The sequence below is a fragment of the Rhinatrema bivittatum genome, chromosome 1, assembly GCF_901001135.1.
Source record: "Rhinatrema bivittatum chromosome 1, aRhiBiv1.1, whole genome shotgun sequence".
In the NCBI taxonomy this organism is placed as follows: domain Eukaryota; kingdom Metazoa; phylum Chordata; class Amphibia; order Gymnophiona; family Rhinatrematidae; genus Rhinatrema; species Rhinatrema bivittatum.
Window position 1 is genome coordinate 331313866 of NC_042615.1, and position 117081 is coordinate 331430946.

At 44.0% G+C, this 117081-nt stretch overlaps 1 protein-coding gene and 1 long non-coding RNA gene across 3 annotated transcripts; both read left to right on the plus strand.

Moving 5' to 3' along the window:
* The first annotated feature begins 16947 nt into the window (after positions 1 to 16947).
* Positions 16948 to 91529, plus strand: PPM1K (protein phosphatase, Mg2+/Mn2+ dependent 1K). Its single transcript, XM_029597950.1, has 7 exons — positions 16948 to 17097; positions 38413 to 38954; positions 45111 to 45211; positions 75977 to 76142; positions 77469 to 77613; positions 85416 to 85550; positions 86356 to 91529. The coding sequence occupies exons 2-7, from the start codon at positions 38512 to 38514 to the stop codon at positions 86485 to 86487; spliced, it is 1122 nt and encodes a 373-aa protein (XP_029453810.1). The 5' UTR covers positions 16948 to 17097; positions 38413 to 38511; the 3' UTR covers positions 86488 to 91529.
* Positions 91530 to 105749: 14220 nt separating this feature from the next.
* LOC115080646 lies at positions 105750 to 111283 on the plus strand. 2 transcript variants are annotated; one of them, XR_003853620.1, is made up of 3 exons: positions 105750 to 105835; positions 108389 to 108628; positions 111176 to 111283. It is a non-coding gene; the product is annotated as an uncharacterized LOC115080646 (long non-coding RNA). The 2 variants fall into 2 exon arrangements; XR_003853615.1 differs by lacking the exon at positions 111176 to 111283 and having other exon boundaries at positions 108389 to 108718.
* Positions 111284 to 117081: the final 5798 nt, after the last annotated feature.

Below are 117081 nucleotides of genomic sequence, written 5' to 3' on the forward strand. Positions count from 1 at the left end.
TTTCCTCTAATGCTGCACTGAGAAATTTGTTACCTCACCTTCCAGAAAAAATGTCAAAGCTTGACTGTTTAACCAAGCTTTTCCCAAGACTCCACAACTGAGACACATCCTAAACCATCAGAAATCTTAACTATATGCTGAGTGAAAAGGAATTTTGCAAAATTTGTTTTAAATGTGCTACTTGCTAACTCATGAGTGACCCCTGGTCCTTCTACTATCTGAGAGAGTAAATAACTGATTTACATTAACTTGTTCAAATCTTTTCATGATTTTGTAAATTTCTATCATATCCATCTCAGTCATCTCTTCTCCAAACTGAACAGCCCTAACCTCTTTAGCCTTTCCTCATAGGGCAGCCGTTCCATGCCCCATATTATGGTCGCCTTTCTCTGCACTTTCTCCAGTGCAAATATATCCTTTTTGAGATGCGGTGACCAGAACTGCACACAGTATTCAAGGTGCCTCAGTTACATAAGAAACCAAAGTTACAGCTGGATTAGTATTTACCTCTGGAACATGGTTCTCCTTAAGGGAAGGAAGAATTAGAATCCTTGGGAGACTCCCATGGGGGGCAGGAGGAAGGGGATGGAGTAGAACAGTCAGTAGATGCAACAGTCAGACTGTTTAGAAGCAAAGAACTGGGGCAGCTGATCATTAAAGTATCCCTTTCCTTAAAGCTGGAGGAAGAGAAATCCAAATAAGAAGGGCCAAAAGGGGAACCCAATACTGCAGACCATGCAGCAATAATGGGAATGCTTTGGAGTGGGCCTGATGCAATATTTAAATCTAGAAAGGCTACTGTACCCTTTGCAGCAACAACAAAAGGACCAACTGTTCTGATTGCCTAAGGTAGGCACCACAGTGGCAGTAGTAACCAAGAGAACCACAATTCCGGTCAAAGGTAGAGCAGTGCTTAAGGATCCACATGTCAAGAAGGTGAAGTCCACTCTGAAGAGATCATTTGAAATGGCTAGCCCCTTTCTTCAGGCAGCGATCTGTGGAGGATATGTAGCAAGGGCACTGCTCAGATGGATGCAGCAGTCCCTTTGCGGTGAGGACCTGGAGACATCACAATCCAGTTGCATACACATAGCACAGCTAGAATCAGCAGCGGCCTTTGTAGCAGATACCCTGTATGATTTAGTCAGGGCCTCAGCCAAACAGGTAGCAATGACAGTTATGGCCAGACGCCTACTGTGTTTGAAGAATTGGGCAGCAGATTCGGACTCCAAGTGCAGTTTGAGCAGATTCACATTCAAAGGTAGACTTTTTGGGGAGGAGCTAGAGCTGGGAGAATCGAAGCCCCAGAGACTGCCCGAGGATAAGGGCAAGATTAGTTGTAAAGGAGCCTGTGTTAGAGATTGGCCAAAAGAGTTCCTCATCGTCCTGCAGACAAGTGGAATATGTCTTCCGGCCAGCAGATGGAGGCAGAGACAAAAGCTCAGAGCTGTCTTCACGCCCCATATAAGGGTCTGGTGCTGTTTTAGATCTTCAGTATTTGTCTGTACCTCAGCAGATATGTAGTCTCGTGCTGCAAGTACGAGTAGGCTGCTCATTCCCAGGGAGGCTTGAAGCCCAAATTCCAAATGGAGCATAGGCCAAGTCTGGGGGTGCTCTGAGTGACTGTCCTGATGCATTGACATGGCCTTCCCCTTGGGAACTGACACCATGAGATCTGAGTACCTATTCCAATGGGTCAGCCCTTGCTGGGTTCAGCAGCAGGAGCTGCGGACCGAGCTCCCAGGGCAATAGCCCAGGCAAAGGGCACTGATTTCCCTGGTAGAGCAGGAGCCAAGAAAGGAGACATTGTGGGTAAGTCTTAGCAGATCTGCATGTCAGCCAGTGCAAGGCTTGTGTGCAGGCAGGTGTCAGGCATGCAAAACTGAGTGGGCTCCCCACTTCAAGCTGGAACCCCTATGGGTGAGAGCTGTGCTATGGTATGGTTTGGCCTGGCTTGTGCTACTATACAGCCAGTTAATCCTGTGAGCCAGCTTCAGGTAATCAGATGGACTCAATAATTTGGCTGCACAAGTTCGGGAGCTGTCACAGCTTTGAGAAATTCCTTTCACGAGAGTGTAACAGCAACAGGCAGGGAAGGGCCATTAGGAGGTTCAGAACAATCAAACAGCAGTTCTAATGACCGGGCTTTGCAGCTGGGTACATTTGCTGATTACCTGCCTTGAACTCTAGTAACCCCTTTGCCTTGACTCAGAACTGCAATTGTAATCTATTTTCCAGCAACCTGGCTTTGAGTTCCACGTTCCAGTGCCTTGCCTTATTCCAGCTCCTTGCCAGGTTCAGAAGTGTCAGTACAGGAGCACTCAGCACAAAAGCAGACATCTTAAGCCACCGGAGATTAGACCCAGGGAAGTGGGAGCTGGCAGAAACAGCCTTCAACCAAATACCGACCAGATGGGAGTGCCCCCACTGGGACCAAATGACGACGCACACGAATGCCAAAGCAGAGTATTTCTTCAGGGGCCAGTGATCATGGGAAACCCGGGACAATTTATATCTTACAGCATGCTCTTGAAAGGAGAAAACTGTGCATAAGAGAGTGCTCAAGGCAAGTAACAGCAACCTTACTTAGAATAAGCTTCAAAAGTTTGGAAAATCTTCAAGATATGGTGCAGGAAATGGGGAGTGAGACTGAGAAAGACACCATTACCCTCTGTCTTGGAGTTCCTACAGAATGGCTTGGAGAAAGGCCTAGCAGTAAACTCACTAATGGTACAGTAAGCCATCATATAAATCTACTGGGGACAAGGCAAAGGGGACCCTCTACTATCTCACCGAGATACTGCATGCTTCTTGAAAGCTATAAGCTGTATTAGGCCGCCGGTAAGGCCATTTGTACCACTGTGGGATCTGAACTTAGTCATGAGGGCATTTACAAAAGCCCCACTAGAACCACTTAAAAGAGCCACTACAAAGGATTTAACATTACAAACAGTACTATTGGTAGAAATATGTTTGGCCAGGGGGGTCTCTGAGTTACAGCTCTTCTACGCTTGACACTGTGAGCCCTGAGCGATAGGCACCTTTGGTGCTCGAGTGCAACAAACAGACCTGGTTTTCAGGATATCCACAGTGAATATGCAGGACATATATTTGGATACAGTGGAGGGAGTGCATGCAAATCTATCTCGTGCGTATTATTTGTGGATATCCTGAAAACCAGACCTGTCTGTAGCACTTGAGGACTGGAGTTGTCTGAGCTAGGTTACAGGGAGTTGATGAAACAGGATTACACTTGAGTCAGAGAAAAGGAGTCTAGCAATCAGTCTCTCATATAAACAATGGGAAAGACAACAGAGGACGAGGATGTATGCCAAAGACTGGTCAGATTCCTGGTGAGCTAGAGGACATAAAGAGGGCTGAGAGCATGTAGGGTTCAAAGCCAAAACCTACAAAAGTGAAGTCACTAGGATAGGAAGCCTGTGACAGAAGATCCCTTTTAGGAGATGAAGCTACAGGAACGAGGCAGCCATGCTCAAATAGACCCTCTCAGTTCGATTTTAAAATGAGCGCGTGTGCGCCCATACACGCGCAGACTGGAGCGCGAGCGAGGATATGCTAGAATTTTTAATCATTCAAACACTTACGTGTGTGTGTTTTAAAATGCACCAAATGCGCAGAAGGATGTGCCTAATTTTAAGAGGTTACTTGAGCACAGCTAGGGCACGTGTGTCTTCAATAGGATCATGTCGGCTTTTACGCGCGTATGTCAGTGTAGTTTAAAACACGCTCGCGTGGGACACATTCTCAGCTTTCCGATTAGTCTACCAGTTTGTCCAGTTAATAGTGAGGTCTTTTAGGCCCCTCTGGTTCTTCATCCTGCAGGCTGCCCAATTGACCCGGACCTCTCATCCTCTCCAATAAGCCTTAAAACTTGAGATCTACAGACTTGCTCCTCATCAGGAGCAGCAGTAAAGTTGAGTGGATATCTGGCGTACTCGTGCTGAAGCTTTCGTTTTTAAACATTGGAGTTACACATGTACTTTTTGCCCCGCCCCAGAATGCCCTTGCCCCACCCCCTTTCTGCCCCCTTACTCCTCACACGCTTATGGGTACACATACGCGTATTTTACGTTTTTAAAATCCCTTTGGTTCAAGCGTGGCCCACATACGCATTTTTGTGCGAGCAACACTTTTAAAATTGACCTGTCTCTCTTCATACAAGAACGAGACTGGGAAAGTGAAAAAGAATGCAAAGGTGAATTTAAGCTGCTGGCGCCAATAGCGGTACTAGAAGGGCTGATAAAGGTGGGGCCAGCCGGAGATGGGAGAAAGGCCAACATTCCCACTACTGGCGAGAAAAATAATGGTAAGAAAACTTAGGATAACTGTATATACTAAAGATGTGCAGCTGGAGCCAAACCAGGCAAGATATAGCTCTGCAGTGGGCCAGAGTGTTACGCCCCTCCTGCGGCTGGTCCACGACAGGGCCTCACCTTCGTCCCACAGCCCAGACTGCCGCCGAGCCGCGCTGCCCTTCTCTTCGTGGCTGTGTAAGCCGCCAGCTGCCTCTCCTCCCTCCTGCGTGGCTGAGTCACGCCGCCAATGCTGCCCAAGAGAACTCCCCTCACCCGGGAATCTCTTTTCTTCGCGGCCTAGGACGCCTCCGCCGGAGTGCTCCTCCATTGGGGAAATCTCCTCGCGGGGATTCTCCTCCTCCGTGGCCTGAGTGCTGCCGCCGAACCTTCTTCGTGGCAGAGAGCCGCCAACACCGCCTCTGGTCTTTCCTCTTCGCTCCTCGGCGTCGTGCAGGCCTCAGCTCCGCCCCCTGTGCTCCGGGGCTCTCTCTAGGCACTGGCCGCACAGCTTCTTCTTCTATTTAAAGAGACAGCACAGGAAGTTCCTCTTCAGCCCTCCCAGATGACGTCTTCAGGGCTCTTCCTGTTCCTGCCCTATAAGAAAGCGCTGCTTCATTCCTTCAGTGCCTTCAGATGGATCAACACCCTCCAGAGTCCATCTTAGAAGTAACACCCTCCAGAGAGTTCCTCTTCGGATCATCATTTTCCATCCTCTGAGTTTCACTGATTCAATCGTAGTTATCTTCAAGCTCCTGTCCAGAAGACTACGTATTCAAGTCTTCTCTTTCTTTGTGATGTCTTTTTCGTGATGTCTTTGTCCGACGTCCAGTCTTCCCTGTCGTCTACCTTCCTCGTGGTATGTTCCAGTCTCAGGCTTTCCTTCCACAAGCCTCTGGATCCCTTGTCTATTCATAGATGTCCCTGACGCTCCGATGTCTCGATGTCCTGACGTCCCAAAGTCCGCCAGTTCTGAGTCTCATATATCTTGGCGTCCCGACGTCCTTCATCTAGATGTTCATCCATCTTCTTCTTCTACAAAGACTTCTAGATCCTACCTTAAGCAGAGGCCCATTCCTGCTGTCGTCTATCTCTTCAGATGTCAGAAGCTTCAAGCGTCTAGAGGCATTCCCTTGATTCAGATGTCCAGGTATCCTGATGTCAAGATGGTTTCTCTGTGGTACTGCTCTCTGCAGACCTCACTCTTCACTACACTACATTATCCAGGAGAACATGTCAGCAGATCTTGGCGTTCCCCGGACTCTCCAATCAGTCAATGCTTGATAGATTGGAATCCCTCCGTTGGATCATCATAGAGTGCTGCTCGACCCCTCTCTGTCTTGTGCTCCTTCTGCTCCTAGCGTGGTCTGCGACCAACCTCCGGGTTGTGTAGGGCACGCAGCGGACAAGGTGGTCCGCGACCAGTCCTCAGGCTGTGTAGGGCGCCTTGAGGGATAGCACTCCCTAACTCCAAGAGCCTTGTCTCTTCTCTACTCCAAGAGTCTCATCTCTTCTTCGTACCCAAGAGTGTTCCTCTTCACTGTCTCCAAGAGTCTCATCTTGTCTGTCTTCGTACTCAAGAGCGACCCTCTTCATCCTCTCGTCTTCAAGAGTACACCTCTTCTTCATCCTTGTCCAGGGATCCTCCTTCTATGAACTCTGACTCTTAAGCTCCCCGGTTCAGGAGTCCCCTGTCCCAGTTCCATTCTTCATGAGTTTGAACTGTGTCCAAACTCGCACTTGATTTCCTATCCTCGGGGTATCTTGGGGTTCCTCCCTGAGTTATCTCATGGACTAGGGGCTCACACTCACACAGGAGAAAGCGTTCACGCCTCTACACCCCTTCCCAGGGCTTCCCGCACACATTCACCATGGAATACGTAGCTACAAGGGGTGCCCACAACACAGAGTTTAGGTCATAAGGAAAGAGGCCACGTTTGAAGGAAAATACAGGTCCTAAAGATGACCCCACAACCATAGCAGAGGTAACTGACAGGAGGCTAATAAGACTACAAGATAAAAGATCTTTCTACAGATGCCTAGAAGGAAGGAGAGTAGGAAGAATGGAGCAGATGACTGTAATATAGACCCTATGTCTACTAGTAAGAGGTTGGTGGACCTTCAATAAGTCTGAAAGAAGACACATTGTAGGGTAAACATAGGCTTGAAAGATAAGAGTTGACAGCTTACAAAGCCTTTCTCCGAATTTTCTCCAAGGAAAGTCAGAGAGGGAGCAACTTTGGGTAAGTGTGCAAGTACACTTTCAAAAGCAGTGAGGTTATCAAATTTGAGGATGATACAAAATTATTCAGAGTAGTTAAATCATAAGTGGATTGTGATACATTACAGGAGAACTTTGCAAGATGCAGATTGGGCATCCAAATGGCAGATGAAATTTAATGTGGACAAGTGCAAGGTGTTGCATATAGGGAAAAATAATCCTTGCTGTAGTTACATGATGTAAGGTTTCATATTAGGAGCTACCACCCAGGAAAGAGATCTAGGCATCATAGTGGATATTTTGAAATTGTCAGCTCAGTGTGCTGCAGCAGTCAAAAAAGCAAACAGAATGTTAGGAATTAAGAAGGGAATGGTTAATAAAACGGAAAATGTCATAATGCCTCTGTATCATTCCATGGTGAGACTGCACCTTGAATTCTGTGTACAATTCTGGTCGCCGCATCTAAAAAAAGATAGTTACGATGGAGATGGTACAGAGAAGGGCGACCAAAATGATAAAGAGAATAGAACAGCTCCCCTCTGAGGAAAGACTGAAGAGGTTAGGGCTGTTCAGCTTGGAGAAGAGACGGCTGAGGGGGGATATGATAGAGGTCTTTAAAATCATGAGAGGTCTTGAACGAGTAGATGTGAATCTGTTATTTACACTTTTGGATAATAGAAGGACTAGGGGGCACTTCATGAAGTTAGCAAGTAGCACATTTAAGACTAATCGGAGAAAATTTTTCACTCACAATTAATGCACAATTAATGCATAATTAAGCTCTGGAATTTGTTGCCAGAGGATGTGGTTAATGCAGTTAGTGGGTTTAAAAAAGGTTTGGATAAGTTCTTGGAGGAGAAGTCCATTAACGGCTATTAATCAATTTGACTTAGGGAATAGCCTCTGCTATTACTGGCATCAGTAGCAAGGAATCTTCTTCGTGTTTGGGTACTTGCCAGGTTCTTGTGGCCTGGTTTGGCCTCTGTTGAAAAAGGATGCTGGGCTTGATGGACCCTTGGTCTGACCCAGCATAACAATTTCTTATGTTCTTAAGGTATGTGATGAAGCAGGGGTTTCACACAAGCTGAAGCAGCCAGATGAGATAAAACAGGAGGCAGAGGGAGCTCTAAAGTGGAGTCCATACAGAATAATCTTTCAAAGGGGGAAAAAACCCTGAATAAACTTTGACTAGGGGATTGTAAAGCCGGATGGAAGAGGAAGCACAAGGCTGCTGAGAAATGTAGTTTAGTGACTTTTTGCAGTGGAGCAATTAAGGTGAAAGCAGCAGTCATAGTAAGCAGTGTTAATAATTGGGAGATACAGCTTGGGAAAATTACAAAGCGGTTAGCTTTTTGCCAGGGTAGTTAAAAGAGAGGGATTTGAAACTGCAAATGGTGCACCTGGGTAGTAGGTTATATATGGTCCTAGGGAATTGGGCTCACCCTTAGCAAAGTGCCAAGGATCTTATTGGGATGATCTGGTTCTCAGAAAAAGAGTTGAACCTTAAAAATGTAAGGTGAATACTGATGTCTGAAATAAAGCTATTTTTACTGCAAGTGCCTGTGTCCAAACGGCATGTCCCAAAGACCGGTCAGGGGGAGTGGCAACCTGTGACACCTAACTCATTTCATTTTTGTTACTTTGCAGTTTGTACCCCTTGGTTATTTTGTATACCTCTTTTATTTTTATTTTTTTCAGTTCCCTACACACATTGTGCACGCTGTTGATGCTTAGTATCTGATAACAGCAACAAATGGAAAAGTTTCAATCACTCACAGGATTAAAGATTTTTTTTTTAAACACTATACTAAAAACCGGTTCTGCAGGATTACTGTAAATTGATGGTGTTTGTTTTCAAACACAGGACCATATGCACTATATACTTTCCTCATAGATACAAATTGAGAGAAACCCCTTCAGACATCTGGCCTCTAGTTCTGTAATTTCTTTTCCCTTACAAAACACCTCGACTTGCAGCTTCACTTTTATATAGCAAACTGGTGAAATTGTAGATATTGCATTCAAAGTGTATTGAGGTTTCCATATAAAATATCATTTAGTAAGGCTCTCCAAGACCTTCTCTCTTTTTCTGCCTCTACTAACTTTCTACACCATACTGCAGAAGAGGGGTTACCATTATGTATTTGTATATTGTGGGAGTGTATTTATTGTTGATTTTGTTGGAACATCATCCATTTTATATGATTTTAATTGGGAGAGTTTTATATGGGAATGTGGGGTGGATACTTTTATATGTAGTATTTAGACTGTAAGGAAGATAGCTATTTTTGCCTACTGAGAATAGAGGTAGAAAATTGGGTTTCTCTTGAGGGATTTATATGTTCATTGTGCACATACTGTAAACAGCTTTGTGTCTTTTAGGACAGTAGTATGCAAATAACAGAACAGAATACTTACCAATTTCATGTACACAATGGTTGAAGTGTATATATATATATATATATATATATATATATATATATATATGTATATATGGTAGAGATGCTTTTGGAATTCCTTCTCCTAAAGTGAAAAATATAAAATGATATATTTAATAACATATGTAGTAGCATGAATGAATCTTTTTTTAAATTCATTCTTAGTAAAGGGAGTGACAAGTGCAATATTTATTAAAACAAGAATCCTTACTCCTAAAGGCAAGCAAAATGTATGCCAGTTTATATAAATGTTTTTAGTGAGCAATACACATCAGTTGCTTAATTCTTTGAGAAATAGTTCAGAGCTCATTGAGACAAAGTCCAACCATAAAACTGATTTGTTCAGCAGTATTCAACAGTTGATGGACACGACCACTAAGTTTCATTAACACCTCAGCTGAAACTCAGTGTCAACTCTCAATAAATTTCATGCTTATTTTTCAAAATGAAGTATGCCTAGAATGATGTGGACATGCTTTTGAGTTGGTGACTTGAGTGAAGTGAACTAATTCCAAAAGCAAAGCACGTCAAGTATGCAGTATTACCCTTATAATAAGGCTTGGGGTAACAGCATGGAGCAGTAGTAATCACCCTTAAGAGAAACCTGAGGGTAACCTGCAGGACACAGCAGATATAAGAAGCTTGCTGGGCAGACTGGATGGATCATTTAGTCCTTTTCTGCCGTCATTATTATAATTCAAGTTAGCCACTGGGGAAATTATCAATAATTCAATTTTCACCGAAATAAAGGTTAAGAAATACAAACAAAACAAACACTATATTAGGAGCTGCCTTTTTATTGGACTACCTTAATACATTTTTGAGTAGCGTTTGACAGCTTAAAACTATTTTCTTCAGTCAGAATTTGAATGAGCAAATGATGACGTAACACGTGACTATTATAAGGGAACCATAAAAGGCATTCCAGTGATAAGCGGAGAAGGGGGTGTGGTTATTGGGTGTTTGGTGATGGGTGATGGGTGGACTAACATGGCAACCATATTACTTGTTACCTGCAGCAAAATATAAATTATAAGGAAACTGATAGACTGGCTTCCAGCGGGCCAGCAAAGCTTTTGGTAAGGAACGCACATGTGCAAATACCCAGGGAACCAAATATATAGTTGAGGCCATGGAGCCCAGCACTTGAAGTAGTCCCACATCATGGGCACCAACAGAGACAAGAGATGTTGTACTTACTTCATGAGCTTGAGCGCTCGGGCCCTGGGCAGGAAGACCTTGGAGACCCGGGTGTCGAAGCGCGCTCCTAGGAACTTCAGGACCTGCGAGGGCTCAAGGTTGCTCTTGGAGAAGTTGACTATCCACCCGAGGGAAGTGAGAACCGACAGCACCCTGCTGAATGCTGCCGTACAGAGTGTCTCCGACTTTGCCCAGATGAGCCAGTCGTCCAGGTAGGGATGGACCAGGATTCCCTCCCACCAGAGGAAGGCTGCCACCACCACCATGACCTTGGTGAATGTATGAAGAACGGTGGCGAGCCCAAATGGGAGCGCCTGAAACTGAAAATGCTGGCCCAGGTTGTTGAAGCGAAGATACTTCTGGTGTTCCCTGCAGATCGGGATGTGAAGGTAGGCCTCCGTGAGGTCTAGGGAGGCAAGGAATTCGCCCATGCGAACTGCTGCTATTACTGGCCGCAGGGTCTCCATCCAAAAATGAGGCACCTTGAGTGGCCTGTTGACTCTCTTGAGATCCAGGATTGGCTGGAAGGATCCGTCCTTCTTGGGGAGTACTGGCTGGACCCCTGTTCCTCTGGGGGAACAGGGACTATGGCCCCGAGCTCCTGAAGCCTGAGGAGAGTCTGACACACCGCTGGAAACTTCCGCCTTCCGCAGGGAGAGGGTCCGGCAGATCCCAAGCAAATTCTAACATGTAGCCTCCTTCGATCTCCTCTAGGACCCACTGGTCTGTGGTAATTTTGGTCCGTTCCTCGAGAAAAAGGGACAGACGTCCACCTAAGGCGGGATCGGAGGAATGGGCCGGCTGCATCTCATTGTGAGGACTTCTCGGCAGACCCTGAGGGTTATTATCCCGGAAGGATCAACGTCCTCAAAAGGAATGAGACCATGCTTGCGCTCGAATGGAGGTGGGTCGTTGCTATTAATTAAGTTGACTTAGAGAATAGCCGCTGCTATTATTAGCAACAGTAGCATGGGATAGACTTAGTTTTTGGGTACTTGCCAGGTTCTTATGTCCTGGATTGGCCACTGTTGGAAACAGGATGCTGGGCTTGATGGACCCTTGGTCTGATCCAGTATGGCATGTTCTTATATTGGATATTATTCTAAGACAATATCTTTGTAAAGGAGCCAAACCTAGGCTACCTATGTTTAGATCCCCATGGCTTGTTGTACCTGCGTTGGCCCCTGAAGCGGGAGCGCGAAGGAAAAAATGACCTGGACTGTTTGGGACGGTCCTCAGGCAGCTTATGAACCTTATTGTCACCTAAGGATTTAATAAGCTGCTCCAGGTCCTCTCCAAAAAGCAACTTACCCTTGAAGGGGAGAGTGCCCGACTGTGATTTAGATGAGGAGTCTGCAGCCCAATGTTGCAGCCAGAGCAGGCTTCTTGCCGACACCGCGGAGACCATTGCTCTGGCCTGCACCAAGAGGAGATCGTAGAGGGCATCAGTGCCATACGCAATTGCACCTGCCAACCATTCCGCCTGTTCGGCCTCTGCAGCCGGAAGCTCCTGGGTGCTGAGTAATTGTTGGACCCACCTGAGGCTTGCCCATTGCATGAGACTGCTACAGACTGTCGCCCGGACTCCCTGCGCCAGGACTTCGAAGATCCTCTTGAGATGCATCTCCAACATCTGATCCTGAAGATCCTTTAATGCCGTTGATCCCACTACCGGAATGGTGGTGCGTTTGGTGACAGCGGACACTGAAGCAACTACTTTGGGGACCTTAAGCATCGCAAGAGCCTGCTCAGGCAGGGGATAAAGTTTATCCATTGCTCTTCCCACTCAGAGCCCAGACTCGGGAGTCTCCCATTCCCGAAGAAGGAGCTGCATCAACATGGAATGAAACGGGAAGGTATGAGGCGGAGCTCTCATCCCCACCAGGACCAGATCTACAGTGTGTGTGGTGGAGGCACTGGCTGATTCCTCAGGCGGAACCTCGATCCCAAGTTCATCCAGGACAAAAGGGATCAATGGATCAAGCTCTTCCCGTTTAAATAACCTTAGAACCCGCAGGTCATCGCCCTCCACGGGCGGGTTTGAGAGCAACAAATCCAGATCCTGATCCGGATCAGGCGGGAGCGAGGACAGAGGAGGGTCAGGGGGATCAGGCACGCCCGGCATTGTCCTGACTCTCTAGGTACTTGCAGAATCTGAGGCCCCATGACCGGTGGCTGCCCGAGGGATCTTAGCCGGGGGGTGAGGGGTGCCAGGGAAGGATCCTCCTGCTCCTCTAAGCTTGCCAGGTAGGATTTATGTAGCAACAGCACAAACTCCGGTGAGAAACAGTGTTGTGCTTTTCTGATCTCCAGGGGAGAAATCCCGTGGGAGGAGTCGGGGGGGGCGGGGCTCAAATCGGGCAGTAAGTGAGAGAAATCCGGCACCCCTCCCCCCTGAGGCTCCGAATCAGCAGCGGTCTCTGGGCACAAAATGTCCACCGTTCCTGCAGTTTATTCAGCATGAGGCGGCCTGGCTGCACGTTTAATGGCCCGACCCCGGGTTGCTGATTTTCCCATTGCCACGGAGGGTCCCTTCCCTCTGGGCAAACATACAGAGCAAAGCCTGTCGCGGAAGCAGGCTCTCTGCAGGCTATACAAACAGCTGAGCACGGCATCGGCAGCGCTTATTGCCGTGGAGAGAAGGAAATCAGCTGAGCCTGCCTGCATGGAGGTCGAGAGCCAATGAAGCAGCCACGCTCCGTACTTTCCACTGCCTGCAGGCCAGAAAAACAAATGCGAGAAGTGCCTGGCTTGTTACTATTTAAAAATATAACTTCTCTCGTTTTTGGGTTTTTTTTCAGAAAAGCAGAGGCATTAACCCTCTCTGTATAGGGACCTGAGGCATGCACATCTCCAGGGTCAGCCAGGCACAACAAAGGGGGAGTGACTGGACCACCAGTATCATCCCTGGCAGGGGAATAGAGGAACACCGGGAATAGAAGGTCCTAGGCTGAACACTCAAGGGGAAAAATCCCCCCTAAGACCTTGTAAGAGCTAGGAGACAAGGCTGTCTCCTGTGGAGATAAACCTCTTATAATTTTTTTTTTGTACAGTTAATACTTGCTTGATTTTGAGAAAGAAGAAGCAAGAGAACAGCCTTGCCACAAGAGAAAGGCAGTACAGCAAAAAGTGGGGAGCCTCAGGATCACACGTCTGCATAGAAACATAGAAATGACGGCAGAAGAAGACCAAACGGCCCATCCAGTCTGCCCAGCAAGCTTCACACATTTTTTTCTCATACTTATCTGTTTCTCTTAGCTCTTTGGTTCTATTTCCCTTCCACCCCCACCATTAATGTAGAGAGCAGTGATGGAGCTGCATCCAAGTGAAATATCAAGCTTGATTAGTTAGGGGTAGTAGGGGAAGTAACCGCCGCAATAAGCAAGCTACACCCATGCTTATTTGTTTTACCCAGACTATGTTATTCAGCCCTTATTGGTTGTTTTTCTTCTCCCCTGCCGTTGAAGCAGAGAGCTATGCTGGATATGCGTGAAGTATTAGTTTTACTTCTCCCCTGCCGTTGAAGCAGAGAGCTATGCTGGATATGCGTGAAGTATCAGTTATTCTTCTCCCCTGCCGTTGAAGCAGAGAGCTATGCTGGATATGCGTGAAGTATCAGGCTTATTTGGTTTGGGGTAGTAACCGCCGTAACAAGCCAGCTACTCCCCGCTTTGTGAGTGCGAATCCTTTTTTCTTCTCCCCTGCCGTTGAAGCAGAGAGCTATGCTGGATATGCGTGAAGTATCAGTTTTTCTTCTCCCCTGCCGTTGAAGCAGAGAGCTATGCTGGATATGCGTGAAGTATCCGTTTTTCTTCTCCCCTGCCGTTGAAGCAGAGAGCTATGCTGGATATGCATTGAAAGTGAAGTATCAGGCTTATTTGGTTTGGGGTAGTAACCGCCGTAACAAGCCAGCTACTCCCCGCTTTGTGAGTGCGAATCCTTTTTTCCACATTTCCTCTTGCTGTTGTAGCTTAGAGCGATGTTGGAGTCACAGTAACCATGTGTATGTTTATTGAATAAGGGTATTATCTCCAGGCAGTAGCCATCATTCTGGCGAGCCACCCACTCTTTATTGACGGCCTCTTGATTTTATGGATCCACAGTGTTTATCCCACGCCCCTTTGAAGTCCTTCACAGTTCTGGTCTTCACCACTTCCTTCGGAAGGGCATTCCAGGCATCCACCACCCTCTCTGTGAAGAAATACTTCCTGACATTGGTTCTGAATCTTCCTCCCTGGAGCTTCAAATCGTGACTCCTGGTTCTGCTGATTTTTTTCCTACGGAAAAGGTTTGTCGTTGTCTTTGGATCATTAAAACTTTTCAAGTATCTGAAAGTCTGTATCATATCAATTCTGAACTGTATCTACTCATACAATTATATCATTCATTAACTCACATGTTATTACAACTATTTTTAACTGTTTATTTATCTATTTTAACTGTTCCTTGTTTCTTGATCTTTATCTTGTTTAGCAATTGCATTCTTTATTGTAAATTTGTTATAACGTGTTGCAATGTAAACCCGTTTAATGTAAACCGCTAAATGAAGCGATAGTTTGAGTTCCTTGTAAACCGGGGTGATATGTATTCTATACAGGAACTCCCGGTCTGGAAATACTATAAATAAATATCACCTCTGCTCCTCCTTTCCTCCAGGGTGTACATATTTAGATTCTTCAATCTCTCCTCATAAGTCATTTGATGAAGACCTTCCACCTTTTTGGTCGCCCTTCTCTGGACCGCCTCCATCTTGTCTCTGTCTCTTCGGCGATACGGTCTCCAGAACTGAGCACAATACTCCAGGTGAGGTCTCACCAAGACCTGTACAAGGGGATAATCACTTCCCTTTTCTTACTCGATATTCCTCTCTCTATGCAGCCCAGCATTCTTCTGGCTTTAGCTATCGCCTTGTCACATTGTTTCGCCGACTTCAGATCATTAGACACCATCACCCCAAGGTCTCTCTCCTGCTCCGTGCACATCAGCCTTTCTCCCCCCATCGAATACAGTTCATTCGGATTTCCACTCCCCATATGCATGACTCTGCACTTCTTGGCATTGAATGTCAGCTGCCATATCTTCGACCACTCTTCCATCTTCCTTAAATCCCGTCTCATTCTCTCCATTCCTTCCGGCGTGTCCACTCTGTTGCAGATCTTAGTGTCATCCGCAAAAAAGACATACTTTACCTTCTATCCCTTCCGCAATGTCGCTCACAAAGATATTGAAAAGGACCGGTCCCAACACCCATCCCTGCGGTACACCGCTTAAACCGCTCTCTCTTCAGAGAGAGTTCCATTTACCATCACACATTGTCTTCTGTCCGTCAACCAGTTTGCAATCCAGGCCACCACCTCAGCACTCACTCCTAAGCTTATCATTTTATTCACCAGTCTCCTGTGCGGGACAGTGTCAAAAGCTTTGCTGAAATCCAAGTAGATGACATCGAGTGCTCTTCCTTGATCCAATTCCTTGGTTACCCAGTCAAAAAAGTCAATCAGATTTGTCTGACAGGATCTTCCAATGGTGAATCCATGCTGCCTCTGGTCCAGCAATTCTCCTGACTGTAGATAGTTCACTATTCTCTCTTTCAACAGTGACTCCATTACTTTTCCCACCACCAAAGTGAGGCTAACCGGTCTGTAGTTATCAGCCTCTTCTCTGTTCCCACTCTTGTGAAGCGGGACCACCACCGCTCTCCTCCAATCATTCGGCACCACTCCCGTTTCTAGGGATCTATTGAACAGGTCACACAGCGGACCCGCCAGCACATCTCTGAGCTCCCTCAGTATTCTGGGATGAACTTCATCAGGCCCCATGGCTTTGTCCACTTTCAGTTTCACCAGCTCTTCCCTGGAGACAAATACTGAGGGTTGCAGGGAGAGCACTGTCCTGATATAGGATACCCTTTCAGTTTTTCTCTGACCATCTGCTGGACAGGAGGCTCAACCCACTGTCTGGAATGATCCGGGTAGGTACAGGGAACACTATATTAGGTGCTACCTTTTTATAGGACTACCTTAATACATTTTGAGTAGCGTTTGACAGCTTAAAACTATTTTCTTCAGTCAGAATTTGAATGAGCAAAAGATGATGTAACACGTGACTATTGTAGGGGAACTATAAAAGGCATTCCAAAGTGATAAGCGGTGAAGGGGGTATGGTAATTGGGTGTTTGGTGATGGGTGGACTAACATGGCAACCATATTACTTGTTACCTGCAGCAAAATATAAGATAGAAGACATTATGTAAACCAAGCCAGCTGGATGTATTGATTGTGGTCAGAGATCCGCAAATAACGCAAGCTGGCAAGAAAAAAAATATTTAAAAATCCTGAATATGGTTTATGATGATTATTTGATTGTATATTGCAGCAACACAGAGCCTTGACGACTGGCCGAACGGCCATCGAGTTTCAAACCTGAGCTAACTCCTTTTTGTGCCATTTCGCCGTAGATTTGTAATCAGGCGCGCTTATTCCTCGCACAACGGGACCGCTACCACTCACTGCCCGCTTGCACTAACAACAAGCACCGCCAGCGTCCCAGCCAAATCGAACACCACGCGCAACGTCATCTCTGCGGGCGTCACGCCGCAAGCTGATTGGCACCAACCACGGCAGAGAGCGACGATTGGACGGCAGCGGAGGTGTGCTAAGGATCCTTCTTTCCAAATGGCCAGCACCACCATCACTCATTTAGTTTACTGAAGCCGGTACTTGGCAGACTGAAGCGGCTACGTTGTCCTTCTGTGCTCTCTGATTGGCTAGGAAGGAGGCCGGGGCTTCTGCATCAGAGCGCCATTGGGCGGAGTTCTCCGTCACTGTCTAGAGAGAAAGCGCAGGATTTCTAGAATTCCTCACGAGTGGGAGGTGGCTGCACGCGCTATCCCTTCGTGTCCCGTTAGCGTGGACGTTTCGGGCAGGTAGGTTAGGAGCTCTGGCGCGTGCGCAGGCTGCTTTCGCCGTCGACTCCTCGGTGGGGTTGCAAGGAATGTTTGTGCCTTTTGAAGCGAGCGGCGATCGTAGCTCCCGTGCTAGAGCGCGAGCGGCGACGGGGGGGGGGTGTGGTAGGCAGAGCCAGCCGTTAGGAGCCGCTTCCCCCTCGGTGCTGTTTTCTTTTATGCAGATGATGGCGGAAGACTGGTGACTGCCTTACGCGCTCGACTTGATTACAGCGGGATTAACGTATAGATCTCTTATATCGCCGCAGGTCACCCAAACTGGATGATCTAGGCCTGCTTTTGCCCCCCCCTCCCCTCCCCTTCCCTTGCATGCATGGAGCTGCTCTCCTGATATTTTTATAAGAAATACAGAATTGCAAAAGCAGGACGGACTTATCTTTATCAGTTGAACTGGGGTGGGTTGCTAGCCCTGCAACACCACCTAATATAAGCAGATTGAGCCTGGGGCTGGCGAGACTCTCCTTTCAGGCTATACAATCTTGGGAGACTCCGAGGAGTTTATGGTATACTGCAAACGCAGCCTGGCAGATGCAGAAAGCGGAAGCAGTAGCTCCGGTTTTATATGGGCAGCCCAAGCACACGTGTAGTGTGTATAGCTTTGCGTAAAGTTAATATCCCTCCCTCCATCCCAACTAATCAAATTGGAAACACATATCTTGCAAATTGACGAACGATTCGAGCTAACATCTGGGGGGTATGGGGAGTTTTAAGATGTAGATTTAAAAAGTCAAGGTAAGATGTGCCATCCAGAGGCAGATGGTCCAAAGGTCCATTGAGCCCAGTGGCCAGTCCAGATTATTTGGTAGTACCAGGCAGTACCAGTACCAGGCAGGCTTGCTCCCAGGGATAAATTGTGGCTTTCCCCAAGCCAACCTGGTTAATAATTATTTATGGACTATAGGGAGTTTATTTGATTAGTGAAAGAAATCACATGTTCTTAAATTCAAATATCCTTTTAAATATATAAAACCTTGTTTTTGTTTGCAAGACTACATCGGGTTTCAGCATGCTGTGTGTTTTCATAGAAAACTTGGGTTGTGTGCAGATGCTGCAGTGTCCTGTTCCTTGTTTAGGGATGCATTCCTCCCATTGCATGAATAAAACAAACCTCTCAAGGCTTTTTGAAGGGCAAAGGAGACTTTAGAGCTTGATTTTTAGCAAGGCTTTTTACTATTTTGTATCTAGTGCTGGGGTGGGGGACAAGCTTAGTAAATCAGGCCCTTAGCATTTTCTCGGGGTTTCAGGAACTACAGTATATTCTATTTACCGTGGTAGAGAATTCATAGACTTGCTGGGCTTGAAAAGTGAGTAGGTGCGTGCTACATCTTCTTGAACTTCTTAGCCTTCTCTATCATAGCCTGACAGCTTGTCTTAAGACAGTCACAAGCTGTTGTCAAAGATGGCTCACTTCTTTAGAATACTTGATAGGTAATATAAATAGAGTTGTTTGAGGTTAGAATTGTCTCTTTCCTGAAGCTACTACTGTTTAAAATGGGTATGGTTGGTTAAATGGTGAGAATATCCAGAGGTTAATATATGGTGTTCTCTGCTTCCGTTTATAAGCATGATAGCATTTAGATGAATGGCAGTGAGACCGAAATGATTCTAGATTGACCTTTGACTAACCATGCATATATGCCTTTAAAAATTTTATTAAAGTACTGTCTCTTTTTTTTTTTTTTTTTTTAAATTAATAATCCTCTTGTTGAAGAATATAGTTAGTGTGTGTTATGGACTACATATGTCAAAAGTAGTTCACTCTGAGGCTAAGCCAAATAGCAGTGCTTAACACAGAAGCTGGTGAAGTGATACATTCAAAGTGCTTGTTAGGCTGTGCTTTACAGATGCACGTAAAGAGAAATCCTTGAACCTTAGAGCTTACAGTGTATTTAAGATGTATAAACAAGAAACAGCAACAAATGAGGCTATCAGTGACAGTGATATTTATCAGTATGATAAAACTGATTTTATTTAGCATTCGTTTGTTTATGTATGAAAGCTTTGCTAGGGGCCATGTTACAGTTCCTGTTTGTCTTATTTTCAAAACAAATTTAGCAAATTCATGGAAGGGAGTTGTTGTTTGTTTTTTTTAAATAGCTGAGGAAAGTTTCATGTACATGTTACAATGGACAATTGAAGAGAGGCAAAAACTCTTGTGCCAGTTGCAAAAATAGGGCTTTTCCTACCTTCAAAGGAAGGGGTAATATCCCTCTATAGGTCTTTTGAGGCCTCACTTGGAGTACTGTATTCAGTTCTGGAGACCGAATCCCAAAAAGAATAGATGGGATGGAAGCAGTACAGAGAGAGGCAACCAAAATGGTGTGGGATCTGCACCAAAAGACTTAAGAGATGAGACTGGAGGATCTAAATAAATATACTGTGGAGTAATGATGGCAGAAAAGAACCAAAATGGTCCATCTGCCCAGCAAGTTTCTTATGGTAGTATCTGCCATCTTGTGTAGGCTTCCCCCATTTTTCTCGTATTGGGTGGTGAGCCTTCTAAAAAAAAAAAAAATTCAGACTGTGCTGTTTGATGTGCTTTGCTTATGGATTTGGCTGTTGCAGCAGTCCTGGGCTTTTCCCCTTATGTATCAGTACCCCAGGCTGTAAAAGTCAGGGCCTGTGTTGGTGGTTGTCTGAATCCAATACCTCTTTCCACCCCTGCTATCAAAGAGGAGAGTGATATAGGTGAGATAACAGCCTTTTAAATACCTGAAAGGTATTAATGCAAGAGAGTCAAACCTCTGGAAAGGAGATTGTAGGACTAGAAGAATTCCATGATATGATACTCTAGGAACAATGTTGAGAAATGTCTTCACGGAACGGGCGGAGGATGCATGGCATGCCCTCCTGGAGGCGGTGGTGAAGACAAGAATGGTAATGGAATTCACAAGGGCATGGAAATGAAGGCATGGGGTAATCTCTGGTAACTTTAGATGGAACACTTGTGTATGGGGGGTAACCTGCATGGACTGCTGGTTATGACCCTAAAGTTGCTGGGCAGACTGGATGGACCATTTTGGGTTATCTGATATTGTTTATTATGTTACCCTCTTTTTGCTGAGCTGTGTCGGCATGCAATGTCTTATTATACTAATGTTTAGTAATAGTAATGATTTGATTTTAGATAGTAACTTTCATTCAGATAGCGCAATAGCATTTTTTGATTCTAATATCGCTGAAGCATCTGCACGGCCACCTGTGGAGTGGATGGCATGGCAACAGAAAGCTGCCAGAGTGGTTGAATAGGGATGGTTAGTTGTTGTGTAATTACTGTTGAGTGTCCCCAGGCACAGGCACAGAATGACTTGCTCTGTGATCTAGTGACTAGGTCACGCCTTTCCCCTGGTGGGAGGATTTAGTGACACATCCATGCCACCTTTCGGGTAAAGTACTGGACTGTATGGGATTTGAATGCACATTTGCCATCCATTCTTTGGATTTCTCCTTGCTCTTTTGCACTTGGGTCCTATGCTCCAGACCCCTGATTTATTACTTGCCTTTTTGAGATTCCCCCAAAGCAATTTACAGCATATTAAAGTATCTAATAAACATAAATTAATTGCAGCTTTACAATAAGAGGGTGTAAGTTTAGAATATCAGCAAAATCAAATTTTAACTTGGCAATAACAAGGTGTACCTTAGCACTGATTTTGAATACATTATATTTATTCTCTTGGCTTCTTTTGATTGTCATCCTTGAACAAAGGGGGACAGTCCCACTTTAAAGCTGTGGCTCTGTAGGGCCACAGTGCCCGATCAGGTTTTAGAATACGCGCATTGGTCATGTGAGGAGAGATTCTTAATGTGAAAGGCAATTTTGCTTTACGAAATAACTTCTTGCTGCATTTGGTATGGTTTGTCTACTCTTAAAGTTTTTTGTCCTCTGTACTGCCCCCAAATTCTAGATATGGTGTTGGGAAGGAGCATGGCTGGGCACAAAAGAAGACCGTGGGCCCCAGTACTAACCCAGGAAGAAGAGAGCCAGCATTTTATTTCTTCTCTTTTGGTCTTACTGCTTGTAAATCTGCTTGTCTGAGAATCAGATTTTGTTGGCTGTATTTGGAGTCTGTGAGCACAGCTGTAAGAACGTTACAGTACATCAGACTTGGCACGCTCTTTCTGAAACCTGGCTTTGACTAGCCTAGAATAAAACATTGCTGTTTGGCCATTTTGTGGGGTGTTTTTTTGCCCTTTTATGAAATGAAAGTTGATGCAGGTGGGCTGCTGAATGCATTTCACATTTAGATGCTTTTTACTTAAATGAAATGCCCACTCATCATATTTCATGTGCCACTGACTTAGTATCTCTCCCCCCCAGCTCCCCACAAGCTGACTTTTTTTTTTTTTTCTTTTTTCCTTTTTTACTGTGACATAACTTTTTTAAAGAGGGCTACTGCTGCTGGGAACCTCCTGCTTGTTCTACACTGGTAGAGCAATTATGTTGGCTAGCTCTAAGAGGGTACTTTGTGACTTTATTGCTTAGTTTTTGCTAGCACAAGATGGAGTCGCTGAGGGGCAAGTGGGAGTCCTCTTCCAAGTAATATTGCTCACAGTGTACTTGGTTCTATATCTTAATATGTTGTAAACAGGGAAAATAATTTCTGTGAGAGCAAGCAGGATGAAGGGAACAGGTGGCGTTTTGAGTAGGAAATTTCATGCCTTTGGTTTTTCCAGAATGCTCAAGACCATCTTTGGTGCCATTGGATGTCACCCATGTGTGTGACTGATTATCCTACTGTCCTTGGAGAAAATCTACTATAGGCAAGTAGCTTTTGCTTTACTTGCATGGTTCATGAAAATAGAAGTATGAGTTGTACCAGAAAAATCTACTGGATTTGGATATAACCATCAAAACATTTAGATATGTTAAAATATATAGGCAAGCACCAACTAATGAACATGTTATAAACTGCTGTAAAGAAATATATATGCATAGATAATAGACACAAGTTATTGGTGCATTGTGTATATAGACATAACAAGGACCTCGACATGTTTTCAATTTCTGCTTTGAGGAAATGAGAGCTCTATTTTGGAAATCTGTAAGCTAGATGTAGACACAACAGTTTGTGTTACACCAAAAAAAAATATTTATTACTTGTCACCGAGTACACTAACGCAGCAACAGGTAATCCAGATTAGGAAAAAAGAAACACAACCAGGTACTTCATGCAAAATGTATTGAGAGGGACAGGAGGATATAAATGTAGATTTAGATACCAGGTGGTGGAGATACCAGGACTAAAGTGAGCCTGATAAGAATAAGGATTGATGCAGCGTAAGTGTGGGAAGCGAGGCTTGACAAAAAATACTTTTATTTGGCTACAAATTAACTTGGAGTTGCTCAATGTGCTGGCTGGGTCTGTTGGAAACAAGTGGTCAGCTAGAAACTGCAGAGTGTTCCAAGTTGAATTTCCCAGCTAGAATTCTAATGAATAAGAGGGGTAGAAGGGAGGAGGAATAGCCAAGAGAATTATATATTGCAGTGCAAGCTATAAACCAACATAGCCATTGTTACTTGTGATTTATATATCCTGGATGTAGTAGAGAGAGGAGTATGCAAAGGAAGAGGCTGGAGAAACAGAGAATCTAAGTGACTGATATGTCATCTTGGTTCTCCTTTCTTTGAAATGTATTTCAAGATAGGTACAGGACCCTGAGCTAACTGGTAGTGTGTCTGGGAAGGAAAGACTAATGGGGAGGGGAGCCATAAAGGGACTTTTTTCAGTTTTAATTTATCCCATGAATTTCAATATTATAACTAACTGGTAGAAAAATGACTTTTCTACTGATTTTTCTCCCGTTTGTTAGAACGGTCATTTTTGCACTTTTCTTTTTTACATTTTAACACTGAAATTCCTAGACCAAATATAGAAACTGAAAATGAAGGTCACAAGGAAAGTTGAAGTGGGATGAAAACAGCTGAGCAAGAAAATTCCTAAATTGGACAGCAGAATTGACTGTAAAAGGGGATCCATGTTTTATTAACCCCTCATTGTTAACAAGGTTTTCAGTTTAAAAATAAGTGGCAGTGCCATTCTCAGTCATATATATAAAAACATTTTATACAAGCAGTATTTATAGGTACTGTAATGTTACATAGCAAAAAAATTCTAAGATCTATAGGCTAGTTTGTGTTCATGAATGACCTACTTTGTTAGATAATAGTGTCAGGTCTGGCTTTATTTAGAATATAAAATTTGACTCCAGAATTCAGGCTCAAGGTTATATGGTGGTAATTTCTAACACCAGTAAAGCAGTGTGGCCATAGCCATGCTCATAGTTAGGGCTTGTAAAAGCAGCCGTAAAGCCCAAGGCATGCCTACGCTTACAAAAATGTGGCACAGCATGGACAGGGAGAGGATTCAAATGGCCCAAAGAAATGCACGTCCCATCAGTACCTTTTCCAAATTTTGAAAAACTAAAGGAAAGAGAGGGCAGCCTCACACCTGGACCTGTCACAATGGATTGGCATTTCAGTCATTTTTGAAACTGATGAGTTTGTGTCATGGCCAGCTGCCTGGCCCCACCATTTTTGTGGATGTGATTTTAAAAACGTACATTCATATACTTACATTCTAGAGAGACAGATATTCATGCTCTGTACGCAGGTAAGTACTGGGTTTGTTCCAGTTTCCCATGAATTTTACCCTTTCTATCTCCACAGCTCTTCTAGGACTGGAGGATGACGTCCAGTTTGCATTGTGGGTTATCCATTACTTTGGTGTGTTTTTAGTAACACTTTCTGGGGCTTCAGCCGTTTGGTTGGTTGGTTGGTTACATTTGTACTCCACCTATGACCTTCATGCTAAGCGGATTCCAAGTAAAACAGATAATATATATAAATACAAGATAAAACATAATAAACAAGTCTTCATATCATTGCACTACCAAACCATTTGTTGGCTGTATAAATGTCACTATGACTAAACTTTCAAGTTGCATAGACTGCTGAACCATCATACCACCTCTGCAACCTCATTGACATTAGCTCCTAAAATGCTTCCATGAACAAAATGGTTTTTAATGTGTTAGGAAAAACCTTAGCCATCAAGAACCTGAATGTTGGCCCCATTGTCATGGATAGAGGATTCTCAAGGGGGCCTCCTCTCTCTGCTCTTAGCTGTCTTAACATGGTTGCATTATCTACCTGCCCCATCTTTTCACTTTGTTCTTGTTTCTGCTTCCTTGATTCCTTGCTGCAGACTCCTGCTCCTTCTCTGAGGACAAGCAGGATGGTAGTCCTTACACATGGGTGACATCGGATGGAGCCCGGCACAGAACTTTAATCTCAAACAATCTAGAACTCTCAAACATGCCCTACCGAGCATGTGCAGCTGTATCTACCACCCTGTCCCCTAGGCAGCGTCCCTCAGTCTTTTTTTTTTCCTTCCTGCAGAACTGTGTGGCTCATGGCATTTAGTTTTGCTCTCTATCTCAATCTTTGTGAGTGATTTTTCTAGAGCTGCAGCCATTTCCTTTACCTTTTGGTAGTTCCATTTCTTTTCCCTTTTTTCTTCTTTCCTCTGTCTGCCAGCCACATGGTGGGCCTTAGTCACTGTGCAGTCTATTTCTTGCCTTTTAAAAAAAACAACAAAAAACTGCACCTGCAGATTAGTATCCATGTCTTCTCCTTGCTCTGTCTGTTTTTGTACCTCTTTGTCCAGTGCTGGCAGGACTGACTTGAGTGCAGTCCTTGGGTGATCCATGTAGGCCGCTGAGCCTGGGGACTTCCCTGAGTTCTACCCAGAAGTTCCATGCCATTTCACTGATTGATTGATTGACATCGCTGGAGGTCAGACGGTGAAGAGATTGAGGACCAAACCATTCGTGGGGGGGAGACCTCATTCTCCCCACATTCAAAAAGTGTCAACAGGCAGGAGCCTTGCATGACGTAGCTTCCTCTCCTGCTTGCCAGCGATGGCAGTGCATTCTCCCTAGGAGAGAGGGTGAGTAGGAGCCTGAGCAAGCAGCTTGCTGCCACACCTTAGGTGCCATGCCCAGTAACTGTTGCCCATGCACATCCTGGGACCAGTGCACTGTTGATCTGACACATTGATGTCAAGACCACATCAGGGACCAGGATTTCCATTGAGCACCATAGTCACCCTTGACGCTGTCTATTTGTTCTGGGATGCCCTTGATACTGTAAGGGCCTCTGTGCTGTAGGCATCTTGTGGACATGGAGTCTTGATGCACCGGAGTCATTGAGTCCTCAGGCCTCGATGTGGTGGAGTAGCAAGCACCATCCTTTAGCGTCAGGAACCAGGTCTGCCATCCAAGCGCCATAGTTCCTCTCAATAGCATCGGGGACGGACCTCGATGTTGATGCCTTGTGGGTGTGCCATCAGTATCACAGATGCCCTCAATTCCATCGAGGTGTGTGGCCCCAGTGGTTGAGGCCACCCTCAAGGCTGTCATGATGATTGGCCTCTCATCGGCAAGGCTTGGCCTTGATGCTAACATGATGCAGAACTGCCCCAATACCATTGGCATGTTCAATGCCATCGGGGTGCACAGCTGTCATAGAGGCCATCGGGTGTGTTGGCCACAGATGCCTTTCTTTGCTGCTCCTGACTATATCGAGCACCACCAATAAGGCTTTGGGATCGCAATTGAGCACCCTGGTCATTCCTCGAGGCAGCATCCACCAGAGCTCTTGGGAGCCATCAAATGCCCACTGAAGCTCTTGGGCAACAGGGATTTCAGCCTGGGATGGATCGAGCGCTGGGGATCGCCATCTACTCAAGGCACTGTGGTGTGCTGAAGGATCCAGGCGCAGTGGTCCAGTGCCCTCGAAGCTCCTTTGGCGGCATCCTGACAGTGCACTGAGGAGCACCGTGCTTGTCCCATCATGGGCTAAGGCTATTGGGCATCTTGGATGCCGATTTATCTCAGGGGCCCTGTGCCGTTGATCGGGGGGCATCGAAAGGCCCCATCTGGGTTCGTGCACTTGCAAGGCTTTCGTCTGCCATGCCTGCTGGTGAGAGATACCATCGTGCTTGCAGCATCGACGCCCCCAGACGAATAGACGAGCCGAGGGGAACAGTTGATGGTATTGGTAGTCATTGGTTTCCTTTTGGGCATCAATGAGCCGTGTTGGGCGCTGCAAAGCCTCTGCCTGCAGGCAACCCTCGCATCCTTGGTACGCCAGTCTATCGATGCTTTGGTCTCCAGGGGCTTATAGATGCTGCTGGGCAGTCTAGGTCTGTGGGCACCTGTGATGCTGGGGATGGCGCTATGTACGGTCTGTCTATCCTGTCTACTGCATCATTTGGTGCCCTTGATGTGACCCTTTGTTGGTGAGCGATAGTGCTATGGGCAGTCGCTTCTGTGGGCATCACTGGATGTTGTCAGATGGCCGCAGGGCTCCATGGGCACTGTCTGTCGCCATGGAATTCACTGCTGTCGTTCTGTGAGGGGAAACGAAAGTGAGCCATTCCTGACACAGTTTCAAGGGCTGTGTCCAGCCTCTTGAAGGGTTATGAGGTTCTGGAGGGGAGGATGCCACTCTCCACCGTGCCATACCCAGTGCACCAGGGTACTGGGAACACAGTCATTACAGTGTTCCTGTTCACTCCACTGTGACAGTGGAGCATGGCATGTGTGGTCAGGTACAGCAAGACATAGTCTGAGCGCCTCGAGCGATGGCAGGCGGCATTCTCCCTGTCTCTGCAATTCTGAGCTAAGCTAGGGTTCTGCCATCATCATGTCATGGTCTTAGCCTCCTCGTCAGTCCTGCACTGCAAAGTGCTGGGAATGCTGGTGGGGAAGGCATCATCGCACACTCTGATTTGCCTTTTGGCAGCACGTAGCTACGTGCTCTAGCAAGTGGAGACCACTGTATGAGTACTGGTCAACAGGTTTCTATAGCACAGGGATTTTATTTCCAGTTGCCCCCTGCTATGTGGGTTGGTGAGTATGTTGCGTGTGTTGTTTTGGGGTTTTTTTTTCCTCGTGGCGAGCACAATAGGTTGTGTGTCACAGCCACAGGACTGTCCTAGGACTATTCCTGATCAAACCCTAAGGGGAGTAGACATCGGGAGGGTGTGTCGGGTGTCCTTTCCTTCCTCAGAGGACTATGCTTTTTACCCCTTTTTGTGGGAAAGCCCCTGAAGCTCCATCCCTGGCATGTTTATCTCTGAACTGGAGCCTTGATTCTTTGAATCTGTGCTCTCCTGGGAGGCCAGGGCAGGGGGGAACAGTAGCATTGGGACTGTTTTTGCTGGGCCTTCTCAGTTGATTACTGTGGTGGCCTACCTCATCTGAGGGCAGTTGCCAGGGTGGATTGGTTGCTTCTGAACCTCAGCGATCAGTGATTGTCACTCAACTCTAATTGGAGAGTTGAAAGGTTTTTTGGGATTGGGAAGCCCCAGTTCCCATTACTACTCTCCCTTCCGAAAGGGGAGATTTGGCTGGGTTCCAGGGCAACCCTTATGGGCTCCCCTCTGGATGCGCGATTGTCCACCCCTACAAGGGGTATTCCTCATTCTCAGTTCCTGGGGAAGGGATGTCACCACTTCTGGTGGATGCGCTCTGTTCCTCGTGAGCTCCATGAGCCGGTCAAGCGGCAGCACTCTCCTTAGGTTGTTCTAAGGCACAGCAGATCTGTTTCACGAGGGAGCCTTTCCAGAGTAGTTCCCGAATGAACCTTATGGGTTTCTCCCATCCAGGAGTCACCTTGATACCTGCTGAGCTCAATGGACCACTATGGCCAGTCATTTTTGCCTGCAGGACCCTAGTGAGGAGGGTTCTAGTCCATCTAATAGGTTGAAAGGCATACTTGCCAATTGCTGTACTGAGGGAGTTTGGGGGGGGGGGATGATGAACCCCACAACAGAAGTGCTGCTTTTGGTTGCAGTGGCTTGACTGACTTGTATTTTGTCTCCCAGAGTCAAATTATACTATCAAAGCAGATTATGGCATTAAATATACATCATTGCATTATACAAGCATAACTGCACTCTCTCACAGCTCAAAACCATAAAAAGATAAAAATTAAAAATACAAAATCCAAATTAAAACAGAGAAAGCATAATAAAAATAAGCAAAAAAAACCCCAGACTTCAAACCCTTTTATTCCCTGGCACCATGGAAAAAAAATATTACCTCAGCCTTGTGCTCTGATCCATGCAAGCACCTGGGCTCTTCTCTTAGCATCTTGCAAGAACAAGAGAGATTTGCCAGTGGTGTCTTTTAAATGTGTTGGAGCTGTTTCTGAGAACATGTGTAATTCTGCATGCTGCCTCTTCCTAGCTGTAAAAGAGCCCAGAGTGTGGTAATTAATGGTGTCAGCCCATTCTTCTAATGGCAGAGAGGAGGGTACTGCACCTAGGATGTGTTCTAAGCTTCTTGTCCTTAGTTTATACTGATATGACTACTTCATGCTCAGTATGGTTTCCCTGCTGTTTTGTGTGTTGTGTTTTTTTTTTTTCTGTAGAGGAGAGACATCACCTCAACAATTTGCATTAAAACAGCTAATGCATTCTGCATCTCTGTGCTGGGCCTGCCCAAAATGTTTCATGATATACTCCATTAATACTCAGTTTGAAACTACTCATCCTCCTACATAGGCTGAGCTCTAGTTTTTGAATGACCTTATTTGACAGTTTTATTTTTTTCTTACCAAACAGCTGTTCATCCTGATCTTCTTGGCTTCATATTGGGTGAATTAAGCCCTTAGTGGCTAGTTAAGAAGCATTTCAAAAACTTGAAATAGCCCCTCAGAAACGGGAATAAAATACAGAGCAAGATGGATCTGTCTGTTTTTGTTAATGGATAACTGTATTACTTTAATCCTAGTACAGCTACTGGAATATTACAAGGCAAGTGATCTTAGTTTAAATACCTTTTGACTCATTAGAACGTGATTTTGTTAACTTGCTGGTGAGTCACATGTTACACTATAGTTGGTATTTGAAATTGAAAGGAGGGAGTACGCTGGAGCAGAGTATTTGATATTAGCATTTGCAGTAGTAGGGAGTAATTGGAGATTAGGCTTGGAACAGAAAATAACCTATGTACATTCCTTTACTCTACTTTTTTCTTTGGTCATGGTGCAGCATCCTTACCGGCAGAACTGGGAAAGCCTTAGTGCTTAAAACCTAGGGCTTGGTGCCCAGTGGAAGAAATGCTGGCAGAGCCCAAGCCAGGGAGAGGAAATGGGGCAGCTGCCAGCTGAGCCCTAACTAATCCTGGGCTGTGGGAAGGGAAAAGAAGAATGTCTGGAGGGGGAGGGCCTCTGAAAGCAGGAGTAGGAGAGAGGGAGGGTACCTCGAAGCAGGGGAAAGGGAATGTAAAGAAAAACATGATCGGAGGGGGGAGAGCAAAAAAAAAAGTTTATAAAAAGTTTTAATCAGGTGCCTATATGTTAGAATGGTTTTTCTTTCCTAGCTCACAGGACCCATGTCTACAGTAGCACAATAAGTGGGGAGAGTGCTGAGAGGGAAGGCAAGGAAGAATTGGAGGACATTCAAAGACAATAGAAGTCCCAGGCCTCATAGCGAGCTTTGTCAGCTCCTACACTACATATGCTGTGCAATTGCATATTTATGACAGTGCTGAGCAATTATCGGATGATTTGTGATAGCTGGAAAGTTTTTAGTTGTGGAATCCCCTCTGGTCACCTGCTCACTGGAACAAAGCCAATTTTTTTTTTTTTTTTTCCCCAAACTGTGAAAACTTTCTTTTCCACTGTTCACAAGGTTGTTGAAAGGGCTGTCATCCTTAAGCGTTTGTTTCAGTTAATATTAAAGCTTGTCTTTCTTAATGTGGGCTAATGTAGCTTCCTGGGTTTCTTTTCTGAGTTGAAAAGCCCTGTCCTTTTTTTTTTTTTCTCTTTCCCTGAAATCAGTTCTTGGTAAGCCTGAGCATAATGTGGTAGGAGTGGAAGAGTAACCGCAGGCCAATACAGTAAAGTGCGGCCGCGGTTACCCTGCTTCTAATCCGCCTTCTACTCACAATTTGGCCGCGTTAGTCCAACCCGCGATTCGCTATCCCCTTTAACCCATTCTTACCGCCTCTTTAAATCAACGAGTAACCCCTTCCGCCCGTGGCATGTATATTACATGTAAATGATCGAATTAGCTATTTCCCCCCCCCCCCCCATTCAGTAACGCGCGCCCCGACTATCGCCTTTTTAACCTGCAGTTTAGCCGCGCGTTTAACCTGCTAATTTACCGCCTACCCTTACCCCTGCGTTAGAGGCAGGGGTAAGGGTAGGCAGCAAACTTTCCCCCAGCCCTCGCTCACCTGCCCTGGCCGCGTCCATGGGTGCCGGTCTCCGGGACAGCCCCAGTCCTCTCTACCCTCCTCCCGAAGCAACGAAAAGCGAAATTTGGGCGCTCAAGCAGCCGGCGGCGATCCCCTCGCGACCCAACACGCAAAGTTAAATTTACTTTTCCCGCAGCCCTCCCCTGGAGATGGACCTCAGTCCCCTGCCTCCCGGGGGCAGCTGGCGAAGACGGATGCCTGCACGGGCCCTCTCCCACGATCGCTCCCAGGCGGCTTCCTTACCAAAGCGCGGCCTCTCCTCCGCAGCGTACGCCCGTTCGTGCGCTTTGCTGGCTTGGGGGCCCGAATGGATGTCACGGCGGAAGGGCGGAGAAGCTGCAGAGGAGAGGCCGCACTTTGGTAAGGAAGCCGCCTGGGAGCGATCGTGGGAGAGGGCCCGTGCAGGCATCCGTCTTCGCCGCCAGCTGCCCCGGGAGGCAGGGGGGCCGCGGTCCGTCTCCGGGGGAGGGCTGCGGGAAAAGTAAGTTTAACTTTGCGTGTCGGGTCGCAAGGGGATTTCAAATGTCATTTGAAATGACAGGTACCAGCGCACCCAGGATACTGTATAGGTGCTGTATAGTGCTCTATACAGTAAAGTGGGTTGTGCGGGCCTAACGCCTCAAGGACGCTTCTTGGATGCGGCTTGCATTTGAAAGCTATTTAAATACAGTATCGAGCGGTAGGTGAGCCGGACTGTGCGTGCGGCAAACGCGGGTACGCCCGGCACTAATGCAGCTCTTCCTACTGCTCCTCACTGTATCGGCCCATTTTTAGAGCAGCAGCTGTGAACCATAGTTCAAATCCCACCGCTGTTCCTTATAACTTTGGGCAAGTCACTTTACCCTCCATTACCTCAGGTTCAAACTGAGGGATTAATTTTCAAAACTTTAGGTATATAAAAACTAGCATATACATACATATTTTGTGTATTCCATATTTTATGAAAGCCGAAAATACTTGTAGAAAAAGAACAGTCTAGGGGCATTCCAGGGCAGAGTCAATATGTACATGTCTTAAAATAGCAACTTATGTATAGTATATTTGCCAACTTGCATATTTGATTATGCAACCTGTTTAATACCATTTGATAACTGTGTGTAGCACTGTCTGGATGAACTATTAGCAACAAAAGGGTATATGTAGTCGGGAGGAGACTGCCTGCTCCCACTCCCCTTCTCTCTCTCTCTCTGGGGGGGATACTGGCTGTGCTATAGATATTTGCCACTTCCTATCGTGTAGCAGATGGACTCAGGACCAATGGGTATAGTGTACTCCTGATAGCAGATGGGAGACTAAGTCAGATTTCAACGCTGACATCAGCCTACATATACCTGTGCAGGAAGCTTAGCTCTTCAGTATTTCTCCGTCTCCTAAGCAGATAGGGACACATCCACACTAGAATAGTGTTAGCAATTCTAAAACAGAGAGAAAATTTACCTCAGGAAGACAAGCCCCACTCTCCTGCGGTGATACCTAAGGGTCCCTCCCCCAGTTGAGAATTCCTGAGGTGATTTCAGAGATCTCTCAGAAGTAAGCCTCAGTCCAGTAGCCGGCTCCTGGCGTGGACTTAGTCCCTAGGGTGGCTTAGCAGCAGCGGGTGTTGAATCGAGCGCAGCAGTGAAGGTACCATAATTCCCTCTCCTCCTGCAGCTGGAGACTGCCCAGCACGAGACCGGGAAATGCAGAGACCAGCTAAGGTAGAAAACGTTTTCTAAGTCTCCGGTCTCCGAGGCTCGAATTGCCGCACAGATTGTCCATTCCAGCGTCTGTAAAAAATCGGTTTGAGCAGCCCTGTCTGGGCTAGACCCCAATCCGGTGGGAGGGTCCACACACGTGGAGACCCTCCGGGGGGGGGGGTGTTTCTGCCATCTTGCCCGCGTGGTCATCTGCGCCATTTCCCCCCTTGATCGCCGTATTTTCCGCACAACTGAGCCGTGAGCACAGCGGCGAGCCGGGCGCATAACTGACTTGGGTGCACAGTGGCGCGCGCATCTGTGTTGGGCATGCAGTGGTGCACATAAATAGGCCCGTATGCACAGCGGTGCACACATCTTTCCCAGGACACACTGTGGTAGCCTGCGCGCACACCCCGCACACACATCGGCGCAACCAGAACGCACAACTAAGCCTCCCAGCGCACGCACCTAGATGAGTTTGAGCCACTCCACGCACACAAATCATGGCACCACCGGCCAAGAAAGCCAAGGGACAAGCCCTCTGCCCAGCCTGCCACCTGAGAGCTGCACAACCTGAAGTGGCCTCCGCCCTATGCCTGCAGTGCGAAAAGGCTCAGGGGGGAACCTAAGCAAGGCCCCCCACAGACAGTAGAGGGATCCGGATCCACCAATATATCTTCGACTTGGTGCCTACTCAGGGGGGCACTTCGGGGGGGCGGGGGGGTGTCTCCACTGGATTCAATATAGACCCAGGGACCTTTTCCTGGGTGGAATTATTCAAAGGGCTGCAAATCTTTGTCCAGGCACAATCGGTGCTGCCTGCAACACAGACCCAGTCTCCACCAGAAGCACAAGACCTTCCAAGCGCCTCTTGCACCTACCCAGACGCCCCATCAAATGACTAAGGATGGATTCCTGACGTCTGTCTTGGGCATTCTTGAGTGCAGCTCCTCCTTCGACTGGGATGGTAGTGCGCTTTGAGATAACGCAGACCATGGCGTCCACTTTTGGGAACTGTAGGAGTTCTTTGGCCATGGGTTCCAGGGGGTATAGAGCTTCTAGGGCCCATCCTCCTTTGAAGCTGGCCTCCGAGGCATTCCATTCCAGGTCAATCAGTTGTATGGCCTGCAGCATTGGGAAGTAGCATGAGGCCTGACGGAGACCGACCAAAACTGGGTTCGTCTTTGGCTCCGCTGTGGTACTCGCACCTGGAATGGCCAGCATCTTCAGGGTCAGACATGAGAGCTGGTACCTCATCTTTGGAGAAGAATCGCATCATGGTTTGGTATGGCTCCATCCCTGGGAGGGATTTCCCCTTCCTCCAGGGAGTCAGACTCTTCCCCCCCCCCGAGGTGCCTGTGTCCCCTGGATATCAACCCTAGAAGTTGTTCCATGGGCAAGGGCCCACATGTGCCCACTACCATGTTCCCTATTGTCACGATGGGATCCGACATCCCAGAACTACTACATGCACCTCCGGCTACCAGCAGAGGTTCAAACGCAGCTCCAATGGTGACTACAGGAGGACCACCTGAGCAAAGGAATAAGGCTATCCTCACCAAACTGGATCTTGCTCACCACGGATGCGAGCCTGTGAGAGTGGGGAGCCCACTGTCAGGAACTGACGGCACAGGGACAATGGGACAAGGAAGAGTTGGGCTGGAACATAAACCGACTGGAAGCCTGAGCAGTCAGACTAGCCTGCCTACGATTCGGCCACAGACTCCGGGGAGAATCTGTCAGTCATGTCAGACAACGCCACAACAGTTGCATACATCAACCTCCAGGGAGGAACCAGAAGCCAACAGGTGTCCCTGGAAATAGATCCCCTCATGGCGTGGGCAGAAGCAAACCTGCAAGGAATCTCAGCCGCCCACATCGCGGGAAAAGGCAACATCTCTGCGGACTACCTTAGCAGAGAGAGACTGGACACTGGGGGAACCCAACCATGGATCTACTGGCAACCAGATCCAACGCTCAGGTTCCCAAGTTCTTTAGCTACAGACGAGAGCTGCAATCCCGGGCAATCTCTGCCCTCATCCAGACCTGGCCATAGGAAGACCTGCTGTACGCCTTTCCTCCATGGCCACTACTGGGCAGGGTCATCCGAAGATAGAACACCACAAGGGACTAGTACTTCTAGTGGCCCTGGACTGGCCAAGAAGGCCATGGTATGCTGACATGCGAAGACTTCTTGCGGGGAACCCTCTGTGCCTACCTCCACACAGGGACCTTCTCTGGCAAGGACCGATCCTCCACGAAGACCCGACTCGATTCTCATACGGTCTAGCCATTGAGAGGACTCGCCTGAAGAAGAGCAGATACTCTAAGGCAGTGATTGACACCTTGCTCCGAGCATGCAAGTTCTCCACGTCTCTCTAGCTTACATACGAATATGGAGAGTATTCGAAGCCTGGTGTGAAGACCGCAAGATCCTTCCGCGGACAGTCAAAATACCCATGATCCTGGAATTTCTGCAGGACGGCTTGAAGAAGGGGTTGTCTCTAAACTCCCTCAAGGTTCAGGTGGCTGCGCTGGTCTGTTTTAGAGTCAAAGGGGATGGCATCAGTCTATCAATCCATCCGGATGTTTCCCGCTTCTTGAGAGGGGTCAAACAAATCCGACCACCATTAAAGTGGCTGCCCCTATGGAATCTCAGTCTAGTTCTAGACTTCCTAGTGGGAGCTTCCTTCAGACCTATAGGTGGTCTGTCATCACAGCTCTTGACCTTGAAGACTGCATTCCTAGTAGCAATTTGTTCAACCCGTCGCATCTCCGAACTTCAAGCGCTATCCTGCTGGGAACCGTTCCTCAGGTTCACACCGGGATCCATACAGCTACGCACTGTCCCCTCCTTTCTCCTGAAGGTGGTTTCTCAATTTCATCTAAACCAAACCATCTCACTGCCATCTCCAGACGAACATAAGGACTCTGAAGATTCACACCACCTTTGCCATCGAAACGTTGATAGACTCCTAGTCCAGTACCTCTGGAAAAGTCGGAATCTGTACAGAAGACTGACCACCTATTCGTCCTTCACAGCAGGAAGAAACAGAGGGAAGCGGCCTCGTGGGCAACCATAACATGCTGGATCAAAGAAGTAATCAAGGTGGCCTACGTAGAGGCAGGGAAACCTCCACTTCTACAAGTCAAGGCCCATTCTACAAGGGCCCAGGCAGTATCCTGGGCGGAAACCAAGATGCTATTGCCTACCGAGATCTGTCAGGTGGCGACATGGTCCTCCATACTTACCTTCTCCAGGTTCTACCGCCTGGATGTCCAGGCCCGGGAGGACACAACCTTTGCAAGGGCAGTACTAAGTGGACCACGGGCAGCCTCCCACCTGGTTCGGGAGTAGCTTTTGAACATCCCATTGGTCCTCAGTCCATCTGCTACACGATAGGAAATGGAGAAATTATTTACCTGATAACTTCGTTTTCCTTAGTATAGACAGATGGACTCAGCATCCCACCCATGGCTTCCCCGGTATCCGGAAAACTCGTGTGGCAAACCCTGAGAACAAGACAAGCATGGGTAAGCCAGGTATTACCCCTAGTTCAAGACACCCATGCTTGCCGGGTGTCGGCGTTATTTGGTTGAGTGCACTGGCGGTCTCCAATTTGGAAATCAGTTGAACCAGTCCAAGTTAATCAAGTTAGCCAAGTTAATCAAGTTATTATAGCACACATATATCCACAATTGCTTTTCGATGAGAATTCTGAAGAGCTAAGCTTCCTGCATGGGTATATGAAGGCTGACGTCAGCGTTGAAATCTGACTCAGGAGTACACTATACCCATTGGTCCTGAGTCCATCTGTCTACACTAAGGAAAACAAAATTATCAGGTAAGTAATTTCTCCACTTATTACCTTATATGCAATCCGAAAAGTCTAGGAAAGGACACCTGTTTATCTCAGAATCAGACTACTTTATTTTCAGACATGTCAGGCTTAGTTAGAATAAGACAGAGGCATGTATTTAACATCCTTGCAGCACAGGTTTATACTGAGTAAAGCTCTGCATAATTAGTAAACACAGAAATGTTAACTTGCTTTGGATATATTAATGAATGTATTTTAGATAACTACCCCCATAATCTTAGATTACCTTCTGTTTCATTCTGGAGTGGTTTCTGACTAGAAGTCAGAGACGGTCTTCGGTGAAGAAAGCTTGCATTCTTGGTCCCTGTTGCTTGGTGGGCTGAGGAGGCTTGTCTCAGCCCTGGAGAAGAACAGCCAGGTAACAGGCAAGATAGCAGGCAGACTTGTAGGACACAGGAGCTCTTATGCTTCATTGGAGGGAGGAGCAGGGGTGATGCTTTGGGTGAATTCACCCAGTCGTCCTCTCTCCCCTGCTGCTTTTAACATATGTAAACAGCTCGTGCACAGATAGTGTGGTTTCTTCATTTTAGACCGCTGCCCCCCCTGCATATCAGGGGCGGAGTTTACCGCTCCTGCTGCATGGTGATCCCAGACCAGGTCTGGTCTCAGTCCAGTAACCTCTTGACCAGTGCTACCCATCTGTGTCCGTACTTTTCTGTGAGCTGACCTGTCTAATAAAACTTGCCCTTTAAATAGGCTGTCTTTTTTTTGTCTCTGGGCAGAGTTGGGTTGTTTGTGCGTGTCTGACCTTTCGGTCAGACACGCACAAACAGTCGGGTTTTCAGGATATCCACAATATGCATGAGAGAGAATTTGCATGCACTGCCTCGTAACATGCACATTTTCTCTTTATGCATATTCCTTGTGGATATCCTGAAAACCCGACTGGCTGGGGGGTCCCCAGGACAGAGTTGGGAACCCCTGCTGTAGGAGATACCAGATGTTTCACTATTGCATGCAGTCAAAAAGTAATATTGACTCTGCAAGAGGGACACAGACTTCCAAAGGAATAACAATAGGTGCCCAAGTTATCTGATATGCCTGTTAAGGGCAATAGCTTCTTTCCACAAATAATGAAATAAGCAGGACAGGGTTGGAAACCACTGCCCTACAGAATCGGGAAGATCTTGATGACCTTGAGAAAGGACTCTGCAAACTGGTGAACTAATTGATAAACCGATTAAGTTTATTTGCATGCACATGCTTTAAAATATGCCAACATGCATGAGTAAGTCCTACTTTTATTTTCATGTGTAAAATATACACGCATATATTTTTTAAATAGGAAAAGTACACACATTCAATGTATTAAAATGCATCAAGAGTAAGCATACATATGCACACGTTGTGGGGTAGAGACACATTTTAATAAAACATGCCTATATCATACGTGCAGAGTGTAAAATACTTGTGTATATCTACTTGCAGCCAGATACGTGTGTGTGTGTGTGTGTGTATATGCCACTGTGTGCATTTGTTTGAAAGTTATCCTCTTCGATCGTAAACCTTCTGGCGACTGGAAAGTACCTATGGTTCTTCAATGTAATATACTTTTGACGTGCCTGAAAGGCAGCGCATAAATCCAATAAGGTCACTTTGGCAAAGATTTTCTTCAGACTAAATGATAGTTATGAAATATCTATGTGTTGTGAGGTTTCTATCCACTGTAGTAAGGATTTCTAAGATTAAATTTCAGGTCAATATTCAGCACAACATACTCCAAATGAGTATTCACTTCATATACCTGGTAAAAGGTACACAGATATTGTTATGGGTAACTTCAGGACAGGTATTTTTCCAACCAGATTTACCTTTGCTAACTTTAGTTGGGTAATGCTGAATATCAGCACTCACTGACTGAAATGGACCCTGCCTCCATCCCTGCCTTTTTTTTTTTTTTTTTTTAACTGCCTAAAATTTTATCCAGGTAAACCATTACCAGGACAAAGTTTAGCCAAAAGGCAGTGGGAAATATCCAAATCCTCAAGCTTTGTCTGGATAACTCAAAAGGTTACCATATCAAATCAGTGTGTGTAGGTTTTTTTTGTTTTTTTTCAGAGAGTAATCTGGGTATTCAGATACTGATCCAGAAATGATTTCAGTTGCCACATTGAGGTAAGGTAGGGATTTTGTCCTTGGTAATATAATTAGCTCAGACTCCAAGTTTTGATTCCCTGTATCTGAATTGCCACAGGTGGTGGTGATTTGAAATGGGCTGAGTTTCATTACTGTTCCCAAATTGGATTAACTTGTAATGCACACAACATTTTCTACATTCCTAAAGCAGTAACTAATAAACTGAACAGACCTTGAGGTGAAAGAGCAAGTAAAATTTGTTTCATAAGGGAGATTCCTAAATCCTAGGTCTCTATTGTTGGGGTTTTTTTTTGTAATTTCCCTAAGTTTCTAATCAAACACATGTTTGTGTTTTTATTTCCATCTAGGATTTTGGGTGTTTCTTTTTTGTTTTTTTTCTGCTACTCTCCATCATCGCTGTGATAGTTGCTCAGTCTTCCCTTCCTCACTGACATCCGTGGAGCTGAATGATGTCCTCAGCTGCTTTGATTCATCTGGCCAGGTATGGTGGGCATCACATGAGAAGACGTGCACTTTTGACATCCCGTCTTGTGCAGGAAGAAAACAGAGTGATTCCGGTGTGCCACAGCACTACCACGGAGCGCAGAGCTTCCCGTTTTGATGAGGATGGAAGTGGGTGTCCTACCACTTGGGACTCTCTTGGGATCTGGGACAATCGGATCGATGAGCCCATTCTGCTCCCACCAAGCATTAAGTATGGGAAGTTGATCCCCAAAGTCAGCCTCTCAAAGGTGGGCTATGCCACGCAGATCGGGAAGCGCAAGGAGAACGAAGATCGCTTAAACTTTGCCCAGTTGGCGGGCGGCATCTTATATTTTGCAGTCTATGATGGTCATGGGGGAGCAGCGGCTGCTGATTTCTGTAACAAGCTCATGGAAAAATATATTGAGTAAGTCTGCACTTCTTGGGGGAGTGATGTTTTCAAATTGAAGTGGGTTATCCCTAGAAAACAAGTGGAGGCAGGTATAGGAACATATCTTTACAGTTAAATTGAGCTGAACACTTCAAACTTCATATTCCAACCCCCTCCCAAAAAAAATGTATGCCTTGCATATACTTTGACTGAAATAGTTCATCTGCAATCAGTTTTTGTTTTATTTTCCTTGAGAATTTCAGTGTTTGTTATAACCAAACAAATGGCAGAAAATCAGTTGAACTCCTTCCACCCCAATGACTTTCTCCTGTTTTTGTTGGTTATAATAAAAACTGAAAAAGATGGTCCCTAACTATATCCAAAGTTTCCATCCTTTTGCAGTCAAGATTGGGAGAAAAGTTAAGAAGGTACTAAACAATATTTTGACCCAGGACAAATTTTTATTTTGGTATTTGAAATTTTTCTTTTCTGCTTATTTTAGTGTGTGTGTTTTGTGTTTTTGTTTTGTTTTTGTGAGGAAGAATGAGGTGGGTGTGCATTTCTTGGCTCTTACCAGATTTTATAAATTATTTTTTTCTTCCCTCAGATCTTTTCCCCTCTTCTTGTTTTTGAAGCTGCAACCTGCCATTGACTCCTAACCTTCACAGGTCACTGAGGCCCTTCTTGCTTTGAGGGCCACTGAAGCAGTAGGAACCAACAGTTTGGTTGACTAGGTTAGGTGTCTGGGATTTTTCCACTCGCTTGCCATTCTCCAGTTCCCCATTGCTTTCCTTTTTTTAAAAAGAATTCCATCCTGTTTTAATACTTCCATACCAACCCCATTCCTCCATCTTTTTCAAGGCTCCAGGACAGCAGCTGTTTCTCCTTCCTGGGTGGGACCCTGCTAGTAATTTTGTGGAAGCAGGGTCAGGACACAGTGATTAGTCTTCTATTTGAGTAAGAGGAGACAGGCCCACTGTGGAAACTAACTGGGCAGATCCGGTTAGATTGCACTAGTGGCTGCTCCCAAGGGCACTTGGCAGGAGGGCAAAAACTGGATTGTGAACCTGGGAAGGATTTGCTGTCTGTGATTGTTTTTAGTAGCATTGATTTTTAATATTCTCCCTTCCTTAAGCAGCTTCTTATGATGTTACATAGCAGAAATTAGGCTGAGACTGCGTAAGCTTTATTTTTTAGTTTAGTTTTGCTAAAATAACCAGGAAATTACTTAGTGTTAGAGTAGGTCAAACCCAACGAATGAGTTTTGCATCTCTGCCAGCAGATGGAGACAGAGCAAAAGCTGACATCGCAGTCATATCATCCCACCAGCATTCCATCTCCAGCAGATGGTGCACATTTCCCTTTGGGGGATTGCCTGTGAGTTTAAAAAAAAAAAAGTTGGAAAGGAGAGGTTTATGTAGCACCACTTGCCTCATGAGGTGATACCTTGTATCCCTCCCTCAGTAGAGTGACTTCTGTCCAGTAGCCTTGACTGACATGGACCTAAATTCCAAATAGCAGTTGCAGGCTGAGAGAGGCTTGGGGTGATGGTTTTAGCCCTCTCTACATAGCTGGGACCCTTTCCTGCTCTCAGCCAGAGAGGGCTGAACTCAGATAAAAGTTTGTAACTTTAAAAGAAAAAAAAGTCAGCAACAGGAAGACAGGATAAGGGTCTGTTTCCTAGGCGTTTAGCTGTCCCGCTCGCGTCTCTGGGGGGGGTTCAGTAATGAGGGAATACAGACACAGCAGGTTGAGCAGCCATTTGGCTAGGCCTGCTTCTAGGCTTCTCCCATTTTGGTGCGTGTTAAGCCGTGGGATGGTTTCATGCGCTTATTTGCTGCAGGCTGTCTTCTCACGCATGTGTGTCTTTGTGCATCCGTTCTAGTCTGTGTGTTCAGTTTGGGCATTCTTCCTTCCTTCTGGGCATACAGCTTGTGCATCCAGTTTAGGGGTCGATTCTGGGTGCAAATTTATGGGCAAGTGCCCTAGGTGCGTGGGCTTAGATGCACATTTCTTGTATGTCTGTTTTGAGTGTGCTTGAACGTGTGGGTAAGCTAGACATGAGCCTTCATCGGGCTGTACGCTTACAGCACAGCACCTGCGGTGAAGAAACCCAAGTGCCTTTCTGTGCCTCATGCCACATTAGGGCCATTCAGCTGGAGCTTTATTTAAGCCATTATCAGCGCTGCCCTGATGCTCAAGGAGATTTCCCTCCTGATTTTGCTGACTATGGTCCATCTCCTCTGTCTGAGGGGAGGGGGACAGAGGGAGACACTACAGGAGTGTCCCCTCCCCTGCTTGATCCATGGGTTGAGTCCTCGGGGGACACTGGTTTGCAGGACATCAAATTCAGTCCTGTGTGGCCTGTACTGGATCTGGCCTCCTTTTTCATGGGTGGAATTCTTCCAGGGACTGCAGACAATTCTACAAGGCCAGTCTTCTGAAGAGGCATTTCCTACTATGGTAGGTCCATGTGCTCAGAATGCTCCTCTGCCTGTCTCCATTGTCGAGCACTGTGCACAATGTGGTCTGACAGAACTCGAATGCAGGTGGATTAGGATGATACCAATGATGGCAGTGGCTCTCCTGGTGAGGAATGGGACATTCCCCCAGATTTGAAGCCATATAGAACTCTTCTAAGTTTCTGGGTTTTGTTTTTGTTTTTTTTCTTTCAGAGATGAGTTGCCGGGTCTGGTATCTCAGACCCTCTGAGTTGCTGGGCCTGACTGCTTGGGGATGCAAAAGGAAGGATCCTATGTTAGAATTTGGTGTTCTGAATGAGGTACTCAAGGTGGATATTCCTTTGATTTTGGAGTTTTTACAAGGCTACTTGCTTAATGGTTTGGCTCTTAACACCTTGAAGGTTCAAGTTGCAGCCCAGGCTTGTGTTAGAAGAGTCAATGGAGGATCTTTGTCTTCCCATCAGGATGTCCCCTGTTTTCTGCAGGGGGTTAAGCATCTTTGCCCTCCTCTTCCCCTCCCCCCCGCAAATATTGCAGTGTCCGGTGCCTTTGTGGGACCTTAACTTGGTCCTCTGGTCTTTTGGCAGAAATAACCTTTCAACTGCTGCATACTCTTTCCTTGTGACTGCTTACCTTGAAGACAGGTTTTTCTGGTAACAATCTGTTTGGCACCTCTGGTCTCTGAGCTATAGGCTCTTTCCTGCCATGAGCCTTTTCTCCGTATGACTCTAGGTGCAGTTCAACTTTGGACTGTACCTTTTTTTTTTTTTTTTGCCCAAAGTGGTTCGGTCCATTTCTCTGCCTGCTTTGGACAGGGACAGAGATGAAGCTGAGTACCGCCTTTTGTGGTGTTGGATGTTAAGCGTCATTTACTGCGGTACTTGGTGATGACTAAGACTGTTAGAAGTCTGCCTGTTTGTGCTCTATGGTGCTGCTGCTCCCTGTTTACCTCCAACACAGGCAATGATTGCTCAATGGGTTATGGAGGTCATTACGGCAGCCTATGTGGCTGCTGAGGTTCCCTTACTGAAGCAGATTAGACCACATTCCATGAGGCTCAAGTGGTATCATGGGTGGAGCTTCGTTGTCGCTGAAATTTGCCACATGGCGACGTGGTCATCTTTGTACACCTTCTCCAAGCATTATCGCTTGGATGTTAGGGCTAGGGAGGATGCCGCTTTTGCTTGTACAGTTTTTTGACTGGACTGCTGGCAGCCTCCTGCCCTTTCTGAGATTAGCTTAGGTCAATACCAATGAATGGGATGTACCAATCTCAATGCTAAGGAAAGAGAAATTACTACTTAACTGATAACTTCGTTTCCTTTCGTGAAGGGTAGGTCAATCCCAGACTTGCCCTTGGCTGCTGGAGTTTGAATTTTTCGTTAGCCTTCTTAGGGAGAGCTATGCAGAGTATGATACCTGGTATGTGGCTTCTCTAGCTCTTAGTTTGCTGGATATGTTCCTTCTTTTGGCTGAGCTCAGTATTATTGTTTGAGAAACATGAATGGTTGCCTGTTGCTAATAATGTTCAAGTAAAATCAGTTTTGTCCAGTTTGGCTTTTCCAGAGAATACTGGTGGGCTGATATCTGGGTGGGCTATAGGGCTGTGATGTCAGCTTTTGCTCTGTCTCTGTCTGCTGGCAGAGATGTATAACCCATTCTCCCAGGACAAGCAGGATGGTAGTCCTCATAGATGGGTGACATCATCCAATTTCTAGAACTTTGACTGGTACACTGAGCATTCCACTAACCCTGTGGTCACACAGGGTACCCCTTATGGACACTCCTGTGAAGCCTAGCCTGCCTTCTACCCCAGGCGCCTTGGCATCCACGACACCCTTTCGGGAGGAATTGGACCGGATGGTCCAAGAGGCAGTGCTGAATGCTCTTCGTGGCTTCTAGTCACCACCGGCGCTGGCTCCCATGCCTCTGCTGGAACCGGCGCCTTCGATGCTGGCTCCGCTCCTCGAGCGCTTAGACACCCTCATCAGTGCTTTGCCATCGATACCGCTCATTCGGGTACCTTGCCACCGAGCCAATCGCAGATTCCCTACCCCATTCTCAATACCGGTATCTTCGGAAGAAGAGGATGCACACCCATCTCCTACACAAGAGCCGCCTGAGCTGGTGCCAGGACCATTAGGTCTCTCAGTCCATCAGTTCCTATCATTGGCACCAGTGCCACCTATTTCTGCTCCACCGTCCATCAGTGCTGCCTTCCACCCCATTGGGTTTCTTTCTCCATCTGGTGGTCCAGCGGGTGAAGGAGAGCCTCCCTATGATCCATGGGATGATGCTTCGTCCGAATGCTCCTCACAAGCTTCTGAGGAGCTTCTTTCCGAGCCCTCACCCCAAGAAGAAAGGTGCCACTCTCCTCCAGAAGACCTCTCCTTCGCTAGCTTTGTTAAGGAGATGTCCGAAACTATCCCATTCCAATTGGAAACTGAGGAGGACGCTAGGCACAAAATGTTGGAGGTCTTACAATTTGTGGATGCTCCAAAGGAAGTAATGGCAATTCCTGTACACAAGGTTCTTTTTAGACCTCTTGCACAGCCTCTGGGAGCACCCAGGAACTGTTCCTCCAGTTAATAGACAGACTGATGCCACATACCTGGTACAGTGAGCCCTAGGTTTTCAAAAAAGCCAATTACCCCCACCAATCTGTAGTGGTAGAATCAGCTCAAAAGAAAGCCAAGAGGCACCGCCCTCACTCCTCCGCCCCACCTGGAAGGGAGCAAAAGGCATTGGACGCCTTAGGCCACAGGGTGTTCCAAGGGTCAATGCTAGACTAAAACAAAACTCAAACATTTTCCCATTCTTCTAAAAGTTTGACGTACATGTGTTTGGGTTCTTTTTTTGTATGTTTTTAAATTCCATCTCCCCTCTCCTCACCCGATTTTGCTGTGTTATAATTGTGTGGAAACCCTGCATGTGTTTCAACATTGGTTATTTATTTTTTAATTGCAGGGATTTTGTTGATCAGAAATGGCCAAGTTTCACTAAACTGCATAACCATGTAGCAAATATTCAAAGGAAAACAACCCAGCTACAGGGTTATGGGGTAAAAACTGTATACTCGAAAATTCAACTTAATTGTGTAGTTACACCTCCCAAAATGCTTATTTCATTTGCTGGGCAAATTGTTGCCTGGTGAAACTTTTCATTTATACTTCTAGCTCAATTGGAGCCAGGCCTGGTATCCAACGCACAGTCTTCATTCACAATTAGCCAGAGCTTTTCCCCCTTAATTTTATATATCCTTCCTGCCTTCCCCTTCCCCCCCATCGCAAGTCACAGCTAACTTGTGTCCTGAGTCTGTCCACTCATGTTGTCCTTGAGTGAAAGCTGCGAATACTGACTACACCGTATTCTGTCCTAACTGGCCTGTGGAATTTAACACAGGCCTCAACATGTCAGCCCTTGCAATTAGACCAGTCCACTGTGGGTGCTCGTATTCACTGGGAACCAGAAAATGGCTTTTCCATAGTTTTGATGTAGCAGGATTTGGCAGTCTTGACAGTAATGTTTACTATAGTTTGCAAGATAAAGTTTAAACCTCTTCTTTATGTGGATGGCTTATTCAATCAGAGTACAGCAGGGGCACAATTTTATAGTTTTTCTGTGGATGTAAATATTCTAGTCACACTCAGGCAATAGGCACAAGTTGCAGCTGGTTGATTTAGATGTAATAAAATATGAGGACTACTAATGCATATTGTGTTATGTACAGGGACATGATCTCTCAGGAGCAAAATTTGGAAACAGTGCTGACTAAAGCTTTTCTGGAAATAGATCAAGCGTTTGCAAGGCATGTGCACATGTCTGCTGATGGTAGGTATTGTTACTACATTTGTTTCAAAAATATTGGGTTTGTTCAATTTTTTTGAGATTTTGTGTAAAACATTTAAAGCCATGGTATAAAATAGCAAAAATTGACTGTTAACTATAAAGAAATGGCTAGATGTAGTGCTATCAGCAATAGTAGTAACGCACACTTAGCCTTAGTTATGTCTGCCATTTTGAATCTTTTGAAGGCAACACTCGAGCAGGGAGCGTCATCTTTGCTGCTCCCTTCTTAATCTCCACTGCAGTTTAACAGCAGGATGGGCCAATAAACAGGCTTTTACTTTCTTTTAACATATAGTGTGTTTAAATATTTTTAAACAACTACATTGTATTACAATTAATGCTTTTCAGCTAAAGAAAGTGGGCCAGTGTTTGTTGCTCTGGTTAAAGAAGAAAAATCTTTGTGCTAGTTAGTACCGTATTTTTCGCTCCATAAGACGCACCTGACCATAAGACGCACCTAGGATTCAGAGGGGGAAAATTTAAAAAAAAAAAAAATTGTGCTAAACCGGCTCTGCGTCTGGGCGTCTTATGGAGCAAATTAGGGGAGTGCATAGTTTTTTTTTTTTCTCCCCATTTTGTTTTCGGGTCTGGGGAGGGCCATTTCGGTCCACTCCCCAGATCAGAAAATTTTTCTTTCTGTGGGAACCCCCAAAACCCCCCCCCCCATCCCAACCCTTTAAATTAACAACCTCCACCCCCCTGACCCCCCCCAAGACCTGCCGAATTAATTTCCTGCAACCCCCCACCCTCCTGACCCCCCCAAGACCTGCCGAATTAATTTCCTGCAACCCCCACCCTCCTGACCCCCCCAAGACCTGCCAAACGTCCCTGGTGGTCCAGCGGGGGTCCAGGAGCGGTCCGGGAACGATCTCCTGGGCGTGAGCCGTCGGCTGCCAGTAAACAAAATGGCGCCGACGGCCCTATGCCCTCACTATGTCACTGAGACCGACCGCTGCTATTGGTCGGTCTCAGTGACATGGTGAGGGCATAGGGCCGTCGGCGCCATTTTGTTTACTGGCAGCCGACGGCCCTATGCCCTCACTATGTCACTGAGACCGACCAATAGCAGCGATCGGTCTCAGTGACATAGTGAGGGCATAGGGCCGTCGGCTGCCAGTAAACAAAATGGCGCCGACGGCCCTATGCCCTCACCATGTCACTGAGACCGACCAATAGCAGCGGTCGGTCTCAGTGACATAGTGAGGGCATAGGGCCGTCGGCGCCATTTTGTTTACTGGCAGCCGACGGCTCACGCCCAGGAGATCGTTCCCGGACCGCTCCTGGACCCCCGCTGGACCACCAGGGACGTTTGGCAGGTCAGGAGGGTGGGGGGTTGCAGGAAATTAATTCGGCAGGTCTTGGGGGGGTCAGGAGGGTGGGGGGTTGCAGGAAATTAATTTGTCAGGTCTTGGGGGGGGGGGGTTGTAGGAAATTAAGTCGGCAGGTCTTGGGGGAGTCGGGGGGGGGTGTTTGTTAGGTTTTTTTTTTATATTCGCTCCATAAGACGCACATACATTTTCCCCCCACCTTTGGGGGAAAAAAAGTGCGTCTTATGGAGCGAAAAATACGGTAATTCTAACTGGCACTACACTATGTTAGTGGCGTTACTACTGCTGTATTTGGTTGAAGACGGCTTTACTAAACAGAGCTTGCCAAGCTCTGTCCCAGTGTATGGCTAATATTTGGGATCTCTCCCTCTTGAATTTCCGTGAGGTTAATGTTCTGTTGGAAATTTTGAGATAACTTGTGTGCACCCCCCCCCCCTTCCCCTCTTATTTTGTACCTCATTCTTAACCCTCTTCCCTCCCCCACCCAGTCCTAGACCGTGTACCTGAATGACATGGACTTTCCTTGCTGAGTGAGGACTGGAAGGGAAGATTCTTAGAAACTGAACACCTCCGTGCTGCTCTTGTGCTGGTGGGAATCTGTCCTATAGCAGTAGCCATTTCCTTTCCCTCCCAGGGCATGAGTGTCTAAGCATTTCTCCTAACAGCAGAATGGCAACCTGAATCACAGGAGTAGCCTCTAATTATTATCTTTAAATTAGTACATAAAATGTTAATAACCACAGAATATGGTAGTACTAACTCTAAATCTTGCTGCCGATAGGCCAGAATAATAAGTTTTCTGTTACGCAGGGCCGAATTAACCATGACATGAGTGACTTCATCCAACAGCACCAAACAGACCTCTCTTAGCTAGGAGAGCTTACGCTGTACAGAGCATGTTACAAAGAAAAACGACAGAAAAGGACCGAATGGTCCATATAGTTTGCCCAGCAAGCTTCTTAAGGTAGTATCTGCCATGCCATATAGGTCACCCCAGGTTCCTCTTAAGGCTAGTCCATGCAGTTAACTCCAGCCCTTCTAATAAGGGGTAGTAATATTTACAATCAAAAACCAAGCAACCGTCAAACCTGTAAATTATAGCTAGCAATACTTTTATTTTGGGTGTGAGGAGCCTTCCTGAAAATTCTGGTAATGTTGACTTGCTTTGCTTTTGAACTTGGCCATAGAAGCATTCCTGTGCTTTTCCCCTTATGTCTGTATATCAGTACCGCCAGACCATAAAAGTCGGGGCCCTTATGGCTTTTCTCCCCTTCCACCATCAAAGCAGAGAGATGTTGCATTTGCTTCAAAAGTATCAAGGATTATTGGTTAAGGGTAGTAAGTGTTGCATTGAGCATGCAACACTTACTACTAGGGATGTGCAGAGGGACCGCATACGTTACATTCGGTATTCGTGGGGGGGGCAGATACATTGCATTCGGCAAGGGGGGGCCCCGATCCGTTCATGCGTTCCATTCTTATTAGTTTTCCAGCTAAAATTTAATTAACTCCCCCCCCCCCCCCCCCCCAAGACTTGCCAAAACTCCCTGGTGGTCCAGCAGAGGTCCGGGAGCCATCTACTGCACTCGTGCCGTCGGCTGCCAGTAATCTAAATGGCGCCGATAGCCTTTTCCCTTACTATGTCACAGGGGCTATCGACGCCATTTTGAATACTGGCAGCCGACGGTGTGAGTGCAGTAGAGGGTTTTGTTTAAATTCGCTCCTTTAGACGGCCAAATAATTCGGTGAAGATTCGTTGTATTCATGTGAATCGCGATACGTTTCACTTCCCCATGAATACAATGAATATGGCCCTATATGTTGCCAATTGTAAACAAATGCACACCCCTACTTATTACCCCCATGTATTTTATTTTTTATTCCCCCCTCCCCCCCATTTTTGTTCTCTAGCCTTTAGGGACCCTTGCCCCTTTGAATTCTTTGAGTGTCTTTGTCTTAATCACCTCCTCTGGAAAGGCATTCCAGGCATCCACCACCCTCTCTGTGAAGAAATATTTCTTGACATTGGTTCTGAGTCATACTCCCCCAGTTGTACTGTTTTTCCTTTCCAACAGGAAATGGTTTGAAGTTCTTGCATCAATAAAACCTGTCGGGTACCTGAGTGGGAATTCCAAGCATTGCTTCATGAGCCCTCCCCTTTTTTGTTCAAGCACCAGCACTGTTGTGAACAGCTATCTGAAAACTAAATAGATTTTCTTGTAAAATTGATTCAGCAGCCTCCAAACAGCACTTTGTAGTTCTACAAAGTTAAAAAAAAAAAAAAAAGAGAGAATTTTTAAGAACATAGTTTATCCCAGGACAAGCAGGATGCTAGTCCTCACAGAAGGGTTCTTGGGGTGACGTCAGCAACGGAGCCCTAAGGCTCCGTTGCTGTGAGGACTACATCCTGCTGTCCTGGGATAACACCTATTACAAGGTAAGCAATTTTGCTTTTCCACAGTGAGTGGATTCAGAGACTGCATTGGTGGCAGAAGAGTGTTCATTACAGATGGGCACAAACTCTACTACCTCTGTGTAGAACTGGGCCAGTTACAATTGTGGATGGATGTGCCTGCTAACTCAGAAATCCAGAGCCTGGAAAATGGAGAAATTGCTTGTTTGTTTATTAGAAGCTGCAGTCAGTCTCCAAAGAAGCACAGCCTTGTCTGCCTCTCCGTGAACTGAGTTGAGCAGGAGCATGTCAAATCTCTCCCTATCAGCAGAACAGGCCGAATCCTCATGGTCAAGTAAGCGTTGTGCATCGAAGCGCCACTTTGCAGAGCTGCTGAAGCAGCCAGCAACAAAAAAAAACCCCCTAAATCTCCAGTGCGTTGGCATTGATGCAAAAATCTTCAACATGCTTGTTACTTTGAGCCCCAGATCATGAGTTACATTAATCCTTTGTACCTGTATAATTAGGGCATAATGCTCCATCATAGTTGTATGTCAATTACATCACAACTGGATACTAGCTTGGACATGATTTTAACAGGAGTAGAAGGGGATATGATACCTCTACTCCCATCAATTACTAGAGCCTTTAGACCAATAAAATTAATGGAACAAGGGCTTAGTCTGGAAGCTCTAGATTGCATTTGCTGTCTGGTACCCCTCGTATCAAATCAGTCTCCAGTTCAAACTTTGCAGAGCTCAGACGATGTGCAGGACACTGTACTGGTATCAGACAAGGATGTCCCACCACCTAAGTTATGACAAAGGTCTCCTCAGCCCATTGACCAATAGAACAGTTGATGAAAAGATTTCTTTATAACTCTAGTGGCTAAGGATAAGGAGTGTACTTTCCAACCTCTCCTGATCTTCTCCCATGAGAGAGTCCTAGTATCTCTGGTTTGGGTAGATACTTCATCAGAACCCCACCCAGGTATTTCTAGCCCATGGCATTCAATTGCTGCATAGCTGGACACTCCGGCAGTCAGCAGCCATCCCCATCCATGATATCCTACAAGAATTACAGACAAGGATATGGGAGAATTATTTCCTGCACCCCAGTTGCAAGTGAGACTTCAAATATACAATGCAAAAATCTCTAGGGTTTGGGATTGTGCAATTACTTCATCACTGAGTTGTTATAGAATCTCTGCTTTTAGAAGGGCAAAAAAAAAATATATATATACTCTGCTAGAAAAGGATCCTAAGTTGTTGCACATTTTCAGTAAGAAAGTATTCCAAAGCTCCATGCTAAATGCATGGATTTCTGCACACCTACTGTATATGGTTTATTACTTAATGATTATAGCCCAAAAACTGAAACCTTTCTTTCTACTTGGTGAAGACAAGTGTCATATTCTCAGACACTCCTAGATGTAGGAGAATGTTTACGTTCTATCTTATTCGCTATATTTTCAAGACATTCAACACCAAAGCATGTATCTAGACAGTGACCATCAGAATATGCCCCATGGCTTAGTTGAAAGCCAGTAGACTTTGTGAGAATGTCCATGTCCTGATTGTCATTTTGGTGATAAGCCCAGAGAAACAGTTGCTCGAATAAAGGAGCGTTATGTAGAAGTCCAATCCCTATTAATGGGACTAGAGCAACATCCTTCTGCAAGGAACTCTTACTACACCTTTAAAAGATATTTGCAGAGAATCCAAGAGATTGCCCCTTCCAACAATTTCAACAAGACTGGATGCAACCTCTGCTTTCATAACAGCAGCTTCCAGCACACAGTGAATGCGTTCAACTGAGAGCAACTCAGTAAGTCTAGCTAAAACCTGGGCCGCGTTTTTGACAATGCTTTAAATCCAGCAACAATCCTTTCCAGTAGGGGGCTTTCCAGAGCACTTGGAGGAATGGCACAAGATTGCAAAGGATCGCTGACGTCTCAAGATTGTGGAGTCTGGATACAGTTTGCATTTCTCCCAGCTTCCAATGCTGCTCATTGCTCAGCCTTAATTCCGTCTCACTTGATGCAACTCATGCATGGAAGTGGAGGTACTTCTCAAACAGCGGGCAATAGAAATTGTTCCTCCGCATCCCCATGGCCAAGGTTTCTACTTCCTTATCCCCCCAATATCTGGGGAATTGAGACCCATCCTAGATTTAAGAAGTCTGAACAAGCATATGTTCCAGGAGAAATTCAAAATGAGCTCTCTCCACATGATATTTTTCGAATCATCTACGAAAAGGAGTGGGTATGTATCCCTAACAATTCCTCCCACTGGCATTACCTACACTTTATAGTGGACTCCTCTAAGTATCATTAAGTACTCCCCTTCGGGCTGTCAGCAGCACTGAGGTTATTTATCAAATGTCTAGTAGTACTGGCAGTGCATCTTCAACAATGCATCAGCATGTTCTCATATCTGGATGACTGAGAAGGTGCATTAACCTTTTTTGAAAATATTTATTACACATTCTTCAGTTAGGATTCTTGGTGAATTTTGAGAAATCTCTAATACCCTGCCAGAAAACAAAATTAATTGGAGCTTGGATAGATTCTATCCAACAGATTGAGCACACACCCTCATATCCCTAGAGTACAACCTATTGAACACAAATCAGTTATCGGCCAGAGATGTAACTGTTGTTCTAGGCCATATGGTGGTGACAATCTATGTAGTTCCACTAACCTGCCTTCACATAAGATTCCTGCAGTGGGGCCTTTGCTCCCAGTGGGACAATTCACTCAACTTTTGACAACAAAAGTGCAGATTTCAAAAGAAATGAAACGGGAATTACGCTTGTGGCTAAACCTCTTTATCCTTTAGGAAAGAGCTCCACAGCAGGGGTTGGGTAGCCCAATAGGCCCTTCTTGAAGCCACGGGATTTTGTCATTCACAGAAACAATTTTTCTAATCAACCTCCTGGAGCTGAGTGACTCTGACAGCCTTCACTTGCTTCCTTCATGGGAAGAACATTCTCATTTAGACAGACAACTAGGAGAGTAATATTCAGTAAGCCGGTTAGCCGACAAGTTATGCGGCTAATGTTGGCGGAATAACTTGTCTCATATATCCAATGGGTTAAACATCCCACTAAATATACTAGGCTACATGTAGCCAGATAACTTTAACCTTAGTTGGCCAGTATTTGAATATGGCCAGTTAACTTTAGGATTACCTGGCCCTATGAGGCCAGGCCCAGCTGCTGCAAATATCTGTATTAAATTAAATTTTCTAAGGGGTTGAGGTGTAATCCTGGACAGAGGGTGGGTTTGGATTTTTGTGGTCTTGAGTGGGGGGGAAATGGGACCTGGGACCAGGAGGCCCACAATGAAGTGTTTGAGTGTGGGGTAGTTTTTTGGTTTTGTTTTCATTTTGTTTTGGTTTTTTTATGGCTAAATTATAGCTGGCTGTTAATCCAGTTATAGTTTAGATGGATAAGTGGCCAAATATTCAAAAAGCTGCCATTTAGCTGGATAACTTGTCTTATCTAGCTAAGTAGCTTTGAATATTGCTCACCAGAACATGACTTGGAGGCCAAACAAGGAAGCATAGGGTTGTGGACTCCTTGCCAAGAAGTGATAAAGATAGATGGGAATGGGCATGCAGACATCAATCTGTCCTGCAAGCAATCTACCTCCCAGGAATCTGCAACACATTAACAGACTGCTTCAGCAGAGTATTTTATTTATTTATTTATTTAGGAGTTTTTTTTATATACCGAGGTATAGCAAAAAAATGTCTTCACTCCTGTTTACATTTACAACAACTTGTTACATCTAAAGCATTTAAACAGGAACTGGTACTGAACAATAACTTAGTGCAATAAATAAAAACAAACAAATGATATAAATCATATAACAAGGTATATAGCAGTATTTAACCTTGTGCATGATCTCTCAGTACTTGACAGATCCTGGGATCTGTCAAGTACTCCTGGGAGAATTCTGTGCATAAAAACTTAAAATTATGCAAACTTTATATTTGTCAAAATAACACAATTTACATGACAGTCTTTGAGTAATTAATTTTTTTTCTGTATTAATTTAAAATGTATTAGTTAAAGATGCAGAACTTTAAATATTTTGAGCAGAATTTCCCTAGAAATTCACTGAGTGTCTCTCCCCCATTTGCTCTTCCTACGTCCGTGGCCACTTTGCCCTCTCAGGCCCCAACTCCTCCACCTGCCAGTATCGCGCTCTCTCTCTCCCCTCCACCTCTTGGCTCAACCTCTTCCACTCCCAGAGTTTGACCCCTCACACAGGCTCACTCTGTCCCTCCCTCTCTTCGTACCTTAGACCATAAAAAGGTCCTGGCTTACAGCAAAAAACCCCTCCTCTTTATCTGGCTTCTCATCTCTTTGTCTCCAACAGTCCTAACAGACTGGGCATAGCAGTGGCCAAATGTTCATTGTCCAACAGGCTAGCAGGCTTACAAATCAGATACCATCAAAATTCATCATGTTAGAGCCATGGCTGCTTCAGTGGCTCATTTACGAGCAAAGACATCTGCAAAGTTGCAACATCGTCGTCAGTACATGACTTTGCATCCCATTACTGTCTGAGAATCGCTCAAAGAGTGAAGTAAATTTGGACAAACAGTTTTGCGTATGCAGGAGTCGACTCTCCATGGGGGAGTCCAGTTTGCTTACTCAGTAAATGCTCTGCTGGCAACCTTCAGCTTGGGACTCCCCACATATCATGGTTAATTTAGCCCTGCTTTTGGCCATGCTAAATATCAGCCCGCTACTAGGGAGAGTTGACTACTTAACTAGATTAGCTCTAAAATCGACTAAGGAGGCTCATGAGGCAACATGTTTTGGGGCAGATGCAATATAGTGTGCTGAGACGAGCACACTGTTTAACATGCAGTTGGATGTAGGTTGTGTAGGCGCTACCTAATCTCCTTATGTAATAAAGGGATTAGCACCTCCACAATGCACGTCCAATGTGCGCCAAAACTAATAGCACTCATCGCATGCAAATACATGTTAAGGCTATTAGCGAATTAACTGCAATGCAAAAAAAAAAAAAGCGTCTAAAATGCACACTTTTACACTCAAAAATGAATGCCTGCCTAGAAGCAGGCATTAATTGCTGAGCACTTAATATCAGATATTAAGTAGGAGGATGTACAGAAAAGAGGCAGTCATGTTCGAGAAATGGACGCTCAGTTAACAAGCGTCTGTTTCTTGAACCCTTGGCTGTGCCAGATTAGGAAAACGGATGCCGATAAATTCGGCGTCTGTTTTCTAAACCAGCAGACAGCCAACCGCTTGCGGGCTCCCGCTGTCAAGGAGGTGCTAGGGGAGCGCAAGCGATCCCCAACGCCTCCTTGACAACGTGAGCCCTAATTTTAAATATTGCATGGCGCCCCCAGGAGGGGTGTCTGGGGCACGTTAGGAAAGCGGGCACTGAACATTCAGCGTACGCTTTCAGTGCATCTTAATAGCATTGGCTCCTTTAGTAGGAATTGCTGCCCTTGCTTATCAGAGCAAAAGCTATATTAGCTAGAAGACAGAAGTCTATTTGGTGCTGCCAGATAACATCAGCTGCATGTCATGGCTAATTTATCATGTTGCCCATGGTAAACAAACTTGGTTTTTCTTCGAGGTGTGATGTCTTTTTGACTTGTAGCATGCAATTCTGTGTAGCAGTTACTCCATAATATTGTCTATTGGCACAGTTACAAAATAAATATAATTTGGTGATGAAGGTACTATTTCTTGAAAGAAAACAATTGTGCCTTTGCACTTTTATGAAGATATTTGCTGACACAGAACTGCTGTCTTCAGCCAGTTGGATAAGTCTAGCCAGTAGTGCAACTGAAGGAGAGAGCACTAATCTGTTCGATACACCCATTGGAATGCAAGGAAAAGGGTTGTTAGTACTAGTGACAGTAGCATTCCATAACAGTGAGATAGTATGGATTAGTCTTCAGTTTGTAGATAGATTTTCATAGCTTGAGTGGAAGCAAACCACGACTAGCACCTTGTTCACATTTTACAACTTGTTTTACAACAGTTCTGAAAATTCCTTTCGGAGAAAGATTGCTAGTAATCCATAGCAGTACTAGTTCAGCAACTAAGTAAAGAAAATTAAGACACTGGGTTCAAACTTTTCCATCTGTAAATAAGAGGATCAAGAAAAATGACTTCATGCTTATGACAGAATCTGATTCAGTAACTATTTTGTTTAAGTAAATGTCAGTTATCAAAATTACTTCCTAAAAATCAAAATACGTAGAGGGTGTATAAATTCTATATATTGATATCTAGCTTTTTTTTTTAAACAATAAAGGGCTTTGTATATATGCAAGATATCTTTTTTAAATGTTAAAAGATTGAGTTTGTAAAGCTATACCGCTGCAGACCACTTGTCTTTTAGTAGTTACTAAGGTTCCAGCATGTGTATCTTGGTATATTCAGGAACTGCAGAAATTCACATCTTGTTGTGGGAGAAACCTACCAGAGAGGACTTCAGAGACGGAATATCCCCATGCAGACACTGTGACCTGAGTATGCACAGTCTTGTTTAAAAGCATGCTAAAGGACTGCCTCAGTGGCAGTGCCATATGGAAGGTTATTGGTTGGATCATCCACTCCCTGGGTTGACAGGGGCTAGAAAGCTGTTACTCCTGGTGGAAATCTGCACAATGCAGAATTCCCCCTCCTGTACAGAATTTAGTGGCCCAGTGGGCAGCAAGCAAAGCCCATCCCACTTGTGGCCAAGTAACAGCAAAGACTAGAGAGACCTGGGAGAGCCACAGGCAGAGCCTATGCTGCCTGCAGGTGAAGACCACAGTAAGGCCCAGAATGATAGCACACAAGGGAAGGAAAGGAAGGGAAGGAAAGGAAGGAAAGGAAGCCTATGAGATAGGGTCAGAGGGATCTTGTGTGGTGAGAGGCTTTATGAGAGAGGAGTCAAACTCTGGGAGTGTGGAGATGATGGAAAGGGTTCAGCTTGGAGAGCAGAGGAGTTAGAACCTGAGAGGGCACAGTGAAAGGAGAGGCCAGGAGGGTAGAAGAGACACTCCTACAGTGCACTTCAGGGGAATTCTGCATTTTTGAGTAATAACTTTTCTGTATTACATTTTAAATTACTTAGACTGATGTATGTTTTGACTAATATAAAACATGCAGAATTCTGCTGAATTTTTTTTTTTTAATTTTGTATGCAGAATTCCCCTAGGAGTAAGCTGTGGAGTTGGCATTCATAGCCTGTGTTAGGAGGAAGTGAGCTCTGATTAATGTTCAAAGGTAACCTAATAGCCGGATTCTGGACCCATATTGCAAGGTTCCAGAGGGCCCCGTGGCCTGACCTAGGATCATCGCTGCAATCAGCACGTTGCCTTAGGTACATGGGCAGGATGTAAAAGAGGAAAAACAAATCTCCAGGTAGTTGCACATGAAGGCACATGGTGCCAGGATTCCCAGCACTTACTCCTTTGGCCCTCCAGCTCATTCGGAAGAAATGCAGAGTGCTGCTATCTGAAAAACATTTTGCAGGTGCAGCTAAAGAGAACCTCCAGATAGTAAACAGTACACATTGAAATGCTAGTTATAAATTATACTATTACTACTACTGTTAATCATTTTTTTCCCCATCATGGCTAGTTCAGCCTGCTTATTGCTGGCTGGGATGTCCTTTGGGTGGCCCTGGGCAGAGCTTTTGGATAGAAGCGGCGTCTGTCAGCGAGTTTGACAGCAGACGCTCAATTTTGCCGGCGTCTGTTCTCAAACTCGCTGACAGCCACAGGTTTGGAAACTGGACGCTGGCAAAATTGAGCGTCCGGTTTTTGAGCCGCGGGCCCATTAAAATGTTTTTTTATTTTTAACTTTTTTTAACTTTAGGGACCTCCGACTTAATAGTGCCATGATATTAAGTCGGAGGGTGCACAGAAAAGCAGTAAAAACTGCTTCTCTGTGCACTTCCCCGGCGCCGGCAGAAATTAACGCCTACCTTTGGGTAGGCGCTAATTTCTTAAAGCAAAATGTGCGGCTTGGCTGCACGTTTTACTTACTGTATCGCGCAGGAATGACTAATAGGGCCATCAACATGCATTTGCATGTTGCGGACGCTATTAGTCTGGGGGGGGGGTTTGGACGCGCGTTTTCGACGAGCTATTACCCCTTACTGAATAAGGGGTAAAGCTAGCGCTTCAAATGCGCGTTCAAATGCCGGTTAACAGTGCGCTCCACCGGAGCGCACTGTACTGTATCGGCCTGTTAGTAAATAAGCCCCAAAGTATCCCAGCAGCTTCCTCTACCAAAAACAATGTGTGGCTGCTCTGGGGCTCTATCTTAATGCAGATCTTGTGAGCCAATCTCTTGCTTGGGATTTTAAAGTATGAAAGCACAGGTTTACTTTTTGATAGGGTAGAAAAGCCACTGTTTGCTTATACACAATCCAATTAGAGTATGTAAAAGGGACTGCAGTTTTAGTTCCTAAACAAACTGATGAGAATTTAGAATACAGTCGCCAGCACATTGGCTTTGCACACAGTGAGATTCTGCCCTTCCGGAATATACCTCAAAATGCAAGATGCTGGTATTTGCTTAGCTTGTTTATAGTGCACGAACTGTTTGCCTATGAATAGCCATCATAATAACCTGAAATTGGGACTAGTATGGATGTGTTTGGATATTTTTAGGATCCTTTTGATAACCAAATGTGAAAGTTTTTAAATAATAAAATTACATGTGCTTTCATCTAAAATCATAGTAATCTGTTAACCTGCAACACTGAGGAAAGGTAAGAGCTGCAGAAGTGACTTAACTCCAGCCCTGTGGGTAATGCAATACATACAGACCAAGCCTGTAGAATAGTGGAGCTATTGAGTAATCTCATTTCTACTCTAGCAAGCCTTTTTGGGATTGCATTGGTATTTATTTTATAAAACCTCTACCATTTGTAAAGTGCAAGGTTGCTGAATATGCTTTCTGTAGAGCTTTTCCTTGAACGTTTTTTTGTTTGCTGCATATGGAGCAGGCCAGAGCCTTAAGGAATTTTAGCGCCAGGGACATGTAAGCAATTTTTGTACCCTTTTTCTCTCCTTGACATTCTGGATGGTGAAAGGAAAGCTGCACTCTTAATCCATTGCTAATCCATGCTTGCACTTTAATAATTTTTCCTCCCCCCAAGGGGTTTTGTGTCCTGGCAGCTGCCCTTCTCTCCTACCCCTAGTTACAGCCTTGGAATAGCCAGTAAGCTGCTCCTCCTGTAGGTAAAAGGGGGAGGGAGACAGCCACATAACTTGTGCTAAAACTCATTTCAGCATATTCACGGCCTTGTTTTTTTGACATACTGCACATTTCTCCACATATCCCATTTCATTTGGGTGAGCATTAGTGCAAGATAAGTCAGTACTATATATCCTGTTGTAGCTCTTACTCCATCCTCCCCACTGTTGCAGGTATATGATGTTTGATGAAAACCCCTGGGTGCATTTCCTACTTGCCTCTGTACGTGTTGTTTGTGCAGAGACTGTACCTGGGGAGCAGCTCTAGAACTGGAGACCCTGGACACTATATGCTGGGTTTCAGTGGAAAGAGAGGTCTGCTTAATTTTGTCCCAGGTGAAGGAGTCCAGCGGTTCCTATCCTGGACTACTGGAAGGTTCCACATCTTCTCTCATATTAGTAGAGATGGCATGCAGTAAAAATTGTCCAGTGAGTGTTTAAGATCTCTTGAATGAACTCTTGTTTTATGATATTTTTAGGAAAGAGAATGAATTTAAAAAGAAACTTATTGCAATGTAATTGTAAAAAAATTTTTTTACATCTAAAGTAGAATCAATGCAGTAGAAAATTGCCCATCATATGTTGTATTTCTGAATTTCGGAACTGTGCCATTGGTTAAATAACATTTTGAGGGCAATATTGAGCGGGGCAGCAAATTACCTCGATAGCTTTAATTCAGGTATTCAGCTCTTATCTATGATCGGCTTGGCCTAGCTAAACTTAGCCATGTGCTACCTGGCTAAATTTCAAGCCCCACCCCCAGAATGCTTCTTCGCAGCTTTTTTTTTTTTTTTTTTCTTTTTTTTTTTTAAGCTAGTTCATAACTTACCTAGCTAAAACGTATCCACTACAAGTGGCATTAAATTTAAACCCTTAGGTTTATCCAGCTAAGTTCAGATTTTCTCTACCACTCTCAAATTGGGGAAAGACTCAGAAAGTTGTCAAAGTTCCATGCCTCCTGTTTAGAAAACTGAGGACTTATTCACATATACACCTTAATACAGCTGTTCACAAGGTGCCTTCTAGATATCTCAAAAGCAGTTCAGCATTTGATTGACCTGGAATAGTGTTTGCCAGGAGCATGGTCTCTGGTGAAGCTATACCCTCTCTATCTCATGAAAACCCCCCAAAAACTGAGATTCTCTAAGATAGATGCTCTAGTTTGTCTGGATACGAAATTGAAATTCCAGTGGAAGGAGGTGCAGCCCTCAGGGGTACCCAAGATAAAATAATAAGAGGCGGTGCTTAATTTGGCCTTTGAGGCTTCTAGTATAGCACTTCAGGAGAAAGCATGTAGCTTTATTGTGGCAAGAGTGTAACTGTGTTTTATTGCAATGCATTCAGGAGTATTTGACAGCAATGGGGCAGTTGAGATGGAGCCAGGGGCAGCCTTTTTGGCAGATGCTTGCTTTTTGATTTTGGTATGCTCTTCAGCTAGGAGCATGGCTGGGAATGGAGAAGGCTTGGTGGATGCTGAGAACTCTCCCTCCCCCCCTCCCCCCCCCCAAAAAAAAATTGGTTCCATGGTGAGAAGGGCACTGTAGAAAACACAATCTGTCCACAAGCCTCTGCTACATTCCTTAGAGATGCTCAGTGCTGAGGTGCCAGTGCTGGATCCAATGTCAAAGCCTGGAGGGGCATCGGGGGGGGGGGGGGGGGTTCAATGATCACCACCCCACTATTGATCTGTTTGCTCGGGGACAGATGTTTCCCTGAGGAGCCAAAGCTCTTCTGGATCCAAGCAAAAACAGCCAAGTAGACATGTCCTTGAGTCTTTGGCTAGGTCAAGCACAGAGGGAGGCCTTGCCACCGTAAACCTGTGCATGTCAGACTCCAAGTACTCCTTTGGTAGTGCAACTATAACACAAGCTTCTGAAGGTGTTGACTGGTCTCCCGTTTGACTCTGCTCTTCCACCAGATAGAAGGAAAACCCCTTCAAGGACCTACCCTTCACAGGGTAGATCAGGAAAATGGCTGAGGCCATTCTATATATGTTAGACTAAGGATAAGACCAGAAATAAGATGCTGGTCATTCTCCAGGTTGTGGAACCCCAAGGAAGTCATGGCAATTCCAGTCCATGAAGTCCTTCAGGAGGTGCAGATGAAGATGTGGGATAACTCCTCTCCTCTCTGTGGCTCCCATTAACAAAACGTTGGATGTGATGCACCTTGTCCTGAAGGATCCCAGATTCGAAAAGTTGCCGCACCAGTCTGGTAATTTTGAATCTGTTCTCAAGAATGCCAATAAATCTACAACTCATTCCTCAGTGACCCGAGAAAGGGCTCTAGAGCCCATAATGCTATTGAGAGAGATTTTCCAAGGGGCTATGCTTTAACACCAGCATATCTTCCTACTAGCTCTTCATGGGCCAGTATAAGTGGAACTTTCTGAAGCAAATACAGAGGGTGGTTGAGCGTCTTCCTCAAAAGTAGCAAGACATCCTCCAGGTTAGATGGACAAAGGGTTAGAGTGTGGAAAACACATGGTCCTATTGACCTTTTTGTTTTTGAGACTGCATTGAGGATCTTTGTGGTAGGGATTGGAGCTCATAGACTCACCTTGGCTGTGAGCCTCTGATCTCCGCCTAGACCTGCAGGAAAGACTCTGATGTGCCATGTTCGAGAGAATCTCTTTGGAGATATAGAGTGAAAGAAGTGGTTGCGTTGATCACAAATCACTGTGGAAGGCTTCAGCAGCTCATTGCTGGCATGCAGGACTTGGCCTCATCCACCAGGAGGTTCTTAGTGTGGAGGAGGCACCCACTCTCTCTATTCTGAATGCAGCATGTCCTGTGTGCCTTTCTGAGGAAGCAGTAGACGCCTAATCCCCACACAGCAACCCAGTCAACACTAGTGATGGAGTTTTGATTGAATCCAAGAAAACACTGCCAGTATCCCAGTACCCATGTTAGAGGACCTTCCAGTCGATGAGGCTGCAGTTTTATGAAAACTGGTGGCCCAGTGTAACTTCAGATGTGTAGGCCGTAAGCATTATCAGGAGAAGGTATAAATTAAATCTATTGGGTTCTCCTGCCAAAGTTGTGGGTCACTTGCTTTATCAGGAACTGCTTCAACAGGAATTCTCCTCCTCTTACTGGCCAGTGCAGTCAAGTCTATTCCACCAGTGCAGAAAGGGGGTGAATTCTAAGTATTTCCTGATTACAAAGAAAACAAGGGGACTCTGTCTCATGTTACACCTAAGGACTTTGAACAAATTCATCAAGAGAAAAATTCAAGATTTTCTCTGAGCACTTTCATCCGTCTTCAAAAAAGGGGACTGGCTATGCTCTCTTGATCTAAAGGATGCTTACGCTGTGATTTCCCTGGTCACAGAAAATATCTGATTCATTGTGGTAGACCATTGCTTTCAGTATTGCATTCTGCCTTTCAAGCTACTGTCTGCCCCCATGTGTTTTCATAAAATGTCTGGCTGTGGTGGCAGCCCACTTACGCAAACTGGGGGTTCATGTGTATCCTTGTCTGGACAATTGACTAGTCGAGTGCATATCTGGCCAGGGCTGAAGAATTAATTTGTATGACCGACTCGGTGCTGGGAGTTACTAGGGTTTATCAACTACCCCAAGTCTGTCTTAAGCCCTTCGCTTCAATTGGGAGTTTATTGGAACTCTGCTAGACACACCTCATGCAAAAGCCTTCTTTCTGCAATAAAGGGCTACTGCCATGATGTCCACAGTGGAAGAGTTACAAATGAGCCATCAGCATGGGACATGTTGAGGCTATTTATGGTGTCATCTGTACACTACATGTCCATGGCATTCCTCTATATGAGGAGAACTTAATGGAAGGGCTTAAGACAGACTTGGGGTAGTTGATAAACCCTAGTAACCTCCTAAGAACTTATCCAAACCTTTTTTAAACCTAGTAACACTAACTGCTGAAACCACATCCGCTGGCAATGAATTCCAGAATTTAACTATGCGCTGAGTGAAATAATTTTCTTCAGTTTGTTTTAAATGAGCTACTTGCTAACTTCATGGCGTGCCCCCTGGTCCTTTTATTATCTGAGAGTAAATAACAGATTTACATTAACTTGTTCAAGTCCTTTCATGATTTTGTAGACTTCTATCATATCCCCCACTTCAGTCGTCTCTTCTCCAAACTGAACAGCCCTAACTTCTTTAGCCTTTCCTCATAGGGCAGTTGTTTCATACCCCATATTTTGGTCACCCTTCTCTGCACTTTCTCAAGTGCAGCTATATCCTTTTTGAGATGCGGTCACCAGAATTGCACACCGTATTCAAGGTGCGGTCTCACCATGGAGCGATTCAGAGGCATTATGACATCCTTGGTTTTATTTTTCATTCCATTCCTGATAATTCCTAACATTCTGTTTGCTTTTTTGATCGCCACAGTACACTGGGCCAACGATTTCAATGTATTATCCACTATGACGCCTAGATCTCTTTCCTGGGTGGTAACTCCTAAGATAGAACCTAAAATTGTGTAACTACAGCAAGGGTTATTTTTCCCTATATGTGTCACTTTGCACTTGTCCACATTGGGCTTCCAAATGGCAGATGAAGTTTAATCTTCCAATATCACAAGGTCCTCCTGCAATTCATCACAATTCGCTTGAGATTTAACTACTCTGCATAATTTTGTCGTCCGCAAATTTGATTACCTCACTCGTTGTACCCCTTTCCAGATCATTTATAAATATATTAAAAATCACAAGTCTAAGTACAGATCCCTGAGGCACTCCACTGTTTACCCTTTTCCACTGTGAAAACTGACCATTTAATCCTACTCTGTTGCCTATCTTAAGCTTGTAATCCACAAATGGACATCGCCTCCTATCTCATGACTTAATTTACTCAGAAGCCTCTCATGTAGGATTCTGTTGAATGCCTTCTGGAAATCCAAATTTACCACATCTACCGGTTCACCCTTGTCCACATGTTTGTTGATCCCTTCAAAAAAAATGTAGGAGATTTGTGAGGCAAGACTTCCCTTTGGTAAATCCATGTTGACTGTGTCCCATCAAATCATGTCTATCTAAATGTTTTGTGATTTTATTCTTTATAACAGTTTCCACAATTTTTCCCGGCACTGAAGTCAGGCTCACCAGTCTATAATTTCCGAATCACCCCTGGATCCCTTTTTAAATATAGGGGTTACATTGGCCATCTTCCAATCTTTCAGGTACATCAGATGATTTTAATGATAGGTTATAAACTTTAATAGTTCTGAAATTTCACTTTTTACTTCTTACAGAACCCTGGAGCTATACCCTCTGGTCCAGGTGATTTGCTACTCTTTAGTTTGTCAATCGGGCCTACCACATCTTCCAGGTTCACCGTCATTTAGTTCAGTTGATCAGAATCCTCACCCATTTAAACCTTCTCTGGAATGGGTATCTCTCCAACATCATCTTCAGTAAACACAGAAGCAAAGAAATTGTTTAATCTTTCCGCAATGGCCTTATCTTCTCTAAGTGCCCCTTTAATCCCTTGATCATCCAATGGTCCAACAGACTCCCTTGCAGGCTTTCTGCTTTGGAGATATATATATATATATATATATTATTTTTTTTTATTTATTTATTTTTTTTTAATTCTTTATAATTTTTCAATTTACAAATATGTAACTACATACATTCAATTAAATCCATTGAAATGTAACAATGTATTTCAACTAAAAAGAAAAAAAATCATCACAATCAAACTATTAAACATAAATAGTTGAAATACTTTAGGTAATCAATTTGTAATAATATCTTTCTGGAAAAATAATAATATAACTGAGGCTTCACTTAGATACTGGAGAATAGTTAGGAATTGTTACCATTTGATTAAACTTTTAGCACAATACCACTGCTGATTAATAATTATGCCTTACACATTGTGAGATAATGGGGATGAGGTTACTGGTTCTCGTGTTTCTACGAAATGACGCAATTGGTCTAACTGGGTAAAACTAAAAGACTCATTTCCTCTCTTCATAATACATCGACATGGATATCTAAGAAGAAACGAGAAACCCAAAGAAATAACTCTTTGCCTAAAGGCTAAGAATTCTCGTCTCTTATTACGTGTAACAGGTGCTAGATCTGGAAAAATGGATATATTTTTAAAAAATTTGAGTTTTTGCCTCAATGGCCATCTTATTTTCTAATTTTCTCTTAGCCTGTCTTATCAATGTCTTACATTTACCTAGCCAATGCTTATGCTTTATCCTATTTTCTTTTGAAGCATCCTTCGTCCAATTTTTGAATGAAGATCTTTTGGCTAAAATAGCCTCTTTCACCTCACTTTGTAACCATGCCGATAATCGTTTTGCCTTCCTTTTACCTTTCTTAATGCATAGAATACATCTGGTCTGTGCTTCTAGTATGGTATTTTTTAACAATGTCCACACCTGTTGCATTCTTTTTACCTTTTGTAGCTGCTCATTTCAACTTTTTTCCTAATTTTTCTCATTTTCTCAAAGTTTCCCTTTTGATAGTTTAGCGCTATAGCCATGGATTTACATACTGTCCCCCACCTTCTGTTCCAGAAAGAGAGCACATGGCAAACTAGCTTTGAACACCTTTGACCTGGATTGGGGCAGAGGACGTCTGTACCTATATCCTCCTCCCAATTCTATTGGTTGCAAAAACATTGAAGCTCAGAAACAGTGGTGGTAAGATATTCATAGGTTGGTTTTTTTTGGGTTTTTTTTTATAAAAACAGATCTGGTTTCTACTCCTTGGAGATATCCATCAGAGAACCAATCAGGCTGCATGTTTCACCCAACCTCATCCCTCATGATCAGGGCAGGTTGTACAATTTCAGCGTCAAGTCTCATTTACCACTTGGATGTTGTGAGGTAGACTTTGCAATCAGACTTTGCAATCAGAGTTATCTGATAATGTGTCCTGAATTCTTTTAGCTCCAAGAGATTTCCACTAGAAAATCCTATGGATTTAAGTGAAGGTTTGCTGTGTGGTGTGAGCAGATGACTCTAGATCCTTTCTCATGCCACACACACCTGACCTGGAAGGCTGTTTTTAGCACAGAATCGGTGAGCTCAGGTTCTAGTAGCTTATCCATCTTTATGCTAGATTTCAATATGATTGTTTTAAATTAAAAAAAATAAAATAAATACATTTAACCAGTCAATTGTCCTTCCAACATTTTTCCCAAGCCACATGTCCTCCAAGGTGAACAAGCATTATACGGTTTCAACTGCAAAATATCCTTGGCCTTCTACCTCGAGCAGTCTGAAGTCCATAGAAAATCCACTCAACTGGATATTGCTGTTGCCAAACAAACTATATCTAATTGGCTAGCATTACCCAAGCAATGCTAAATTTAGTGAGCACTCTGTCCAACCCATGACAATGTTGGTGGCTCACTTGCAATCAGTCTATGTAGAAAATAACTCAGATATCTTTGCACATTCACACCTCCTTACTGTTTGGACAGGTTTGGCCAATCTGTCTGAGGTGTAGAACTCAATTCTATTCCCTCCTAGTGCCTGTTTTTGTTCAATGCTGTTCCTCTTAAATAAGGTGTGTATATGTAGAAAAAAGGTTTGTTGCTAGCAAAAAAAAGCCAAACATTTTATTGTGCCCATTGTCCTCCCCTTTTTTCATTATGGGCATCCTATAGCTAGGGATTCCCCACTTATTATTTTTTTTTTTTTTTAAATCTTAGCACTTCAAAGCAGATTACTTTCAGGTACTGTAGGTACTTCCCTATCCCCAGAGGACTTACAATCTAAATTCATACCTGGAGGGTAAAGTGACTTACACAAAGAGCAACAGTGGGACTTGAACCCTGGTCTCCCGGTTCATAGCCCACTGCTCTAACCACTAGGCTACTCCTCCACATGTGTGAGGGCTGCCATCCTACTTGTCCTTGGAGAAAGCAGAGTTGCTTATCTGTAATAAGTGCTCTCCAAAGATAGCACAATGTCAGTCCTCAAACATCCATCTCTCCTTGGAGTTGTTTGGGGTTTTTTTTTAATGCTTAAATACAAGACTGAAGGAACCCCCATGTGAACCTGCTAGGCTCCATTGTGTGAGATCTGACATCCTGCTGCCTCAGAATACCTGTTACAGGTAAGCAACTCTGGAAGTAATGGAGTCAAGAACTGTATCAGAATTCAAGAGAAAACAGGATCTCTGAGGAAGAGAGAGACTATAAAGTTAAACAGAATATGTGGATGACTGTACTGTTCAAGAGGGTTTTTATCCAGCCTGTGGATGACTGGCTGTTTAAGAAGCAAGGTGATCTTCTCTATCTTGATTTACACACACATTTAGCCTTGTTTTCAGTCTGCACTGCACTGAGGACATACATTTAACTTTCTGGATGCTAGAGTAACTGTCCCTTATGTAGCAAGGAGATGGCCCTTCCGTTCAAAATTAAGAAATACAACATGAGATGCCAGCAAATTTCTGTTTACTTAATTGGCACAAAGTACGTTTGGCTAGAAGTTCAAATAGCATTCTGTTTAAAGCAGGTATTGTTTTGTTAGTAGCCTTTAACAGTATCCTAAATAATAAATTTTGATGTTAAGCATTTCTTGGCATATTATAAAGTTGGTATAAGCTTTTGTTTTAGTTAAAAAATGTTTTCATGTGATAGGGCTTTCAATATTTTAATGTAGAAAAGCAATAGTTTTATTAATGGCTTCAAGTTTCTTGCTGTAAAGATGAGAACTTTTGGCTCTTCTTGTTTGACTGCTGTGACTTAAGCTCACAGAGAAGACGTCAGTATTTATTTGCTTTAATTACCCTCTTGTCTTTGCACAGGAAACTAGAATACAAAGCTTAGAACATTCTTTCTTGAGCCAATTTGCTAGCCAATTGGCTGCATTGCAAAACCATCAGTACTCTCTTACTTAAATGTTGTGCTCCAAAAGGAACCCACTCTGAGCCTTGGAAGCACTGACTGTGTGTGTATGTGAACTGAGAATCTCCTATTCAGAAGATTTATGTGGGTAAAGTCTGCTTTTTCAATGCATAAATCTTTCTCAGCATTCAGACAGGTTAATCCATGACCAGTGGTTATGCACCTCTACCAGCAGATGGAGAATGGAGCAAAGCTGATATCACTGTGTGTGTATACACCAGTATTCAGTCTCTAGCAGATGGTGGACATGCATCTCTCTACTAGGGATTGCTTGGCTTTTTTTTTTTTTGTTTTGTTTAAAAAAAAAAAAAAAGATGGCGACTGCATTGTAGCAGCGTGAATGTCATTCTCTTATCTTGGTAACTTTCCTGTTTTCTCATGTCGCATTCTGGGCGGAAGCCACGGACCAGGGAAAGGGTTTGCCCCGGGTCAAGGTCTGATGGATAATCACATTATTAGAGGAGGATTATCGGGGGAGGTCGGAGAAGACATGCGAGCCTTCCCGCTAGGCATGTCCTCCATGTTTTTCCCGATAGCAAGGATGCCTCCTGTAAACCCTGCCGCAGCTAGAGACCTGGATGTGCTGATAACATGATCGGCACTCGCTCTGCGACCTGCTGTAGGTACAGTTTGCTGGCGAAGCAGCTGCAGAGCCTGGCAAAGAACTGGCATTTTTGTTGGTTGACTCTCCAACAGAGGACTCTTTCCAGCCTCGAAGGGAAGGGACTTACTCACCATATGAGGAATCACCTAAAATTCAATTTACGCTGGTAAGCCCTAAGGTAATAATGCTAGATACCATATGGGATGCAATAGAAGCCCTTGGGACTTCGGTTACTTCCCAGTTAAAGCTGATTGTGGATAAAGGCGTGAACTTGACTTGTTTGGAAGTTTCTAGTTCTTCTGTGTTGCAAACTTTGGACACAACTAAATTGGAGATTTAGGGATTAAAAAATACCCAGTTTGCTTTATAAAGTGGAAAATATCATTTGAGGAAAAAAATTTGAAATTGATTAATTTTCTAAAACTTCCACAATATACAGCTAAGAATATTTTAAGAAATATTTCACTGAGATCTTGAAAGTACCTGAGCAAGCACTACTGCTCATCTCAAAGTCCTATCATCTGCCTTCTACAAAAAGAGGACAAGTTGTTCCAGTGAGATTAGAGTATGGACCCTTTTTGGTCCCTTCTAATTTGAACATATCTCAACTATTGGAAACATCAGATACTGGTTTAATTGAATCAGCTACTATGTTAGTAACACTTGATTTGGAGCCTAATCTGGACTGGGTATTACGCTGGTACTTTAAACATCATTTAGAGCCTTTCATTCAAATGTCTAAGTATTTCCTGATGTATCCAAGTTAACTCAAAAGAGAAGAAGCTTACATCATTTGCCAGGGAGGTACCAAGAGTCAACAAGTGTTGCAGGAAATAGACCAGCTCATGGTATGGGCAGAGGTACATCTCCAGGAGATCTCTGCCTCCCACATTGTGGGAGAAGACAATGTGAGAGCAGTCTATTTTTTTTTTAATTATTTTTTTTTTTCTCAGCAGACGGATTCTGGATCCAGGAGAAAGGAAATTGAAGCATTCCAGCTCATAGTGGGCTGCTGGGGCCTACTGTCTCTAGACTTGCTAGCAACATCACACAATGTGAAGGTTCCTAGTTTCTTCAGTTGCAGGTGAGATCAAAAGTCTCTGGGCATCTATAATCCAGTGCAGGAGTGACTGTAGGGCAAGCTTCTTGTATGCCTTCCCCTTGTGGCCATTGTTGGGCAGGTTGGTTCGTAGGATCGAAAGTCACACGGAGATGGTACTTCTGGTGGCTCCCGACTTGCCAAGAAGGCTATGGTTTGCAGATCTGTGGAGACTCTCTTGTAAGGCTCTCCTCTCTGGTTACTAGTCCAAAGAGATCTGTTACGACAGGGGCCTATTCTTCACAAGGATCAGATTCTATTTTGTTTTACGGAATGGCCCTTGAAAGGGCTTAATTGCTGAAGAGTGGATATTCCATTGCTGTGATTTCCACCTTGTTTCAAGCTCTAAGTTCTTCATCTCATTAGCTTATTTTTAGATTTGGCAAGTGTTCAAGGCTTGGTTTAAAGAACGAGGGGTTCATCGTCATTCGATTAAGGTTGCGCTCATTTTGGACTTCTTGCAGGAATGGGTTGATTAAGAGCTTGGCCCTTTTAAATCCTTGAAGATTTCAGGTGGAGACTATTGCCTATTTCCGGGGTCAGGTGAAAAGTGGAGCTTTGTCGGCCCATCCGGATGTGGCCTGCTTCTTGAAGTTGAAGCATCTTCGTCCTTCCAGAACCAGATTAAGCCTTTGTGGAGGCTTAATCTGGTTCTGGATTTTCTGACAGGTCTCACTTTTTTTTCACCATTCTCCTTGAAGTTATTTACCTTGAAGACTGTTTTTCTTATGGCAATTTGTTCTGCGCGTAGAGTATTCAAATTTGTAGGCTTTCTTGCCAGGAATCATTCCTGTGAGTGACTCCAGGGACAGTCCAGCTGTGAATTGTGCCATCTTTTTTTTGCCAAACGTGGTTTCGGATTTTTACTTGAATCAATCTATTTTCCCTGCTGTCACTGGACAAAGCGAGATGTGGATGAATGTCTGTTGTGGACCATAAGAACATGAGAAATTGCCATGCTGGGTCAGGCCAAGGGGTCCATCAAGCCCTGTTTCCAACAGAGGCCAAAACCAGGCCACAAGAACCTGGCAATTACCCAAACACTAAGAAGATCCCATGCTACTTATAGATATAGAAATGACGGCAGAAGAAGACCAAACGGCCCATCCAGTCTGCCCAGCAAGCTTCACACATTTTTTTCTCATACTTATCTGTTTCTCTTAGTTCTTTGGTTCTATTTCCCTTCCACCCCCACCATTAATGTAGAGAGCAGTGAAGTGAAATATCAAGCTTGATTAGTTAGGGGTAGTAGGGGTAGTAACCGCCCCAATAAGCAAGCTACACCCATGCTTATTTGTTTTACCCAGACTATGTTATTCAGCCCTTATTGATTGTTTTTCTTCTCCCCTGCCGTTGAAGCAGAGAGCTATGCTGGATATGCGTGAAGTATCAGTTTTTCTTCTCCCCTGCCGTTGAAGCAGAGAGCTATGCTGGATATGCGTGAAGTATTAGTTTTTCTTCTCCCCTGCCGTTGAAGCAGAGAGCTATGCTGGATATGCGTGAAGTATCAGTTTTTCTTCTCCCCTGCCGTTGAAGCAGAGAGCTATGCTGGATATGCATTGAAAGTGAAGTATCAGGCTTATTTGGTTTGGGGTAGTAACTGCCGTAACAAGCCAGCTACTCCCCGCTTTGTGAGTGCAAATCCTTTTTTCCACATTTCCTCTTGCTGTTGAAGCTTAGAGCGATGTTGGAGTCACAGTAACCATGTGTATGTTTATTGAATAAGGGTATTATCTCCAGACAGTAGCCGTCATTCTGGCGAGCCACCCACTCTTCATTGACGGCCTCTTGACTTTATGGATCCACAGTGTTTATCCCACGCCCCTTTGAAGTCCTTCACAGTTCTGGTCTTCACCACTTCCTTCGGAAGGGCATTCCAGGCATCCACCACCCTCTCCGTGAAGAAATACTTCCTGACATTGGTTCTGAATCTTCCTCCCTGGAACTTCAAATTGTGACCCCTGGTTCTGCTGATTTTTTTTCCTACGGAAAAGGTTTGTCGTTGTCTTTGGATCATTAAAACCTTTCAAGTATCTGAAAGTCTGTATCGTATCACCTCTGCTCCTCCTTTCCTCCAGGGTGTACATATTTAGATTCTTCAATCTCTCCTCATAAGTCATTTGATGAAGACTGATTGCTACTGATGCAATTAATAGCAGTAGCTATTCCCTAAGTAAAATTGATTAATAGTCATTAATGGACTTCTCCTCCAAGAACTTATCCAAACCTTTTTTGAACCCAGCTACACTAACTGCACTAAGCACATCCTCTGGCAACATATTCCAGAGCTTTATTGTGCGTTGAGTGAGAGAGAATTTTCTCCGATTAGTCTTAAATGTGCTACTTGCTAACTTCATGGAATTCCCCCTAGTCCTTCTATTATTCGAAAGTGAAAATAACCGAATCACATCTACTCGTTCAAGACATCTCATGATCTTAAAGACCTCTATCATATCCCCCCTCAGCCGTCTCTTCTCCAAGCTGAACAGCCCTAACCTCTTCAGCCTTTCCTCATAGGGAAGCTGTTCCATCCCCTTTATCATTTTGGTTGCCCTTCTCTGTACCTTCTCCATCGCAACTATATCTTTTTTGAGATGCGGCGACCAGAATTGTACACAGTATTCAAGGTGTGGTCTCACCATGGAGCGATATAGAGGCATTATGACATTTTCCGTTCTATTAACCATTCCCTTCCTAATAATTCCTAACATTCTATTTGCTTTTTTGACTGCTGCAGCACACTGAGCCAACGATGTTAAAGTATTATCCACTATGATGCCTAGATCTTTTTCCTGGATGGTAGCTCCTAATATGGAACCTAACATCGTGTAACTACAGCAATGGTTATTTTTCCCTATATGCAATGCCTTGCACTTGTCCACATTAAATTTCATCTGCCATTTGGATGCCCAATCTTCAAGTCTTGCAAGGTCCTCTTGTAATGTATCACAGTCTGCTTGTGATTTAACTACTCTGAATAATTTTGTATCATCCACAAATTTTATAACCTCACTCGTCGTCTTCTTTTCCAGATCATTTATATATATATTGAAAAGCACCGGTCCAAGTACAGATCCCTGAGGCACTCCACTGTTTACCCTTTTCCACTGAGAAAATTGACCATTTAATCCTACTCTCTGTTTCCTGTCTTTTAACCAGCTTGTAATCCACGAAAGGACATAAACTCCTATCCCATGACTTTTTAGTTTTCATAGAAGCCTCTCATGAGGGACTTTGTCAAACGCCTACTGGAAATCCAAATACACTACATCTACTGGTTCACCTTTATCCACATGTTTATTAACCCCTTCAAAAAAATGAAGCAGATTTGTTAGGCAAGACTTCCCTTGGGTAAATCCATGTTGACTATGTTCCATTAAATCATGTCTTTCTATATGCTCTACGATTTTGATATTGAGAATAGTTTTCACTCTTTTTCCCGGCACTGAAGTCAGGCTCACTGGTCTATAGTTACCCGGATCGCCCCTGGAGCCTTTTTTAAATATTGGGGTTACATTGGCCACCCTCCAGTCTTCAGATACAATGGATGATTTTAATGATAGGTTACAAATTTTAACTAATAGATCAGAAATTTCATTTTTGAGTTCTTTCAGAACCCTAGGATGCATACCATCCGGTCCAGGTGATTTGCTACTCTTTAGTTTGTCAATCTGGCCTCCTACATCTTCCAGGTTCACAGTGATTTCATTCAGTTCATCTGACTCATCACCCCTGAAAACCATCTCCGGAACTGGTATCTCCCAAACATCCTCATTAGTAAACATGGAGGCAAAGAATTCATTTAGTCTTTCTGCAATGGCCTTATCTTCCCTAAGAGCCCCTTTAACCCCTCTGTCATCTAATGGTCCAACCGACTCCCTCACAGGTTTCTTGCTTTGGATATGTTTTAAAAAGTTTTTATTATGAGTTTTTTTGCTTCTATGGCCAATTTCATTTCAAATTCTCTCTTCGCCTGTCTTATCAATGTTTTACACTTAGCTTGACAATGCTTATGTTTTATCCTACTTTCTTCAGATGGATCCTTCTTCCAATTTTTGAAGGATGTTTTTTGGCTAAAATAGCCTCTTTCACCTCACCTTTTAACCATGACTGTAATCATTTTGCCTTTCTTAATGCGCGGAATGCATATGGACTGCGCCTCTAGGATTATATTTTTAAACAATGTCCATGCCTGTTGACCTTGGATGTCAAGCGAAATCTCTTGAGGTATTTGGGGGTTTCTAGGCCTCTTAGGAAGACTGAAGACTGTTTGTGAGCCGGTGTCATGGGCTACAATAGCCCACTGGATTAAGGAGGTTATCACAGCTGCATATGTGGATGCTGAGCAGCTGTTATCTAAACAGATTAGGGCTCAGGCAGTGTCAAGGGCGGAGTTTCAGTTGTTTCCTGTTGAAACTTGCCAAAAGGCAACATGGTCCTCCTTGCATACTTTTTACCATTTGGTTCTGTAGGCCTAGGAGGACGCAGCCTTCGTGCATGTGGTGGTGGTCTGCCCTCTTTGGGAGTAGCTTGGGTGTATCCCACTGGTCGTGGATTACCCTGTCTGAATGCTGAGAAATTTACTACTTACTTGATTTCCTTTTCTCTAGTGAAGACAGGCTAATCCACCTTCCTGCCCTTGGCTGCCAGTTTGAGGTTTGTTTTTTTTGTCCTGAGTGGCTGTCAGGTTGTCCCTAGATTAGTGATGTTACACCCTGTCAGAGCTCATTGTTTCCTGTTGACTGAGTGCTTGAGTGGTTATCTGTTAATGGTTGATATCAATTATTGTTAGTTTGTCCACAGTTGGCTTTTACAAAAAATACTGGCAAGCAGATATCAGAGCAGGGATATATATACTGTCAGCTTTGCTCAGTCTCCATCTGCTGGTAGAGGTGCTTAACCCACTGGTTGTGGATTAACCTGTCTTCACTAGAGAAAAAGAAATTATCAGGTAAGTAGTAATTTCTCATTTAAAAGTATATCCCCTCTGGCTAACTTTTGCCTACACAAACTTTGTGTGCAGACAGTGAAAAAAGGGGTGGGCTGGAGACATGACAAAGGCAGACAAATATTGTAGCTGAATAGTGCCACATTGAGTGCTATTATGCTAAATCTATGTGGGCAAATTGATCTGTATAAATAGCAGGCCTAAAATTGTCTGGATAATTATATTCAAATAGGCAATAGGAAACTTAGTCTGGTTAAGTTCAGTTGAATGTCCAGGTAAAGTTGTCTGAAAGATACTTTTCCAGATAATTTTAACTGCTTAACGGCTTATTGAATATGGATGCAAGTCAAATGCAAAGCCCAAAGGTCTTGATCTTACTGGAGGGAAATTTAGCTATGGTGGGCTCAATTGTGTTGAGGTGGACTTAGTTATAGTACTTCAGTTTGTAGCAGAAAGTCTGTTTTTAAAAGACCCATCTGCCCTGGCCCTATACTCTCCAAAGAGGCCAGTGAGCATGTACTGCTCAACAGTACTGAGACTTGGGTCTAGAATATATGGGTAGCATGATACCAGAACTTCATTGACATTAGTAGTATTTTTGACTGGGCAGTTTCCTCATAGAAATGACTGCAGAAGAAGACCAAACGGCCCATCCAGTCTGCCCAGCAAGCTTTCACACTAGTTTTTTTTTCTCATACTTATCTGTTACTCTTGGCCCTTTGTAACCTTTTGGTTCCAATTCTCTTCCACCCCCGCCATTAATGTAGAGAGCAGTGCTGGAACTGCATCTAAGTGAAGTATCTAGCTTAATTGGTTAGGGGTAGTAACTGCCTCAATAAGCAAGCTACTCCCATGCTTATTTGTTTACCCAGCCTGTGCAATTCAGTCCTTGTTGGTTGTTGTCTGAATATAAATCCACTTTTCTTCATCCCCCCGCCGTTGAAGCAGAGAGCTACGCTGGATATGCATTGAAAGTGAACTATCAGGCTTATTTGGTTTGGGGTAGTAACTGCCGTAACAAGCAAGCTACTCCCCACTTTTTTGTAAATGCAAATCCTTTTTTCCACATTTCCTCTTGCCATTGAAGCATAGAGCAATGTTGGAGTCTCATTACCTTGTGTATGTTTATTGAATAAGGGTATTATCTCCAGGTAGTAGCCGTCATTCCTGAAAACCACCCTCTCTTCATTCACATCCTCTAGACTTTATGGATCCACAGTGTTTATCCTCAGACTCCTTTTTGGCTTTCAGTTCAGTTGGCACCAGACTGTGTTAAGCTATAGTACCATGAGCTTTTGTTTGCAAATACTTTGATTTTGCCCTATTCTAGAATTCTCCAGCCATTACGATGATGTCCTCAGCCAGAGGCCATAGATGTGGCTCCTTTTGGATCCCGCTATATCTGTAATCTAAATCTGGCAGTTAATTGTTGCTATTGAGTGGTGTTTCCCTTTCCCAGAGCTATGAATGTTACCGCCACAGCATCCCAGGCCCTTGAACTGAACCCAGGTTTTCCGCATGGAGAACCTGGGTTCTGAGCTGGTTCCAAGAATATGGGGAAAAAAAAGCACACTTTTTTTTTTTTTTTTATTCTCTGCTGAGCAGTGCTACATACCTGGTGCAGGAAAACATAGCGTAATCAGTATACATTTTGGCTGAGTTGCTGCCATAGTGAATTTGAAATGTTGTTAAGGCAACAATACCTGCTTTAAAGAAAATGCAATAGTAATCTTTGTTATTTTGTAATTCTCATAGTAGTTAATTTTTTCACATTAAAAATATGGCTCAATACATTTTTTTTCAAAACACCCTGCTTTGAAAGCATGTGGTATTATTTAATTGAACTGTTCAAAAAAAGACATTAAAAATAGAAAATAAAAAGCACTTAATCCTTGTCATACTAAAAGAATGACAGAGGCTAAAACTGTACTTGGGAATCAGATATGCTTTTACCTAAATTCAGGTACCTGCTGATTTGATTCGCAGGATGAATGCAAAATCATCTTTCTGACATGGTTTAAAAATTAAACAAACACTACCACTTTGGGTTTTTTTTCCTTTTGCCTTATCTGCATTGAGCCATGTTGCACTCACCACACTTCATAGTATAAATTCTGCATGTGCCTTTTTTTAAAATAACCTAACACAATGACTTTTATAGAGTACATTTAAAGTACCTATGCTTTTTTTTTTTGAGGTATTTTGCTTTGGGTTCTGGCTCTATTTGAACCCTTTTGCCTTTTCTCGTGCGATACTTGTAGCATCCTTGCTGAATTCCGGGACCACAGCCACAGTGGGGTTGCTGCGAGATGGGATTGAACTGGTGGTGGCCAGTGTTGGGGACAGTCGCGCCCTTCTGTGTCGCAAAGGGAAAGCTCTGAAACTGACCATAGACCACACTCCAGAAAGGAAAGAAGAGAAGGACAGGTATGTTCATTGTACAGCTGCCTACATTTGTAGGTTTTCATTAATGTTTCACCACATGGCTGGCTATAACAAATTTAGTTTTAGAAATGTTAACTTAGGAGTTAAACTGCTGAAGTAATGTTCTTTTTTAAGAGGCAAGGTTTTTTTTGTAATCTTTTAAGTATCAAGCATTCTAGGTGGGGGGTTTTTTCCTCAATCTCTTATTTCCATTCCCTTTCCCCACTCCCACCCCGAAATTTGGGATTTTTCTGGACACTTAATTAAATTGAAAAGTAGTAAGTGGTGATACCCAGTTCCCCTCTGCATTTTATGACTATAGACGTTAAGGGAGCAATGATCAAACTGCCTGCATTGGTGCAAAGTCTGCAAATACTTAATTACCAGCAGAGTTTTCACCAATAATTAAAGCAAAGCATAAGTAGCTAGTTTTGTTTAGAATATTGCCCCCTGGAAAAATTACCCACAGATTTATGCTTGCTTTTTATGCAGATACTTTTTCTGTGGGGGAAAATGCACACAGTTTGAAAATGTAAAATTGCATGTGGGGGTGCCTCCCTCTTGCCCTCTGGGAATGTGAGTAAAATTATGCACGTTGTAGAATATGCATAATTTTACCCACATTGAGGCTGAGCAAGTTTCAGAGTCATTTTCCATGGGTGCAACTCTGTGTTTTACTCGTGGAAATGGCTTTGAAATTTTAGCAGCTGAAAAAAGACAAACCTAAAAGGAAGGTAACACATGATATACCAAACCAAAAGTGAAGACAGACATTTAAACACCACAAAATAAAAACAAAAGCATACAGTAAACAGCAGGACCTCTAAACTTCAAATTTCCCAGAAGCCTTAGAAGCCCTTGCTTGCCTCTTGCCTGCTCAGAGCACTGCCTTAAGGAGGTACCAGGCTGATCTAGTCCTGCCCTGAGGCAGCAGCTCATGGTTCCGTGCTCACTGCTGCCCCCCACTTTACCAATGGGGCTACAGCAGAGTGACAGGTGCTCTGGGGCTAATCTGGCTAGGAGTTGCATTTACAGAACTTGCATGCTAATTTCTTTTGGTGCTGCCTAAGGAAAAAAAAAATCTCAAACAAAGGACTTTTTTCAACTGACTTTTTCCCCCTGACTTTCTCCTATAATTTTGTTCATTATCATAAATACTGGACAATTTCCAGGAAATATAAAATAATTAACTGAAAACAAAGGTCCCTACATACAGAGCAGGAAGAAGCTGATGGGAGTGTGGCATTAATGCTGGGCATGAGGTCAGTGTGCCCGATTCTGTCTAGAAGATGGCTAAGGTTGCTTATATAATCTTTGTGTTATGCACAGGATAAAGAAGTGTGGTGGCTTTGTGGCTTGGAACAGTTTAGGACAGCCCCATGTAAATGGGAAACTTGCCATGACACGTAGTATTGGAGACTTGGATCTGAAACGCACTGGTGTGATAGCAGAGCCTGAAACTAAAAGAGTTAAGGTAGGAAGACTCTTACTAATGAATGGGAGTATTTAAAATTGCACAATTGGTTGGGGGGTGATTCTAGCCATGGTTGTGGATTCACTTCAGACTAACTAAAGGTAAAAGATGGTATATGGGTCTAATATAAAGCTATGATAAATTGATGAGCCTATTTACGTCATTGGAAAAGAATCATCTGCATGCATCTTTAGTATTAAAGCAATTGTGCCATCTGCCTGCTAAAAAAAAAATAAAAAAATGAAATTTGCAGTAAATAGGAAATTGAGGGATGCATAGGAAAAAAATTGCAACATTTCTTTAAATCAAAAGAAACCAAACATATTATCGCTTGTATCTTCTCAGCCCTCTTGTGCTTTGAGTGTTATTCCCTGAAAATCTGGAAAAAAGGTACCAATAACCCTACACTTGAGCCTTGCTACTTTATTTTCAGGAAAAAAAAAACCAGCTATCGCTTTTCAAGCAGGTCTTTTCTGCCGAGTCTGCTCTCCCCCTGTTCCAACACCATTCACATCCAGTGAAGAACTTGATTTCCCAGTGTTAGCCCACTGTAAATTTAGAACACAACTTCTCAATTGCAATTTATCTGCTTTTAAATTCATCATAATCTGCCTTGAGGCCATTCTTGGTAAAAAAGCAGAATATCAAATGTCTCTAAATAAAAATTTATAGGCCAAACCAGCAATTGGATACTGCCCAAACCTCCAATCAATTGATGGTTGGCCACATCTCAAAAAAGATATAGTTGCGATGGAGAAGGTACAGAGAAGGGCAACCAAAATGATAAAGGGGATGGAACAGCTCCCCTATGAGGAAAGGCTGAAGAGGTTAGGGCTGTTCAGCTTGGAGAAGAGACGGCTGAGGGGGATATGATGAGGTCTTTAAGATCATGAGAGGTCTTGAATGAGTAGATGTGAATCTGTTATTTACACTTTTGAATAATAGGACTAGGGGGCATTCCATGAAGTTAGCATGTGGCACATTTAAGACTAATCGGAGAAAATTATTTTTCACTCAACGCACAGTAAATCTCTGGAATTTGTTGCCAGAGGATGTGGTTGGTGCAGTTAGTGTAGCTGGGTTCAAAAAAGGTTTGGATAAATTCTTGGAGGAGAAGTCCATTAATGACTATTAATCAAGTTTACTTAGGGAATAGCCACTGCTATTAATTGCATCAGTAGCATGGGATCTTCTTAGTGTTTGGGTAATTGCCAGGTTCTTGTGGCCTGGTTTGGCCTCTGTTGGAAACACAATGCTGGGTTTGATGGACCCTTGGTCTGACCCAGCATGGCAATTTCTTATGTTCTTATGACTATCTTTAGAGGTCTTGAAAGCTCATGTACATCTTCTTGAGCCTTGAAAAGGTATTGCTACCTAAAAAGAAATTCCAGTTTTCTCCAGGACCAGTTTGACTGCTAGTACTCTACATTGTGTAAATATTATATCTGTGAAAGAGATTGTTTGAAGATGAGTAGTTCACCTTTCTCATGAATAAAGGGTCATGTGACTGTGTGGTGTGGAACAAATGGATTCTTGCATAGCTTTCTGGAAATGTCTAAAAACTTTTCACTGCCCAGATGTAGTAACTCCTGTGCTTCTACTGCCCCCTCAGTTCTCCACTGTTCCTTTTGCCCTTTAGAAACCATTGAACATATCTTCATCTGTGGCACACAGAATTACTGAAATCATTTTTTCTTTGCTTTCCCTTAAGACTTCATCCTACCCTCCTCCACTCTCCAGATCTTTCTCAAATTAGATTTTTGGAATTTTTTTCACTTTTCTTCACCCTCTATTTCCAGTTGCCAACAAGTTGCTGTACCAATATTTTTTTCTCTTCTCTTTGGTGATTTCTAATTTTAGAGCAACTTTCTCATTTGATTTAATTTTCAGTTTTCCTCACCATGTCCCAAAAGCAGGCCGGCAGCTTCTCATTTTGTCCCAAGTGCAAGCAGATGGTCATCAGTAACCATCATGTGGCTTGCTGCAGGCATGTGGGAAAAGATCACAATGACAGACTGGCATTTGTACAAGGATGCCATCCAGAGTATTTTGACTTTTGGCAAGAAAGCTGACTTTCAGTGCCAAGCTCGTTGAAGCTGGCGTTTGAAAGCTTGATGTGAGGACCATGGAGCCTCACTGACACTTTCATTTCCTCAGTCAGAGGACAGGCCCAGGATTAGAGGGATTTCACTTGAGCTAAGAGAAACGCTATGAGCATTTGAGCATGGAGCCAAATGCTCATAACCATGAAGGCCCTGAAGCATTGTTTCATTTGATGCACAACTACAAAAGCAAGAACTTTCATATTATCCAAAGAAGCTGTGTACTGGAGGTAAACTCTGCCTTCCAGGTACCGATGACACACCAGTCTCCAGTGGTTCATTCTGGAGCTTTCAACATTGATCTCCAGAGAGCCAAGGAGGATGTCTAGTACCTTCTCTGAAGCCCCGGGCTGAGGACATTTGTACTCTTCAAATAGCCCGAGGAACCTTGGCAATCCCCACTGATAACCGGTGAAGGGTTAATTCCCCCCCCAGGTTCTGGGGGCGATCTGATTCCGCCGCCACCTCATCAAGCTGTCTTGTCCTCGGCAGCCTTTCAGGAGGAGTTAGAGAAACATGTGCAGCTGGCTGGGATCTGCAGGGCATTGAGCCCTCCAGTTCTGCTGGGACTGCAGGAGCCGACTCTATCTGTGCTTGCGCTTCTGGAGCGGTTGGACCTGCTGCTCTGTCTTACTGACACAGCCAGCCCCAGTGCCTCTAGTTCTTTCGTTGTGCATTGAAGCTGCTGCCACCGGTGCCTATCCCAGTGAGTGATCCTCTGAGGAAGGTCCATCGGGGTTAATGGCACCTCAACTACACATGACACCCTAGCTTGTGCTCACCCTCAAGAGGCCTTCTGACCCAATGCTATCAGAGCCGCCGATGCCCCCAGTGCCTATGGGGGCTATCTGTTCCTATGCGCCTCCTGGTTCCTCCGATGACCCCAAGACTGTCAGGGTCTCGGCATAAAGCCATATTGGGGGGGAACCCCACCTCCAGTGTCTCTGGAAGATGCCCCCTACGAACCCTGGGAGGGAGAGTCATCCATTTCCTCGACAGAAGATTCCAAAGACTTGCCCTTCGAACCCTCTCCACTGGAGGAGAGGCATAAGTACCCGCCAGAAGATTTGACTTTTGCTGGATTTGTAAAGGCCATGACGGAGTCAGTGCCTACCCTGCTCTGTTAAAAGCTGGATCCTAGGCACAAAATGTTAAGAGGTACTGCAATTCGTTGACGCTCTTAAGGGAAGTGGTGGCTGTGCCAGTACATAATATCCTCAAGGAGCTATTAGTCAGACTCTGGGAATATCCCATCTCCATCCCACCTGTGAACCAGAAGGCTGTCTCTGTGATTCTGGTCTAACCCACCACAGGTTTTGAACACAGTCTACTTCCACATCAGTCGATGGCGGTAGAATTGGCCTTTAAAGAAGGCAAAGCAGCTGCGAACTCATGCTTTGACTCCTCCTGGTTGGGAGCACAGAGCCCTAGATGCTTTCTGGTTTTCCAGGACTCAATGTTGGCAGTCAAGATTGCCTGTTATCAGCACTGTTATGAGCCAACACTCCAGAAACCTCTGGAAACAAGTCCAGGAGATGGTGGAACACCTCCCACAACAGTTTCAGGACAATTTCCAGAAGGGAATTCAAAAGAGCCTGGAATATTTATTTATTTATTTAAATGCTTTTATATACCGATATTAGTAGGGACATCATACCGGTTCACATTTGAACATGACATCTGAAAGTACATGTTAACAGGGAGTAAGAACTGGGAGGGGGTGAACACAGGAGCAGCGTAGAAAATTTAAGTTAACAACAAGAGAACATAACAAGAATCCTTAACATAAGGAAAATAGGATTGTCTATATGAGACATAATATAGGATCATAGTACAGAGGAACATAGGCAGGCTTTTTTGTGTGTTAGGACTTTGCATGGGAGTGAGGTAGATAAGGTAGGAGGGGAGGGAAGACTAGTCGGGATAAGCTTGTTTGAATAACAAAGTTTTTAACTTTTTAAATTTAATCTGACAAACACTAAGTCCTCTCTGCGTATGATGTGTTTGAAACCGCAACAAGAGTTGCGGTGGCCGTCTTTGGAGCTCAGCGCATGGCCTGGCTTCGTGCTTCCGACCTCCGACCCAAAGTACAGGATCGTCTAGCAGATCTACCGTGTACCGGGGAGAATCTCTCTGGGGACAAAATTTAAGAAGGCAGTAGTGCAGCTGAAGGATTATCACAAAACCCTTCAACAGCTATCGGCTAGCACCTCAGACCCTCAGTCCTCTGGCAAGAAGTTGCCCAGACAGTACTCAGGACGCCCGTTTTTAACGGTCATGAAAGTATTACCCACTGGCGTCTAGGGCAACACCCCCAACGAACACTGGCTAGGCTAAGGGCATGACAGCCACATGCCCCTTTTGACCGGCTCCTGCTCACCACAGAACCAAGTGGCGATGTGGTACTTGAACAAGCGGGGGGACGGGATTGTTCTTCCTCTGCCAAGAAGCAGTGCAGATTGGTCCTGGGTGCTCTCGCAGGGCAATTTTCTCTGGGCCATGTACTTCCCAGGGACGGACAACATCCTGGCAAATTCATTTGTCTGACTTTCTGGCCCCATGAAAGGTCCCTAAAACAGGAGGTTATGAACCGCATCTTCTGCCTTTGGGGAACCCCAGACATAGATCTGTTTTTGTTTCCCCAGACAACAAGACAGTAGATCAGTTTTGCTCCCTTGTCCGAGCGGGCGAGGGGTCAGTGTCAGAGGCCTTCTCGCGTCACTGGGGCATCTGCCTCCTGTACGCTTATCTTCCGTTGCCATTGGTCTCGAAGACTCTCCAAAAACTCCAACAGGATCAAGGCACCATGATCCTGATTGTGCCTTTTTGGCCATGCCGAGTTTGATTCCCGCTTCTGCAGGACCTGTCCTTATGTCCTCAGATCTGGCTGGGGACTGCTCCAGACCTGATCACGCAGGATCAGGGCAGACTACACCACCCCAACCTCCAAGCCTTGTCCCTCACGGCATGGATGTTGACCAAGGTTCCTAGGCCTTTCGGATGGTGTGTCTCGAGTCCTGGTGGAGTCCAGGAAGACTTCCACAAGGAGATCTTACAGTCTCAAGTGGAAGAGGCTCTCTGTTTGGTGTGAGGGTAATGGGTTGGACCCATTCTCATGTTCCATGCCAAAGCTTTTGGATTACCTGTTGCACCTCTGTGAGGGCTCACCTTAGTAACATCAGAGCATATCATCGGGGGGGGGGGGGGGGAGAGGGTGCCTCCATATCCTCCCATCCACTTGTAGGGCATTTCTATGTGAGTCTACTGCAGCTTAAGTCCCTGATACAAACCCCAGCGGCCTCTTGGAATCTCAACGTGGTCTTGACCCATCTCATGAGGGTGCCTTTTGAGCTACTGAGGTCTTGCGACCTGAAGTTCTCCTGAAACCGTGGACGATAGAACAGATTCCTCCCCATCACCAAGGTCAAGAATTCTACTCGTGCTACTTATCCCCAAGAAATCAAGGTACAGAGACCCATCCTGGATTTAAAAAGCTTCCCCTTCAACCAGAGAGGGGAGTGGATATACGCTCTAGATCTAAAGGAAGCTTACACTCATATACTCATCCATCCTGATAAATTGCAGGAGGATCTTGCGAAGCTGGAAGACTGGGCATCTGTATGACAGATGAAATATAATGTGGACAAGTGCAAGGTGATGCATAAAGGGAAAAATAACCCATGCTGCATGTACATGGTTAGGTTTCATATTAGGAGTTACCACTCAGGAAAAAGATCTGGGTGTCATAGTTGATATTACATTTACATTGTCTGCTCAGTGTGCCATCGCAGTCATAATGCTTCTATCGCTCAATGGTTAGACTACACCTTGAATACTGTGTGCAATTCTGGTCTCCGCATCTGAAAAAAAGATATAGTTGCACTGGCAAAAGTACAGAGAAGGGCGACCAAAATCATAAAGGGCATGGAATGGCTTTCTTATGAAGAAAGGCTAAAGAAGTTAGGACTGTTCAGCTTGGAGAAGAGACTGCTGAGAGGGGATATGACAGGTCTACAAAATCATGAAAGGACTTGAATAGGTAAATGAATTGGTTATTTAGTCTTTTGGATAAAACAAGGACTAGAGGGCACTTCATCAAGTTAGCAAGTAGCACATTTTAAAACCAGAGAAAATTCTTTCACGCTGCACAATTAAGATCTAGAATTTGTTGCTGGAAGATGTTAAAAGGCAGCTAGTACAGCTGGGCTTAAAGGTTTGGTTAAGTTACTGGAGAAGTCCATAGACTTCTATTAATGAGAGAATAGCCACTGCTTGTTGCCGGCATTAGTAGCATGGGATTTATTTTTGTGGGTACTTGTAACTTGGCTTGGCCACTTTTGGACGCAGGATACTGGGCTTGATGGATCCTTGGTTTGACCCAGTATGGCATATCTTATGTTATTAGTGCCTACCTTGTACTGCTATCTGGCTTTGAGATATAAACAAATACACGGTTCATAGTTTTCAGAGTTTTAATTAATAATGACCCACCTTCCCTACCCCCTCATCCTGGGTCTTACTAACAATACATATACAGGTGTGCCATGGAAAAGTCACCACTGCTCAGATTCAGATTGGCTCTGCTCTTAGCATCTCACAGCATCAAGAGTCACCAGTTATAGATTTTAAACATGTAGGAACTCCTTTCTGAGAACATGTATAACCAATCATACCTCTTCTTCCTAGCTACAGCATGAATCCTGGAATATGGTAACTAATGGGTAAATAGGGAATGGTTATTTACTCTTTCAAAGAACACTAGGACGCTCCGTGAAACTTTCAATCAGCAAATTTAAAACAAATAATAGGAAATATTTTTTCACTGTGCACACAATCAACTATAGAATATATTGCCAGAGGACATGGTTAAGACAACTAACATAGTGGGGTTCAAAAGAGGATTGGACAAGTTTCTGGAGAAAAAGTCCATAGACTGTTAGCCAGGTACACTTGGGAAAGCCACTGTTTTGTTCCTGGGAGTGATATGATAGATAAATCAACTATTGGGGTTCTACCAGGTATTTGTTACCTGGACTGGCCAGTGTTGAGACAAGATGCTGGGCTTGATGGACCTTGGTCTGACTTAGCATAGCACTTCTTATGTTATGTTAGCATGTAGGGCATGGATATCTTGGTCCTGCTTTGTGCAGCATACAACACCTCCTTCTCTTCCTTGGAGTCCTTCCAGCCTCTGTCCTATTTTCAGGCTGAACGGAGCACTGCATGTGACTTACTGTTGGTGTTTGAATAGCAGCAGTGAAGGAACTCTGCTAGCCCCATGCCACAGCCAAGATAACTGAGCCAGCTGCCCATACTACACCAACTTCTTCCTTATCCTATTCTTGTATATAGAGGGAACTGGTTCATGTATGTCTGTCTCCTCTCTCCCTTTGTTTTAAAATTTGAAAGAGGCTGGTGGGGTTTTCAATGCTTCCTTAGCTCTTTGGCCATTTGAGTCCTCTCCATATCTGCATTGCCTGCTTTGTGAAGGCTGGTGTGGCACCCAACATTTTTATTAAAGAAAGTGTGCCTTGAGCATGAAAAGGTTGGGAAGTGCTGCTCTAGTCTAGTTAGTAGAAGTTGAAGATCTTTATTTTAAACAGGTGGTGGCTGAAAATAAAGAATGTCTTCAACAGAGTACTGCCTTGTTTAGAGGGATTTTTGCAGTGTTGTGATATGTTTACATGTCTGAAATTGCAGCTCCATCTGGCAGATGATGCCTTCCTAGCTCTCACCACTGATGGCATCAACTTCATTGTCAACAGCCAAGAAATCTGTGACATAATTAGCCAGTGTCATGACCCGAATGAGGCAGCCCAAGTCCTCACTGAGCAGGTAACTGCTGTGAATTTTGTTTAATTTGTTGTGCACTACAGTTCTTCTGGCAGGGTTGCCCAAAGGACATGGTGATGGTGTCTATGGTGGATTGGTAGAATGTTCCTGAACCTGAAACGCTGACCATGAAGAAGAGGGTGGGGGAGGCATCTTTGTCACCACTACATAGTGTTGGGTAGTCACATGGTCTTTGGCTAAATTTTCGGCTTGGTTCGTCCAGCCTCCATACCTGAGCTTACAGATTGGAATTATTCCAACGAAGATTACTTCAGGCCGAGGTACCTTCAACCAAGAATTTTCTCCTTGATTTTAAGTCCCTTTCTCTTTCCTCTAGAATTAGTCAATGTGGTACTTAGTAAGGGACCACAGACCATGTGCTCAGTATCCAACTAGTAGAAACTGCTGTTCTGCACTGGTTTGGGGGATAGAGGGGAGAGGTGCAGTGCACCCGGTCCCTGCTGGCCTAATAAGCAGGAGTTGTTTAGCTAGAGCCTTGAAATGTATGTAGTTAGCACCGAGTGCTAAAAATGGGAGTTGTACTATACTTTGGGTTTCCAGACTTCAAAACAAACCCAAATTAAAGCAATTTGGTTCTTAAAACTGAAGATTTGTCTTGTGTTTACCATAGAATTGTAGTGGCTTTTTTTTTGTTTTTTAATCGAATACTTTTTGTAATTTTAATTGTTCTCTGCTTTTGGTATTTTTACAGTAAAGTGGATTACAAATCCCATAAATCAAAGTAGCCGTTATAGCTACTTAGAATTCATTCACTACAGCACCTCCATCTTTCTCTCCTTTTCTGTAGGCACTGCAGTATGGTACAGAAGATAACAGTACCACAATCATAGTTCCATTTGCAGCTTGGGGGAAGCACAAGAACTCAGAAGTGAGCTTTTCATTCAGCCGAAGCTTTGCCTCGAGTGGAAGGTGGGCATGATGGTCAGCTGAAGTCTGTTTACCACGCCCTACCATAAAGAAAAGTCCTGCAGAGAAGTCCCAGTGCTATTTTTCTGTCATATTTCATAAAGACAGACATTGCTTTTTGGGATAGTAGTTATTCAACAATTGGGTGAATGTAAATAGGGCTTACTGGACCAAACAGCTGAATCTACGGTGTAAAATATTCAGTTGCGGTTTTTTTTTTTGTTGTTGTTCCCCTCCACCTCAGTTGACTAGTAGCACAGGCCACTCCATGAGCCTGCATTAAGAAATGAATCTAGAATTGAAGAAACTCTCGTAATTACATCATTGCATGAGTCACATTTAATAACTACTATAAATTTCCATAGTGCTAATAAACGTAGGCTGCGCTGTAGAAATTCTGACAAGAGTCCCTGCTCGCCGAAGCTTATTCTAGCAAGGAGTTTCAGAAATGTATTCCAGCAAAATATGGTTAAAATCAACAAGATTGATCCATAACTCCCTTGATAGGCACTAAAAACTGGCCTGTGTGGGGTTATAGTGCTTCGATTTAGCACTGGTAGAGCCGACTGTGATGCAATTTTATTATGCAGTATGACACTAGGACTGCTTTTATGTAGAATATTGTACTTTAAGGTTGATTCTTAAACTCGCTGAACATGACATAGATCATAAATGTCTTGTCCTGGTGTCTTATTGCTCAAGTAATATATAGCAATAAAAACGAAGAAGAGGATCGGTATATAAAAGGACTTTTATTAAATCTTGCCCGACTCTGGCCGCTGATACGAAGCATAATTATTTGGGTTGAAGCTCTCTCAATATTAGCGTGGCTTCCAGCAATAAGTACACTTTTCATGCTAAGTTTACAATGTGCAAAAAGATCCAACATTCAATGCTTTAAAATATTTAAAAGTACATGCGCTTGTGGAGGTGTCAGCAGATTTGCTTGACAAGAATATATCGTACGCATTACCTGTTTTTTCACTGACTGGAATCATTCCACTTAAAGTTCTTTCACACAGTAGCCCCTGAGGCAGCTCCTTGAAGAGCAAAACTCGGCCAGAGTCGGGCAAGATTTAATAAGTCCTTTTATATACCGATCCTCTTCTTCGTTTTTATCGCTGCATAGCTATCTTGGATCGGCTTCCGCTTTGTTTTTTGGGACCATCAAGTAATATATATCCAGGTATGTCTGGCCTTGTGCCTACAAATACATCTAGCGCAGTGATTCTCAACCTACCCCCATTGCTGGCCACACCCCCCCCCCCCCCCCCCCCGTCAGCATCCTGTTGGTTTATTTTCAAAATGTAATTTAAACTTTCAGCAATCTTATACAACTCCTGCCCCCCCCCCCCCCCCCCCCCGAAAGGAATATAAACTACATGTAGAGAATGTATCCCTGATATCACTCCTTTGCCACTGGTGGAACAGAGAGCTCCTCTCTCTGCATCCTGGCTGGTGGATAGAAGCAGTTGGCCTCAATTGATCCAGATGCTTTGGTATAGGCAGAAGAAGCAGACTATCTCGCTTGTCCGTAACTTTTCTCTCCTTTATTGGGCACAGCAGAGGTAGCAGATGTGGACTGATTCTGCTGTGCTGGCTTTCATTGCCCGTCCTCTCCTATGAAATGCCTGTACAACGTCAACCCTTTCCTTTCTCCTATTCAGGTCCTAGTACCCCAGGTTGAGAGCCACTGATCTAATAGTAAATACAGCAGTATAAAGCAAATGGCCTTTCTTCTAAGGAGGACATACCCAGCAATTGCTTAGACCCATGGACCTCGTAAATGCTTATTCAAATTTCTTGTCCATCCTGCCTACCCTGTAAGCTTGGTTTCAAATGAACCTTTGATTTTGTTTTAAATCTATTAAAAATAAGGTTGTCAGAAATTGCCTGGTATCTTTTAAGAAAACGTACATGGTTGGCTTCAAATACCTACTAACCAGTATTATAATGAAGGTGCTCAAAGCAATATTTTAACTGCGTGATTTAGCTTGATGTTTAAACTCAGTCTCTTTTTGTAGACTGCCCCTCTGTTTAAAAATAGACTGTATATTTCATTACAGCCAATCCCTAAAATACTTTGTGAGTAAATACCATGTGAAAGAATCAGATGGTGTTTGCCTCATGTGCTTTCACCAGAGTACTTTTCATATCTTTGAATGTTGCCAATCATGTGAAAACCATTGTAAAAGGTCTATCCTGTAGGACCTTGTAATTCCATAGATTCCTTGGGACTGTTTCACTGAGCTTTCTGTTAGCAGAGCCTTTGTCTCTCTCACATGGCCACACAAGGCAAAACTTTTCCCATTTTATATTTACAGGAGAGACCATATTTATTCCCCTTGTATTATAATGTATATAGTGTTTGTATGTGTATCTCTGCTTGTACGTCTAATCTTTGTAAGTCAATTGAAAGTGTTTGGAAGACTGGATATTTATAAATGGCACTGTTGTATAGTTTTGGACATTTTAAAGGGGAGCTTTCATATCCCATCAGACAGCAGTCCCGACTGCACTCAATGCAAACACCTTCCAGTCTGTGGTCACTTCTTAAAACAAGAAGTGAGGTTGATGGTAATGCAACTTCAATATGAAGTTTTTCTGTTGCATCAGTCAGACCCCAGCAGAGGGCCAAGAGTCAGCTTGCCTAGTACCGTCAGCAGACTAGGGGATGGAAAGAAATTAGATGCACCCAATAGTTCAAATGCCCTTTTTTTTTTTTTTTTTTTTAATACTGGGACTTGTTTGTATGCTGCACTTGGTAGTTTGTGGGGTATGAAAGTTTCTTTTTGAGGTGAAGTATTGTTCTAATCAGAATCTGCTACTGGAACTTTGTTTTATCTTCTAGTTCTTATAGAAGGTTAACTGTTTTGCCCTCCATAGATTTTAGTTGTTCACCCTCTTCTAAAGAGGTCATCGTTTTTTGTTTATATACACTGGCATATAATAAAAATGGTAAATGGAATTCTTCCAGGTCTTCCCAGGCTTTGCTTAACTACTGTACATCATACATCAAATTAATCTGAAGTGGCAGTTTATTTTCCCAAAAAAGGTCATGTCATATATACTCTTGTACATTTGTTTTTAGCTTGTGTTAATAGAATAATGGTGAACTTAAAATCTTGAATCTTTAAGTGTTTAACACATTTTAAACCATGTTTTTAATGTGCACCTGTGCACTGCTGAACATGACGGCCTGGAGAAAATATTTAAGAAGCTTTTCTTCTAAGTCTGAGCTGAAAGTTATTCTAGACCAAAAGAATTAATATGAAGGAAATTGGCTAAAATGCTGCCATAACAGGCAATGATCTGGAATTTGTTGGGAATAAACTTGATTAGTAAAAATCTGCACTCTAAAGTGATTCTTCTTTGGAGCCTAATATAAAAGTCTGATATGATGTATATAAGATAAAAGCATGCAACAGTATGCAATGCACAACTAAGTTTCTGTGAACAAAGATGTTTACTGTGGCAGTGCATTGCGGCTTCGTGTCCTTCTGCTCTTTAAGGTACAGGTAGGGGTGAGGTTAATGATTGATACAGCTTCTTGAATATTCCAAGGTGCATTAAGTGATTCCTTTTTGAGGAAGGAAACTAGATATTTATGAAGGGAAATACTTAAAAAAAAAAAAAAAAATCGCTAGCCCGGGATGGCCAACTCAGTCCTCAAGAATGCACTGCTTCCATTGTATGCAAATTTATCTCATGCATATTCATTGTGGATATCCTGAAAACCAGGCCTGTTTAAGGCTCCTAAGGACTGGAGTTCAGCTCTTCTCTGCCTTCCTCCATTGCAGAATACCACAGTATTGCATTCTTTCTTTTTTTAGTGCATGTCCTTAAATCTTTTCCTGTGTGGTGTAGAGAAACCTTTATGCAAGGGTCCCCTTACTTTAAATGCAGCAGCTAAAGATGAATGGTTTCAAGAGTATGCAACAGCTAAACATTTCAAGGGGTGCCTCAGACTGTCATTACAGGAGTGTTCCTTTCTAATGCTGACATGGACAGGACAGCGACAATGGAATGCATATTTGAGCCATAGCCGTCTGTAGAATCGATGAAGTCCTTAGCTGAGCACCAGCCTTTGAAAATGTCATTTTTCAGCTGATTTTGTTTACTGTGCCCAGTTCCAATGTTTTTAAATACATACCTTTTAAAGTGTTGCATTTGTCAAATGAACAGTATAAACCAATTTGGTAAAACTTGTATGAGAAAATATTAATAATTCATATAGAAGGGGAAAGTTGAGATTTGAAACTTTTTTTTTTCACATTTTTGTATGTATTCTTTCCATCTGTGCTTTTCTGATTGATTATTAAAGTAATAGATTTAATAATTTTTTACTTTGTCTATGGGCAAGTCCATTAATTGTCATTCTCTGTCTATTATGTTAATTCGTAGGGACCAGTTTATGCTGTTTGTGGTTTCATGTTTGTGTTTACTTTCTAGAGGAAAACACAAACAAACACTTTGTAAGGTAATAAATATTGATCTAGTATAGACCCTGCATCCAGCAGTGGCTGAAGTTCTTGCCTTACCCCAAAAGAACAGTATAAATGTCCAGCTTTTTTTTTTTTTTTCCATTAAAAAAAAAAAAAAAAAGTCTAGGCTGCAGCAGATCAGTTCTTTTAGCTGTTTTTATATCTAGTTTAATCTGTTTTGATATTGTCCCTAAAGATCAAATAGTCCTGCTGCTCTCTGCCTTCTATGCATAATTTTATTTAAACTACAAACTGCTGTGTATGTGCAGTTTCTATAAATGTTGGAGGGGCTTTTTTTTTTGTAAGCTAACAGACATGGGTAATAAAAGTAAAGATAGTAGAATTGTGCAGCTAATATACTGAGAATTATATGGTACATGTTTTTGTCATGTGAAATTTTGGTATGGATGAAGTAAAAGCAGTAACATGGAAAATCTGATTTCTCAAATTTTTTTTTATATAACTTTACATGGCAGTTTAGCATTTGAATGGTACTAGTTCTTTGGTGTTGCTGATAAAAAAAAAAAAAAACCAAAACAAAACAAAAAAAAAAAAAAAAACAAACAAACCCCCAACTCTGCTGCAGTCCCTTAAGTATTCTAGTGTAGGAGAACATGAGCATGTGTCTTTATGATTGGAGCATTGGGAAGCCGAGAGTGCCCTGAACTATAGTACATCATGAATGCTGAAGTGCACTTGTTTGTATGTCTTGTTGCAATAATCTTGGAATTGCTGAATTAATCACAGTGGTTGTACATATTTTTTTTTTTTTACATTGCACTGATGGGGGTTAGAGTGCACTATGAGATTCAAGATTATTTAACTGACAATTTAGCAACTTGCTGACATTACCTATGAGACTTCTGTTTTACAAGGTTGTGTAGTAGGCATATAATAGAAAAGTTTTGAAAATAGTTCTTGAACTATATTGTTTGTAATGCATTAAAGCACTTGTAAGTCAGCTTATGGCAGCTATCAAACTATATGCTAAGAGTTCTTTAAATAAAACTTTTATGCCAAACTATGGAGTATTTTTTTTTTTGTCCATTTTGTCCATGCATGAAACACATTTAAAAAAAAAAAAAAAAAAAGAAAAACTAATCTCAGTACGTCAGTTTTTGGTTTTTTTGGTTTTTTTTTTATGTTCACTCTTCCTGTCATTAAGAGTCACCATGCTATCTAGGATCCTCAAATACTGGCATTTTGGCTCTCTTCTGCCTTCTCTTGATCTTACTCCTGTCTCTCATTTTTAAATGTTTTCTGTTGAACAGCAGTCTGAATTAGCCATGATCCTTGGGGTGGCTCTCGTGCCTTCAGCTCCACCGACTCATTTGAAACATCACGCATCGACTGTGCTGGATTCACGTGTGCTCGAAGCCTCAGACACGAGATGAGTCAGGACCCTCGAAGCACTCTGATCACACATCCGAAGTGAATGGCGCACAAATCGTAGGCACATCAGAGCATCATGTACCCTCCATAGATGCTCCCATTTCATGTCGTTTAGGGACGAAGCCCAAAGCCTCTTGGAGGTTTTTACCTACCTTGTCACTCTCTGTAGAGTGAACCAATTATGATTCAGTTAGTTTTTCACATCCTAGCTGTGGCTTTGCCAGTACCATATCGTATCTTGTCTTACCCAAACACCATCCTTTCAATTTCTTCCACCAATATGCACAATGCCAATGGGTCACTTGATGAGTTAATTGTATTTATAGGGCCCAGACCCAAGCTTCTCCAATATTCCACTGGCTTCAAAAAAAAGTCCTCATCCTTACAGCAGGAACTGGTTCTAGGGCCAAAAGAGGACACTGAACCACTACCTCCCACTCTGAAACTCCAAACCTCATTGGAACAGCTTACTGGTATTGAGAAGAATGACTGTTTGTTTTTCATCTGATTACAGTGTGTTTCCACCAATATCCACACAACTGCCTCCTGCACCACAATGCCCACTGTCCATGGATCTGCCAGGAGCAACACTTTTCTCACCACAGGAGTAATCCTTGGCAAATTCACCACCAGGAGCCAAGGGATTGAGTTTTCTCCATCACCTGCTCCCCCAGCATTGCCCACTCTTTTACTACTGAGTTTGCCACAGCCTTTATCAGTGGGACACTCCCAAGTGGACTCTAGTGAGCTTAGCAGGACTCTCATCAGATCTGTTGCCAATGCCTCCGGATCATACTTCCCTGCCTGAAGATCTCACATTTTCCACATTGTGAGGAAAAAGTGGGAAAGTCTTTTAGGGGTCCACATATGCAAAGATCCTAATCCCAGAACTGATGTCCTGGATAACATCCATCTTGGAAGCCCCTTCCAGACCTGTAGCTCATACGATGCATTCACTGCTGGACAAGGTCCAGATGTGAGAGTATGTGGAATTGCCTATCTCTTACATCAGCAGCAAGGAAGCTAGATTTAAAATCCTGCATTCAAATGTTACCGGGATATGGTGTAGTTTTACCTCCCACACCAATCTATAGTTGTGGAGTTGGCACTGAAGAGAGCCAAGAAAACAAGATTGTGTCCATCAGATGTCTTTGGAAAGATTCTTCTAAGGATCCATGTTGGCTACCTCCATTATTCATCATAAATTTTCTACAGGGTGGTCCATGGAAAAGTAGCCTGCCTGCGTGGCACTGGTATTGGAGGCAGGCTACTTTTCCATGGGCCACACTGTATAATTCAGTCATGCAATTGCATATAACACAGATATTGCATCCACTTTCAGACCTTGAAGTGGGTTGCCGCCGACTGCAGGCTGAGTCCTTCAGCCCACTGGTGAGAACATCAGCAGCCATCATAGGCGCTCGAAGGATGGCTTGGTTCCAAGCAAGTTCATGAAAAACTGTATCTGCCATACCTCAGACAGCCTCTTTGAGGAAAAGCTCAAGGAGACTGTATCACAGCTGAAAGAGCAAAATGTAGCTGTCCAGTCCCTATCAGCAACTGAGCCACCATCCATGGCTCATAAGTCATCCTATTTATTCAGGCGCCCATGTTACTCTAGAAAACAAAACTGACCATTCCAACAATATCGCCTATTCCCACTACTGGCACCACATTAACAATCCCAACGATGGTCAATGTGGGGAAGAACATGTGACTGTAAACAGAAGCTGCCTCAACATGTGCAGGTTAAGCCTTTGTAGATTTTTTTTTTTTTTTTTTAATGCAACCACTCCTGCAGAAGTGAATTCCCCTAGGGGACAGAATAAAGACTTTGCCCATGTGGAAATCCATCACAAAGGACCAATGGGTCCTTTCCATTGTGCTGTGGAGATGCCATCTTAATTTTTCCCACCTTCTGCAGCTGCCTCATCCGGTGACCGCATACACAAATCATAATCATCATCAGTGCCAGTTTCTCACAGAGGTGCAGATACTTCTTCCAGTGGGCCATAGTGGTAGTTCCTCTATTGCAGAAGAGTTCAGGATTCTACTCCTCTTACTTCTTAATCCCCCAAAAAGTCAGGAGGTCAATGACCCATTTTAGACTTCTGGCAATTTAACTTTTCTTCCGAAGATAAGATGTTTAAGATGAACTCCCTACCCACAGTCTTGCCCTTTCTTCAGCAAGGAGATTGGATGTACTCACTAGAACTTCAAGATGCTTATCCACACATCCTGAGCTATTCATCCTGCTGGAAGTACCTATGTTTCTAAGTCAGTGACAACCGCTACCAATACAAGGTACTTCCATTTGGACACTCTCTGCAGCACCTTGCATCTTCACAAAGTAACTGGTGGTTGCGGTGGCATATCTGCTCCACTAGGGGATGGTATTCCCATATCTAGACAACTGGTTGATTTATGCTGTCATGTGGGATGGAGCAGTAATATCCCTCCAGAAATATATCAAGCTTCTGCAGGATCTAGGATTCATAATAAACTTCCCAAAACACCATGCAATCCCAACTCAAGTCACTTTAGTTTATCAGTGTTATTGGATACATACATACAGACCCAAAGCCTATCTTCCTCAGGCTTTGGCTTCACCTCTATATGTACGCCCTACCCAGCAGGCCATGGGCAACAACTCAGACAGATTCTAGTTGCCTTGGGCCACATGGCAGCTGCAATCTATATGTGGTACCCTGTGCGGTATTGCATCTGCGACAACCACAGTGGGGTCTTTGCACTCAATGCAATCAGCACAGGCAGTTGTTCTCCCATATGGTAATGATCTCACTGGTCATGAGCCCAGACCTGTCATGATGGCTACAGTTGCCGAACCTGACGATAGGAACAGATTTTTTTCCCAATGCCTTATCAAATACTAACAGAAGCATCTATAATGGATTGGGGAGCACATGGGTTATCCCACCAGACGCAGAGGGCATGGATGATATTTGAGAGAATGCTTCATCGGAACAGGCTCGAACTTTGTGCGATTAAAGTATGCTATTTGAATTTTCACTCATATCCTACAACACTAGTATTCTCATCTGGACAGACAACCAAGTTGCCATGTTTTATATCGGCAAGCAAGGGAACACAGGTTCATGGATGTTATGCCGAGGCACTATATGACTATGACAATGGGCACTTGAACATCACACCTCCTTATAAGCTAAGTATATTCCCAGCATACAAACTCAGCAGTTTATTCAATCCTCCATGACCGGTCCCTCAAGTAGGCCACAGCTTATCTAATTTTCCAATAGTGGGAGTATCTAGCCATAGATCTGTTTGAATGGGAGGACAATCAAAAAGTAGATCAATTCTGCTCGATCTGTTGACATACTCCGGAGTATTGCACAAGTTGCACTTCTAGATTCATTGCAAGACTTCCTGTATGCTTCCCCCCCCGTCCCTCTAATTACCAGGATGATACACAAACTAATCAAAGACAAAGCATGCATGATACTAGTTGCATCAGGTTGGCTTCAGCAAATATGGTATGCATATTTGGTACAGCTATCAGTGCCTCCAATACTTTTAGGTAGCAGACCCACCCCTACTGGCTCAAGAGGAAGGCTAACTCTTCCATCCCAACCGGTGTCTTGAACACACAATTAGTGAGCTAGAGCTACCATGGGAGAGGGAAGTACTCCTCACAGCTAGAAAACCTACTCAATGAAACTACAAGTTGGTTGGGTAAAAGCTCACCAAATACGAGCATGGCAACCTTTGTAGCAAATCTGCAAAATGTGATACAAGAGGATATCTGCAAGGTGGCAACATGGGCATTTGTACATACCTTCACATCACACTACTGCCTAGAAAAACAAACTGTCAGATGGTGGTGTAGCAAACCAGAGGGTAGAATTTCAAAAATAACTCTAGTAGTCTAGATCAGCAACACACACACAGGGGTAGATTTTCAAATAGCGCGATTTGGCGTACTTTTGTTGGCGCATCAGGCGCAAACAAAAGTACGCTGGACTGTAGTAGATACGCGCGTAGCCGCTAAAATCCGGGATCGGTGTGCGCAAGGCTATCGATTCCGTATAGCCGGCGCGTGCTGAGCCGCGCAGCCTGCCTCAGAGGGAACTTTCTTTTGCCCTCCCCTCCTCTCCCCTTCCCCTCCCTTCCCATACCTAACCCACCCGCCCGGCCCTGTCTAAACCCCCCCCCTTACCTTTGTCGGGTGATTTACGCCTCCCGGAGGGAGACGTAAATCCCCGCGCGCCAGCGGGCGGGTCCGGAGGGCGTGGCCACGCCACCGGACTGCCCTGGGCCGTAACCATGCCCCCGGGCCTGCCCCCGAAATGCAACGGCCCGCCCCGAAAACGCTGTGCGGATCGGGCCCGCCCCCTCGACACGCCCCCTTCGGAAAACCCCGGGACTTACGCGAGTCCCGGGGTCTGCGTGCGCCGGTAGGCCTATTGAACATAGGCACACCGGCACGCAGGGCCCTGCTCGCCTAAATCCGCCCGGATTTAGGCAAGCAGGGCTCTGAATATCCGCCCCACAGAGACCACCTATTAACAAAATGCTTTATATTTATTCAACACATTTTAAATTATCACCTATCTAAACAATTAAAAACTTTACTAACACATGCACACCTTCCATACACACCATTTTAAACACCAAGAAATGTATATTGCACAGTATTTCAGTTAAGACAGTGTTTTCCACATGCAAAAACTCTATTACAAAAACTTCTATAGTCATTACAATTGATAATTTCTGCTTAAGGTCACTTGTTAAAATAAATTAATATATTGATATCCATGAGGAACAGTTATCTTCAATTTAGATTATAAAGGCCATTGCCTGTCTCGTATTGGTATCATCTCAACTGTAAATGTCAGGTCCAACAAAAGATAGCTTCTTTTCACCCCCGTTGATGAGGGCTTCCTCAGGGACTGTACATTCTATCACAGCGTTTTCATCATCTCAAATTGAAACAAAGTAGCTCACTAGAATAGTTCACAATGTTACCAGTTTAATTTCAATCCGCTACTTTCAGAGTTTAAGTGAGATCACGTTCTTGCAGCGCCGCACTTCAAAAGAGGCACTAGCTCTTATACTCAAATTCAATTGAATGCATCTTTACCACAGCACCCTATTCGATTCCTGCTGCCAGATACTTCCATACTCCGCATGTCACCGGAACTGACGTGGGGTGAAATGAAGATATCTTTTGTTGGACCTGACATTTAAAGTTGAGATGATACCAATACAAGACAGGCAATGGCCTTGATAATCCTAAATTGAAGATAAATTAATATATTAATATCCGTGAAGAACAGTTATTTTAACAAGTGACCTTAAGCAGAAATTATCAATTGTAATGACTATAGAAATTTTTGTAAAAGAGTTTTTGCATGTGGAAAACACTCTTAACTGACATACTGTGCAATATACATTTCTTGGTGTTTTAAATGGTCTGTATGGAAGGTGTGCGTGTGTTAGTAAAGTTTTTAATTGTTTATGGGCCGATTGGACGCGTGTTTTGGATGCGCTAGCTTTACCCCTTATTCAGTAAGGGGTAATAGTGCGTCCAAAACGCGCATCCAACAACCCCCCCCCCCCCCCCCCCCCGAACCTAATAGCACCCGCAACATGCAAATGCATGTTGATGGCCCTATTAGGTATTCCTGTGCGATACAGAAAGTAAAATGTGCAGCCAAGCCGCACATTTTACTTTCAGAAATTAGCGCCTACCCAAAGGTAGGCGCTAATTTCTCCGGGCACTGGGAAAATGCACAGAAAAGCAGTAAAAAACTGCTTTTCTGTGCACCCTCTGACTTAATATCATGGCGATATTAAATCGAAGGTCCCGAAAGTAAAAAAAAAAGAAAAAATTTTGAAATAGGCTCGTGTGTCGAAAACTGGATGCTCAATTTTGCTGGCGTCCGGTTTCCGAACCCGTGGCTATCAGCGGGCTTGAGAACCGACACTGGCAAAATTGAGCGTCGGCTGTCAAACCCGCTGACAGCTGCCGCTCCTTTCAAAAAAGAGGCACTTGGGACGCGCTAGTGTCCCTAGGGCTTCTTTTTATCGCCGACCCTAATTAAAATACTGAATTGCGCGCACAGGAGAGTGGCCTGTGCGCCTGCTGGGAGAGCGGGCGTTCACCCGCTCTCCTGCATTTTTACTGTATCAGCCCGTTAGGTGATAATTTAAAATGTGTTGAATAAATATAAAGCATATTGTTAATATGTGGTCTCTCTGTGTGTGTTGCAGATGGTGGTGTAGGACAGGCACTATTCTCTCAAATTCTTACACACTAATCTGTTCTCCACTGGGAGATAACCCTAGGTTGCAAAAAAAAAACCAAAAACAAAGAAACAAAAAAAAAAACATCTTGTACCCTGCCCATATACATTTTTTTTTTGACAACCCTCAGCTTGGGACTCTCAAAAAATCATGGCTAATACAGACTGTTTAAAGTGTTTTCGGTAGATAGGATCAATTAGCCATGAGTGACCCACCCACTTCCCTAGAGATCAGATTAGATTACTCCATTTAGCTTAGATACAAACAGAGTGTGGGGCACTGGATCATGGCTAATTCATCCTGCCATCTATGCAAAACACCATTTACGGTAAGCAAACTTGCTCTTCTGGCCATATCTGCTTCTTTTAATAGTAACTGACAGCAGATAAAGAACAAAATGCCCCATCCAATCTATCTTATAGCAATTCGTATCTGGATAAATCCAAAATAGATCAAAGTCTCACATAGGACCCATCACCCATTCCCACTCTCCCTGTTAGGGTTGTAACTGCTGCTCCGTTACTTGTCTGAAGTCTCTTATGCTTTTCTTCCTACTTTTATAATGTATATCTCCCTTCTCAAGAAGAAAGAAAAAGCATGCTTTCCTAGCGTGTAGCAGGTGGACTCAGGACCAATGGGTATAGTGTACTCCTGTTAGCAGTTGGAGACGGATCAGATTTCAATCTGATGTCACCCCTAGTACATATACCCCTGCAGGAAGTGCAGCTCTTCGGTATTTTCCGTCTCCATAGCAGTTAGGGACTATCTGCACGCTCTTGCAGTGTTAGAACCAATTCAACGAAGAAAACCCAAATTTTGAGAGAAACCTACCTGAAGACGAGCCCCGCTCTCCTGCGGTGATACCCTTGGGTCCCTCCCCCAGTTGAGATTTCCTGAGGTGATTTCCGTGGTCCCTCGGAGGTGAGCCTTGGTCTGGCGGCCGATTCACGGCAAGGACCTAGCCCCCAATCCCGGGCATGGCTGAGGGGCAGCTGGTGCACCCTCGAGCACGGAGGTGAAGGTATTTGCACTCTTCCCCCGCAGCCGGAGACCGCCCAAAACGAAACCAGGAAGCGCCGAAGACAAGGTAAGGTAGAAATCTTCAGTGTTGACTCCGGTCTCTGAGGTTCGAGGAGTCGCACAGGTCGCTGGCCGGGACCAGTGCCACCGAGTTGATCCGCCCTAGCAGGGCCAGGCCCCGGTTAGTTCCAAGGGTCCATCCACGTGGAGACCCTCCGAGATGGTTGCCATATTGCCCGCGTCGTTGCCGTCACCATCTTGGCCCTATTTGCCGCTCCATTCGTTGTTCGATCCGGGCGCACAAGACTACTTAGGCACACAAATTACAAGTGTGCATAAAGTTACACGCACATAATCCTTGTGCGCATAAGTTACATGCACAAGATATATGCGTGTCGCACGCTTACCGGGCTGAGCGCATAGCCACGACTTGGGTGCAGAACTGCGCGCACAACCCACGCACACATCTTAGGCGCACCAGAGCGCATAAGGGTTTACGCGCCGACAACCATAGCACCACCCTGCAGCGCTCACTTCTATCACGTTGGAATCCATGGTCTCAGAACTACGCCGTACGTCTATCACTCCTGGGCAGAGTCCGGACCCAGCTATGGTGGTGGCTACAGGTCAGCCACCTGAGCCAGGGAACAAGACTATCTTCCCCAACCTGGACCCTGCTCACCACAGATGCCAGCCTAAGAGGATGGGGAGCACACTGCGAGGAGTTATCCACCCAAGGGCAGTGGAATGCAGAAGAGTCGGGATGGAACATCAACCGCCTAGAAGCAAGAGCGGTCAGACTAGCCTGTCTACGATTCGAGCACAGACTCCAAGACAATGCGGTCAGAGTAATGTCAGACAATGCCACAACAGTGGCCTACATCAATCGGTGGGGGGAACCAGAAGCCAGCAGGTATCTCTGGAAATAGACCCCCTAATGGCGTGGGCGGAAGTAAACCTCTAGGAGATCTCAGCCATCCACATCGCCGGGAAAGACAACATCACGGCGGACTACCTCAGCAGAGAAAGTCTAGACCCAGGAGAATGGAAGCTGTCTGCCGCAGCATTCCAAATGATAGTGAACCGGTGGGGAACACCGAACATGGACCTTCTGGCAAACCGGTCCAATGCCCAAGTACCCAGGTACTTCAGCCGCAGGTGGGAACCTTAGTCCCAGGGGATCGATGCCCTGGTAGAGACCTGGCCACAGGGGACCCTATTATACGCCTTCCCGCCGTGGCCCCTATTGAGTGCAATCATCCACAAGATACAGCTACAGAGGGGACTATTTCTTCTGGTGGCTCTGGACTGGCCAAGAAGACCGTGGTACACAGACATGAGAAGACTACTGGCAGGGAACCCCCTACCACTGCCTCCACACAGAGACCTGCTTCAACAAGGACCGATCCTCCACGAGGATCCAGCTCAATTCTCTCTTACGGCCTGGCCATTGAGAAAGCTCGCCTGAGAAAGAGCGGATACTCGGGGGCTGTAATCGGCCCCCTACTCCGAGCACGCAAGTTCTCCACATCTTTAACGTACATAAGGATTTGGAGAGTTTTTGAAGCCTGGTGCGAAGATCATGACATCAAGCCATGCTCAATTAAAGTTCCCGTGATCCTGTAATTCTTACAGAATGGGCTACAGAAGGGGCTGTCCCTCAACTCCATCAAGGTACAGGTTGCCACATTGTCATGCTACGGCTCCAAGAGCGAGGGCGACAGCATAGCTTCTCACCCGGACGTGTCACGCTTCCTAAAAGGAGTCAAACACATCCGCCCACCACTAAAGTGGCCGGTATCTCTGTGGAATCTCAACCTGGTCCTGGATTTCTTAGCAGGAACTTCCTTCAGACCCCTCCAACTTTAAAGACAGCATTTCTGCTGGCAATTTGCTCAGCCCGCCGCATTTCAGAACTACAAGCACTGTCCTGCAGTGAGCTGTTCCTCAGGCTCACCCCGGGATCCATCCAGCTATGCACGGTCTCTTCGTTCCTTCCCAAAGTGGTATCACACTTCCATCTTAACCAAACCATCTCACTACCATTGCCAGATGACTTGAAGAATTCAGAAGAATCTCATAGTCTATGCCACCTCAATATTGGCAGACTTCTATCCAGATATCTGGAAATGTCGGAACCTGTACGAAAAATGCTGTGAAGGACCTTTTTGTCCTTCACAGCAGGAAGAGACAAGGGGAAGTGGGCTTGCGGGCAACCATAGCCCGCTGGATCAAGGAAGTCATCAAGGTGGCCTACGTAGAAGCAGGCAAGCCACCGCCTCTACAGGTCAAGGCCCATTCTACCAAAGCCCAGGCAGTTTCCTGGGCAGAAACCAGAATGCTGTCACCCGCCGAGACCTGCAGGGAGGCGACATGGTCCTCCATCCATACCTTCTCCAGCTTCTACCGTCTGGATGTTCAGGCTCGGGAGGACATGGCATTTGCAAGGGCAGTACTAAGTGGGTCATGGGCAGCCTCCCACCCGGTTCGGGAGTAGCTTTTGTACATCCCATTGGTCCTGAGTCCATCTGCTACACGCTAGGAAATGGAGAAATTACATACCTGATAATTTCGTTTTCCTTAGTGTAGACAGATGGACTCAGCATCCCACCCTTGGCTGCCGTTATGCATGGAATTTCGAATGATTCAAGGGTAAGCCATGTTTTTGTTCACCTAGGGCACCCACCCTACCGGGTGTCGACGCTTTCCGGTTGAGTACACCGGTGGTCACCAGCTATAGTCAATTCAACCAGTTCAAGTTAATCAAGTTATAATGTTTAAACAAGTTATGAAGTTATTCAAGTTAATCAAATTAGTCAGTCATACATATATCCACAATGCTTTTCGAGGAGAATACTGAAGAGCTGCACTTCCTGCAGGGGTATATGTACTAGGGGCTGACGTCAGATTGAAATATACTCCGTCTCCAACTGCTAACAGGAGTACACTATACCCATTGGTCCTGAGTCCATCTGTCTACACCAAGGAAAACGAAATTATCAGGTAAGTAATTTCTCCATTCTTATAAATGCAAAATGTTTTACATGACCTTGAAATGCCATCGCTTTTGCATAAAAAATTACGGTGATGTAATTATGGTCCTTGTGTTACTTCAAAGTTGGGCTGAATAAAAAATAATTTCATTCTCATATACAAAAGGTTGAGTTTTGGTTTTTTTTTTTTTTTTTTTTATATAGAGTGGGCAGTGCAACCAAAGAGATAAATTAAGGTTCATAGAGGGATAAAAATCTACAAAGCCAGCTCCAAAAGCCTTTCGCTGAGATATACTAAACTCTGGGCCACAACTAATCCATAAATATGGCTGGAAGAGTGTTATTTCTGGCCTGTTAAATTTAATATTTTGATGTCAACTTTGCAGACTGAATATATACAAAGTTGCAGTTTTGAGAGTAGAGTAGCAAACTTGAAATAGTTGATGTAATTTTGTTCTGGCTGCACATAGAAATCCTGCATTCATTTTCCAGAACAGTCGGTCACTATTCTTATAAACACTGATGGTGCGACTGGATCATCTTTGTAGGGCTCTGATAGAGTTGTACAGCATTTATGAAAATGGCAGCAGATTAAAGCACTTTAGTTCTTAGTCTTCAAGCATGCTGGGGGTGAGGCCTACTCATGCCCCCTCATTTCTATTAGTTAACTCACTCAGTGGCTGCCAAAAAATATCTATTCTGTCCAAATAACATTTTGTGTGGTAACACACACACGGCTGCTTTTCTGTTAAGGAATGGATAGGAATTCATGACAGGCCTGGTTGTTTGTAAGGTCAACCTAGATAACTGTATTTTAACAGTGAAATCCTACAGCTAATTACAAGTTCAGGATCTAAATCAATATGCACTGCCATCAGCATAGCTAAAGAAAATTAATACAGTTCAGGTTATAGCAAATATGTACTCACAGGGAGTGGAAATTGGATGTGTATTTCTTCTTAACCCACATAGGAGCAGCTTAAGTTCATATTTTTGTACAGCAAAGACCTAGTTACTTACGTTAGAAGTGAATATCTCAGCTTCATTTTGACTGTTTTGAACAGCAGGAGAATGTTACACTAGTCATGTGTATCCTTATGAACTAGCTGCTAAATTTCTGTAAACCGTTGTGATGGCTAAACCGAATGACAGTATATAAAAACAAATAAATAAATAAATAAAATTTAAACTTAACAAAGTTTTCTCAAACTTTCTTATCAAAATAATATAGTAAATGACCGCAGTTAAAACCAATTAGCCCATCCAGGCTGCCCAGTTATACTGGTCTATACTGCTAAGGATATATCTAGGCCTTTCTTTGTAGATCTTTAGAAATTGTAAATTTAGGTGTTCTCCAGCTAATTGGGGTTTGGTTTGTATTCAATGGAGGCAGTGCATGCAAATCTCATGCCTATACATTGCGGATATCTTGAAAACCTGGCATGTTTGTGGCTCTTAAGGACCAGAGTTGGCCACCCTTGCCATACATAATCTAACACCCTGGAGCTTCCCAAACTGCACCCTCCCTCCCCCCGCCCCCGCCCAAAAAAAGAAAAAAAAACTGAGGCTTTTCAAACATCTGCCTGTCTAGGTTCCTGTGGCTTTGCTGGATGTTATCCAACAACCTACTCATATTGCTCTAATTGGTTTCTGAGTAGTTGGATTCTGCTGGTTCCAACCTGGCTACCCTGTGACCCTGTGTTCATTGCTTGGACATGCTCCCTTTATCTGCCTCTCGTTTTTATTGTCTTACCTGTCCTTGTTGCTGCTTTTAAGGGAGCGAAGAGTGGGCTGTTCGCAAAACTGTAACCTCCCAAGCCTATTCTTGTTCGTTTTTCTCTCAAATGTGTTTAAATTCTTTCACAGTATTGGTTTTCACCACCTCTGCTGATGTTATTCCAGATATATATACCACCCTCTCAAAGAAGTATTTTCTCATGTTTCCTCTGTCCAACTTCATATCCTGTTTCCTTGCCCTTGAAATTCTTTTCTTATGGAACAATTCACCATTCTGTAATTTTATTTAAGCCTTTCAGATATTTGAATGTTTCTATTGTATCTTCCCATCTTTCCTCCAGCGGTTACATTTTGAATATGCTAAGCCTCTCTTTGTAGGGTTTATGTTGCATTTCATGCCTTAGTTTACCTTGCTTTGCATTTGTGGGCAGGCGGATTGAGGGAGTTTGATAAATCCAATTGAAGATATTCTTGCAGTGCAGATATCCTGTATGTGGCCAAGCAATGATATTTCTTAGCTTGATTGCTATACAATGCTGGCTGAAAGCCCATAGCCTTTTGCTGCTTGGCCTCTTACTTTCCCCTCACGGCCCACGCACTGTTTCCCTTGATTATTTGTGCTTTGAATAATGACATTCACCTCTGCCCTTGTCTTTGAATCCCCTTTGAATGGATGGAAAGGGTGACAGTGTTGTTATAGTACTTACACGCAACAATTTTATCACCACCCTCATTGGCATAAAGAGAGTAACAACTGCCACGTACTGTTACGTTTTACTTTGTTCTACATCAGTATCTGTTGTCCTTTAGAGAGTGGACTCTTGGTCTGACTTATGTTAATTAAGTCAGAAGATGGATTTAAACAGTAGTCTTGAAACTAACCTCAAAGATGATATGGCTTGACCACGTGGTGAATCTCAAAAAGTATTTATTCAAAGTTCAGGAACAGAGTAACAGTCTTTTAATAGGTAAATTCAGAAAGTAACAAGTAATATTCACCCAAGACAAAATCAAGGCAAAAGTAAAGACAGAGCTCTGGCTGCAGTGAAGAGTTCACGGTTGTAGTCAGTTGCCAAGACAACCAAAACGCCTCAGTGCAGAGAGTATAAGGAACAACTGTTAAGTAAAGATTATAAACAGCACGAGCCCTGAGAATACTAAACAACACATAACAGTAACATACCTCACGGTTCAGCAGCGCGAGTCCCCCGTTCTAAGCCTTTTTTTTAAAAATAAAGATGCATGCGCTGGAATAACAATTAAGCAGATCAGCAAGTGTCCCCGAGATGAGATGCGCACGCACCCCGCACAAGCGCACGCTCGCGCATGCACGCACACCTCCCGACGTCAAGACGTCGAAAGCCCCGAGTCATCACAGCACGCAGCGCCGGTAAACTTCCCCGGGCGATGCAAATGAGCCGGAAACAATAACCAGCCACCCGGGCCAGCGGTAAGGTCACAACACTATCACAACTAGTGAGGTAGCTGCCCAGTACCATTCCACTCTGCAACTGGGGCTGCGAAGGGCATGTGCAAACAGCTGCCCTGTGCTCTGACTGTGCTTCACTTTTAACATGGCTGCTTTTAGTACAGCCTTCCCTAGACGATTTCTGCTATGCCTGGACTAAACTTTTTTTTTTTTTTAAACCCTTCTAAAATGCCTCCCTGCCCTATATAGTTTGCCCAAAAACTTAAATCACAAATCTAACAATACAAATAAACACCCAAAAGCCAGATGAGATAATATAGCTACACCGTGAGATAGGCTGACAGTTACTTCCCACTGACTATGTTTTCTTCTCAGTTGGGAACAACCATGCCTTCAAATGTTTTCAGAAAGTCAAGACAGTTTTGCTTTTCCTCAATACAGCGCTGAGCAGGGGTTGGGGGAGCATTGGCCCTGCACGACCCATATTGTACAGAGTGGATGGGTGATGGGGGGGCCCATCAGTCAAGCCAATGGGTCTGTGTGGGACCTTTTGGCTTTTTTTTTCTTGTGGAACAGTAAGACCACTTACCTGACCATGTTCTTTTGAATATAGCAACTTAATGCCAGACTTACCTGGCCAAATGGTCAGATAACTTTAATCCTAACTGCCAATATTCAAAAGATAGGTTTAAAATTATGTGGCTAAGGGGCTAACTTTTTTTTTTTTTTTTCATTTTAATTTAAACAAGTTTTCAAAAACACACAAGAATTGCTTGTATTAGCAAATTCAAATATATCCAGAAAAATTATACCGGCTAGATTCAGTGTGGACTGTCCTGTTTCTTTGGAACAGGAAGTTTGCTTGTTAATTATTTTGACTTCTGATGTTTATTTGGGGGGGGTGCAGTCTGATAAGAACTCCCTCTCCTCCCTAAAAGAAAAACTGGAGGCCTTGGAATGGTGGGTGACGTAGGTATCCAACATTCAGGCGGGTTTGGTCCAATGTAATTTGGTTCAAGCTCAGAGAACGTTGTTGGAGTTGTTAAAACAGCTGAAGGCTGCAGAAGGATCTTGTGAGATTAGGAAACTGGGCTTCTAAATGGCAGATGAAATTTAATGTGGACAAGTGCAAAGTAATGCACTTACAGTAAACATTTCTCCAACTCCAGGTCCATGATACTAGGTTCCATATTAGGGGTTACTACCCAGCAAAAGGACTTCGTGCACAAATACCTTGAAATTGTCAGCTCAGTGTGCGGCAGCGGACAAAAAAGCAAATAGAACATTAGGAAGTATTTGGAAAGGTATAGAGCACAAAACTAAGAATATCATAATGCCTTTGTATAGATCCATGGTGCATGTGCAACTTGAGTATTGTGTTCAACGCTGGTCCCGCTACCTCCAAAAAAGACATAGCGGACACAGAAATGGCACAGAGAACGGTGACAAAATAATAAAAGGGATGAAAAATACCTGCATAGAGAGAGGCTAAACAGATTAAGGCTCTATAGCTTGCAAAAGAGATGAGAGAGAATATAATTGAAATTTATAAAATCATGAGTAGGATGGAATAGGGAAATAAGGAATGGTTATTTACTCCTTCATACAGCACTAAGACTAGGGCCCACGCCATGCAACTGTCAGATTTAAAACAAATCATAAGAAATATTCTTTTACTCAGCGCACAATCAAGCTATGGAATCTATTACTGGGTGATAAAGGCAACTAATATAGTGGGGGTTCAACAGAGGATTGGACAAGTTCCTGAAAGAAAAGTCCCTAAACAGTTATTAGATAGGTAGACTTGGGAAAGCCAGCACTTACAGCTGGGAACGATATATGAGAAATAAATCAACTATTAGGGGATCTGCCAGGTAATTGTGACCCAGATTGGCCACGGTCAGAGCCAGGATGCTGGGCTCAATGGACCTTGGTCCAACCCAGCATAGCACTTCTTATGTTCTTATCCATGTTTTTAACTTCCCTATGTTCCACACAGCATCCTTTTTAGAGCTTTTTAAGAACTATCTAATGAATATTGTTAGGGTGCCAGCTGAGGCTTTACCCATTATTTAGCTGTGGGAGGCCATGATGGGAGACGGACCCTCTGTACTAGAGAGGGAGTTCTTATCAGATTGCATCCCCCAAATACATATCAGAAGTCAAAAATAATTAACAAGCAAACTTCCTGTTCCAAAGAAACCAGGACAGTCCAAACTGAATCTAGCATTAGAGAGGAAGGCATGACTAAGGACTGCCTAAAACACCTGGATGCCAAAAGGTGTTTATTACATAAACACCGGAAAAACACCATTTCCCCTAGTACTCTCTCACCCTTCGTTTGCCTATCCTGGATCATCCACTTTCTTTTTATGCCTTTTCTACGCTGACGACTCAGCTGCACAAATGATTTTTGTTTTTTTTTAACTACCAAAGGTACCCAATAATAGTATCTGTGATGCAAAAACACCAATAAACACTGATTTTATTTGTAACCCCCCACTAGAACCTTTAATTAGCTTGTCAATAAACATATTACATTTACAATGTATATATAATGTTTTTCTATCTCAGTTCCCCATGAATCCTTGCATGCTGCCACAGAAGAGCTCTGACTCCTTTCTACTTCAAAATAAGTGTTTCTTCTGGAGGTGTGAGGGTCCCTGCTGCAGACACACCCAGATCTGACCCCCAAATAAACAGATCCTGCTGGAACTGGAACCAAAGAAGAGAGAAATCCTTCCAAGCACACCTCTTCGAGTGTCTATGAACTCAGGCCCCATATCTTGTTCATGAGATTAAGCATCTGCACAGGTAGCTATCAAAGAGGTAGGCCTGGGTGAAACAGAGTTACATGGAAATCATCAAGAAAAAAAAAAATTAAATCAAAGAGGGGAACCTTGACGATTTTTATTTATTTATTTTAACTTCTTTTACTATACCGACACTCAAGACCAGGTCTTATCGTACCGGTTTACATTAGAACATGGGGAAACCAATTAACGTATAAGTAGAAATGAGAAGTTACATTAAAACAGGGAGAGTAAAAACATGGATGTCGGAAGATAGGACAGAATTAAACTATAACAGAAATGGGAGATCGAGTAATCAAGCAATAAGTTAACAAAATTACAAACTATAAATTAACACAAAACAATATATTAGTAATACAGAAACATGGATTATAATCAGCGGATATATACATGGTATGTCAGATGGGAGGAGTTTGACTTGTTTTAATTGGCAGGTAAGATATATAAAAAAAATGCATGTGTACATCACTTGTGAGTTTGGAGTAATCTGAAAATTTATCTGTGAAACGTTGTGCAATGCCATCTTCAAAGTGTATTGACATTTCTTCAAACTAATTATTGTCTTGGGATCAGGACACTGGAAATGGGCAGAGAAGGAATTGTCCTTAAAATGCAGGTGGAGAGCTTTGTGGAAGTTTTTCAGATGTTTTTGTAGAATTTAGACACTGGCAAAGATGATTATTTTATCTTTTTTTCACACCCTACTATGTAAATCCCTGCATTTATCTCCTGAGACACTTGGACACCTGTGAAAACTTTAAAAAAAAAAAAAATGTAACAAACTTTCCACTGCATGTCTGCCATATCGGTGGAGTTTTGTTTACACTCCTGGTTCTCTGCTTTAGGGCTGAAACTCATTCAGGAGCTCCCAGATCATTAGTGATCTCACAAGCTGTCACAGGGGGAGGAAAGGGCAATGGGAAATGTTTACCTGAATCGCTAAAATTGCACATGTTTGATGACATTTACATACATATGAGGTTTGTTCATATGTTTTAAGAAATCTGTTAAAAGTAAACTGAAATATTTGAGAGACATCAAGCTAAACGTAAACTGAAATCCAGCAGTAGAGAATGTAGCTCAGTGTTTCCCAAACCTCTCCTGGAGGCACAGCCAGCCAGTTGAGTTCTTGAAATTGCCTCAATGAATATATGCATGAGATAGATTTGCTTACCCTGGGTCTCCAATGTATGCAAATCTCTCATGCATATTTATTATGGATATTCTGAAAAGCCAGCTGGTTAATTGTGCCTCCAGAAGAGGGTTGGGGAAACACTGACAAGCCGATGCAATAGTGATGTGCTAAAAACATGCGACCAAACTGGATGCACTTTTTTTTTTAACACATGCACAATCTTCTCCTGGGCATTCAGTGCAATAGGTAAATGAGCCGTCACACTAAAAAGGACGCGCTAGGGATAAATTGTGCGTCCCTAATGCATCCATGACATCAGGCGCCCAGGAGAAGTAGCTGTGCATGGGTTAGGGAAACAGAAACTCAATTTTAAGAGCATCCGTTTCCTAACCTGACTGCTGGCAAGACCATTTTTTTTTTTTTTACTTTACTCCTTTTTTTTGGTTCCTCCGAATTAATATCGCCATGATATTAAGTCAGAGGTCCTACAGAAAAGCAGTTTTTTCTGCTTTTCTGTCAACCTTTGGGGCTTCTCAAGACTTAGCACCAGCTCTGGGGCTGGTTTTAATTTTTGAGGGTAATAGGCTCATTAACATGGCATTTACATGTGAGAAGCGCGATTAGCTAGGCGCTGGTTTGGATGCGTGTTTTGAATACACTGATCCCCCTTATTGTATCAGGGATCATGGACACGCGTCCAAAACGAAAATAAAACATCCAAAAGAGACCTCCAAGATGTTTCTTTTTCATGGAAAAAGAGGCTCTGGAGCGAGGGTTCATGGGATAACGATGAAAGAGGAGAGACTTGGGAGTAATTTAAGGAAATATTTGTTTACAGAAAGGGTGTTGGATGTATGGAAGAGCCTCCCAGTAAGGGTGGTGTAAATTCACGCAAGCCTGGGATATTTATTTATGAAATTTATAAATTGTTTTCCAGTTTTTACAATAAAATCTTCCAAAGCAATGTGCAAAACAATACATAAAACTCAGGGAATCTCTGAGGGAGTGGGAGGAATTGTAGAGCTCAGCAGTTGTGTGGATGGGCTGACAAGATGGGCCATATGGTCTTTTTATGCTGTCATGTTTCTGTGTTTAAGATCAAGGTTAAGCTGCATAACTTGTTTTCCTTCAAAAACAGATCTGTTGGCAGCCCTCCAGAACAGGATGTCAGAACTTCTCATTTTTCTGTGCTCCAACTGTCTAGTTTCAGGGGGAGAGGGTAACCTAGGGCCTATAATCTCTTCATGACCCTCAAAATCTAGGACACAGTAGTTAGAACATAAGAACATCAGATTTGCCATGCTGATTTAGACCAGTTTTTGCTTTGAATCCATTTTGCTCACCAGACCAAGCATTGGACCTTCAGGTAGTTTATCTATATTTTTATCCCCATTTTCTCTGTCTTCTTCTCAGGACAGTGAGAAGGCTGGAATGAGGACTAGAAGGGAAGACTCCTTTGAGAACTTATCAGCACTGTTCTTGTGCCAGCAACATAGCCTATTCTTTTGTTGCTGTCCTTGATATCAGATGTTAAAGCTTTTCTCTATTGTCTTCTATTGAAAAAAAAAAAAAAAGGATTTTGTTGCCTAAGAGTGCCCTCTTGTGGTCATTATTAAAATTTGCCATGAGGAATATATTTGCTCCACTTGCTTTATCTACAATAAGAAACAGGCAAGTAGTTTGTTGGTAAAACTGAAATGAAGGTGATTAAAACTATATGATAGCTTCATGAACTGTGAAGGTCAGAAAGTGTTTAGTCCTCTTCCCCTCTAGAACGTTATGCAAGTTAGACACTGGCAATGTGTCTTCATTGTCAAAATACTATAGTCACTATCCTGCTTCCATGCCATCATGACATTGGTAGAGTTCTTCATTTCATTGCTTGAATCTGAAAGATTCCTCCTGCTTCTTTGGGCTTCCAGTTCAACTGGAGCCAGGGCTGGGACCTGCTGTCATGAGCCTTCGTTTGCAGCTACCTAGGGATTTTCTACCCCATTTAAAATCCTCTTCCCACTCACAGCCTAGTCATTGCAGCAACGATCCTAGATGAGGGGCCATGCACCAGGACTCTATCCCCTGAGTCATGGGCCATGGATCCACCACTGGGTGTCGCTGTTGCAGAAGTGTAGCCATGGGTGCTTCTTCCACTTCTTGCATGGTTCATTCATCTGGGGGTAATGTTTCCAAATGGGTTAATGTGGGGCCTATCTTGACAGGAGGGAACCTCACTCATAAACTGGAGTAATGCTGACTATGATCTCAAGCTCTCAGATTCACTGCCCTTCTTAATACTTGCAATATGCCAAAGAAAGCTTCCTTCTGGAGTTTGTTGTATGCGCAGGCAGCATCTCTAGATGTGTCTGGAAATTCTTTTTAATCAGGCCAGTGGCGCCCACTACAATTGGAACAATTTCTGTATCTTCTGCCACATTTTCTTAATTCTGATTGAATCAGTTGATTCTTGAGGATCTTCTTCTCTCCATATAATCTACAGAATAGGCACTTGGTACTGATACTTTTATTAGCAGTGTTCTTCATGTGCTTTTCTCCTGTATCACAATATATGGTTTTTCTTGCATCTGTGGAATATAGGAATGTCCTAGGTGGTCATAACGTCTTCATCCTCTACAATTCTCTCAGGGTCATGTTCCCAGTGCTTTTCTGGTACAGTGATATTTTAATGTTTACACAATTTCCAGTGGATGAAGCGTGTTACCTATTATGCCTGTCTGTATACAGGCTTTCTGACATGAACACTTGACATCTAGTGACAAGGTGTGCAACTTTCTAGGGAGAATGGGGTCTCAGGGATTAGAGGAGGAAATGGGGACTGGAATACAGTGGGGACTCAGGATTGTGGAGAAGTGGAGGTTTAGGGGTTAGGGTTAGAGAATGGGATCTCAAGTGCTAGGGAGAAATGGGGATTCTGGGGCACAATTGACACTTGGGGATTGTGAAAAAGTGGAGGTATAGAGATTAGGAGATGGGGGTCAGGAGGCTCAGGGTTGGAGGGAAGTGGGGACTGTGAATGAGTTGGAACATGGTGACTGGGTGGGAGGCAGTGTTGGGTTGGTAGGAAAGTGGAGTCCTGGATTGGGTGAAATTTGGGGTGGGAAATCAGAAGGAGAGGGAAGAATTGGGTGAAAGAGTAGGAACCTAGAGATTGGGTAAGGATTGAGGGGGAGAGTGTGGATTCGGATTAGATGGGACTTGCAGGAGAACAAGGACTTCCAGGGTAATTTTAAAAGGAATGCACGTGCGCCCACAAGTGTGCGAATTGCCGTGCGAGCGGAAACACACTGCAGTTTTAAATCACACGCCTGTATCATTTAAAATATCCCTCCCATGCGTATGTATGCGTGATCAATCTTGAGAGATTGCTCGAGTAAATGTCTTGCGTGTATTTCCACTAGGGCTTTAGTGCCTTTATGCACGTAAGGAGGTGGATTTTAAAACAAGCTCGCACAAGAGAGAAAAACAATTTTTCCAAGTAGTCCACCAGTCTGTCCAGTTCATATCGAGATCTTCAAGACCCCTCTGGTTCTTCATTCTGCAAGCCCCCCATTTGAACCCAAACCTTCATGCTGTGCTAAAAGCCCTAAAACTTGAGATCTCCAGCTGACACGTGCTATGGGCAGCCTTTTTAAAATATGAACCTATGCGCGTAATTCTTGGCCCTGTTCCAGAACGCCCAGGCTCCGCCCCTCTTCCACCCCCTTATTCTTGATGCGTGCATGGGTACGTACACGTGTATTTCGCGGCTTCTTAAAATCCGTGTTGCTTGCGCGCGGCCCGCATATATGCACATGTGGGTGTTTCTGCGTGAGCAACACTTAAAATCTACATGTTAGAGATTAGGGAGAAAAGAGATTGGGTGCAGCTTGGAGTGAAAGGAGGATTCAGAGATTGGACTGCGACTGAGGGGTATAGTGGGAGCTTAGGGAGAGAGCAGGGAGTTAGAGATTAGGTGGGGGTATGTGTGGAGGTGTGTTAAATGGGATGGGAGGGAAACAGTGGAAAATTTAAGATGGAATTATGTACATGAGATTGTAATAAGAGAAGGTGGGCTTAAGGGTGGGGAAAATTTGAGAGGTGGTGTGAATGAAGATTCAGAAACTGGATAGGGACTGAGGGGGATAGGAGCTTGGGGAGTCATGGGTTGGGAAGAGGGTGTGGACTCTGAGACGCAGTAGGAATTGGGGCAATGGTGGGGGGTATGTGTGGAGGTGTGTTAGATGGGAAGTTTAAGATGGAACTACATATATATGAACTGGTGTAAGAAAAGAGTGGCTTAAGGATGGGGAGGAGTTGGGAAGCAATGTGAATGACTTGGAGGATTGAGAGAGTGCAATGTTTGGCCAGTCACAGGGATAAGCTGCGACCGGCATCACTTACCCCAGAGTGCCGCTGGATGCTGGACTCTCTCTTTGGCAGCATGAACACCATCAGCACTGGATTTAAGGGTCCTGCGACAGGAAGACTGAGTAATGACATCAGTGCAGTTGGGTACTTAAAACACACTGCACTTCTCTTCCTTGCCTCAGCAACAAGTTTCCTGCCTAGTTGTACACTGTGTGTTGCCGGTGTATTCCTGTCTCCTGATTCCTGCTTTGCCTTGTCTCATTGAGCCTGTCCTGCCTTAGCTTGTCTTGTCCAGCCTGCCTTGTCCTTGCCTATCCTGTCTTTTCCAGCTCCCCCTGCCTTGCTCCTAGCCTTGCCTCGGACTGAACTCTCGATTTGACCATTGCCTGGACCTTGACTAGTCTTCTGCTTGCTGCTTACCACGACCACTGCCTTGACCTGGACTACATTCACTTGCTGCCTGCCCCTGGTGTTTCTCTGATTCCTGCCTGCCTCAGACTGTCTCCTACTTATTGCCCTTTGGACCATCACCTAAGCCTGCTGGCCCCCAGAACCCAAGGGCTCAACCATCCCAGTGCACGTTTGCCAGTTGTCGATGTGGGCCTAGGGAGTTCGCTCACTAGGGCTGCACCAACCACATCACAGCACAAGGGTCCACTTCTCTTACAGAGAATGAGAGGCAGTTGAAATGCATGGGTCTAGAAAGGGTGAGAGATGAAGAAAATGGGTCAGGGAGGAAGTGAAAGAGGGATAATGGGAGGGTGGGTTGGGGATAACACAGAAGAAAGGGGCAGGAGGCTGAGGAGAGGATTAGAAACAGGGAAGGAGCTGGGGCTGGGAGTGGAATAGAAATCAGAGGAAAACAGATGAAGGCCAGGGAAAGAATGAGTACAGAGTGAGGAAATGGGAAACTAGCATATGAGTGAAAGAGGGAATAAGGCTGGAGTAAGAATGCGAGATGGAATGGAAGGATTGGGTAAAAATTGAGTGAAAAGATGGGCTAGGGAAGGAGATATGATAGGGAGATGAAAAGCTGGTAGCTAGGTGAGAGGTAAAATGATAGAGATTGGAGGGGTGAGTTCTAGCTATGAGTGGATAGAGAGGCAGAGACTAGAAAAGAGGCATGCAAGGGAAACATCAATCAGAGACAGTTGTTGGGGAGGAAGTGAAAATGACAGGAGGAGAGAAAATAAATGGAAAATGGAAAGGAGACCCTGGAAAAGGAGTTAGGAGAAGAATGAAAAGAGAAAAGTGGGAAATAGACTAGGATCAATATAATTAGAAAATGAAATGCCCAGACAACAAAAGTAGAAAAAAGCATTTTATTTTCAATTTTAGTGATTGGAATATGTCAGAACATAAGAATGTAAGAAGTTGCCATACTGGGTGATACCAAGGGTCCATCAACCCAAGCATCCTGTTGTCAAAGTTGTCAATGCAGGTTACAAGTATCTGGCAGGTACCCAAACATTAAATAGATCCCATGATACTGATGCCAGTAATAGCAGTGCCTTTTTGCCAAGTCAACTTGATTAATAACAGTTTATGGACTTCTCCTCCAGGAACCTATCCATACCTTTTTTAAACCCAGTTCCACTAACTGCCACATCCAGCTACAATAACTGCCTGTAAATACCTCATCCTCTGGCAATGAATTCCAGAGCTTAATTGTGCGTTGAGTGAAAAATAATTTTCTCCAATTTGTTTTAAATGTACTGCTTGCTAACTTCATGGAGTGCCCTCTAATCCTTCTATTATCTGAAAGAGTAAATAACCAATTCACGTTTACCTGTTCTAGTCCTCTCATGATTGTATAGATCTCTATCATATCCCCCCCCCCTTAGCCATCTTTTCTCCAAGCTGAATAGCCCCAACTTCTTTAGGCTTTCCTCCTAGGGGAGCATTTCCATCCCCTTTATCATTTTGGTTGCTCTTCTCTGTACCTTCTCCAGTACAATTATATCTTTTTTGAGATGCAGCAAACCTACTCTGGGTTTTAAACTGACCTCTGTACTATAATTCTTGCCACTTAGGACAAGTAGCAGTCTTATTAGTACCTTAATAAAGAGATGTTCTTTCTTCAGCTCTTCCCTGCCTGCTGGCAGCCAATTGCAGGACAGCTCCCTACCAAAACTCCTCTCTCTTTATTTTATGCAAACTTCAGTAATTGAAACCGCCTGAATTTGGTGTGCAGTCCTGCCCCACCCTTTCCCAGGACCCCCCCCCCCAAGGAATCCTTTACAATGCCGAAGCACTCATGTTTCCACCCCCCCCCCCTCCATTGTATTACTTCTCTTAAATACTAGCTCCCTGTTTCCCTTAGTCTCTGGCGGATGTGCCTTCTATTCAAGACTCTCAATATGTGTGTATATGTGTGTATGTATATATATATATATATATATATACACACACATACAGTGGCTTGCAAAAGTATTCAGCCCCCTGAAAAGTCACCAGATTTGTGTAGATTACAAATGACACAGATTTGCCAGATAGTATGTTTACTGCAAACCAATATGCTATTAAAGTAGCTTTTCAAAGTCACAATTCATTATTTCTCTGCTATTTTTGTAAAACAAAATTAAAAACTGAAAAATTCTTCTTGCATAAGTATTCAACCTCTTCAGACTAGTACTTGGTAGAAGCACCTTTTGCTGCAATAACACTAAGACTGCAGGGGCTAAGTTTCTTCCAGCTTTGCACACTGTATGGGAGTGATTTTTGCCCATTCTTCCTGGCAGATTTGCTCCAGGTTGGTTGAATGATGCTTATGGACTGCAATTTTCAAATAGTGCTACAGATTCTCAATTGGACTGAGATATGGACTTTCACATGGCCATTGCAGAACATTCACCTTTTTGTTCTTCAACCACTCCTGTGTTGCTTTGGCCTTGTGCATGAGATCATTGTCCTGCTGAAAGGTGAACTTTCTCCCAAATTTTAGTTTTTTAGCAGAC

Coding starts and splice junctions, on each gene's coding strand:
- PPM1K (XM_029597950.1), top strand. CDS start 38,512: ATGATGTCCTCAGCTGCTTTGATTCATCTGGCCAGGTATGGTGGGCAT. Junction 76,143..77,468: donor AGGAAAGAAGAGAAGGACAG/GTATGTTCATTG, acceptor TGTTATGCACAG/GATAAAGAAGTGTGGTGGCT. Junction 77,614..85,415: donor CTGAAACTAAAAGAGTTAAG/GTAGGAAGACTC, acceptor CTGAAATTGCAG/CTCCATCTGGCAGATGATGC.